At 40.3% G+C, this 144,179-nt stretch overlaps 1 long non-coding RNA gene and 3 pseudogenes across 5 annotated transcripts; 2 read left to right on the top strand and 2 right to left on the bottom strand.

Annotated features, from left to right (window-relative positions):
* Window positions 1-18,907: 18,907 nt before the first annotated feature.
* Window positions 18,908-22,685, top strand: LOC101712088 (S1 RNA-binding domain-containing protein 1 pseudogene; annotated as a pseudogene).
* A 9,504-nt stretch (window positions 22,686-32,189) lies between these two features.
* Window positions 32,190-100,319, top strand: LOC106010406 (uncharacterized). 5 transcript variants are annotated; one of them, XR_002386760.2, is made up of 6 exons: window positions 32,190-32,666; window positions 49,989-50,090; window positions 72,681-72,774; window positions 94,963-95,152; window positions 95,976-96,153; window positions 100,075-100,319. It is a non-coding gene; the product is annotated as an uncharacterized LOC106010406 (long non-coding RNA). The 5 variants fall into 5 exon arrangements; XR_002386761.2 differs by having other exon boundaries at window positions 32,191-32,666; window positions 72,681-72,750; XR_002386762.2 differs by lacking the exon at window positions 72,681-72,774 and having other exon boundaries at window positions 32,196-32,666.
* On the bottom strand, window positions 61,905-64,169 carry LOC101712426 (serine/threonine-protein kinase tousled-like 2; annotated as a pseudogene).
* Window positions 71,622-74,183, bottom strand: LOC101712784 (la-related protein 4-like; annotated as a pseudogene).
* Window positions 100,320-144,179: the final 43,860 nt, after the last annotated feature.

Here is a 144,179-nt window from a genome sequence, read left to right as displayed (position 1 = left end):
TGCTTCTGAGCTCATCTACTTTTTTTTTTTTTATCTGTTTCTGTTCTAGAGCCTCTAACCATGTCTTTCACTCTGCTCTCTGTCTCTGTAGTTATCTGGGAAATTATTTCTGTTTTTAATTTTTCTAGAGCATCATTCATCTGTTTTGTTACTTTCTGTACTATCAGTTCAGGGTTTCCAGGTGGTTGATTATCAGACTTTTCCACTTCATTTCCCCCAGAATTTGCCTTTTGTGGGGTGGAAGTCTGAGTTTGTGCCTTACTCTCATTTTTGTTTTTGGTACTCTCCTTGGTTTGGTTCCTGGGTTGATACTTTGAAGTTGTTTATTGTAAGTATCTTTGTTGATGTATTTAGAACACTTATGGAATGGTTGATTCTCAACGGTTTCTTCCAGATATAGCTAGTCTTTAGGTTTTGAGTCTCTAATGGCTCTGAGGCTGTCTCATTTTCATTATACCAGGAAGGACAACTGATTAGATCAATCACAGCACCTTAGCCCAAGTGATACAATCAGTAACACAATAGCATCAAGTACCTCTTAGAAAATGACAATTTGTGGTAGTTATTAATCTATCACCTTTAACTGTGTGAATTAAATCAAAATCAAGGATCAACCCAATATATGTTTATAATGAATAAACTCTTCAATATAGCAACTTTGCCCTTCAGGATGGGGAGTTAGAAGACATTGGGAGGGAGGAATAGGTAAGTAGAATGATAGGGGAAGGTTATCAGTGAGGCCAGAGGGCACAGGCAAGAGAAGGAAAGAGAAGAAAAGAAAGATAAAGAAGAAATACGAATTAGGGGCAGAACAGGAACACAAAGGGAGATGAAGAACAATGTGGGACAGCAAGGGAGTGAGGCAGAGAGAGAGGGAAAGGAAAGAGAATAGAAAGAAAAAAGAGAAAAGTAAAAATTTTGAAAGAGTAGAAAAGAAGAAAAAAATTAAAAATAAGAGCCAAAAAATGGTTGCAATTTTGAAAATAACAAATAAAAGATGAAAAAATGAAGGGCCTCATTCAGGGTATGTCTTTGCTGTCACAATAGACAACATGGGCAGCAGTGTGCAGTTATAAGTCCATGAGTCTCAATAAGCCAGTCACAGACCCGTGAGATTCAGGTAGATTTCTGGCTGCAAGTCCCAAGTTGAGCTCCCTGACCTCCTGCAGGGTTGAACTCTGCCACATTCTACTGCAGGTTCTAGCTGCCTTTCCCATGAAGATAGTCCAGATTTTGATGGGAGGTGATGATCCCTCCAACTTTCCAAGCATTGTGGTCTGGTGTGCCTTTATTGCAGAGATTCTCTTCACTTTTCCAGTGGACTTCAGTTTTCATCAGAGATGCTCTCTCTCTGTTGTTTACTTCTGCAGCTCAGGACAATGGCCTTTGTGTCCCCCTGTGCCTCTGTAGTGTGGATCCAAGTAGTTGTACAGCCAAGAGGCGGGGCGGGGGTGGGGTGGTGGCTGTTGTGGCAGGTGCCTGCATGGCTAAGCTGTAGGCTGGTCTGGGGGGTCCTCACCAGTTAGGTCTCCTGGTCGCAAGTGGGTAGAGCAAGCCAGACTGAGCAGGATGCACTCAGCTCATGCCTGCTCTGCCCACATGCATGGCTAAGCTGGAGGCTGGTGGATTTCTGCATATATTAAATTTAAAAGGCAATGACTTGTCTGGAACCATGAGAGAGTATGTGATTTATGTTGGCTATGTATGTGAAGAATAGTGAAATGCCTTTCCCAAGAATTGGAAAGAAGGCAAAAACAACCATTAGTTTTATTGAATCTTCAAAGGGTTAAATAATGATATACATATACACAATTGCTTTTCCAAATCTAATTGCTGGGAAGATCTTGAATCCATGTCTTTTACCTCTAAAATTTATGTCTTTTCTCTAGGACAGACCTGAACCAGCTTTGTCATCTGTCAAGTGATAATTATATCTCCTTTTAAACCTCATTTGATTTGTGAAGAACATTCAATATTATGATGATAAAGCTTTGTAAACTCTACACAAATGTGAATTGTTGTTACATATATACATGTGTCTAAGGAGCCATATTTAACATTTATTTAGTTTTGCCTAAAATAAGATGCTTCTTAAAGGCATGCAACTTCTAGGTGTTCTGAAATGCACCAGAAAATTCTGTTGCCTCCTATGGCATCAAAAGTGTTAGGTTGTTTCTTTATTCCTCCTGACATCCGAAGCATAGATTACTTAAAAAATTAAGTGGATCATTTGGAACTTACTTTACTTTAAGAAATTTAGTCTTCTCTTTTCTCTCACTACTATGTATACCTCTAAACCTTCTCATCTGTCCTTTAGGCAAAATGATCCTGATCCTCTAATTTCAGGTATTTTCCATGATAGTGGGAAGCCCCACAGGAGCTGAGAGCAACTAGCAGTTGACCAGAAGGCCCTGACCAAGGCCTGACATAGGCCTGCTCCATCTGAGTTCCCCTCACATTTGCAGCACGAGGGCAGAATCCCATCTAGGCACAAGCAAGACTGCTGCACAATACCTGGTCTTGCAGTCAAAGAGAAGGTCCAAAGACAGGAGGTAACACTAGGCCGTTCTGATTGATGGCTTTCTTTACTAGGCACAGAGGTAGGACTCTGCCTTTCCCAGTTGTCAGAGTGATGCAGTGACAAGGTCTGCTGGAAAGGCATCGACTATATTGACAGCATGGTAGTCTTCAGTCTGTGTACCCTAAAGAGACTCTTAGAACAACCCCACACTGAGGCAACCCCACACTGAGGCAACCCCAGACTGAGGCAGAGAGAGATGGACTTCTCTCTTGGGATGGGGTCATGGTGGTGGTGAAGATAGTGGTTGAGCAATGTGGACAGGGTCTCTTTTCATCTTTTATAAACATTGATTCAGCCTTATCTGATGAGGTTCTGTTGCTTGGAAAAATGATAAGCAGTTTAATAAACTCAGCCTGAGAGCAAAGAAGGAAGCCAAACCCATGCATAGCCTTGGCATTTCACTCTGAGGCAAGCTGAGTGTAGAATGTGGCAACTCTCTGTCACTCCCAGGCCTTTGGGCAAGGTGTCTGGAACACCCATTTCCCTCCTCTTCCTTCAGTTTAGCTGTGACTTCCTCTAGGAACCTCTTCCTGCTTTGGGTGTTAGGTCTTCCTCTGTCTCTTGCAGGCTCAAGACTTTGACTTGCTTGTTTGCATGAAGACCATGATTTTTAAATCTCCCCATTAAAACAGTTCTAATAGGGCAGAGACTGCTGAAACCCTTGACACCTAATAGGTGCTGAATGAATGAAAGGAACCATCTCCAGTTTGGCACTACCTGGGCTATTGGGGGACCAAAGATGTGAGTACCAAGGTCTCTGTTCTCCAGTGAGGTGCTTCTTAGATTTTACCTCCCCCCTTTCCTCTCACATCTGACTCTTGCTCTTGCTGTGAACACATAGAGCCACATACTACCTAAGGGAACTCTCATCTCTTCAGGGGTTCTTGGAAGCTCTGAAATTGAGTGCTTTTGTTTGGTTTCTCAGTATTTGTGAAAGCAAGACACCCCCGGGGAAGGCATTGCTTCTAGGCTTCAGCATAATGCTTGCAGAGACTCCCTTGGGCAGGCTTGAAGAAAAACAACTCACTTGATTTTTTTTTTTCCTGTTTGATACTTTTCTACCTCTTAGCAGTCAAGTCTTACTGCAAAATCCTAGTGTAAAGTAGTCCCTTGGCTCCCTAGGTTACTCTATTGGCTGAGCTTCTGAGCAAGAGGAGGTGAGCTTGGAGGACAACTCAGAGCTGCCTCTGCGCTTGCAGGCCTTCTGCCATGGTGGGGGCAGTAGCAGGTCTAGGGGTGCTCAGGGGAGCAGCTGGGGAAATAAAACACTGGTGATCTAGTGAAGACTAAGATGAGAGCCATTGTAGACATTTCCGGGCCAACCCATGAAGGAGGTAGGGAAGGCTGTCCTGGGGTGGTAGCTATTTGAAGCAATCGATTCCCTGAGCCCTACATTGCTGGTCTCACCACAGAATATTTCCTAGGATGCCAGACTGGCTGAGTTGGGCCTCAGACCTTGCATGTAGCAGGATTAGCACATACAAGGTTTTGGACTCAAAGGCTTGGTGTTGGAGCTCAATGTCTGGTGGGAAAAATATTAAACATGTAAAAGTTTTTCTGCTTTTTTTTCTAATTAAATATTTTATTATGGTATGATGCAATTTCTGTGCACAAATCCAGCATCTTCCAATGTAAAATGTAAGTTGTTGTAGTAATGATTGTTAATTTGTCTTCCATCTCTGTCTTTTTGTTTTGCTGTGCACATTTTTCAAGTGTGCATGACATTCTTAATGCTATTGTTGGAAACCATCTGTTATCACTAATGAGGAAGGCACGGAAGTCCTACAGTAAGGTTTTTCTTCCTAATATTCACTTTCTGGCTGGTAATGGGATGTGAGGAATTCCTAATGTTGATATTTGGGGCTAAGTATCACTGGTGCTTTGATAAAAATACCTTCTATGCATCTTTATTAAATGATAACAAAATTAATTATTGGTGAGAAAACGGGAGGTGAATGAAGGAGTAGAGGCTTCTGCTCTGGCTTCTTAAGCTAGGAGGGAAGAGCTCTGGGATTGGGACTTAGAGGAATTGAGGAGTTCTGACTGGAGGCACAGGTCAACAAGAGTTAGAGGAGACTTCTTTTAAGTCCAGTCTCAGAGAGAGCACTTTGGAGGCAGTAGAATAGGGCCTACTGGTCCTGGACTGAGAGAAGGAGAAAGAGAAACATTCCCTAAGCAGGCAAATGAGGAGCAGAGAGAGGTGTTACAGCAGAGATAGCGACTCCCTGCCCGGACAACTTCAACTCTGAGGCTATTTTAGGGAACTTCAAGGTCATACTGTTTGCTTTGGGCTTACCTTGACAGACTCTCAGGATTAGCTCAGAAGGGGGAAATGAGTGAGCTTTTGTGATAGGGTGGAAGTTAGTAAATGTGGTCTGGGTAGGGGGTCTAAACCAAGCAAACTGCTAGAATAGTTGGTAGTCTTGTCTTTGCAGCCTGAGCCCACCCAGAGTCAATGTTAACTCATTTTTCTCATAATCATAGCAGAGAATATTTGCCTCTGTATGGTCAGGAGCTGAAACAGTTGGCTGTTAGTTGTGTTGCAAGAGATGGTTTGGAATAATCTGTTTTGCAAATCATTGTATAGTTTTGCAGTTTGTGTTTTCCGTTTTTGCCTTAGTAAGACCTCTAGTTTCTTCTTCATGTCTTTCACTCTGCACTCATTAGAAGCTGTATCTTCCTCAAATATGGTTGCTGTCACTCCTTGCTCTGAAATCTGGTGCAATCCATAGTGCTCCTCCAAGGGCCTTCCCAAGGGGTGCCATGGACTCTGCAGATTTATTAAAAATTATAACAAATTATCTTTCTTTTAAAACAAATCAACAACTAAACAATTTCAACATTTTCCTCACTATTTGGACTTTTAGTAAAACACTGGTGGATTGCCTTCAACAAAATGTAAGTATTGATAAGAATCAGAGTGAATTTTGACATGAAAACTTGTTCTAATTTCATACACAACGTATAAAATTTATTTAGTTTCTCTTTTTAGAAATCAATTTCTATGTAATGATGATTTTTGTGATAATTCTATATAAGTATCTTTTATGTAATCTTTACTGCTTCAAGCAATGGTTGTTTTTCACTTTATATTCCACTTGAGATAAGATTTCTAACCACTCACTCATATCTAATAAGATTATAAAATAGGATCAATAATGAATCCTAACAATAAATCTGTAATCGGCATTTAAATAAGATATTTGTTCTAGGAGGCATCCACATACTGAATATGTCACTATCCTTGCAAATAATTACTTATTAGATGACAATTCTCTGACTTCACATATGACTTTTGTTTCTATTACAATGGAGGAATTTAATTCATTAGTTGTAAAATTAGTTTATATGTGTCTTAAGAAATATTACTTTCTGGCAAAATGTCATTTTGTGTCTTTGAGTGACCCTGGGTAATATGCAGGTGACTACTTTCGCTCACTTTTGTCTCAAATGCTCAGAAAGGGTCGCCTTTTGGGGCGTCTTGGGCTGAATTTCATCTGGGAGTATGTAGTAGAGTTATCTAGCCACTCTAAGTCTCAAATGTCAGTGTCTTATCAATATAAGTGTTTATGATGATTATGCTATTCCATTGGACAGCTATATTCCAGTGATGGCTCAGGGACCCAGATAGTCTCCTCCTATTTTATGATTATGCTACGACCTAGGGTGGGGGATTTAGGGTGGTACTTCCTAAGAGCCAGGCCTGTAACTGGCACATAATCACTTTCTCTCATTTCCAGTAGTTGGTCCTCCCATATCCATGGACTGCACATCCACAGATCAACCAACCACAGATTAAAAATATTTAGAAAAAAAAAGAAAAAAATATCTAGAAAAAAAGTAGACTTTTTTCCCACTTGTCATTATTTCCCAGACAATACAGTGTAACAGCTATTGACATAGCATTTGCCTTGAATTTGGTATTACCAGTAGTGTAAAGATGATCCACAGGAGTCCTGGAGCCAATTTCCTGTGGGTAACAAGAAATGACTATGTTGGCCAAAACTCCAATGCTTGCTCAACCTGGGAATTATTGAGGATCATCCAAAACTGGTTGAGGACTACTAACGTAAAATAGGGCAGACAAATTTGTTTCTGGAATGAGTTAGGAGAGTTGGATACCATGGCAGGTAGGCCTTGAGAGCTAAGTTGGGAACATTTCAACTCAGTTGCAAGCTTGAATTCCTTAGTGGTTCAAATAGAAGGCCAGAAACCTGAATTGTCTATTTAATCTGCAGCTCGTGGGCTAATGAGAACTTCCAACAGGTTTTGCCATACTTCAATGTACTTCACTGATACAATACTTATGAACAGGAAGGATAGAAGGGGATAATATTTATGCTAAGAGAATTAGATCAGTTAATAATTGGATTTAAATTGAATATAATCATTAAATCACCAAAATGTTTCTTATTTCAATTCATTAACATGGTACTTTCTCAACTTTGTGGATAAGATACTTCCTCAACTTTGTGGGGTTCTGCATTTTAAACAAGCTCTTAGCTCATGCTGCTAGTAGTAAGGAGCCAAAATAGAACACAAAATAGGGTATTATCAAAGATGATTGACTGAGAAAAAATAGTTATGAATGGCCTTGAGTCACTTTTGATTCTTGTGCAATTTTAGTATCTGTGTAGATACTAATAGAGACACAACATAATGTGATGTATATGAGTAAGTGCTCGGGAATTGGTAAGTCTTGGGCATAAATTCTGATGCTGTCATTGTTTAGCTGTGTGGCCTTGAGTGAGTGGGCCTTGAGACTTTATTCCTTGAAGGATGAGCAATATATCAAATGATTATTGTGAGATTTAAATGAAATGGCATGGACCTAGCACTGAACAAGCAAAGGATGTTATCCTTATCTCACGTTTGATAGCAACAAAACAATCTGACCGCATTAAGAAAAAGAGGGAAAGAGAAGTACTTAAGTGGAATATCTAAGATAGACAAATTCATGGAAACTGAAGAAAGATGAGAGGTTACATGGGACTGGATGTTGGGAAAGGGAAGTTATTGCTTAATGGTAACAGAATTTCCTTTTTGGATGATGAAAAATTTTAGAAATAGGTAATAATGATGGTTGCATAATATTGTAAATGTTAGTAATGCTGTTGAATTGTACACTTAAAAATGGTTAAAATGGCAAATTTTATAATACACACATATATTTGTCACATATATATTTGTACACACATATTTGTCAAGATAAAATAATTTTAAATGAAAATGCAGAAAGAAGTTCTAAAATATGGAGAACTTCTATTAAATTTATATTAAAATAATAACCTCTATTGTTGCAAATATGGTAAGACACATGGCATTGAAAATTGATGCAATCCTTTGGGAAAACAATTTGGCAATGGTGACAAATACCATAGAAGTGCTCATTTATCTTGTTTGATCCATACTTTCTTTTCTAAGACTGTAGCCTGAGGAAATAATCCAAAACAAAGATGAAATTATATTCATGCAGATATTATCTCTCTCTAATAAGAAAGAAAAAGGAAACAAGTTTATATATATTAGGTCATTTTTCTCCTCACAGGAAAATTTTGAGTTAAATACAAATATTATTCAAGTTTTAGAAAGTGAAAACTAATGTTTAGTGAGTTTATCTTGCACGAGTTCATGTATTTGTCAGTTTTATATTGGTATAATAAATATTGGAGGTGATTAACTTATAGGGAGAATAAATTTACTTTGGCTTAGTGTTCTAGAGGTTCCAGTCACAGGTTGAGTGGACTTGTGCTTGGGCCTCTGTTGAGGGAAGCATATCATGGCAGGAGTGTGGTGGAGCAAGCCTCTCATTTCATGAGAGAGAGAGAGAGAGAGAGAGAGAGAGAGAGAGAGAGAGAGACTGGAAGGGCATGGGATTCTGCATCCCCTTTAAAGGCATACACTCAATGACCTAAGGAACTCCTCTTTAGGTCCATAGCATTTCCCATTGGTGCTATCCTGGGGAAAAATCTATTTAGCACATGGATTTTTGGGGAACAATATCTATACATAATCCATAGTACTCACACAGTTGGGATCTGAATTCATCTGAATTTGTGGCCAGACTTCAAAACTACTATGCTAGACCAAAGAAGATCTCACGTGAGTACATGATGAATGAAGCATCATGCACTTATTAAAAATAAATATAAAGACTCTGTAGCGGTGAGAAAATATGATTTATTCATTTATTCAACAAATACTTATTGATGAATGCATTCATTTGCTGGATGAATAAAATGTTAAGCAAACAACACAAAATGAAAAAAATACTGCAGTAAGTGAAAAATGTGCTGTATAAAATAGGGAAAATACCAGAAGGAAATGCAACAAATCATTAACCCTGTAACCCCATTTCTGATTAGACTGGTGAAATAATTGATTTTTCCTTCTAATCTTCTACTTTTAATGAGTTCAGTGCTCATAAAGTTGTTTTTAGCTTTTCATTATGGGAAATTTCAAACATATATCAAAGCAGAGAGAATGGTATAATAGGCACTCTTGAGCCCATCATCCTGCATTATTAAATTATAGCCAATTTCATTTTATAATACCCTCTCTCTTGTTCCTCCATTTCTTAAAATGTTTTGAAGCAAATCCTAGAAAGTCTGTCACTTTATCCATAAATATTTCTGTATGTACTTTAAAAATAATTTCTAAAAATAACTATAATACCATTTTCTAAATTATTTTTTCTTTCCATGCCCTCATTTTCTAAATTCTTAAGAATTCATTCATATAACGAGATATATATTGAGTGTTCAAATAGATCCTATTTGAAAATCTGGTGCAATCAGATTGTTTTTGTTTCAATCAATTGTTTTTCTATTTGACTCAAGATTGAAATAAAGTCTATATCTTGCACCTAGTTGATAGGGTTTTAAATATCTTTTCATTGCCAAGTTTCCCTTCCTTGTTTTTCTCCCTTTGCAATTTATGTTTTGTACAAAACAGAAATCTCCTATTTTCTGGATTTTGCTGATTGCATGCAGTGTCATTATCTTGTTCCTCTACTGTTCATATTTACTGTGATTTAGTGACTAGATAATCAAGTCTTTATCAGACTCATTGTTTTGGTAAGTGGTGTGTGAAACTACCCAGAGGAATATAATATATGGTTAGTGAAATTTTGTATTGTTAGTAGCCATTGGTGCTTATTATTTAGATCTGGAGTATCCCCTAGAAATATAATCCACCAATGTAATTTAAGCATTTCCAGTAGCCATTACGAAAATAAAATCATCCAAAGTTAAAAACTATCAGAGTTTATTATGTATAAAAAACTAGCTCTTAAACTGGGAGACTTCAAACCAGAAATACCAAGAAGCCCAGCTCACGGGAATTACAGTGCAATGTTATAAAGCATAAATGAAAAAATACATTGATTTTTGTTGTAAGCGGCTATTATAAACTTACATCCCCTTCAGGACAAGTAGAACTGTACAAGATTATTTATAGTTGATGGATTCAGAATCAAGACAGAAAAGTTTTAAGTTTTATTTATGGCTAGAATTAGCGCTTCAGAGATATCAGAATAGCTTATATTTGAGTTATATGTCTCAGTTTGTTTAGGGGTTTATCCAAAGTGCAACTTACATTTAAAAGATAATTATTAAGTTTGTAAAATGGTGAAGTTCTAATTTTACGATTCCTTTTCCATTTATCACCTAATAGACATCAATAGAATGAAAGGTCCCTCATTAATTATTTGTTTTTCTTGAGACAGTTCATAACAAGAAATGCAAGATAAATCTTCATTCTTTTCCTGATTTGCCAGTTTCAAAATAATGAATTGGTTTCTATTTATTTATTTATTTATTTATTTCTTAAATTCTTTTATTGTTACATTTTAGGTATACAACATTTCTCATTGGGAACTTGTACCTTTACATGTTGCATCTTGGTTCTTATTTTTTCCATATTCCTAGCCCTCCCTTCACCCCCTCCACCCTTCCCTATTTACAAAGACTTTATTTCCATTTTTTCCATTTCTCATCATTTTTCCTTTCCTTTCTTTCCTTTCCCCTGCCCCTCCCACTACCTGTACCCCTTTGGACCTTTTCTTCCTATTTTACATTATCGATTATTCATTCTAATCATTGGTACATTTTAAGTATACAATATAATGACATTCATCATTGGAAATTTGCACCTTTACATAGTCTCTCTTGGTTCTTATTTTTCACCCTTGCCGAGCCCTCCCTTCAACCCTTCTATTCCTCCCTATTTACAAAGATTTTGTTCCTATTTTTCCATTTTCTCATATTAATTCCACTCCCTTCTTTCCTTTGCCCTACCCCTCCCACTTCCTTCCCCTTTTCTTAACAAGGTCCAATTGACAGAGGAAGCTTAAAAAAAAAACTTAAAAATTAAACATTATGAATTTATGGTTCAAACATATTTAATGAGTTAAATAATTATGGTTATTCTTGCTAATGCTTAAATTTTCTCATCTTTGGCTTACAAGAATCTCTTCAAGCTGGCTCTTGGGTTTCCTTGACATAACCTCATTCATCTTTGTTAGATTTCTGACAATACAAGCTCATCTTGCAACTGTTTGACCAGGAGCCAGCCATTACTCCTCAGATCTCTAGTTTATTTTAATAGAAAAGGGCTTAAAAAAGAAAAGGGCTTTAAAGACCACAGACTGAATAAGAGGGGTGATGACTGCTACTGGCTTATTTCTTGTTTTTAGAGCTTTCAGGGCTAGAAAACATTTTAAGAAATTAATTTCTGATACTTCCAATTCAAATTCAGGATTATTAAGTTTTTAGGCAAATGTTTTGGCCTTACATCTGCATCTCCTTTTTTTCTGTGCTGAAAATACTGGTTCTGAATGATATCAGCAGTATTATTCATTTGTTTTATCTCATGCCATTCTCAGAATATGCCAACACTTCTACCAATGATAAGATTATTGAAAACATTTAAGGTTTGGTTTTGTTTTTGCCTTGAAAGTGCCATGTGTTTTCCACTGAATGTTAAAAAACACATTATGATTAAATATTTGGGTCTTTATTTCATTATTTTTAAACCTAAACTATCAATGTCGTGGTGTTTGGAGATTGATCTTTGGGAAGTAAACAGGGTTAGATGAGGTCACCAGGGAGGGGCCTTCATGATGGGATTAGTGCCCTTATAAGAAAAGATACTAGATATCTTGTCCTCTTTCTCCTTTTGCCATGCAAGGACACATCAAGAAAGTAGTTATTTGCAAGATTCACAAGAAAATGGACCCTGCTTCACCTTGGTCTTGGATTGTCCAGCCTCTAGAGCTGCAAGGACAATATAGTTGTTTAAGCCTCTCAGTCTGTGGTATTTTGTAATGGCAGCTCAAGGGGACAGATACAAGATACAGCACTTCCGTTGGTCCTCAGAATATATTCTTGCCCTAGTGTATATTCTAAGCATATTTTATACTACATTTAAACTAAAAAGAGAAAAGTAGGGGTTTTAGTGAATTTTGGAGATTAAGATCTTATGACTTTTAGACATTGCCTTAAAGGAAAACTCCAGTTTCAAGTAAGTTGGAAGTGAATTTCTGTTAACTATGGGATATTAATATGAAAAATTTAAGCAACTAAATACCTGTATGCCTGTAACTTATAGCATAAGTTGTTGAAATGTCCCCCCATTTTTTTGTTATTCAAGTCAAGAAATAATGAAAAATAATGACAACAAAGGGTATGTAACCTTTAGAATAATTTACTAACAGACTTTAATTTCTCAAAGTATCAGACAATGTTAGTAGGGAAATTCAGCAAGGTGATGTGCATGTCTATTTGTTGGGTGGAGGGTTCAGCAAGGAGGTTCATGGTACACATGAACACATATTTTATTAGATAAATCTTTATACAATAAACATACCATTGGTGTAGAGTCCTAACTAAAGGTGAGAATCACTTAACTAAATAAATGTATTGTTTTGGACATTTCTTTTTTTTTTTGTATTAAATTCTTTTATTGGTACATTGTAGGTATACAACACAATTACATTTCTCATTGGGAATTGTACCTTTATAAAATGCATCTTGGTTCTTATTTTTTCCCCATTCCTAGCCCCCCCTTCACGCCCTCCACCTTTCCCTATTTACAAAGACTTTATTTCCATTTTTTCCATTTCTCATCATTTTTTTCCTTTCCCTTCTTTCCTTTCCCCTGTGCCTCCCACTACTCTTACCCCTTTGGACCTTTTCTTCCTATTTTACATTATCGATTATTCATTCTAATCATTGGTACATTTTAGGTATACAATAAAATGACATTCATCATTGGAAATTTGCACCTTTACATAGTCTCTCTTGGTTCTTGTTTTTCACCCTTGCCCAGCCCTCCCTTCAACCCCTCCAGCCCTCCCTATTTACAAAAATTTTGTTCCTATTTTTCCATTTTCTCATATTAATCCCATTCCCTTCTATCCTTTCCCTTAGCCCTCCCACTTCCTTCCCCTTTGCCCCTTTTCTTCCTATTTCACATTACCTATTATACATTTAGTCCTTATTTACACTTTCAGTTTATCACACCAGAGAAACTATTCGGTATTTACACATCTGTGTCCTATTTATTTCACTTAAGAGTATTGCCTCAATGTGCATCGATTTAGCTATAAATGTCTCTAATTTCTCATTTTTTATGTCTGAGTAGTACTCCATTTTATAAAAAAACCACATTTTCTTTATCCAGTCTCCATTTGATGGGCATTTGGGCTGTTTCCAAGTTTTAGCTATTACAAACTGAGCTGCTATGAACATGGGTGCACATATATCACTGTGGTATGATTCTTTTAATTCTTTGGGGAAGATCCCCAGCAGTGGAATAGCGGGCTCAAATGGGATTTCCAGTCCTAGTTCTTTGAGGTATCTCCATACTGATTTCCACAGTGGTTGCACCAGTCTACACTCCCACCAGCAGTGGAGCAGGGTTCCTCTTTCCCCACAGCCCCGGCAGCATTTGTTATTGGTTGATTTCATGATAGCAGCCATTCTTTCTGGAGTGAAGTGGAATCTCGGCGTTGTTTTCATTTGCATCTCTCGAATGACCAGTGATGGTGAACATTTTTTCATGTATTTATTTGCTATTTCTACTTCTCTGTCTGAGAAATGTCTGTTCATTTCAGATGCCCATTTTTGGATTGGGTCTTAAATTTGGGAGGTCTGATCTTTTTAAAATTCTTTATAGATTTGAGATAGTAGACCTTTGTCTGAGGAAGAGCAGGTGAAGATATTTTCCCACTTTGTGGGTTGTCTCTTCACACTGCTGGTGGTTTCTCTTGCTGTGCAGAAGCCTTTTAATAAGAAGAGATCCCACTTGTTGATTATTTGTGCTAGTTCATGGACAACTGAGGTTTTGTTCATAAAATCTTTTCCTACACCGATGTCTTCAAGGGTTCTACCTAACCGCTGTTCCAACTGGTTCAGCATTTCTATTTTAATGTTTAGATCTTTAATCCATTTTGATTTTAGTTTAGTGCATGGTGAGAGATATAGGTCTAGTTTTAATCTTTGGCAAGGTGAAGCCCAATTTTTCCAGCACCATTTCGTAAAGAGGCTATCTTTCCTCCAGTGAGGGTGTTTGGCTCCTTTGTTGAAGATGAGATGGCTGAGTGTGTCTGGCGTTGTTTCTGCATCTTCTAATCTGTTCCACTGGTCCTCAGATCTGTTTCTTTGCCAGTACCATGCTGTTTTTATCACAGTAGCTTTGTAGTAGAGTTACAGGTTGGGGATTGTGATACCCCCTGCCATGTCTCTGTTACCTAGAATTGCTTTTGCTATTCTGGGTCTCTTCTTGTTCCAAATGAATTTTTGGATTGTTTTCTCGAGGTCTATGAAGTATGCTGCTGGGATCTCAATTGGAATTGCATTAAATCTATATAGCAGTTTTGGAAGTATGGCCATTTTCACTATATTAATCCTTCCTACTCAGGAGCAGGGGATGTCTGTCCATTTTCTGATATCATCTTCAATCTGTCTTTTCACAGTGCCATAGTTTTCAGAGAAGAGGTCTTTGATTTCTTTCATTAGGATGATTCCTAGGTATTTCAGTTTTTTGGATGCTATTGTGAAAGGAATTATTTTCCCTATTTCTCTCTCAGTGAGTGTGTCATTGGTGTAGAGGAAAGCTATTGATTTTTGTGTGTTGACCTTGTAACCAGCTACTTGACTGAATTTGGTTATTAAATCTAGAAGACTTTTGGTGGAGTTCTTGGGGTCTTCTATATAGAGTATCATGTCATCTGCAAATAATGACAATTTGACTTCTTCATTTCCTATCTCTATTCCTTTTATTTCTTTCTCTTGTCTAATTGCCGTGGCTAATGTTTCCAGAACTATATTGAACAAGAGTGGTGATAGTGGACATCCTTGTCTTGTTCCTGACTTTAGTGTGAAGGATTTCAGTTTTTGACCATTTATATGATATTGGCTGCTGGTTTTTCATAGATGACTTTTATCAGTTTGAGGTAGAGACCATCTATTCCAATTTTTTGTAGGGTTTTTATCATAAATGCATGTTGGATTTTGTCAAATGCTTTTTCTGCATCTATGGAGATAATCATATGGTTTTTGTCCTTGACTCTATTGATATAATGTATTACATTGATTGATTTGCGTATGTTGAACCATCCCTGCATCCCTGGGATGAATCCCACTTGATCAGGGTGTATGATCTTCTTGATGATCTTCTGCATTCTGTTTGCCATTATCTTATTAAGGATTTTTGCATCTATGTTCATTAGTGAGATTGGCCTATAGTTCCCTTTTTCAGTTGGGTCTTTCTGTGCTTTGGGGATCAAGGTGATGCTTGCTTCCAGGAATGAATTTGGGGGTATTGCTTCCCTTTCAATTTCATTGAAGAGTTTAAACAGTAGTGGCAGCAGTTCCTCTCTAAATGTCTTGTAGAATTCCGCAGTGAAGCCATCGGGGCCCAGGGTTTTCTTAGTTGATAAGTTTTTAATTACAGTTTCAATTTCATTGGTTGATACTGGGTTGTTCAGAATTTTTAGGTCTTCTTCGTACAACTTTGGTAATTCATATGTATCTAGGAATCTGTCCATTTCTTCTGTGTTTTCCATCTTATTGGCGTATAGGTTCTGGAAGTAGGTATTGATGATCATCTGGATTTCTGCTGGGTCTGTTGTAGTTTCACCCTTTTCATTCCTAATTGCATGGATTTGGGCCTTTTCTTTCCTTTTTCTGACAAGGTTGACTAAAGGTTTATCAATTTTGTTGATTCTTTCAAAGAACCAACTCTTGGCTTCATTGATTTTTTGTATTGTTCTCTTAGTCTCCATTGCATTGATTTCTCTCTGATCTTTATAATTTCCTCCCTTGTATGAGCTTTGGGCTTGTCCTGCTCTTCTTTTCCTAGAAGCTTGAGGTTCAGCATCAGCTTGTTTAATTGGGCTCGTTCTGTTTTCCTAATATGCGTATTCACTGCTATGAATTTCCCTCGTAAGACTGCTTTCATTGTGTTCCATAGATTCTGATATGTTGTATTGTCATTGTCATTTAATTGAAGGAACTGTCTGATTTCTTCTTTAATTTCCTCTGTGGCCTATTGGTTATTCAGAAGTGTGTTGTCAATTTCCACGTGTTTATGAAATTTTTTGAGTTTCTTTTGCTATGGATCTCCACTTTCATTGCACTATGGTGTGATAATATACAGGAGATAACTTCAATTCCTTTGCACTTACTTAAACATGTTCTATGTGTGAGTATGTGGTCTATTTGGAGAATGACCCATGTGCAGCTGAGAAGAATGTGTATTCTGATTTTTTTTGGGTGGAAGACTCTGTAAACATCTGTTAAGTTCATTTGTTCAAGAGTTCAATTGAGTTCTAGTATTTCATTACTTATTTTTAGTCTAGTTGATCTTTCTATTTGTGACAGTGGGGTCTTGAGGTCCCCTACTACAATTGTATTAGTGCATATATGGCTTTTCATGTCCATTAGTATTTGTTTTATATAGTTGGGTACACTAGTGTTTGGTGCATAGATATTTATGATTGTCATCTCTTCCTCTTGGATTGTTCCCTTTACAAGGATGTAGTGTCCTTCTTCATCTCTCTTAATTAGTGTGGGTTTGAAATCTACTTGATCTGCCAAGAGGATAGCTACTCCTGCTTTTTTTCGGGTTCCTGTCACATGCAGTATTGCTTTCCACCCTTTAACTTTCAGCCTGTGAGTTTCCTTTTGAATTAAGTGTGTTTCTTGTATGCAGCATATTGTTGGATTTTGCTTCTTGACCCATTCTGCCAGTCTATTTCTTTTGATTGGTGAATTGAGACCATTAATGTTGATGGTTATAACTGAAACATATTGACTTGTCATTGCCATGACTTTTTCTTTTTGTTGGGTTCTCCCCCTTTCCATTTAATTTCTTGTCATGCCAGATGGGTTCATTCTGCTGGGCTTCCTGGGGTTGTGATCCTCAATGTCTGTTCCTAGGCTATTGTGTAAAATTCTTTGGAGTGCTGGCTTGGTATTCACGAAGCTCCTAAGGTGCGCTTTGTCATGAAAGTATCTTATTTCTCCATCCATTTTGAAAGATAGTTTTGCAGGGTACATCAATCTGGGTTGGAGGCTGTTTTCTTTTAGGGCCTGGAATATGTCACTCCAAGCTCTTCTTGCCTTGATGGTTTGTGTTGAGAAGTCTGCTGTGATTCTGATGGACTTTCCTTTGTACGTGATTTGTTTCTTTTCTCTGACTGCTTGGAGAACTTTATTCTTCTGTTGAGTTTCTGGAATCTTAACAATTATATGCCTATGTGTAGATTTTTTTTTGATCAAGGCTATTTGGAGTCCTATATGCCTCACTTATCTTTATGTCAAGCTCTTTTCCCCTGCTTGGGAAGTTTTCTGCCATTATTTCTGTCAAGAGATTTTTTTTATGTCATCTCCACTCTCTCCTGTTTCTTCATTGAGCCCAATTATTCTTATGTTATTCTTCTTTGAATCATCTAGCAGCTGCTGGATTGATTTCTCATGTTCCCTTATAATTTTGAAGCAATTTTTCTTTTCCTGGTCACTAATTGCAATCTTATCTTCTATATCTGAAATTCTATCCTCACATTGGCTCATTCTGCTGTGTGGACTTTCAATGGAGTTTTTCATGTCCTGGAAATCTATTTGCATCTGTTTTATGGATTCCATTTGTTTCCTATATTGGAATTCCATCATGTTCCTGAGCTCCTCTCTAGATTTATTAATCATGTCTTGCACTAAGGGCACAATTTCTCCTGTTATCTGAGAAATTATTTCTGATTTCATATTTTCCAGATCCCCTTTTGTTGCCAGTTCAGTGGGTCCAGGTGGTTGAGTATCAGAGTGTTCCATCTCATTTCCCTTTGGGGTTGCTGCAGGTGATCTGGAAGTCTGGTTTTGAGACTTATTTATGTGTTTTCTTATTTCCACTGGGGCGGGGGGCTGTTAGCACCTGCACAGATTACCTCCTCTGAGCTGGGTGAGGTGGGACCGGGGCCGGGAGCAGCAGTAGGGATGGTGACCCAAAAGCCCTTTCCAGTGGGCTGGGAGCAGCGGGAGGGATGGTGGCCGGGAAACCCCTTTCCTCTGGACCAGGAGCAGTGGGATGGTGGCTCAGAAGCCCCTCCCTCTGGGCCGGGAGTGGTGGGAGGGATGGTGGCCCAGAAGCCCTTTCCTCTGGGCCAGGAGCAGCGGGACAGAAGGTTGCCCAAAAGCCCTTTCCTCTGGGCTTGGAGCAGCGGGAGGGATGGTGACTGGGAAGCCCCTTTCTCTGGACCAGGAGCAGTGGGACGACGGCTCAGAAGCCCCTACCTCTGGGCCGGGAGCAGTGGGACTCATTACCTTGGTCTGGTGGTCTGGTGTCCTCTGCGCCTTGGTATTGTGGAATCAGGTGGCTGCCTGTCTGCGGTGGGGTGATTCGGTGTCTTCCGCGTGACTCAGGACCTCGGTAGGGCGTGCACAGACCTGCCTGTCTGCAGCGGGCTGATTCGGTGTGTGTTCCGCGGGACTGGGGACCTCGGCAGGGTGTGGGCAGACCTGCCTGTCTGTAGTGGGTTGATTCGGCGTCTGCAGCGGGCTGATTCAGCGTCTTCCGCGTGACCTGGACATTTCTTTTATTGTGGAACAGTTTGTGTGCTCATATCGTTGTTGAACTACTTAGGTCTTTAAAAATCTCAGTAAATTTAGGTTAAAGAAAAACCTAAATGAAAGATATTTTGAATCTAGAATTAATTTCTTTGTAGATACCCAAATCACTTCAACTAATCCAAAGAGTATTTCTACTAATTATTTTTATTTTATTTTATTTTTGGTCCATGCAATACAAATGAAGAATTGATTAGTGAATTATAATGTTTTGCAAATAGAAATACTCTAAAATTTTCAGTTTCCAATTTAGAATAAGAAAACTATCTTTTCAAATTATTCACTTACTGCACGAAATTCTAGAAAAGAGCAAATAGGCCAAGATAACCATTATAAATGCATGTGAAAAGGACAGCGTTAAACTCATCTGGCCACTCATTAGGGCACAGAATATCCTTCTGAGACAAATCTGGGATCAGTCTACCCCCTTGTAGGTTAGGGTCAGAGTTTGCCCCGTCTTTATTTTTTTCTCACCGGGCACTATTTAAAGCCTTGTCACCCAGACCCATAGGATGTTAGGATCAGAAGGTCACTTAGAAATCCTACCCAAACTCTTTACTTTAAAGGCAAGGAAGCTGAGGCCTCAGAATGATGACAAAATTTTGTAAAGATTACAGTGTCGGCTACATTGAGGACTCAGATCTATAATATCAATAACAAAGAGTATATAACATTGAAGATATAAGTATCCATGTGTTCTCAGACAGAATTAATCCAGGTCTCAGGGGTGGAACTGACTAGTTCCAATTGTGATAAGGTACTGTAGTTGGAATTATGATTTAGGAAGAAGGAAGGGACTTATGATATAGTAAAGAAATCTACAGAATAGCTCTCTTGCTTGAAATAGTACTAAAATTCTATTGATGTGATGAAGTGATGCTGTTCTGTAACCTGAATTCATTATCATCAAAGTCATTTCAATTTCCTGGAATGTACAGAAGTCAAGATTCATTTCTGATAGTGTGTGTGGCTTATTCTGAAAGTGAATTGTGATACAGAATCTCAGGTCTACTGACGAGCCAGGAGCCAAGATGTCATCATTACCAAGAAGAGCAAAAATACAGGTCCAGGCTACAGTGTCCAAAGACGAATTTTCTTACTTCTCTGAGCTGTCATCTACCTCTGAAGAAGATGACAAAGAAGATAGTGTTTGGGAGCCTCAAAAGAATGTCCCCAGAGCCCGGAAGCAGCATGCTGCCAAGGAATCCAAGCCAAAGAGGATGCCTTGGGGGAAGAAGAACATAACACTGAAGAGTGGTGGCTCAGAGGGTGTGGATGTTAAGGAGGAGCTGAATAGGTCCATAGCTATTGCTGATGTTGATTTGGAAGAGAATAAATTGAATATTGCACAGACTCTGAAAACAGCAAAGACAAAACCGAAAAATTCAGCTCAAAGGATGGAAAAGCTTAAAGTTGATGAAGAAACCAGCGAAGTGAGCAACTTAGCAGGTGAAAGTAAGAGTACCAAGATACCATCAACAAGCACCATGGTGGAAGGCGTCTGCAAGAAGGAGGAGAATGAAGATGACTTCACACTTGCCCAGTCTTCATTAAAGAGAATGAAGACAGAAACATGTCCTCAGGGGCAGCCTGTCAAGTTTTCAGCAAATGAAAACACTATTAAAGAGGAGGTAGAAATGAATTGGGACATAGTACACGTTTTATCTGAGAGAACTAATATTGAACTTTGGGTTTGTGCCAACATCATTCGTCTCTTTAATGATGATAACACAGTTCCCTTCATTGTACGTTATAGAAAAGAGCTCATCAATGACTTGGATGCTGATTCCTTGAGAGAAGTTCGACAAACCCTAGAAGAGTTGTGGGAGGTTGCAAAGAAGGTTCATAGTACAATCCAGAAGAGTAAGAAGGAGGGAAAGATGTCTGAGTGTTTGTTGAAAGCCTTGCTGAACTGTAAAAGTTTTGAAGAACTAGAACATGTGTCTGCTCCATATAAAACTGGGAGTAAAGGCACAAAAGCCCAAACAGCAAAGCAGCTGAGATTAGAAACAGCAGCCTGGACACTACTTGAGAACCCAGGGAAGCTCAATCTGCTGTCTTACAGTTGACCTGATGTTAAAGGGCTTTCTGGGCTCCAGGATGTTGAGACAGAAGTGCAGCATATTTTAGCAGACATGATTGCTAAAGACAAAGACCCGCTTGACTTCATTCGGAAATTGTGCCAAAATAGATACATTTGTATTCAGTCATCTCTGGCAAAAGTATCCTCAAAGAAAGTAAATGAGAAAGATGTTGATAAGTTTCAACTATACCAGAATTTTCATGCAACATAAGAAACATTCAACACCATCAGATTTTAGCAATTAACCGTGGAGAGAATTTGAAGATATTGACAGTCAAGGTCAGCATTTCTGATGGAATAAAGAATGAATTCTGTAGATGGTGCATCCAAAACAGGTGGAGACCGCATGGCTTTGCAAGGCCAGAGTTCATGAAGATTTTACATAATTCACTGGATGATTCCTTTAAACACCTTATTTATCCTCTCCTCCAAACTGACATCAGATGCAGAGAAGGAATCAGTAATGATGTTTGGACGGAACCTTCATCAATTCCTTTTAACAAGCCCTGTCCCAGGGCACACCTTAATGGGAGTAGATCCTGGTTACAGATAACGGTTGCATATTAGCTATAATTTCTCCTACCAGTCAGATACTTCATACTGATGTGGTTTACTTGCATTGTGGACAAGGCTTCTGAGAGGCAGAGAAAATAAAGAGACTTTTGCTCAATTTCAACTGCAGCACAGTGGTGATTGGAAATAGAACTGCCTGCTGGGAAACTGAAGCTCACTTTGCTAACTTGATAATGAAAAATTGCTTTGCCCCACTGGATGTTGTTTACTGTATTGTCAGTGTAGCAGGAGTAACAATCTACAGTGTGAGCCCTGAAGCCAACAAAGAGATGCCAGGGCTGGATCCTGATCTAAGAATAGCAGTTTCCATAGCAAGGCATGTACAAGATCCATTAGCTGAGCTAGTGAAAATTGAGCTGAAGCACATTGGAGTTAGAATGTATCAGCATGATGTATCCCAGACTTTACTCAAGGCAACAATGGACAGTGTTGTAGAAGAATGTGTCAGCTTTGTGGGAGTGGATATTAACATCTGTTCAGAAGTTTTGTTAAGGCATATTGCTGGACTCAACACCAACAGAGCCAAAAATATTATTGAATGATGAGAGAAAAATGGTCCCTTCATCAACCAAGAACAGCTGAAGGAAGTGAAAGGGTCCAAAATCCTTCCAGCAGTGTGCTGGCTTTATCAGAATCAACAAAGATTATATTCGAATATTTTGCAGTAGTCAGCAAACTGAATCTTTAAGCCAAATTCAAGGAATTGCTGTGACATCTTCAGCAGGTGTTGAGGTCACAAATGAGAAGCAGGGCAAAAAGAAGAACAAAACCACAGTGGATGCTATACTGAAGCCAAATCCTCTGGACCAGACTTGTATTCATTCATCTGGAATCATATGACATAGCAATGAGATTTTTATCATTCATTGGAGGGACACTGTGTGAGATTGGAAAACCTGAAATGCAGCAAAAAATAAATTCATCTCTTGAAAAGGAAGGAATAGAGAAAGCTGCAGAAAGACTGAAGACAACAGTACAAACCTTATAGGTCATCGTAGATGGGCTCAATCAACCTGAAAGCTTTGACTTTCGAACAGATTTTGATAAACCTGATTTCAAGAGAAGCATAATATGCCTGGAAGATCTGCAGGTTGGCACGATTCAGACAGGCAAAGTTGAGAATGACACTTTATTTAGGATTTTTGTGGATATAGGAGTGGGATGATCAGGGCTGATTCCCATACGAAATGTAATAGAAGCAAAACTTTCTAAAACGAAGAGAAGGAGTCTTAGACTGGGCCTTGGAGAAAGAGTGGAAGTCTGGGTCCTCAACATTGACATCCCCCGATCCAGGGTTACTCTGGACCTTATTTGAGTGTTGTGAGTCTCCTGCTGAAGGCCAGACCCTAATTTTATTTCCGTATTTCTATAGATTGACAAGGATAAGTAAGATATTCCTGAATTTTGGGTAGCATATGAGAAAGAAATCACTTAATATCAAAAGTATTTTATGAACATTTTCCTTCTTCTTTTATGAGTAAATAGAAAACCAAATGTTTGGTTTCTTTTCCCTTTAAAGAAAGTAACTGGTAGTCATCCTTATGTGGCATTTTGTAGTAAGTTTTCTGATCAAAACTTTATTTTTTATTTTTTTGTAATTCATCATCGACTACATTTTTTACAACAGATTGCCTCAGTTCTACTTGCCAGCATCTGCCTTGTTGGACTTCTATGGGATTGTCTTCTTGATTTGAATTATACTATGTTTGTTGACACAGTAAGGATGGCAGCACTTCCATTTAATAGATTTTTTTGTTGTTTTCAGGCCCTTTGGCCATGATACATTACTTTTGCAATAATCTTTATTTTTCCTTGCCATGCAAACAAAAAATACACTAGTGAAACAGATGTGTTTGTAGCTGTTCAGTGAATGGTTCACAACATTACTCTGAAGTATATATGTACTGATCTCTGCAATAAAGCTTTGTGGCTAGTGAAAAAAAAAAGTGAATTGCAAATTCAGTACATGTGAGATAACCATCATTTCTATAGAAAGCACCTGGTTCATGCAGATTGCCATTCTGCTTTCATTAAAAGGAAACTTAATACCTGAAATAGTTAATATAACTAGTTGAGTAGGGTTGAAGGGACAGATTTTGGGGGCCTGTGAATGTAATTTGCCAATGGATGGATGGACCATTTATAGGAAAGAAAATTGAAGAGAGTTGTTTCTCAGAGATATGCTTCTAGTTTTTTCATATGAGAAATGATGATCTTAACATAAAATAATACATACTAAATGTAGAAATTGTAGTATACCCTGGACAGTGATAGTGCCACCCCTCTACTGACTAAAGCCAGCTAGCTTTAGTCCATTATAACATGAAACTTGGGCATGGAGAAGCCCTTAGAAGAAGAAATGTGCAAGAGAGCTGACTCTGTTCCTTTTGGTGAGATTGGGCCACATCTGATAACAAACTCAGCTCACACAGAGGTTGGGATAGGGGGAGTCTCAAATCATCAACTACACTGGAAGTGTAGTAATATTTAGGAAGCTGGAAAAAGGCAAGTAAGACTATGATTCCTCAGTTGGGCAGATAAAGACCAGATAAGACCTTTACTTCACATTTTTAGGTTTACTTTACAAACTGGGTTTCCTAAAGGCTCCAGTTCACTGCACACAGGGCTTATGAAGAACACGTGCAAATGTGGAAGAAGATGCAGATTGCTGCAAAGACACAATCAAAAGAAGGGGGGAATTTCAAACACTGTCAGGTACTGCAGATAGGCCAAGGCAGCTGGATAAGTTTAACTTTTTGCAAACAAAAATAAGAAGCTTTGAGGAGCAATTTCTTAAGCAACAATTCTTAAGCCTTAGTGTGTTTAAGAAGTACATGGAATGCATTGACAAGTTCCAGATTTGTGGACCATCTCTTATCCTTTGGTCAGTACCATGCCCAGGGATATACATTTTAAATCCACTTCTCACATGATTCCCAGGGGAGTGGTCCATGGCCACACTTTGAAAGGCACTGCTATAGAGGTGATATGGGTTGTTGTGGCACGTGGCAAAGGGAAAGTTGGTAACAGGTGGTAAGTCACTGAAGAAGTGAACACAAGAAGTGTGATTCTTAGAAGAAAATGCAAGGGCAAATAGTTGGAGAAAGTGGCAGAGTTTGGGGTGTTATGATATTAGGACACTTGGGCTTGGTTACAGGCAGAGAAGGAACCAGTGAAGAGGAAAGAAAAGAGAGATGGAAGTTGGGTCAGTTAGGACTCCTGTTTACAAGTAAGATAATCATGAGATCGAAATTGGCTAATGAGAAAGGGGGAGTATATCAGCTCCTGGGACTGAACACTTTGTAAGCAGGAACTCTAACAAGCATCAGGACCCTGTTTATGTCTGTCTCTTTCCTGCTTTATTTTGGTTTCATTATCAGGTTAATAATGGTGGAAAGATGGCTACCACAACTTGAAATATCCTCCTAGGCTCAAATTCAACAGAAAGATGGGCCTTTCTCCCAGCAGCAATAATGAAGAAGTCCATTGGTCATATATTTGTCTCAGAACCAATCACCATGTGTATTAGAGTTCACTAGAGGAACAGATATATACTATATACTATACTATACTATACTATACTATACTATACTATACTATACTATACTATACTATATTATACTATACTATAATATAGGTAGGCTTACAATGCCTTCCTGCAGAGTCAGGTATGAAAGAATGCAAAAGGGCCATCTGTGTGCTGGAGAGCTGGATGATCCATTCAAACGTGGAAGACCTAGAGCTCATTGCAGAATCCTGTGCATATCTACCTTGGAAAGCTGAAGAGAGTGCCCTGGAAGGTTGAAGAATCTGCTGGAAGCCTGGAGATAAACATCCAAAGGGGATGGTGAAGACTAGAGCTCCTCTGAAGAAGCAGAAATGAGATCCCTTTTCCCTTTTTATTCCATGCAGACTACAAGCCTATTGGTTGGTCCCACCCATACCTGGTGTGGGTCTTCTCCCTTCAGTAAGTCAATCATCCACTCACATCCAAAACTGTGCTAAGCCAATCTGCTAGGTATTTCTCATTTAGGTTGACACTACAATTAACTGTCACACCATGGCTAGGAGAATACAATGCCCCTCCCAATGGGGTGGGGGAGGTCAGTTATACCAAAGCCCTGTGGACCAAGGTTTTTGTGCTCTATATTAAAATCAGGGTGTTGTTACTTGGAGAAAGTGAATAGGTATTGAATAATTTTTAAAGTCAGTAGTTCACTGTAAATATACTTGATGAAAATAGAATTAGTAGCATAACTAGTCTCATTCTCTTTTGTTAATTTAAGTATTTACATTGTGAAATATTTCAAACATGCAAACAAGAATAAAATTAATAAACACCCTTGCTTCTATTATCTAGCTTTGAGAAAGATTATTCCTAAACCACATTTGCATAGATAATGTATTTAGGCAATATCTCATTTTTGTAGATTAAAGAACGTTTTGATTTTTCAAATAGATGCAAAAAAGCATTTAATAAAGTTCAAGACCTTTTCAAGATTAATAAAAACACAACTTTAAGCAAATTAATGGAGGTTCCCTTAACCTCATTAAAGATATTTCTAAAAGATTTATAGCAAAGAGTGTACATAATTGTGAGGTTATAAAAGTATTCCCATTAGAGATAGGACTGAGAGAGGACAACTATTGATTCTACAAGTAATGAAGTTAAAGAAAAGGAAATAAGAAAGGTTGGGAAAAAACATAAACTCCCTTTATTTGTAGGTGATTTGATTGTGTATACAACAAATCTAAGGGAATCTACAAACTATAACTAATAAAAATTTTTAGCATGTTCTCTGGATAATAAATCAACAACAATAATGGCATTCCTACATACGACAATAACCAATTGAAAATATAATTTAAAAAAAATCTCATTCCCAGTACTGAGGTAAGACACTTATGCATAAATTTATCAAAAGATAAACACATTTTTTGTGAAGGAAATACTTGGAGTGAGAGGTTTACTCTCTTGTGTGTTGTCCTTTCTCCTTCCTTCCCACCCCTGCTTGCTTGATGATTCATGTTTACCTCCTCCCAGTCTATTGGGTACCTATTTCAGAGTGTGATCTGACAGGGGTCCCCTGGAGTTCTCCCCCAGAGGGATGGTGAGTTGTCACAGATTCCAGGACCTGGTGTGACACTGTGTCAAGAGGCTACAGATTACACTGAGATGTACTCCGGACAGCATGTGTCAATAATATTTTCTAGGCTGCTTTTTCCAAGTGGGAGAGGAATAGGGTGATAAAAAGCCTCCTGGTTTTAGTTTCTTGTTTCGTGTGAAATATTTTACTTTCCTCAATCTTCAGAAGCTGAACTTCCAGGAACCTTTCCCTGCTCTTGGGCCCAGAGCCCAGCAGGCTCACAGCTCTCTTCAGGATTACTTTTTTATGTTTTGTTCTGTTTTTAATCAATGCAGATGCTTATCTCATATTTGAGCCTGGTTATGTAATTTTTGTTGGTTTTCACTTTTTTACTTCATTGCTGTGTGTTTGGAGTAACAGGGATGATCAAGTATGAACTCCTTTCCCATCCTGACCTAGAGTTATTTTTTTCCTTTTCTTAGAGAAGAAAAGCAAGGAAAGGATGAGAAAATGCACTCTGTTTATCTAAATGGTTACTAAGAAAACCAATTTATGTAAACAAATACTTTACAAATTTCTTTTGAAAATGGGAAAGATGAAAGTGAAGGGCAGATCCAGAAAAAAACGAAGGAATGAGGGATTTAGGAGCTTTAGAGATGGGAAACAGGCAAGGAATGGAGCCAAAAGAAGCCCCATTTCTGAGTTCCTGCCCTTCTTTGGGCATCTCAAATTCTGTTTTTTTTTTTTTTTTTTTTTTTTAATGTAAGCAAAAGCCCTTATCTGTCCCTATTGCTCTTCAAATTTCCTCACCCTCTCCTCCTTCTTATATGAAAAAGAGACACTGTGATTTCTTTTCCCCCTGTTCTTATGGATTTTCACAAAGAAGGGGACCAAAGATGCTTCTAGGACCTTCCCTTCATTCCTAAATAGCAAGCTCCAGGTTAGGAACCAATTAGAAATCAAATTGTCCTTACAGTCCATTTCAAAGGTTTGCACTAATAAGCTTATTTCTCTCTTTCTCTCATGTAATATTTTTGAGTCTTACTATGTGCCAGACTCAGAAAGCCCAAAAGAAAAAAAAATGATATTGATCAGGCACCTTATGGAGCCACCCTTGATAATGGAGACTCCCTCTCAACTCCTCTTTCAGCCTTCTTTCTTTTCTTCATAGTTTCTGAGCCAAAAAGGAAGAAACAGCTCTCTGGCTAAAGAGCCAAGGGCCCTGCTCATTCCTGGTTCCCTTGTTTAACCATGAGAACCCTGACCGTGGAAACATCTCCACTTTGGCTCCTGGCCATTAGCAGATAGGGTCACCTGAGTAGGCCAGTGCTATCTCTACAGCCACAGGTCTTCCAGGGCCTGTCCTGAGGCTCATCCAAGTCCCAGCTTCAGTAGACAAACTGCAGATGGTTCTTCTATTTTTAGATCCTGGGCTGTTGCACACGAATGAGCCAGTGACCTGGAAAAGCCAACTCTGTCTCCAATTTCTGCTCCAGACTCCCTCATTCCTCTTAATTGTTCTACCAGAATTTCCCTTGGGCTATGAGACTGGCATGAAATAACCCAGAGATAGTGGAGCTGGACCATGGTCTGGGGACACAAGACCCTGACATTCCATGCACCTGCCAAGACTGTGGCCATCAAGGCTGGTTTTGGGAATCACAAACTGGACTGTTAGTTATGGATGTCTGCTTGTCTACTTATATTGGAGTCTCCACAATTTTCCATCGTGCTTTCCTATCAGTAAAGTATTTTTTGAAAGGCATAAAGAGTTATTAGGCAGAAAAAAGTATGCATTTAGAAGGGAGTGCAGGACCTCAAGAGAGAAGTGCATTACAGTTTGGGATTTGGGGTTTTATATGCTTTGGGGGGTGACTTTAAAATGCGTTATCTAGGATGTATATTCTTTCTGTCTGTCAGGCTACCCATTTGGTGGGCTAGGTTAGAATGCAAACCAAGTACATGTGAAGTTTAGAGCTATGCTGTCCCCTTAATAATGTTGCTTTCTCAAGGAAGGAGGTCTATGGTAGCCTATCAGTAAAACATTTTTGAGCATTCCTGCCAGTTTTTGTTTATGTATTTATTCATAAATTACATACAACTACATTTGTACTAATACATATGTTATAAAGCTTTTATACAAAATTTATAAAGTGAAATTGTTCTAAAGGATAGGAAGTTTGCATACCGCTTTCCTCTACCCCATAGATCTTCTGGCATGTCCCACTACCATGCTTGGATTACATGGTTAAATGAGAAAATATTCTCTGGAAACTTTTTTTTTAATGCTACTAGCCATTGTTGATTTGAGGAATAATGGGAAAGTTCTTGCTGTCTAAAGTATTTTCTCTTTCCTAAAAACTAACAGTATCTGATTTTTTGTTTGCTTTTAGAGGTATTGGGGATCAATCACAGGCTTTTATACATGTTAGACAAATGCTCTATCACTAAGCTAAATCTCAGGCCCATAAAAGTTGTTTTATAGGGAAATGGTCATCTATGGATTAAGCGTCACCTTCTCTCTGAGTTCTCTTAAAACACAAACTTTGAAAGAAGTTGGAGAAGCAGCATGTTGTATCTCCAACAGTTTGGATTAGCACTTAAACAGGTATGCTTTCCACAGATCCCTGAATGCCTGACATGGTGTCCAGCAGGGTACTTACAGGACCAAAGAGGGACCTTTGGGGTATTTTTGTAGACAATGAAGTTTCTTTTTATAGAGAAGCAATGCATATTGAAATAGATTTTACCATCTAGCCAGTATTGGGTAGGTTTCTGATCCTCCTCCCCCCAGACTAGAAAAGGCTATGCACAGGTTGGATTAAGACGACAGATTAAATAAGAGGAGCATCCTTTCCCCTTTATTCTTTCAAGATACTTAGAAATAAATATATTTACAATGGATATAAATGTGTGTCCATAAACAGCATTAATTTAATTTGAAATGCACTGAATTTATAGATTTACATGAGGTGAATAGACATCTTTGCAATTCTAAATTACTGTATTTGGGAAAATGGTATATTGCTAGGTCCCTATCCAAATCTTTAAAGTCTTTCAGCTATATATTAGAGTCATCTTATAGGTCAGTTGAGTGTCTGTTTAATCCTAGGAATTTTATATTTTATTTTATTGTTGTGCTTTGGCTGTTCTTGATATTTGCAAGTTGACCTCCTTAGTTTTTTAAATACATTGTAGAATTATTTTGTCTATTTCCTAAAAAATACTCAGCTAGTATTTTGTTTGAGATTGCGTTGATTATATAGATAAATTTTGGAAAAATTAGAGGTCTACAAATTAGAGTTCTGTTTTTTCTTTTTGGGTTTCTAAGGCAGGGTCTCACTATGTAGTTCAGTCTGATCTTTTACTCATTGTGTAAACATGGCTGGTTTCAAACTTGAGGCGATCCACCTGCCTTAGTCTACCAAGTGCTAGGGTTACAGACATGTACCACCATGTCTGGTTAAGAGTTCTACTTTTTCTCATCTTTTTTATGTCTTTTAAGCAAGCTTACAAAAATTTATTAAGTTTTCAACTTCTGTCTTTAAGAGCATGTGGATTCTTTATTAGTTTATTTCCAAGATATTATGATTTTTTTCCTAAAACTGAATAATGTCTAATTTTCTGATTTTTAGTGTTTTCAAGTCTGTAGAAATGCTACTAATCTTTGTGGTTTGATCTTGTACCCACCTCTTTGCTGAACTCTTTATTAGCTCTGATAGTTTATCTTTGCATCTGTTAAGATTCCTCATATATGAGCACATAATTTGAAAATGAAAGAAGCTGCATTATTTCAATTTAATTCTTAACACCTCTTATTGCTTTTCTTAATTTAAGACAGCATTAGCTAGGATATCTAAAAATGGTGTTAGTCGACATCCTCTGTGTTATTTCTGATCTCCATTGAGTATGATATTTGCACTATATATTGAGTATGATCCTTTGCTAAATTAAGGAAATTAATCCTACTTTCTTAGTCACTTTCTTGTCACTGAGACACAATACCTCACACCCACAAATTAAAGAAAGAGAGGTTTATTTTGGCTCATGTTTTAATTCATGGTCAGCTGGTTCCCAGAGCAGGAACAAGACAGCAGAGAGGCATGGCAGATGTATGGCTGCTGACATCATGGCGTCCAGAAAGCAGAAAAAAAAGAGAGCCAGGAGGAAGATGTACCCTCTCAGGCCATGGCCTCAGAGGTCCACCTCTAACCAGGACACACCTCCTAAGAGCAAGTCAGCTCTAGTGCCCCATAATCCAACCACATTCCAAAGCCCTGCCTTTGAATCCATGGAAGTTTTGGTGGTTATTCCTGATCCAAACCTTAATACCTTCTATTCTTATTTTAGTGAGGGTTTTTACATTAAAATATAAGAAATTTCCATCAAATGATTTTTTTCTTGATCTAATGAGAGATCATTTGATTTTTTTTCTTCTTTGGTCTTGTGTATAGATTATATTCGTGAATTTCTGTTGCCAAATTACCTTAATGTTATGAGAATGAGATTTACTTAGTCATAATATACACCTCTTACATGCTATTGACTTCAGTTGGCTTATATTTTATTTAAGACTTTAGTGTCTATAAGTAAAAATGACTTGTTTTATTTCCTTTCCTATTCTTACTAGGTTTTGGAACTAATCTGCTACTAATTGAATAAAATGAGTTGTGTAGCTTTTACTTTTTACTACTTTATGGAACAATTTTTTTCTACATAAGAGTACTTTATTTTTTAAAAAATACCATTGGAAAGCCACCTAGCCTAGTGATATTTTTTTCCTCTTAGAGATGGAGAGGTATCTTTTTCATTGTAGTTAACAATTTCAGTCTCTTTCTCATCAGTTTATCCAAATTTATATTTTTCTTGGGCCAGTTTTACATTTTATATTTTTTTCTGTAAATATATCTGTGTTGCCTTCATTTTCATTTTATTAGTGCATTTATTTATGCACAGTTGTGCATAACATTCTTTTATGACTGTGCGGGTATTTTCTTTTTTATTTTAAAGTTCATATTTTTGCATCTTTTTTTCTTGATCAGATTTTACTGGAGGTTGGTGCATTTTAGTAATCTTTTCAAAGGTTAAACTTTTGGTTTGATCACACACGTCTGCTTTTAGTTGGTGCTGCTGTAGTCACTGTTTCATTGGATTCAGCCCTTATCTTTGTTTTCTTTCTTATTTTTATATGTGTATGTGTTTTTTGTTTTTTTTGGGGGGGGTACAGGGGATCGAACTCAGGTCCTTGCTCTTGCGCAGCAGGCGGCGAAACCACTGAGCTAAATCCCTGGCCCATGTGTATGTGTTTTTACTTACAACATTCTCTGTACATTTCATTCTTTGGGCTGTTTTTGCTGCATTTTCAAAATTCTGGCCGGGAGTTTTCTTTTTCATCACTCATTTCTCAGAATTTTATAATTTCCTCTATATTTTCTTGTAACCCAAGAATTAGTATTATGTTATTTACTTTGCAGACACACAAGGTTTTAATGTTATTTTATTACTAATTTATAATTTTAATCCATTGTGTTAAGATTATTATATATATATAATGGTGATGGGGAGAAATGTACTGAATCTCTCTTTGTGGTTTGCAAAGTTTTCTATTGTTCTATGTGTGCTCAAAAATGTGTTTTCTCTGCTTATTAATTGTAATTGCAAAGTTCTCATGTAATTATTATTTCAAGTTTATGGAAAAGGGCATCTGACTCTTCTCTATCATTGTTTAGTTTTGGCCTGCTTATTGGATCACTTTCTCAGATGGTTGCATGTGGAGAGCTAACTGCACTATAAGTATTAAGATGGACAACTTGGATTTCCTATGAAAGGGTTAAGTGAAATATTGTAGAGCTTGCTGCCCAGCTCTGAAGAAGTTAGGCATAGGAGAAAGTGATAAGAACAGCACAAGGACATGGAGCTAGGGAAAGGAAAACACGGGACTGTCTCAAGGCCTGGGGAATTTCCAGATGTGCCTTATGTAAGATGTTTTCTATTCTTGAGTGCTATAAAAGAGAGCAATAAAGTCAATAAAGCAGCTCGGTCTCTGAGAGCCCTCCCGACTCTGTCTCTTTGTCTTTCTTTTTCTTCATCCTCACTTCCCCATTCAGGAACCTTTCGACAGGTGACGGCGGGCTCCGTCACAGGTGGCGCCCGAACAGGGACCTGAATAGGGGGCAAATTTGCAGTGAAGGACGCCGCGGCTTGTGGATCCGGTAAAGGTAAGAGCAGCGAAAATACTCGGGAGCAAAAATGGGGCAAGGTAATAGCAGGATGTTGTTTGTGCACACTCTTAAAAACATGCTTCAAGCCCGAGGTACCCGGGTCGGGCAGCAACAACTATGCAATTTTTTGGAGTTTGTTGAAAAAGTTTGCCCCTGGTTCCCTGAAGGAGGAACTGTTAATTTAGAGTTGTGGAATAAAGTAGGGAAGAAACTTGAGGACTATTATGATGGTCATGGACCCACTAAAGTCCCTGTAGATACTTTCAGTTTATGGGCTTTAATTAGAGATAGTTTAGATCCTCGACATGAGAGAGAGAGGGTTAAAGGGCCCTCCTCAAGTCCTTCCCTGGAGAAGTCTGACAAGGCTGAGGCTCCTGAGGCTGTCCCTTCACCTCCCACAGAAAGTGAAACTAAGCCCTCAAGCCCTCTTGTGCTGATGCAGAGCCTGCACTAAATAAAGGCCTTTTTCCGGATGCGGCTCCCTTAGACCCGGGAGATGCTGATGATTTGGAAGAGGAGGCTGCTAGGTATAACAATGAGGACGTGACCGAAGAGATTACTAGGTTGGAAAAGACATTGAAGTCTCTTTGTCAGCTGTGGCAGACAGGCTTAAAGGTGGAAGAGGAAGGCCAAAAGACTCAGGGTGAGGGAGGCATAGTTCCTAACATAATTGTTGGTCTTGATCCCCCGCCGGTTACAGGTCCAAGATTAATAATAATAAAAAAACAAAACTGACCCTCTTATAGCCATGATCAAACATCCCCCAGGTCCCAGACCTTTGTCTGTCAATTCTTGGTCTCTGTCACCATTACAAGCTACCCTGCAACATGCGGTTGACAGAGGGGAAGATACCCAGGGTTAAAATAATTATAGATTTATGGTAAAAAATTTAAAAAAGGGGGGACAACTTCAAAATGCTCTTTTTGTATTTACAGGTGTAAAAGTGCTTTTATTCCTTCTGATTCTAATCTCAAGAGATCTCTGTTAATTGACTATTCCAAAGTTTTGACCAGTCATACAATTATAAATCTGATAATCATAAAAAAGATACTGTAATTCAATTTGGCCAAATATATTTGAGTGCACTCTAATTTTATAAATTGTCTTTTATGTTTGTCTGTTGTCTGTTTGTACAGTTGAGCTCAATTTTTTTTTACAATAAACAGTTGTAAAATAAAAAGATATATATATTCATATTATTTGTTTGTCAAAGTAAATAGAGTCTGTGGGGACTCCCTTTGATGAATAAAGAAGTGGCCACCCAGAAAATAATTATTCTGGTCTTAATTCACTAAAGGGACCCCCTAGTAAATTTCATAATCTTACAGGAGGAGCAACAACAACAACAACAACAAAAAAAAAAAAAGGAGGAGAAGGGGAAAGTGGGATGGAGGGGCTGCCTGGAAGAGAGAGCTGTGAGGCCTAGCAGTAGTCAGGTGGTCAGTGGGCAGGTGTGTGAGATGGGGTGGACATGTGTGATGGCAGGAGTGAGGGCAGAGGATAAAAGCATGTGGCACAGGAACGTGGTGGGAGAATCAGAGGCAGATGTTTCCAAGAGTGTTTTCAGAATTCTGTGTTTAAAGGGATTATTGAGAAGTTACAAGGAACTAAGGTTGTGAGAGCTGGAAAGAAATCATAGACTATAGGGACATGTGCATTTGTGCTTATACAGAGAACAGAGATTTGGTAGTGTGTCTCATGCCAAAGTCCAACAGGGAGAGCAGTGAGAATGAGGTCAGTTGATGTTGGAAGATCGGTATCGCCCTTCCTGCCCATATTATATACAGGAGATTAAATTGGCCATGCCCCTTGGTACCATATTTACTGCATCAGGACATGAAGAGGCACAGGACTTTCCACCCTGTGGCGCTGGACGATGTGTTAATAGAACTGCCTCCTGGGAATGATGTGTGGGAGATCAACCATACCGATTCAACATCTCAGGCACTTCCAACTACATTTTGGATTGGTCAGCTACCCGGCCTGTTCTCAACCTGACTCAATCCATTCCATCCCGAGCAATTTCTACTGGACTTTGGTGGACTGATAAAAAATATGGCCAACCCTATCTTTGGAAGTTGGCTGCCACCCTCCTCCCATCGGAGGGGAAGATCGGCAATGGGTCAGCCACAGGGGGACAATGAAACAGGTTGATGTTACCGTTTGTGTAAGACCACCAGTGTTGTTGTTAATCGGAGAGGTTGGGTTGTCATTTTTAAATGAGTCAATGTATAATGTATCCTGTACTAATTGTATTTTAAGTAATTGTGTTGTTTCTCCTGTGTCTAATGGATCTCGGGTTATGGTTTTGAAACATCCTAGTTTTATAATGATGCCTGTCAATGTATCTGAGCCCTGGTATTCCAGTCAGGGCATACAAATCCTTGAAGATCTTAAAAGGGCCCTGCAGAGATCTCGGAGGGGGGTAGGTCTGGTGATAGCAGGGATTGCCGCCCTCATTACATTAATAGCCTCTTCCGTGACGGCTGCTGTGGCCTTGGCTGAAACAGTTCAAACTGCACAATTTGTTAATCAATTGTCTGAAAATGTGACATTGGCTTTGGAGACGCAGGAGGATATTGACAGAAGGGTGGAACATAAATTGAATGCCCTATACTCAGTAGTTTTACATTTGGGAGATGAATTGGAAACCTTAAAAATGAAATTTAAGCTACAATGTCATGCGAATTATAATTGGATGTGTGTCACTCGAAAGGAATTTAATTTTTCACAATATAATTGGGAAAAGGTTCGATTGCATTTGCAGGGTGTGTGGCATCACGAGAACCTGTCCCTGGATCTGTTGCGCTTACATCAGGAGAGAGTTGCCTTACAGGAAGCCGAACCTCTTCATTTTGATGCCTCAGAATATGCTCAACAATTTTTAAGTCAATTGTTAGATCATTTGCCTTCCCTGATGGGAGTCTCCCATATGTTAATTGGTCTTTTGGTGGTGATTGGAGTTCTTTTGCTGATTTGCTTGTTGCTCCCTTGTCTATTGAAATAAGTCTTGCAGACCCTTTCCCGTGCCTTTGGAGAGATTCATGGCCTTTGGTTTCCTGCTTTGGCTCCCCGACCAGTAATTTAATGAGAGGCTGGTAGTCAATGATGGGTAAGGAGTGAGTCAGCGAAATTACCGACCTAAGACAGAGGTGGGATAAATTCTGTCCTTTCCTCAATGACGGGTAAGGAATTTCGCAGTGACCCTCCACCTAAGACAGGCACAGTCTTCTTCATGACGGTCATTTTTATAAAAATAGAGGGGGAGATGTGGAGAGCCAACAGCTCTATAAGTATTAAGATGGACAACTTGGATTTCCTATGAAAGGGTTAAGTGAAATATTGTAGAGCTTGCTGCCCAGCTCTGAAGAAGTTAGGCATAGGAGAAAGTGATAAGAACAGCACAAGGACATGGAGCTAGGGAAAGGAAAACAGGGGACTGTCTCAAGGCCTGGGGAATCTCCAGATGTGCCTTATGTAAGATGTTTTCTATTCTTGAGTGCTATAAAAGAGAGCAATAAAGTCAATAAAGCAGCTCGGTCTCTGAGAGCCCTCCGGACTCTGTCTCTTTGTCTTTCTTTTTCTTCATCCTCACTCCCCCATTCAGGTGTTGTTCGACAAGTGACGGTGGGCTCTGTCAGTTGCAAAAAGGTTTCTAACTACAATTGTTATATGTTTCTCTCTCTACTTCTATTGTCCTATTTTGCATTCTGAAGCTATGTTTTCATGTACACGTGTTCATAAGTCTTATGTCTATGTGATCGTGATTTCTTTTTTTTTTTATTTTCCCCATTAACTTTATTGGTACATTTTGGGTATACAATACAGTTACATTCATCATTGGGATCTTGTACCATTACATGAGTCTCTTGGTGCTTATTTTTTTTCCCCTTCCCTTGCCCTCCCTTCACCCCCTCCACCCTTCCCTATTTGCAAAGACCTAGTTTCCATTTTTTTCCTCTTCTCATATTTTTTCCTTTCCCTTTTGTCCCTTCCCCTATCCCTCCCAATTCCCCTGCTCTTTTAGACCTTTTCTTCCTGTTACACAATATCAGTTATACATTTTTAAAATTACAATATTAAGATCTAGGAGACATTACCACAGATTTTACAGAATTTAAAAGGATATAGAAAACATATTATAAAAATCTTTTTTGAAATAAATTTGACAACTTCTAAGAAGTACCTTGGAAGACAAATTAATGAAACTAACTCTGGAGGAAATATAAAATTTGAATAGCACCTATTAAAGAAAGTATATTCCTAGCTTGAAAACCTACCTATATGACAACGACAGGCTCATAAACATTTTAACTGATAAATTATACCAAACAATTAAAGCAGAAAAAAGAAGGAACACTTCTCCCCTCATTTTAGGAACTCAACATTGTGCTAATACTAAAACTGGATAAAGATAATAGAAGAAAAAAGTATGAACATAGATAGAAATTTGTTTAACAAAACAAACTAATAGAAGTCAGATCTGGCAGGATGTAGAAAGTGGTTTTGTTATAGGGATGGCAGTGTTGGTTCAGCATTGGCGGATCCACCCCCAAAAGTCATCATTTTAACAGAGGAAAGGAAAAAGACATATGATCCTGTCACTAGTTGGAGAAAAAGTATTGGACTAAATTCTACAGCTGTTCATGGTAAAAGCTATCAGGAGACTAGAAGTAGAACAGAACCTTCTCAACAGATCAAAGACATGTACTCCATACTTCCAACGAAAACTCCTTCTATGAATGGAGACGATACAATGCCTTCTCCCTAAAGTGGGGAACAAGGGCATATATGCCTACTCTTCATCTGTCCAGTAGACTTTGAAACATAGGTCTAAACCAAAATAGTCTGGCAATAAAATGACACAACTAGGATAGGATTGGCAAGGTAGAAGCAAAATCTTTATATGTAGATGAAATGATCATCTACAGAGAAAATACTAAGAAATCTCTAGGAGCCCCTAGAACTTGTACTTGAATGTAGCAGGATTAGAAAACACAAGGTATATATAAAAATTCAGGTCTGTGTATACTTGCTATAAATGAAGAACTGGATATTGAAATTTAAAAGTTATGTAGGAGTAAAAAGGACCCAGAAAAGCCAAAAACAAAAACAAAACCAGTGTTGGAAGACGTTTAGCACCCAATTTTAAGACTTCTTCTAAAGCTACAGTAATCAAGGCAGTGTTGGTGTAAGGAAAGACATAGAGATCATTTGAATAAAACAGAGAATCTAGAAATAGAACCACACATATATGGTCCACTGAGTTTTGAAAGATTATTTAACATTAGAATTTTATAGAATATAAACTCACTTCAAGAGCCGAGGAAGAGATAGTGTCTTCAGCTAATGGCACTAGAATACCTGGTATCCGTATATAAAAAATTAACCTCAACCCTTTTTTGCCATACATGAAAATAACTTGAAGGGATCTATGAACCTAAATAAGAAAGCCTAAAAGTATAAAACTTTAAGAAGAAATTATAAGGGAAAATATTTATGAATTCAGGGTAGGCAAGAACTACCTAGGATACAAAAACCATGATGTATAAAAGAAAAAAAATTGATGAGATTCCATCACAATTTAGAACTTTAAATGACATCACTAAAATGAAAAGTAGTCCTTAAACAGACCATATTTACAATGCATATAACCTAGGACCAGAATATATAAAGAATTCTTAGAGCTCATTAATAGACAACCCAATTAATATGTAGACATAAGAAGATGATAAATAGCCAGTATAGCACAAGGAATGGTGTGCAATTCTAGAATCAGAAAAATACTAATCAGTACAATAACAAGATTGAATTATACACTCATTAGGGAGATGAAGTTAAAAGTTTTAAAACAACAGATGTCAGTTTAGGTGTGAACCAGTTAGAAATTTCAAATACTGCTAATGTGAATGTAAAATGATGAAACCATTTTGGAAAACAATATAGAGATTACTTGTATTACTGTTAAGAACCAACAGTTCTGTTCTAAGTTTTTACTTAGGAATGAAAACACATGTTCACAATAGATTTGTACATACAAATTGACTATCCCTTATCTGAAATTCTTGGGTCCAGAAGTTTTAGATTTTGGTTTGAAATCTACTTGATCTGCAAAGAGGATAGCTATTGCTGCTTTCTTTTGGGTTCCTGTCACATGTAGTTTTGTTTTCCACCCTTTAACTTTCAGTCTATGAGTTTGTTTTTGAATTAAGTGTGTTTCTTGTATGCATCATATTGTTGGATCTTCCTTCTTGACCCATTCTTCCAGTCTATTTCTTTTGAATGGTGAATTGAGATCATTAACACTGATGGTTATAACTGATACGTATTGAGCTATCATTGTCATGACTTTTTCTTTTTGTTGGTTTCTCTTCCTTTACATTTAATTTCTTGTTGTTCCCAACAGATTCATTCTGCTGGGCTTCCTGGGGTTGTGATCCTCATTGTCTTTTCCTAGGATATTGCTTAAAATTTTTGGAGTGCTGGTTTGGTATTCATGAAGTTCCTAAGGTGCTCTTTGTCATGAAAGTATATTATTTCACCATCAATTTTGAAAGATAGTTTTGCAGGGTACATCAATCTGGGTTGGAGGCTGTTTTCTTTTAGGGTTTGGAATATGTCACTCCAAGATCTTCTTGCCTTGAGGGTTTGCATTGAGAAGTCTGCTGTGATTCTGATGGGCTTTCCTTTGTATGTGATTTGTTTCCTTTCTCTAACTGCTTGTAGAATTTTGTTCTTCTTTTGGGTTTCTGAAATCTTCACAATTATATGCCTATGTGTAGATTTTTTTTTTGTTCAAGTCTAGTTGGAGTCCTATATGCCTCACTTATCTGTATGTCAAGTTCTTTTCTCCTCCTTGGGAAGTTTTCTGCCATCACTTCTGTGAACAGTTTTTTTTTTCTATGTCATCTGCACTCTCTCCTGTTTCTTCATTGACTCCCATCAGTCTTATGTTGTTCTTCTTTGGATTGTCTAGCAGCTGCTGGATTGATTTCTCATGGTTCCTTACAATTTTAAAGAAAGTTTTCTTTTTCTTGTCACTAATTGAAATCTTATCTTCTATATCTGAAATTCTGTCCTTGTATTGGCTCATCCTGCTGCATAAGCTTTCAATGGAATTTTTATTCTCCTGGAAATCTGTTCACATCTGTTTTATGGATTCTATCTATTTCTTACATTGCGATTCCATCTTGTTCCTCAGCTCCTCTTTTTTTTTTTTTTTTTTTGATCTATGTCCTCTCTAGATTTATTAATCATGTCTTGCAGTATGGGCACAATCTCTGCTGTTATGTGAGAAATTATTTCTGATTTCATTTTTTCCAGATCGTCTTTTGTTGCCAGTTCAGGGAATCCAGGTGGTTGAGTATCAGATTGTTCCATCTCATTTCCCTTTGGAGTTGCTTTAGGTGATCTGGAAGTCTGGTTTGAGGCTTGTTTACGTGTCTTCTCATTTTTCATGGAGGGGGTGGGTGCTGTTGGCACCGGCGCAGCTCACCTCTTCTGCACTGGGAGTGGTGCTATGGTGGCCCAGGAGCCTCCTCCTAGGTGCTGGGATTGGCTCACCTCCTCTGATTTCATTTACTTTTTATCTCATAGTAGTATCATGGATTTATTTTTCTTCTAGGTGGAGCACTTTCTCTAACAGTGTTTTCATAAAGAGTTCTATGAATTAATTGGGACTTTTTTGCTTGAGATTATATTTATGGCATCCTCTTATTTTAATTTTATTTTTTTCCCTGAATATAGATTTGAATTTGAAGTTATTTTAGCATTTTGAAAATATTATGCACCTGTCTTTTTGTCTCTACTGTTACTCTAGAAAAGAAGTTGAATATCAGTTGGATTCCTATTCCTTCATGAGTGATTGTTTCTTTTTCTTTAGCAGCTTTTGAAATTTGACTTTTTCTTGTATTTTTAAATTTCCCTATAATGTGTTTAGGTTTAGGTTTTATCATATTTGTCTTAGTTGGCTCTCCATGAGTCCTTTCAGTTGGAAGTTTTTTATCTTTCTTTAATCCTGGAACATTTTTGGTTATTTTCTTTGACATTATCTTTTGTTCATTTTTCCTTTTCTTCAAGACTTCCTATATTATATAGATGATGACACTTGCAGTTTATCCTTCATAGCTTCAAATTCTGCTACACTTTCCAATTCTTTGTTCCTTCCCAGTGTCTTCTAGGAGAGGCCTGTCAGTTTTTGAATTCTGTATTTTAATGATTAAAAATAAAATTCAATATTTTTATTTGGTTCTCCTTTATTTTTTCTTTCTTTCTTTTTTTTGGTACCAGGGATTGAACTCAGGACCTTGCACTTGCGAGGCAGGTGGCAGCACCACTGAGCTAAATCCCTGGCCCTGGCTCTCCTTTCTTACCTTATGTTACCATTAACTCTCCTTTTCTCATTTATTATGCTTATTTTAAACTTTTAATCCGCTTAGTTCTATTATTTCTAATATATTTTGTATGAGTTGTAGAGTTTGTTGTCTTTTTTTTCTTTTCTAATGGTGATGCTTCTCAGATACCTGGTAGTTTTTGCTTGTGAGTTCATTTCCCCTTGGGTGCTGGCTCTGTTTGTTTGGACATGTTATTGAGGAAGAGGTCCAAACCTGGGCCTCAGCATAAGCTTCTCCTGTTGAGCTTAAGAAAGGAGCATGGGAATGAGAGGCACTCATACCCTGGGCTAACCCCTTCCCCATGCTAACCTCTTGCCAGGGACCTTGCCTGTTGAGGGTAAGGGTAGAATTCATAACACACCTGTTTTCTGAGGACTGAGCTCCCCTGGTGTGTAAATGGTAAACTCAAGGTGGGAAGGGTCATGGGAAGGGGAGAACTCTCAGGACTTGCTGTTCTCTTGCATCTGTTGCCACTGGCTTTTTAGCTGTCAGGCAAGGCTTCCTTGGTGCAGCTCCCACTCTTTCTGTGGTGTTCTCTGGAGCTCCTGTTTTTCTATCTTGTAGGGATAGAGAGGGCACAGTCCACCTAGGGCCATGAGTGGCAGCTCAGAGAACTGCTTAAAAGCCCTCTCAAACTGGGGTGCCTGACTCTCTTTGGCTCCCTGCTCCTCTCTCTCCATCAGATGGTTACCACCCTTTCTCTCCCTAGGGTTCCTGGCAGTCTTTACTTTGATTCTCCAAGTTTGTACTTCTCCAGTTACTTCTGAGCTCACCTCAGGGTTGGAATGGAGGAGGAAACGTGGATCACACCTGTACTTCCTCACTCCACCTTCTGTGCCACCTGTTACTTCTGGGCATTTTGTCTCCCAAATGCACCCTGTCTCAGGTAAACACCCACATCTTACAATTACCTCTTCAGCCAACAAGGATGTATCTTTCTTTGTTCTGTCAAATTTGTTATTGCTTTTTCATTTACTTCCCATCCTTAAAGCTGTTCTAAAACTTCTGGCTGCCATTGCCTTCTCTCTAGTTCATATTATCTAGATGCATGTACTTCTTTTTTCTCTCCTTCTTTACTTTTATATTAGTGGGGTTTAATGAGGTAAAGAAACAGGAGCATTTGGCCATTACACCATGTTTAAAAGGAAGTCCTCCAATAAGAATTATTTAGACAACTAAACAAACTGATTTTTTTTGTTTGTTTGTTTGTTTTGGTACTGGGGATTGAACTCAGGACCTTGTGCTTACAAGGCAGAACAAACTGATTTTTATCTGGAAGAAAAAATACGGAAGAACAGTCAAGAAAAATTTGAAAAAGAGAAGACTCTTGATAATTATAACATATTATAAAGCTATAGTAAATAAAATGTTATAGAATTGGGATGAGAAAAGAAATAGGAGGTTATTAAAATAGAATATAGATCTGAAAAGGAGATACATATAGGTATAGACAACCCTATGTGTGGGTTCGGTATCTAAGGATTCAAGCAATGGTAGATCCAATATTCAGAAAAGAGCTAGACTTTTTTTGTCATTATACCCTAAACACTGTAGTATAATGACTATTTATAGAGTATTTGTTTTGTACTATGATAAGTAAGCTAGGATAATTTAAAGTACAGTTATGTGCTACCTCATGATATTTTTGTCAAAGACAAACCATGTAGATGGTGGTAGTTCCATAAGTTTACATCATCTAGTGAAGCCATGGCTGTCTTAGTTTGTGTAACCTCCATGACACTCAGGTGAACAACAGTTCAGTGATGTTTGTACGGTAACAAAATCACCTAATGACACATTTCTCAAACCATATCTCCATCCTTAGGAAAGACCTGTCTGAGTGTATGGGAGGAAGTATGTTACATGCAACTGGTATGCTATTTTATATGAGGGATTTAAGTAGCCACAGATTTGGCATCCACAGGTGGTCTGGAAACACCCTCCCTCAGATGCCAAGAAATGTGTATTTAGTTCCTAAACATGAATAAGCATTTCAAATATGTAGGGAAAGTATGAACTCTTCAATTTATATTGCTGGGACAACTATCTGTTTTTAAAAAAATTAATGTATGTCACTACTATGAGTTGAATTTTAAAAGATATATACTTATGCATATTCAAAACAATATGTACAAAGTACCTGTGAATGTAACTATAATGGTTAATTTTAGGTATCAACTTAGTTGGCCTATGAGGCCCAGTTGGTTGGTCAAACACTAGTCAAGATATTGTTGTGAAGGAATTTTGTAGCAGTGATTAACATTACAATCAGCTGAGATTTAACTAAAGTGGAGTACTTTCCATAATGTGTGTAGGACTCTTCTAATAATCCAAAGGCTTAGAGAAAAAGCTGATATTTCCTGGAGAAGGAATTCTTCCCCAGAAAACCTGTCTGAGTTTCTATTTTACTGGCTTTCCCTACAAATTTTAGACTCAAGATTGTAATGCATCAACTCTAGTCTGAGTTTCTAGCCTCACTAGACCACACAATTGCATTAGTCAACTCCTTAAAACTACCTACCTATCTATTGGTCTATCATCTATCTATCTATCTATCTATCTATCTATCTATCTATCTATCTATCTATCTATCGTCTATCTATCTGCTACCTACCTTATGATTACTGACATATTATTGATTCTATGTCTCTGGAAAACATTGATGGATACAATGGAATAATCCCTAATCCATTTTGACTGGTGTCCTTATAATAATAAGAAAAGACAGAGACACCCAGGGAGAAGGCTTGTGATGACAGAGGCAGAGATTCACAGGACACAGCTGCAAGCCCAGGAGTTTCACTATCACCAGAAACCTAGCTAAATGCAAAGAAGGATTTTACCCAATGTCTCGGAGGGAGCATGGCCCTGCTAACACCTTGATTTTGGAGTTCCAGCTTTCAGGACTGTGAATGCATACATGTTTGTTTTTTTAAGTTACCCACATTGCGACACTTTTTTTGAATTACTCTAGGAGGCTAATCTAACCCTCATGCAATTCTACACATAAAAATTCATTGCAGAGGAATTGAAAACAGATATGCATATGTTTAAAAACTGTTAAATTATTTGAATGACAATAAGAAAAATATCTAAAATATTGATCACTGAATGTCAGGTGGTGCTGAGTGCTTTGCATGGCAGATGTGGTCACTGTGTGTTTTGTAAGTGAGCAAATAAATAGGTGTGGTGCTCACAAGAGGCAGAGTCAAAACTGGAGCACACAAAGTATGAATCCAGAATCTGAAACAGAAAAATAATGTTGATTCTGCTATGAAAGACACAAAAGCAAGAAAAATTGATAGTTTAACTACAGGAAAATCCAACAATTCAGCATCACAAAGGCACCAGAGGGAGTCAATATTTTCAAAATATCTAATAGACAAAGGAAATAGCTTCTATAAATCAAAAAAGAAAATCAAATAGCCTAACAACAAAGCACGTACAGAGATAATTAAGAGAATACAAGTATAATGGCCAATAAAGATATGAAGAGATGTTTAAACTCACTAATAATACCAATAATAGAGAAATACAAATTAAAATAATGTGTTGGTTTTTGCATTTTAATTTGGCAAAGATTAACATGATTAATAATACTCAACTGTGGGAGGGATACCCTCCTATACTATTGATAGAACTGTAATTTGTTAAAGGCTTTTTATTGCTTGATTTTACAAAGTACAAAAACACAAAAATACACATTTCTTTTAATCTACCAACTCCTCCTCCCCCATACATACATATACACATGCTAAATTTTATACAATCAGGACTTGTGATGGGGTAAACCAGAAATGGATTCTGGCTAATTTAAGCAAAAAAGAAATGTAATGAAAAGTATTAGAACTGATGGAAAGGTCAGATACCCAGGATCAGCCATTTGGCAGGAGCCAGTAAAGAACAGGGAACTAGAGAATAAAAGTCTGATTCTGTGTGACTTCTCTTCTGTCACTCCTGGGATTTGTGGCCACTCCAACTCCCTCTCCACTCTGTCATCACTATAGCTGCCACCAGTGATCTCAAACTATCCTTGAGCCTTTGCCTCAGTCTTTGCAGAGTTACATCTCAGATGAATTGTGATCGCCAAACCTAGGTCATATTCTGACTTTAGTGCCAGGGACAGAGTTAGGGCATGTATGCTTATTTTGGTTTTTGAAGTGGAGGAGGGGGCCTTCCACCCACATTGATTTAGACCCTAAATAGGAAGAGTATTTGTATAAAAAGTAGCCAAGGCCAGTAAATGCCTATTCACTGTTATCATTACACAAGATTTACATGTTCTTCCTATGTCTTCACTAAGCCTCCTCTCAAACAAAACAAAACAACAAAAACTCCCTGGTTACCACAATGTATCTTCACATATAAACCAAAGTACTAGGTTTCTCTCTAAAGGGAGACAGACTGGAGACTCATTCATTACCACATCTAGATCTCGAATCATCATCATTCCATCCTCTATCCTCATGGTTCTATCTCTATACTTTATAAACCATAGAGGTGTACTGGAGTTAGCTCAGCCTAGAGTTCAGTGACTGGTCACTACACATAGTCATTGTTCAAAATGACATTATATACACTTATAATTAGATAAATTATATTAAAGGCAAAAGTAGTAAATATTCAAAACTCATCAACTATCTAATTATTTTGCTACATTTTCCTATTAGCTGCACTCTTGGGATTATGTGCATCTACTCTATCTGTGGAGGATATATTATAAAATGATGTTCTACTGAATGTCACCTTCATTCTGTGTTTAGGGACATGTATCAGTCAGTATTTACTAAAGAAACAGATATAACACAAGACATATAAATATATAAAAGAATTTATAAGATTGGTTTACAGTTCCTAGAGGTTTTAGTCGATAATTGGCTGACACCAAGGCAGGAATTGCAAACAGGCATTGCAGAGGAGAAACAACATGGCACCCACATGGTGACAAAGGCAGCAAGGCACCTTCATCGCATCTTTCTTCCTCTTTCATAACAGGATATCATATTAACAGGACATTATATTAGTGGCATGAAATTGGCCACAGTGAGAGTATTTATACACAAAAGACTTCTTTCTCTCTTCCTTTCCTTTCCTTCCCTCATCCTTTCCCTTCCCTTCTCTCTTCCCCCTTCCTTTCTCCCTTCCTCCCTCCCTCCCTCCCTCCCTCCCTCCTTCCTTCTTTCCTTAGATTTAAGAAAATGAAGGAAATGTTAATAGTGGTCATTAGGGGCTGGGGATTTAGCTCAGTGGTTCTGCCGCCTGCCTTGCAAGCACAAGGTCCCGAGTTCGAGCCCCAGTACCAAAAAAAAAAATAGTGGTCATTAAACTTAAAAATACATTATGTCCACAGCAGCTACATTTTAAATAGGATAAAAATTGAGGAAATAGTCTCTGGTATTTGAAAATCTATCTCATTCAGCAATGAAGTTTTTCATGTTGTTATCAAACAAGTGAGGTCCGACATAACATCTTCACTGTTTTACTTCCATCTTACTAGTTAACAACAACAACAAAAATCTACAAACATATCAGACACATACTACTTCATCAAATGCAATCAGGGATTGGCTGTGGACATAAGGGTGTGGCAAGTCCACGAAAGCAGGCTTTAAGACTAAGTTTGCTTCACTGAATTTATAATAGAAAATATTGTACTTCATTGTTTGTGAATTGTGAGCAGCACATTCTTTTTATCAGCACAATTTACAATGAATTCATGCATTTTGTTTTCTGGAAAGCTGGTTGTTAAAAATTATACAACACATCAGTGCCTATGGATTAAATTATAAAGTTTATCACTACATCAATAAAGGAATATCATCAATATAAATGAAAAACATAAATCCTCTCCAAATTATATACAAGGTGAGAAGGAATAGGCCTTATCAGATTTGAAAGTATCTTCTCCTGTCCTGGGTGCTTTTCACTTTTTGGGGGGCGGGTACTGGGGAGTGAACCCAGTACCTTCATACTAAGTCACCAAATTGTCCAGGTTGGGCTTGAACTTTTGATCCTCCTGACTCAGCCACCCAGAGTGCTAAGATTACACACTTGGGCTACTGCACCTGGCTTTCCTTTTCACTTCCATGACTCCTGATATTCTGCCTTCTGCCTCACCTTCTTTGAAACCTAAACTTGGAGTTCCCCTGAAAGCAGATGTACTGTTTTGTATAAAGGTCAGTGCTCAGGGGAAGCCAAGAATCTCAGAAGGGAGGAAATAGTTAATCACTTAGTCTGAGGGAAGCAGCGATGTTCAGATGAGTGATAATTAAACAAAAGTTCTGAATTCAATCAAGAGCCAATTTTGGCATCTGCAGAGATTCAATTAGCTGTGATTACAGCCAGAAACTGAAAAGTCTATGCCTTCAGGGCCTTAGCCCGCATCATGTTCAGGTCCAAGGGCAGTGTCTGGAGTGCTGGGTGGTGGCGGCCCTTCCAGACAGCTCATGGCCTGTTGTGCCATGGCAGGGGTAGTACTTCAGCCAGAAAAAGCAGGTCCTTTTCTCTGGCTAGGCCTCAATAAGCCCGAACCATCTGGGGCTAAAGCTTCCTCTGTAGTTTGGCTAAGGAGCTCTGTTGCAAAGTTGGACCAATCTATTTCCCTTTGGCAGGTGTGTGTTTTTAGCACCTGCACACTTCTCCTGGGCAAGCATGGTCTCAGGGTGGACTCTTCCTAAGGTTTCATCTTGAAAACTGCCAGAAAGAGCAGGGCAGCATGCTGGGGACAGCCCTGAATAGAGGTGCTGGTGGTCTTTTTTCTGTTTTTTAAAAAATTTGCATTGAGCACCATGTATCATGGGATCTCACAGAGTAGATGTAATTTTGTTACATGATGAACACCTGTTGGGATGGTCATTGTTACTTTCTTCACTCTATACAGGAGGAAACAAACTCTTGTAAGCTCTGAGTGGAGGAGCTAGGCCTGTTTGACTTGAGATTCTGAGCTCTTTCCATAGAAAGCTTCATTTTGGGATAAGCTGACTATACTTGAGTTATACTTCAACAAAGCTGTTAAAAGAAATATTACCTGAATGGTTTTCCACTTGGGGTGCTCCATTGCCCTCCTTTTCCCTTGTAGATACAAGTTCTGACAAGTAGGACTGTGATTGTCCTTTGGCATGAAGGAGAAAGAAATATTTTTATTTGTTGAATTTCATTTCTGTTTCTTGCAAAATTTTTCCCTAGCCTGGATAAAAGGAAACAAATTTCTTTCTAATTTACTCTTCTCTCTGTCTTCCCCCTTCTGAAAATGTTGCTTTTAGGACCATCCATTATGATGCATTCCATCCTCCACTTTTCCCGGGCACCAGTCCAACTCTCCTCCATCTCCTCCATCCTGCCTGAGGCAGTCATCACAGACAGCATGGCATCACAGTGATTGCTTTCCCTAAATCAGGGAATAATCTGGATAAATCTCTAGCCCCTCTATAAAGCTCTAGGCTCTGATGTGAGGGGAGCAAAGGAAGAGTAAATGACTATGAAATCTCTTGGCTCTGCCCACCCAGTCAGTTCCTAGACCCTAACAACCATAGTCGAACTTCATTTAAAGTCTGGTGAATCTCTTTAGCTCTCAAGTCTCCAAGTCCATTCTCTGTCTGCTTTTTGGTTTTGCTATCATCCTTTCAGAATTTCTAGCCACATTTTCCTGCAGAGAGTAAAAAGCCACAGTTTTACCAATCTTCAACCATACAGAGACCTTGGGAGCCTTCTGGAAGCACTTGCAGAAGTGAGATCATGCTTGCCCTCAGTCGAGCTAAGAAGATGGATGGCTACCTTTAGTAGATGAGGAAGTGAGGGTGAGTGACAGGCAATATCACATGAAATAGACCAGATGAGGATTTAGATAAGTTATCATACAAGGTTGTGGCTCTGTCCTACTTTAGCCATGCCAGGGTCACACTCAAAGTTGATCTGAGCCAAGATGAGACAGGCCGGGGTTCACACTGTCTGGATCAGCCTAGTTTAATGTCTAGTGCCTGAGGATGGATGGCCTGTCTGCTGCAAAAAGGCATTTTAGCCCCTAGGAGCTGACCCTGCACCCCTTTAAATAGGAGGGCTGACCTGTGTTCTATATTCTCTAGATCTTCCCTTATCCCCCACCCCCCATATGGCTCCCCTAGGAGCCCTGCAGCTTTTTCAATAAAGAGCCGTGAAAGCTAAATAAAGGACCTACATCATAGCTCATCTGGTCTGTGTATATATAAGTCCCAGCTGGTCGCTCAACCATACCATGCCTTCAATGAGTTTTTCTCAGAAAAAGGACAGTCTTAGTCATTGTGGGCTGCCATAACAGCACTAATGGCTTAAACAATAGAAATTTATTTTCTAACAGTTCTGGAAGCTGGAAATCCAAGATCAAAGTGTTGATAGGTTTGGTTACTTCTGAGTCCTCTGTCCTTGTCTTGCAAATGTTCACTTTCTTGCTCTGTGTTCATCTGATCATCTCTGTATCCACGTGTCTGATTCCTTTCTCTGGATCTTCATCTCCTCTTTTTATATGGACACTGGTCAGATTGGATTAGATTTTAATTTAATTACATTTTCAAAGGCCCTATATCCAAATATAGTTACATTCTGAGGTACCAAAGTTTAGGACATATGAATTTCAGAAGCACAAAATTAGGCCCATAAAAGGTACAAATTCCCAATTGGGTACATGGAGGTGTGATCTGTGTTAGACATCTTGGTTGTCTTCACTGAGGTCACATCCTCTAAATCTTAGCCCTAGGCTCGGTGAAAGCTGAGCTCACCTGGTACATATGAACCTTCTGTGCCATAGGGGTTGCCCTGTGCAGGCTTCTCAGAGGTCTTTCATTTAGGTGGGGCCAGATATAAGGAAGTTACGTCATTGGGAACATGCTCTTCAAGGAGATATTGGGTCCAAGGCCTCTTTCTGAATTTCTCTTTGCTTCCTCTCTGCCACAAGGTGAGTAGCTTCTCTGCTACACACTCCTACCATGATGGACTATGCTGCCACAAGGCCAAAAGTAATGGAGCCAAATGACCAGGAAGTGAAACCTCTGAAATTGTAAGTCAAAATAAATTTTTTCTCTTTAAAGTTGTTTATCTTGTGTATTTAGACACAGTAATGGAAAGCTGACTACCACAAAGAGCTTAAATAAACTGTTTTCTTCTATGCAGAATAAGGATGCTAGGCTACAGAATGTTTAAGACCCCTCAAAAATCTAACAGGATTCCACTGGTGGATGGACAAGGAAAAAAGGTGAAAATGGCCAGGATGGCTGATAAGGGAGATGTTTATCAGAGTCAGATTCCATTTAATTTTCTTGGAGAATACCTTCCATGAAAGTACCTTCTTTAGATAATTACCATTGTAATGATCATTAAGACTTGGAACTCATGGGGAAGTATCAGACTGGCCCATTGTTATCCTTTATAGACTTACTTAGGTGTACAGATTGGTAGACAGTATGGAAGGTTACAAACAAGAAAAAACTGGGTTTGAATTCCAGCTCTGCTATTTACTAGCTGTTATGGTTTGGATATAAAATGTTCACTAAAAGTCTTAAGTTCACAGGCAGGGCCTGGTTGGAGGAGGGAAGTTTTTGAAGGCATTATTGAAAAGATATATCCATGTTACAATCCCACAGTCTGTCAAGTAACATGTTTCGGGCTATTTGACTAACGTTTTACAAAACAGCTGAGAAGATGAGATAGAGACTTATCATAAAAGACTTTCTTGAATAAAGCAAATAAGTCCACTGTGGAGTTGAAGTGCAATAAAAAATTTTACTGCAATATTAGATATTTTATTCCTTGATATAGTTTACTTATGTGCAAATGACTTTAAAGGAATAGCCGGGGAGTATTAAATGTTCTAACTAATTAAATAATGCAACTAATTCTAATTATGCCATTGACATCCACTGAGCTATAGAAAATGTAGCTTGAAAAAAAAAACACCCAAGACAATTAATTAATGTGGTAGGCACTGCTGCCATTTCCAATTTCCTTGATGAAGCTGGATGGGCTATGTGTAAAAAGGAGTTAAATATCACGACTAATAAATGATCTTTTTGCTTGAGAGAAAACTAGCTCTGAGAAATGTTGAAAGCCATGGTCATAATTGTATCCTGGGGGGCGGGTTTCTTTGTTTCTCTGGAAATAGGAGGAGTTTCAGGACTGAGATACAATGTAAAAATTTTAAAAACTAGTGCTAGAATACTGTAGCTCAGTATTAGAGTATTTGACACACACACACAGATTTTAAAAATTAATTTCTTTCTAGTAACTTAGTTTCCCCTTGCAGATCTGTGACAGGGTTAGAGGGTAGTGAGAATTGTACTGCTTGGGAACAGCAAACCACTAAGACACAGACTCACTGGCCTGGAATTGATAAGAAATCTGGACACAGCATGCAAAGAATCAGTGACAAGAAACAGGCAGGGCTTTCTGGTTCCAGAACAGAATTCAGTTATTCATGGAAAAAAAAATCACTAAAAAGCAAATACCAAGCCCCAAAACAAAAGGACAACATTGTATTATGACTACTACTAAACTCCCCCCTAGAATACATAAAATGGAACAAAGTAGGAGAAACCAGGACCTATAGCTTATGACCCTCCCAGTTCTCCTGGCTCTCAGTATGCCTTTGACCAGGCTGTCCCCGAGTTATCTTCTGTTCCTTTTGAGCTGACCTTGGACCTCTTTTCAACCTTGGGAGGGAAGGACTAAAGGGGACAAAGGAGCAGGCAAGCTTTTCATGTCTCTGGGTGATGCTGAGTGTCCCTGGGAGGAGCTCAGGATGCCTTAAGTACCTTACTCCCTGGAGGGTCATGGATAGGTCAAGCTACATTAAGAACCTATAGCTGAAGAGAGCAGAAGAAAGCCTGAGGAAGGCTGCCATCATCAGAGACCTGGGAATCTGAGACAGTTGAAAGTGCTAATATGCAACTTTCATATTGGAACATGATGTCTTAGAGAAGAAAGTACAGACTTTAATTCAAACTCTGAGTTTAAATTCTACTTGTCAAATTACTTAAGCTCTCTAAGGCTCATTTCTTCATTGGTAAGATATAATAACATTCTCTTCCAGGATGATGGGAGATCATGGTCTAATCTATGGGTAGGGCTCAACAGAGAGTACCTATCGTTACTATTATTTATCTAATTTACCTGGTACCTTGCGTGATACAGGGCACAAAACCAGCAAGGCATGTTTATTAGGCTGTTTCTGGGGTTCAGGGTAGATCATGGCAGAAGTACGGTAAGCATCAGGATATTGGGAAAGGAGCGAGGATCCCTGCTCAACTGAGAGGTCAGTCTACCCCTGGAGCTACAGGCTGCACAAAGCTGGAAGAGTTACTGGATCCAGATGTAACCACCATGGAGAAGAGTATTGGTGGAAACAGTATTGGTGGAAGGGAGTATACAACATCCTCCTCCATTTACAATCGAGGAAGTGTAAACTTAAGAGAGCTGCCCTTGTGGTTCATTGTGATGTAGCAAGGAAATGGTGACTTTGGGTTCAGGTTGCTGCTCAGTGCGTGGCCCAAGGTGTGGGTCACTGAGTTAGATGGCAGTCCTTGAACCTGACTGAGGTCTGGCACCTCCCCTTGTTCATCTGAGTCAGTCTGTACAGGATGACCTGCCTATGAGGCCAGCTAACTGGATCCCACAGGCCTTCTCAGAAGGTTCTTCAGTGACTCTTCCCAGAATATTGCAGAGCCTTGAACCCTCTGTGGCACAGTTGTCCCTCAGTTCAGACAACCTCCCATGCTGAGGACTTCTGTGGGGGAACCTGAGCCATCTTGGATTCTGTGTGCAGGTTTCAGGATGTGCTACCCTGCTGTTCCTCAGGCTCCCCATTTGGGCTGTCCTGGTATGTCTTATGAAGCATGTGATGTGCTGCTGAGGCTATGATGAGAGTTCTTTAAAGTTCACTTTTGAAATAAGGACATGAAGTTACCTGGAACACTAGGCTCCCAGCTTGCTGAGCTCTGCAGCTCTCTGTGGGACTGGCTGCTGCCGTCAAAAAGAATAGAGCCGTCATTCTGCAGGAGGGTTTCTTCTATGATAATAGGGTTTTTGCCTCTCAGTAATTGGAAAGGTGCTAATCTAGTGACTCATGAGCTACACAGAAGGAAAAAACTCACCTTGGAAATGAAACTGCATCATGTTTTCTGAGTACCCTGTCTCCTCATTTCTAGGGAAAAGCACACTGGGGCTTAGCTGCATAGAGCAGAGCCTCATTGTTCTGATAACCCTGCTGAGTAACCTTTGACTCCTCCCACCTTCTCCCCAAGTGGTCCAGTGATACCAACAGCAGGCAGGAGTGGGCATTAGCCAGATGGCTGGGTCAGCAAACCTGTACTCAGGCTGCAGGGAAGGAGAGCTGGCCTATGGATATGCAAAGGAGAGACTCATGACTACCTTAGTGATGCACATACGTGTGTTCAAGCTTGGGTCTATGTGCATATGTGGGTAGGTTGACTGTATGAGCTTGGAGTGAGTATATGAAAGCCTTTGTTTATATGCAAGTGTGTGTGTGTGTGTGTGCGCGCGCGCTCGCACAGGAGCGTGCGCGTGGATGCACACACGTGCAGATATGCTGTGACCTAAATGTTGTTGCTTCTGTTCTGTTGCCTTGAGTTCTAAATACCTCTCCTTTTTCCATCCAGGTTTTATCCTTCGAGCTAGAGGTACCTGGGGTAGAAGCCTGAGCAGGAACTTGCTACCTCCTGGAGAGTAGCTGGAGTATCTGTTGGGTTCATGTTGGAAACAGGAAGCCACTTCATTTGTCCCTACAGGGGCATTTGTCCCTACAGGGGCATGCGACTCTTCCTCTGCCTCCCATAGAGCCCCTGATCTTGGTGCTCACCAGGACCTTGGGGCCCACCAGGACCTTGGGGCCCAGAAGGACAGAGAGTCCTTCCAGCTGTGGTCTCCTGCAGCTCCTCCTGGCTGGGGCTCCCAGTCTGAGTCACAGGCCCCTGAGGCTCTTCACTCCTCCCCCTCCCACTCCCTTCATTAACTTCATTGTAGCTAATAATCCTGCCAGCAATTCCATTATTTCCTTTTAATTCCAATTTCCTTTTGTCCCAAGGGGCAAATCAGCCGAGTGAAAATAGTGAAATGCCAGGCTCAGTCTCCCAGTATTAATTAGGGAACCATTAATGTGGTGATTAAAACACACCTCAGTATCAGGGTGCTGTGCCCTCTTCCCCCTCCTTTCCTTTTTTTCTTTCCTTAGCCCCAGCCAGAATTGGAAGAGCAGACTCAAGACAAAAATAGGTGGCTGGGGAGTGGGCATCATTGGGTTCTGGTGGGCATCACTGGGTTCTGGTGGGCATCTCTCAGAGGTGCTTTGCCATAAGGCAAATCCTGGAGGAGGAAGCTGCCCTGTCACCACTTTATATTCCAGGGCTGGAAACCTGCCAGTTGTCCAACCTCCACTTTCTCCACCAGCTTTCTCATCAGATCTGTCACCAACTGACATAAATTAACCTCCTGAATATGCCTCAAATCCTTTCATGGTTCTCCCTTCTGAGAGCCACTGTCTCGTGCACCCCACCATTAGCTGCCACCTAGGTGGTTGCTGCTATAGTTTGGATATTGAATGCCCCTCCATGTAATATGTCCTTACATGTTTCCATCACTTTTTTTTTTTGGTACCGGGGATCGAACTCGGGACCGAACTTGGGACCTTGTGCTTGTGAAGCAGGCGGCAGCACCACTGAGCTACATCCCCGGCCCATATGTCCTTACATGTTAAAAGCTTGGTCCCTAGCCCAAGGTGGTATTCAGAGGTATTGAAACCTTTAAGAAGTGGAGTCTAATTGGAGGAAGTTAGGTCACTGAGAGTGTGGCTTGGAAGGGGATACTGAGACAACTCCCTTCTTCTTCCTCTCTCTGTTTGGCTCCTGGTAGCCATGAAGCAAGCAACTTCCTTTGCCACACACTTCTCCCATGATGTGTGAACTCATCACAGACTCAAAAGCAACGAATAGGTCAACTGACCATGGACTGAAATCTCTAAAACTGTGAGCCAAAAATAAACCTTTTCTCCTTATAAGTTGGTTCTCTCAAGTATTTTGTCACATTACTGGAAAGCTGAGTAACACAACTGGGATGGCCACTGGACTTGCTGCCTGTGGAATGCCCTCATCACATCCTTTCTCTGTCCTACAAATATATACGTACGTGCTGCTCTTTCTAAGTAATCATCCTCAGGGGGTGCCACACAGCCCTCCCCCCAACATGGTCCTGCTCTCCCTCCAGTTTCTTAGACATTCTTTCCTCCAGGAAGCTTCTGTGGCCTTCAGGACTGGGCTGGTGTTGCATAGCATTGTGGGCTGGCTTCTAACAGCACATTAGTGTTGAGTTATAATTGCCTTGGCTGGTCTGTCTTTCCCAAGGAGAGAAATGTGCAATGTGCTTCTATATTTTCAAATCGGGGGGAAAAGGGGTTGACAATGAATCATGCTATCCAGCTGGGTGTTTTGAATTGGGAAATACATACAGGAGTCAGATAAGACCATTATGCCAGTTTTATTGCTAATAAAGCTTGCTTAAAGAGAGTAACTTGGCCCAAAGACAAAATGAGCTCTCTACCCCTTCCCTCCTGGATTGCAAACACCCTTCTCATCACAGCAGTAAAGCAGGACACAGATCTCAGACACAGTGGTCTTACTAAATAGAAGGTGGGATGCATCTGATCTGCAGTAGGAACTCAAAAATCAACAAAACAAGAACAACAAAGAGAGTGTAGATGGGGTTGTTACATATCTGCTTGATGCCTTTTTGGGTCTTAAGATGGCCAGGTAGTCATTGCATTCTTTGAGGGTGGAATCAGTGAGAGAAGGTGGAGAGGAAGCAACAGCCTCTGCCTAGTATTTCTGAGCAGGCATGAGCTCCTATTTTATGGGATAGCAGGGCTGTGGGGATAGCTATAGGGCATTGCTCCCTACATGAATTATCTCTGATTTTCCATCAAGTTTCAGTACTCAGCCTGGCATGTTATATATCATCAATAAAAGTTTGTCAAATGGAGGAAAGGTCTTATATTTATTTATTGGCATCATCAAACCTTACAGCTAGGAGAGATCTTAATGATGAGGAAACTAAGTCTTCAGGCTAAGAGGACTCGCCCAAGGTCACAGAAGTACTTAGTGTCTGTGTCTCCACTTCAGTCTTGTTATGGGATCCACTTGCTGGTCTCACTTCAGTGGAGGGCTGAGGTCACTGGAGAAATTGGCCAGGGGAATGCCAGACATAAAGGGAGCCAAGAGTGCAGCAGATGTGATCAAGACCGTGGATGGACATGTGGAATCACATGCACAACTACATGAGAGAAGCAGGTAGAGCAAAAGGGAAGGGGACTAGTAGCTCAGGTTGCAGGGACAGGGGCTTGTTAGCCTGGAGAGAAGGTGCATTCTCTGATGAGACATGGGGTATTGTGCTGGGATATTCCCAATGGGGCTGTGTGGACCAATGAGAAACATATTTTGCTTTGTGTATTGCATTCCATCTATATTTATAAGTCCTGGGCTGTGTGCACAATGCTGGGCCAGCCCGTGCTGGGGAGAAGCATTTGATTTAGTTGAGTCACAAGTAGCACAGTGTCAGAAATGCCCAGTGCTGGTATTTCCTGGTGGTATGAACACAAAGCAGAAAGCTCATTGACTCTGCCTGGGCCAGGGGAAGGGTGGGGTGATCATAGAAGGTCATGGAGGTGTTATTGTTCATTAGGGGTTTTTCTAATCAAGAAAGCCAATCAACACAGAAAGAGCACCCTGAAAGCAGACTGGCTAGCCAGGTGGCAGATCACTTCCAACTCTGCAGGGCTGGGATTCTCAGCATGGGAGGAGTCAAGACAAGAGCAGGAGGGATGGTGCTGGTGGTGGTTAGGTCTCTCTGGCCCATGTCCGACCTCTAAATCCAGAACAGATCCTCCTGCCAGGAGTATATCTTCATCTCCTTCCTTATTTGGTCTGATATAGCAAAGCCAGACTCACTTTCATGGTGATTCCAGCAGACCCTCACTATGCTTGCCTAAATTCCATTTGGTGACCTGGATTTCACTGAATTCTTAATCTGATTCAATGACCTGTGACTGAGGCTTGGGGAAGGGAAGTTGGAGATGAAGAAGTTGCCCTGCTTCTCCCACGAACAGGCTCTGTTGGGATGCCAGAATTGTCTGCTGAACTCCAAGGCCCTGCAGCTTTCTGAGAAGAGGGTGTGGGGGATATGGAGGAGGATGGTGGGACCCTGAGCACCGGGGATGGAGGGGTACACATCTGTGGACCTGGCTGTCTGCAGATCGCTCCTACTTTGTTGTTACTTCCCCTGAACTAGGGGAGCTGCAGTTTTGGCTGCCTATACCTATGTCTTACTCTTTTTCCTGTCCTCTCAAAGTATTTTTCCCAGTAGGCTCTCAGGTCTGCCCATTCAAGGACAGTGGCAACTGCTTTTTCTGCATGAGGAAGAGTGAACAGCTTGGTGCTAACTTGTGAGCTTTCCTTAGTACACAGAGGGATTCCAACGGTCACTTTGGGTGCTGGTTTTCTCTTTGAGAAACCTGTTTCCAGCTGTCTGTGCTTCCCTATCATACTGCTGTTTTTTTTCTTTCCTGAGAATTCTACCTCTTTCCATTTGACTTCCTGTCTCATTCTACAATTTTATCCTCATTCCTGCCCTGCTCTGCTCTATCATAAAAAATTGCCATCCAAGATCAGTTCTTCTCTTGGAATTAGGCAACATGATTTGCCACCAGAAGGCAATATATCCACCTGCAGGAGATTGAAATTCACAGACGAAAGAGATATTCTTGCCTTTTGGGTATCGAAGTCTGGAAGCCTTCATGATAAAACAGACCACATTTCATCAGACCTGCCTGCTCACCTTGTGCTTGCTCCACCTTGGCTTTTGTTGACTGAACTTGCCCAACTGGACCAATTACCCACTGGAATCCCTTGGTTAAAATTTCACTGACACCAAATCTTTGTTTGCTAAACCTGATAAAAAGCAGTACACAATCATTGCAATCCACCTCTGATGCTCTTTCAAATTCATTATCCCCCCACTTAGGTTAGCAACTCCTAGGTAGGAAGATAAAGTGATGTACTACCCTTTTACAGATGAGTAAACTGAGGCTCCTTGAGGTCATAGACTTTAAGGCTATGTAGGGGCTTGGATTTAGATGCGATTGTTTTAAGCAAAACTTAGGCTGACTCAACCTTTTAAAATTTGTAGTTTGTTAGTTCCTTGCTTTATTTCTGTAGCATGTTAGCTGATTTACATGCCTATTCTAAAAAATCTCTTTAAAAAGACCCTTTGTTTAGTGAATTTTTTTAAAAAAGAAAGCCTCCAATTTTAGATACTCCTCCCGTTAAGAGGAGTCATTTATGTTTCATCTCCTTGAACTTGCATGGGGTTTTGACTGCCTTGGTCAATCAAAGTCAGAGGAAGTGAAGCCTTTAGATTAGGTCCTAAAAGCCACATAGCTTTTGTTTGGTTGTTTTGTAATATTCACTCTCTGGATGGTTCCTCAGGGCTAATGTGTTTTGGGACCCAGTGAACCTGTGGGTGGGAAGCCCAAGGAAGGTAGAAGAATAACAGATAGGTGCCTGTTCCAGCTGAGCCCAGGCTTCAAGTAACTCCAGCCTGGGGGCCAGGTACAAGGGTGAAGAAGCCTCTGGATGAGTCAACCTCCAGCTGTTCATGTTCCCCCAGCTGCCAGAGTTCTCAGACGAGGCCTCAGATAGTATAAAGCAGGGATAAAGCATTATTGTTGTTTCTAGTCCAAATTTCTAACCCCCAGAATATATGAGCATAGTAAAATAATTTTTGTTTTCTGCCACTCAGTTTGGGATGGTTTCTTCCTTAGAGCCAGATAATCAGACATGGTTATCTGATAACATCATACCAAATAACCAGATAAAATCATACCAAACCAAAGGGTTATAGGAACTTGCTTTCTCAGACTCCTAACAATTACCTTCTGATCACTCACCGGCAGTGTGGGCTGCTAAGGTGTAGGCTCAGACTGGCTTACAGGATTGATTGCCAGGCCTGGTTGTGGGAGCAGGACCTCTTTACTTTTCCTTCGTGTCAGTCACTTGGGTAAAGGGAAGAAAAATTGGGCCATTAATCACACTTTACCCTCTTTCTTTCCTTGTACTGTCTGAGGGGAGCTGTTTACAGGTCTCAAGGCCCGGCCATCAGCTGTGGGAGGGCTCTGCTCCCCCAGGGCCCAGTCGATACCTGCTTTTGAGATAGCTCTTAGGGACAGTTAGGGTGTCATTTACAAAATGACTATTGACCACAGGAGAAGATAATTGTAAGTGACAAATGCCCATGTTGGCACCCAGATGGGTGTGGGAAGGGGTTGGTACACAGCAGTCTGGGAAGGGGGAAATGCCAAAAGACATATATTCGTGTGTGTGTGTACACATATGTACATGTGTTTGACAGAGTTTGGGGAGGGCCTTTACATTATAGATCATTTTATCTCTAAGTCCTGAATAAGCATCAGAGAAGGCTATGAAATATGGATGGAATCAGGACTGCTCTTTTTTATCTAATCAATACCCTCCCCAAAAAACCTAGGGTAGATGGAACTACTTCCTTTCTCTTTCTTTCTTTCTTTCTTTCTTTCTTTCTTTCTTTCTTTCTTTCTTTCTTTCTTTCTTTCTTTCTTTCTTTCCTTCCTTCCTTTCTTTCTTCCTTCCTTTTTTCTTTCTCTTTCTTTCTCTCTCCTTTCTTTTCTTTTTCTTTCTCTCCTTCTCCCTCCCTCCCTCCCTTCCTTCTTTCCTTCCTTCCTCTTTTTCTTTCCATTTCTCTCTCTTTTCTTCTTTCCTTTGTGGTATTGGGATTGAGCCCAGGGTTTTCACATTGTGTTACCTCCCTAGCCTCATTATTTTTGGAAACAAGGTCTTGCTAAGTGGCCAAGTTGCCCAAGCTGTGTACAAACTTGTGGCCCATCTGCCTCAGCCACTAAGGGTGCTGGAATTACAGGTATATGCCACCATGGTCAGCCCCAATTCCTTTCTTTAACCACTTCCTCCAAAGACTGAGTGAGATACGTATGAAATAAATTAAACATACAAGCTTAAATATCTCATGGTTTCTCTTATATGAGAAACCCAAAATATAGATAAAGAAAGAGTGAAAAAAAAAGGATAAATGAGGCATTTGTAGGTAAAAGGATGCACCTTGAGACCATAATATTAAGTGAAATAAACTAGACTCACAATTTTAAATATTGTATGGTTTCTCTTATATGAGAAAAATAAAATATAAAGAGCAAAATAAAGTATAGATAATAGGAAGTAGGGAGATCTTTTTCAAATGAGAAGGGATAGAAGAGGTGGAGGAGGGAAGGAAGGGAAAAGGGATTTAAAAAGAATCAAAGAAAAAATGAAAATAGATATTTTTCAAATAAGAAGGGGATCAAAAGTTAGAGGGAGCAGTGAGGGATGGGAGGAAAAGGGGATGAAAAAAGAATTAAAATAATGTACAGGTAGCAACTTCTCACAATGAATGTAATCATCATGTAATGCAAACATATACTAATAAAAAAATGAAAAAAAAATGAACAGGTAACGCTGACCCTGCTCACTAGAGAATGAGGAGGAAAAACACAACTAACTTGAAGTAACTAGTTAGGTTACATCAGTTTGGTAATGAAAGCATAATACATTTTACAATTTTTTATACAAATAACAATATATCACTGTGGCATTCTATGTCCTTCTCTCTTTGTTTTACAGTATATTTTGTAGATGATTTTACATTGGTATGCAGAGGAGTCTCTGCATTTTAATAAGTATACATAAAATTTCATTTTATAGATCTCTATTTAATCATCTTCTCTATGGATAGATAGATAATTGTTTCTCAAACTTTAAGATGTGCAGAAATTACTGGGGATTTGCTAACAATGAGATTCTAATTTGTCAGGTCTGGGGTGGGCTTGAGATTCTACATTTTTTTTTTTGCATGGACAGATGAACCTTTATTTAAAAAAATAGCACTTCAAATAAATTAAAAGGGATAACCGTCGAGTGTTCAAATTGTGAAGAAATAATTGAAAACTTAGAGAGACTCCAAGCTGCAGTCTTCTAACCTCATTCTTTGTCCAATGGCAAAAATCCACACATCTCAGTACTCCCACTCCCCTTCTTCCCCACTGAGATGAGGGAAGCAATTGCAAGCAGGAGACCAGACGGAGGAGAAAGCTGCATTTGATTGCAATGAACATTGCCACGTACTTGCTAATACGTGTTTCACTTTATGACCAAATGTATTCCTTCAAAAATAAAAAAGGGGAGGGGGAAGCTGCATATCTTTAAAAATTGAAATTATTTAGGGATAAAACACTCACTCTAGTGCCTTTAATGGGCCATAGCAACTTTTTTCCCTCCGAAGTCAAACACCATCCCCAGCTGAGCCTTTATGCTGCAAGCTTTTTAGGAGATGTTACCTAAACTTTATTAAAAGAAAAGAACAAGCTTAAATATAGACACTGGACTAGCCCAGTCTATATTTTCAAGTCCACAGTCTTCATCTGAAGCATTGTGTCAGGGACTCCCATGACGCAATGTAAGTTTTCAAGTTCACAGTACATGGAACCAGTTTTTCTTTTTAATTTTTTTCCTCACTCAGAGCAGCCACACACAGTGGCTGTTGACACTGGAAACTTGGTAGGGGCCTTTTCCTATAAGGCCTGGCCAGAGCTGCCCAAGGTTTCTCCTCAATGAGAATTGATGCTGTCATGCTCTATGGATGGAAAAAAAAAGCAAGAAAATAAAAGCACCTGGTACAGGTTTCGTGAGATCTATTCAGATTTGCTATGTTCCAAACCCATTGCTGAATGCCACTTGTCTACTTCATGTGTTGAACAGTCTGTGGCCTTGGAATAGGTCTCAATTTGAAGAACTGTTATTGGATGCCCCAGAGGTTGATGCAACAGCAGCTCCAGCAGGGCTACTTGTGGAGACCGACTTTTGAATGTGAGGCAGCAAGTAGGGGTCACAGGCCAACTGCTGGACATCAACGCAGTCCTCCTTTCGGTAGGCCAAGCATCGCCGGATAAACGCCTTTGCTTCAGGTGTTAACAACTGACTTCGGTGGGAACTGCACTTCAGTAGCTTTAAGAATAGTATTCTTCTGTAGAATGTCCTGTTGGGACTGGTTGTGGCCAAAAGGCTTTCTTCCATAAAGATACTGGTAGAAGATTACACCCAGTGACCAGACATCCACTTTTTTTGAGATCTTTGGTGGTTCTTTCCCAACCACAAAACACTCTGGTAGTAAGTACCAATAAGTACCAGCACCTTGTGATGTTAGCTCCATGCCATCCACAGAACTGTAGCTATCATCATCCATGATCTTGGAAAGACCAAAATCTGTAATTTTTATTTCTCCACATGCTGTACCATTTACTAAAAGAATATTACCTGGTTTGAGGTCATAGTGTATAATGGGAGGTTTTATTTCATTTAAGTACTTTAAAGCATTCACAATCTGCATGATAATGGATTGGGCTTCTTTCTCCGACATTAATTTGTGCTGTTTCAGGTAGAAGTCCAGATCATTTCCCTCACGGTACTCTAATACTGTACAAAATGAGTCAGTGTCCAATGAAAAGTAATCATACAGCTTAACTATTCTGGGATGACCTAATTCTTTGTGAATACGGTATTCCCTACATGCATGCTTGTGGTAATTCTCCTTCTTCTCATCTCTCCAGTTTTTATATAACTGGTGAATTTTCACAGCTACAAATCTTTGCTCTGTTAGATCAAATGCCTTGTAAATTTCACTGAAACCTCCTCTACTCAAAAGATGTAACAAGTATCTGTCACTGAAGGTTGGATGATTTTTAAATTGTGAATTATCTTCATTATGTATCCTTTTTAGTTGCCTGATATGTAAATTTCTAACCCTTTCTAGCCTTTCCAGCTCAGCCTGGATCTCTGCTTCCTCCTTTTTCAGATGGTCTAATCTGAGTTTGAAGATTTCTTCTTGTTCATGGTATTCTGCTGTTAACGTTTCAGTTTCAGCTCTATTGGTCTTGCTTTTCAACTATTTCTGCTCATTGGTTGCTGGAGGAGCCTGAACCATGGCAGGAGGTTTCCGCTTGGCTAACATTTTCCGTTGTCTTTCTGTCTCTTCTCTCTGAGAATTTATCCTTTCTTGTTGCTTGTTAAAATTCTGGAAAGCATAACTATCTGTCCATTGTTCAGTAAAGGAGGCCCCATGTAGGACAGGAGTAAAGTGGCCCAATCTCAAGCAGTCCTGCATGCTCTTATCTCTACATGCCATCTTCTGGTTTTGACTTTTCTATAAGGAGTTTCTTGCTCATTGCGACACATCTATTTAATTGTTCTTTGTATTTCTCTAGCATCTTTTGCTGTTCGTCAATTTGCCGTCTTAAATCACAGTTGGCTCTTAATAAATCATCTATTCTTCCTTCCTTCTTTTCCAAGTCAGAATTCTTACTATTTTCTAGTGCAGATATTTTTTCTATTGCGAGGTCAGAATGGGTCTGTCTGTGCTGGATGGAGATCTGCTTTTGGGAGCTTCAGGAATGCTCTGTGTTGCCAGATCCTGTAGAAGAGGGACTGTTTTGTTGAGCTGATACAAAAGTGAAGCAGAGGCAGGCCCCCTTTGTGCTAACTGCTCTGTGTCAAGCCAAGGTTTTGCTAGGATCATTGGCGTGAGGGTTGGTAGAGAAGATTGCTCCTCTGACGCCTCCTCCACAGCACTGCCATCTAAACCATAGAGGGGTTGCTCTACTCGCCGCTGTAAGGGATTGGATAAGGAATGTTGCAGTGAGAATCATGCAACTGGTGGAACACTTCTCCCAGGGCTGGTTCCTGGCCCACATCCCCCAGCAAACTCAAAGTAATCACTAATTTTATGTCCCCTAGGAGTGCCTTTCCCTTGGCTAGTTTCATATGGCTCAGCTTTTCTTTTCCGATTTCGGTGGTCATTCTGCTTTTTCTCAGGAGTCTCCACTTGTTTATCACTCAAGGATCCCACGCTGCACAAACTCTGGTTGGAAGACTCACTATTGAGTGGGCCCTTTCTAACTCCAACTCCAGTAAACCTGGCCTCTAATAATTCCTGCTGATTTGGTTCCAGGCTATACAGTTCTTCCATCATTTCTGCCGCCGCTCCACGCTCGTTCCAGGAGGGGCCCCTACCCGGCCCGGCAGTGGGCCACTCCGCTCTACCCCTAGGCAGGCCCAGGGCTGAGCCAGGGCCTCTCTTGAGCCCCGAAACCCCCGACCCAGGCAGCCTTCGCCCACGCCTGGCTCCACGAGAGGGCGGGGGGTCGGGGGAGGGGGGCCGTGGAGGCCGCTGATCCCCGGACTCGGACTCGCATACAGAGCCAGGCACCTGAAGCAGGGCGGGTCCCAGGCAGCCGCGGGGGCGCTCGGGACCAGTCTCCTGGCGCCGACGAAGGCCAAGGGAGGCACAGGAGGGCCCAGGCCTGGCCGAGATTCTACATTTTTGAGCTGCCAGCTGATGCTATACTTGCGGTTGGTTGACTGCCCTTTGGAAGACAGGATTCAGATTATGTTTAATATTTTTTCACTATAAACAATGCTTCAATAAGTATTTTTGTAAGGAACTTTTACAATGTGCAATCTATTTCATGGGATAAATGTATAAAAATAGAATTTCTGGCCCTAGTAAATTAGATATTGCAAATTGACCTCCATAGAATGCCCCTTCTGCTTGTCTTCTGTGTCCGTTGCCCTCATGCCCCTCCTTGTAGGGAGTATGAATAGCAGGTTTTCTGTTTCTAGATCAAAATACCCAAGGTTGAGTAACTTATGAAGAAAACAGGTTTATTTAGTTCAAACTTTGGAAGGTGAAAGTCTGAGATCTGTTGAGTCCATTAGCTTGGCCTCTGGTAATGGTGTCATGGTGGATGATGTCCTGACAGGGGTACATGTGAGAGGGAGAGATCACACGGTAAGGCAGGAAGCCAGAGGGACTGAGGTTGCAGCCTTTCTGTGCCTAACAACTGTCACTCTTGCAAGAATTCACGATATGAAACCAGCATCAATAGCTTCTAAGGGTGATTGCCTGTAACTCAGTCATATTACATTAGGCCCTACTTCTTAAAGGTTCTGCCTCTTCTACTTGTTTTAAAAATTTTGTTTTATTGATACATTTTAGGTATACAATATAATGACATTCATCATTGGAAATTTGCACCTTTACATAATCTCTCTTGGTTCTTATTTTTTCCCCCTTCTCCTGCCCTCCCTTCAACCCCTCCATCCCTCCCTATTTACAAAGACTTTGCTTCCTTTTTTTTGCAATTTCTCATATTAATTCCATTCCCTTCTTTCCTTTCCCCTACCCCTCCCACTTCCCCTTTGCCCCTTTACTTCCTATTTCACATTATCTATTATACCTTTTAGTCCTTATTTACACTTTCAGTTTCTCACATTAGAGAAACTATTTGGTATTTACAAATGTGTGTCCTATTTATTTCACTTAAGAGTATCACCTCAATGTGCATCCATTTAGCAATAAATGTCTCTAATTTCTCATTTTTTTATGGCTGAGTAATACATGATTTTATTAAAAAAACACATTTTCTTTAGCCAGTCTCCAGTTGATGGGCAATTGAGCTGCTCCAAAGTTTTAACTATTACAAACTGTGCTGCTATGAACATGGGTGCACATATATCACTGTGGTATAACTTTTAATTCTTTGGGGAAGATACCCAGCAACGGAAGAGCTTGGTCAAATGGGACTAACAGTCCTAGTTCTTTGAGGTACCTCCATACTGATTTTCACAGTGGTTGCATCAGTCTCCACTCCCACCAGCAGTGGAGTAGGGTTCCTCTTTCCCCACAGCCCTGGCAGCATTTGTTATTGGTTGATTTCTTGATAGCAGCCATTCTTTCTGGGGTGAGGTAGAATCTTAGTGTTGTTTTTATTTTGATCTCTCGAATGGCCAGTGATGTGGAACATTTTTTTTATATGTTTATTTGGTATTTCTACTTGTCTGAAAAATGTTTGTTCATTTCAGATGGCCATTTTTGGATTGGGTCTTTCAATTTGGGAGGTCTGATGTTTTTAAGTTCTTTTTAGATTCTAGATAGTAGACCTTTGTCTGAGGAACAATAGGTGAGGATATTATCCCACATTGTGGGTTGTCTCTTCACTCTGGTGGTGGTTTCTCTTGCTATGCAGAAGCTTTTTAATAAGAAGAGATCCCACTTGTTGACTGTGCTAGTTCATGGGCAACTGAGGTTTTGTTCATAAAATCTTTTCCTACACCAGTGTCTTAGAGTTCTACCTAAATTCTGTTCTAGCTGGTTCAGCATTTCTGTTTTAATATTTAGATCTTTAATCCATTTTGATTTTAGTTTAGAGCATGGTCAGAGATATAGGTCTAGTATTAGTCTTTGGCAAGTTGAAACCCAATTTTTCCAGCACCATTTCTTAAAGAGGCTATCTTTCCTCCAGTGAGGGTGTTTGGCTCCTTTGCAGAAGATGAGATGGCTGAGTGTGTCTGGAGTTGTTTCTGCGTCTTCTAATTTGTTCCACTGGTCCTCAGGTCTGTTTCTTTGCCAGTACCATGCTGTTTTTATCACAGAAGCTTTGTAGTATAGTTTCAAGTTGGGGGTTGTAATATCCCTTGCCATGTCTCTGTTACCTATAGTTGCTTTTGCTATTCTGGGTCTCTTCTTGTTCCAAATGAATTTTTGGATTGTTTTCTCAAGGTCTGTGAAGTATACTGCTGGGATTTCAATTGGGATTGCATTGAATCTATACAGCAGACTTGGAAGTATGGCCATTTTCACTATGTTGATCCTTCCTACCCAGGAGCAAGAGGTGTCTTTCTATTTTCTGATATCGTCTTCAGTCTCTTATTTCAGAGTGCTATAGTTTTCAGAGTAGAGGTCTTTGATTTCTTTTGTTGGGTTGATTCCTAGGTATTTCAGCTTTTTGGATGCTATTGTGAAAGGAATTATTTGCCCTATTTCTCTCTCAGTGAGTCTGTTGTTTGTGTAGAGGAAAGCTATTGATTTTTGTGTGTTGACCTTGTATCCAGCTACTCTACTGAATTTGGTGATTAAGTGTGGAAGACCTTTGGTGGAGTTCTTGGGGTCTTCTATATAGAGTATCATGTCATCTGCAAATAATGACAATTTGACTTCTTCACTTCCTGTTTTTATTCCTTTTATTTCTTTCTCTTGTCTAATTGCTGTGGCTAGTGTTTCCAAAACTATATTGAACAGGAGTGGTGATAGTGGACATCCTTATCTTGTTCCTGATTTTAGTGTGAAGGATTTCAGTTTTTGACCATTTAGTATGATATTGGCTGTTGGTTTTTCATAGATGACTTTTATCAGATTGAGGTAGAGACCATCTATTCCAATTTTTTGTGGGGTTTTTATCATGAATATGAGTTGGATTTTGTCAAATGCTTTTTCTGCATCTATTGAGATGATCATATGGTTTTTGTCCCTGGCTCTATTGATATAGTGTATTACACTGATTGATTTGCATATGTTGAACCATCCCTGGATCCCTGGGATGAATACCACTTGGTCAGGGTCACTTCTTGATGATCTTCTGCATTCTATTTGCCAGTATCTTATTAAGGATTTTTGTATCTATGTTTATTAGTGAGATCAGCCTATAGTTCTCCTTTTTGGTTGGGTCTTTCTCTGGTTTGAGTGTTTGTTTTTATTTTGGTACTGGGGATCAAACTCGGGACCTTGTGTTTGCGAGGCAGGTGGTGGAACCACTGAGCTAAATCTCTGGCCCTTTCTCTGCTTTGAGGATTAAGGTGATGCTTGCTTCCAGGAATGAATTTGGGAGCATTGCTTCCCTTTCAACTTCATTGAAGAGTTTAAACAGTAGTGGCAGTAGTTCCTCTCTAAATGTCTTGTAGAATTCAGCAGTGAAGCCATCAGGACCTGGGCTTTTCTTAGTTGGTAAGTTTTTAATTATGTTTTCAATTTCTTTGATTGATATTGGGTTGTTTAGAATTTTTAGGTCTTCTTCCTTCAACTTTGGTAATTCATATGTGTCTAGGAATCTGTTCATTTCTTCTGTGTTTTCCATCTTATTGGTGTATAAGTTCTTGAAGTAGGTATTGATGATTCTCTGGATTTCTGCTGGGTCTGTTGTAATTTCATCCTTTTCATTCCTAATTGCATGTATTTGGGCCATTTCTTTCCTTTTTCTGATAAGGTTGGCTAAAGGTTTATCAATTTTCTTTATTCTTTTGAACAACCAACTCTTGGCTTCATTGATTTTTTGTATCATTCTCTTAGTCTCTATTGCATTGATTTCTCCTCTGATCTTTATAATTTCCTCCCTTGTATGAGCTTTGGGGTTGTCCTGCTCTTTTTTTTCTAGAAGCTTGAGTTTCAGCATCAGGTTGCTTAATTGAGCTCGTTCTGTTTTCCTAATATGTGTATGCACTGCTATGATTTTCCCTCATAAGACTGCTTTCATTTTGTCCCATAGATTCCGATATGTTGTATTGTTTTTGTCATTTAATTGAAGGAACTGTCTGATTTCTTATTTCATTTCCTCTGTGACTCATTGGTTATTCAGAAGTATGTTGTTCAATTTCCATGTGTTTATGAAATTTTTTGAGTTTCTTTTGCTATAGATCTCCAATTTCATCCCACTATGGTCTGATAATATACACGGGATAACTTCAATTCCTTTGTACTTACTTAAACATGTTCTATGAGCGAGTATGTGGTCTATTTTGGAGAATGACCCATGTGGAGCTTAAAAGAATGTGTATTCTGATTTGTGGGTGGAACACTCTGTAAACCTCTGTTCAGTTCATTTGTTCAAGATTTTGATTGAGTTCTAGTATTTTGTTGATTGTGTTTTGTCTAGTTGATCTATCTATTTGTGACAGTGGGGTATTGAGTTCCCCCACTACAATTGTATTAGTGCATATATGACTTTTCATGTCCGTTAGTATTTGTTTTATATAGTTGGGCATGCTAGTGTCTGGTGCATAGATATTTATGATTGTCATCTCTTCCTCTTGGATTGTTCCCTTTACGAGGATGTAGTGTCCTTCTTTGTCTCTCTTAATCAGTGTTGGTTTGAAATCCACTTGATCTGCAAAGAGGATAGCTAGTGATGCTTTCTCTCTGGTTCCTATTGTATGGAGTCTTGTTTTTCACCATTTAACTTTCAGTCTATGAGTTTGTTTTTGAATTAAGTGTGTTTCTTGTATGAAGCATATTGTTGGATCTTGCTTCTTGATCCATTCTGCCAGTCTATTTCTTTTGATTGGTAAATTGAGACCATTAACATTATTGGTTATAACTGATAGGTATTGACTTATTATTGTCATGACTTTTTCTTTTTGTTGAATTCTCCCACTTGGCATTTCATTTCTTGTCATGCCAGATGGGTTCATTCTTCTGGCCTTCCTGCAGTTGAGATCCTTGTTGTCTTTTCCTAGGCTATTGTGTAAAATTTTTTGGAGTGCTGGTTTGGAATCCATGAAGTTCCTAAGGTGCCCTTTGTCATGAAAGTGTCTTATTTCTCTATCAATTTTGAAAGATAGTTTTGCAATCTGGTTTGAAGACTGTTTTCCTTTAGGGCTTGAAGTACATCACTCCAAGCTCTTCTTCCCTAGAGGGTTTGTGTTGAGAAGTCTGCTGTGATTCTGATGGGCTTTCCTTTGTATGTGATTTGTTTCTTTTCTCTCACTGCTTGTAGAATTTTGTTCTTTTGTTGGTTTTCTGGAATCTTAACAATTATATGCCTATGTGTAGGTTTTTTTTGATCAAGGCTATCTGGAGTCCTATATGCCTCACTTATCTGCATGTCAAGTTCTTTACCCCTGCTTGGGAAGTTTTCTGCCATCACTTCTGTGAACAGTTTTTTTTATGTCATCTGCACTCTCTCCTGTTTCTTCATTGAACCTGATAAGTCTTATGTTATTCTTCTTTTTTTTTTTTGATTTTTACAAAAAGTTTATTCTCTTAAATCCAATGCATTCACAGGGAGTTAACATTTTCAATGTTCATCATTTCCACCAAGTGCAGCATTATCTAAGTAAACCAAAATCACTTTTATCATAGATGTAGCCAATGATTATTAATTCTTTTTTTAAAGGACCTAAACTCCAAAATTTTAGCACAGGTAGCTTTATTGTATGCTTCATCTAGTAGATGATTTTTAAAAATAGTGTGTAGAAATGAATAGTTTCAAACTATGTAAATATATTATACCATGTTATCAATCCACTAAATCAAAAGCAATTGCCAAGCTGAATAAATTACAAAGAAATAGTAATTCTGGCTTGAACAGAAATGTGTAGTGTTTTCAAAGCTCTTAACAGTTAACCACTAATATAATCTCCAAAGTTTAACCTAGAGCTGGAAGATAAGTTTCACAGTAATGTAATTTTAACCTCCTTTACATTCATTTTAATATATTACTAAGATGTGTATATTCTATGTCACAATGCTTTCCAGTGTTCACAATTTACAGTTTCAATTTGTACATATGTAAGTCACTAACAAGAGACAATTACTATACAAACTATCCCTAAAAAGAAAAAAACCACACCCTACACAGAACTCTGAACATGGTATGACTTAAAATAGATTAATGCAACATGATTTTTAATATTTTAGTAATTTTCTAAATACCAGCATGTAAACTTGCCTATTTAATATGAGTTACAATTTTATTCATTGAGAAATTACGTATTAATTTCCCTCAATCATTTCCACCTTATCTCAAAACTCTCTTTGACTTGCTTTATCTGATTCAGTGAATTTCAAACTTTTTTTGAAAAGGGGACTGAAGGAAGGCAATAAACTGTAAACAGAAAAAAGTTCTCAAATTAATCCTTTAAAATTTTTCTCTTCAATACAATTTAAAACTTAAAATTAAGTTACAAATTATTAAATGGACAATTGGACCTACCAATCTGGGGTTTAAATTTCTAAGTATGAGAACAGAAGAATAAAATATTTCATTCAATTCTGGAATTTAGAACAGTTATATGATTTGACTAGACTGGTCAAAGCAGTCAGAAATTTATAATTCAGTAGGTGGTTGGTTATTTTGCTTTTGGGGATGGGCAGTCAAACAAAAGAATGACAAATGAGGTGACAAAAACTTGTGTTTCCCATTTTTTGGGAGAGGGGGGTGCAAATCCCAGGATAGTGTAAATCTTGAAATCCATTTGACCTATTAAGTCAAAGATGAAATTTAAAAAAAATTTTTTAATAATCCCATTCTTTCTTTGAGTATAAAACTGATTGCTAGTCACATCTCCAAGTACAATCAGTGCTTTAACAGCTTTTTGAATGAAATATTAGTAAGGTCAAAAGGACAAATTACATTTGGAACTAAAAAATCTACTGAAGCACTATGTTCAGTTTTCAAATTGTTTATTAACATGACAACAGATTTGGCTGAAATCACTCTTGCACACAGTCACACCCACAACAAACACCCTAGCCACCAATCTGCTTTGCAACACAAGGCCATGTAGTCAGAGATGGCATTCTCTAAGCCAAACTTTAAACAGATTTAAAAAAGTAACTTCTAATTTTTACAGAAATGCTTCTTCAAAAAATATTTTCTCTCATTCCCTCATCTCCTATACTGAAGATGTATGTTTCTCCCCCAAGCTAAATCTGAACCCTCAAAATTGATTCCAGACAGAAAATCTCTGCAAATAAAATAAAAAACAAAAATAGAAAAATTATAGTTTTATATATGTATATATATGTTTATATATGTATATTTATACTGATTGGAATCCTCCAGTATTTAAAAATCACTTTAGAGATGAATTTTGGATCCTACTGCTCACAACTTCAAAATCCATAATGATTTAAGGATATACTTTCCGTATCCTCCCTGGCTACTCCCTCCCTTCCAAATCAGTTCAAACAGTCATGGTTCAAGTTTAATGGGAAGAGAGAAAGTTTCTGAGTTGTTTTTTGTTTGTTTTTACTTTGGTGATCTGGGTGGTACATACTGTTCTTTGCCATTACATCGAGTCACTCCCTGAGGTATAGCCGTATGGCTAAACTGGCATGTCTGTTCCCTCATTTTTCCAGCTTCTCCCCTGGGAATGGTATTGCCTCAGAAGCCAGAATAAGGAATAATCTTTACTAGCCTTTGCTTCTGGCTTCTCATGTGGTTTCTCAACAGACTTTTTAGGAGCTCTGTTCTCTTGGTTTTTGGTGGGAGACACTGCATTGGAGTGAAGTTCTCGTAGTGGCTGAACAAGAACTGGAGATGGGGGCTTTAGGGGGCTTCTGGCATGCTTCAGTGTAACTTAACTTTCAGGGTTCCTGTAGGGGCACAGCTATGGTTACATTTATGTTATTATTACATGGTAAAGTTGTATTTGCTCTTGATGGCTTTGCAATACTCAGGGAAGAAACTGGTATAGTCATCTGATTGATAACATCCTTCCGATCAATGGAATCATCTATTGTATCCTTTTCTTGCTGAGTGGTGCTTAATACTGGAAGCTCAGTTGTACATGGAGGACTGGTACTCATACTGAGTTGCTGGGCTGAAATACTGTCTGCCTGCTCATCTTCTGCAGGTATTGGGCAACTAACTTGCAAGTCTTCATTCTCCTTTTCTTTGCAGACAGCTTTAACGACATCAGACATTCTATTCTCCAAGAGGAGTTCACCTGGCATTCTTGATGAACTCCCAGGTAAAGGAGGAAAATTTGAAGCTAGTAAGTCATACTTTGGTGTTGGAGACTTTGCTTCAGTAGAAGGGTGGGGTCTTGCGATCCTTTCATCTTCTCGTCTTCGACCTCTGAAAAGTCCCCGTTTTGTTCCATTTGTAAAGTGGGAGTCTCCTTTGGAAGGTAAGTTTGCTCTTGATGCCCTGTTACTGGAGGGTTATGCAGTTCAGGTGCAAAGTTCCTTGAGCTAGATCTGTTCAATGGTCCATCCCCCAGTGACACAGAGCCCTCTGTTGAGCATTCTGTACCACTGGATGACCTAAAATGAGGCTTCAAACGATTTTTTGGGAATGGCCGACCCATATTCATAGCAGCAGCAATTGTTTTATAAGATCCTGGTGAGTTAAAGCCATTCACAAAATGACAATTGAGGAAGGGACCCAGTGGTGTTTCAAAGTAAGGTGCAGGACTTGGAGACCAAGACTGAGTCACAATACTATAAACTGAGTACTGCTGGTGAGGATTATACACAGGCTGCATAAAGACTGGCGAGGCATACTGTGCTTGAGCTTGGATGGGCTGACTATTCATATTAGAATCCATTAATTGATAACCATTCTTAGCAAAGAATGTATTGATGACTTTTATCCTTGCCATGATTGGCTTGCCCTGAAATGTTTTAACTTCTGCTCTTAAGTATTTAAATGCCTGTTGTGCATCAGTATCTGACTGGAAGGTGATGTACCAGTTGCTATTTGTGCAAACTCACAGCTTATCACTTTGGGGCAGCTTTCATTTTTGAACAAAGCTTTCAACTCCTCTACTGGTGTTGTTTCAGGAATCTCTCTGAGAATCACAACACAACGTTTATGACTTGGTCTCACTTTCTCCCCTTTCTCATCAACTTGTAACATTGGAGATGATCTTAACACTTCAAGAATTAGATCAAGATCTGTGGTCAACTTTGTTATTTCTTCCATGTTGGCAACTGTCCATATTGGGACGAACTGATCACTATCCATTTGGGATATCAAGTAAAGATCCTTTGATAAATTTTCTCATGAAAAATAGAATTCTAATTGTTTCTTCAGGCATTCTTTTAGATCTTCTGTAGAAATTGCCAAACTGCTTTCTCCAAAAATGTCATATATTTGGTAACTCATATCTTAGGGTCCTAAAATCATTCCCTCAGTTGGTTCTTCAATGCCAGTAGTATTTCTTGTGGTTTCACAAGATGGAGAATACATTATTTCATATTCTTTACACATATCTTCTGAAAGCTCTGTACTGCCCTCAGCCTGAGACCCTAAAGGGGCTGCTGTTTCATGCCAAGAGCTTTCAGTTCCATGAGTTGCAGGAGTGGCATCAGGATTTCCAGGAGGAATTTCTTGCCATACTTTGGCATTAGGATTTAAACCAGTCCCTTTAGATGTTACCTGCTCTACGAAGAGCAACATGTTTTCCTCTGCTCGGCCCAATCGTTCCCGACACTGCGACTCCAACTGGTTCACACCTATGTTATTCTTCTTTGCATCATCTAGCAACTGCTAGATTGATTTCTCATGGTCCTTTACAATTTTAAAGAAATTTTTCTTTTCCTTGTCACTAATTCCAATCTTATCTCTGAAATTCTGTCCTCACATTGGCTTATTTTGCTGCATAGACTTTCAGTGGAGTTTTCAATCTCCTGGAAATCTGTTTGCATCTGTTTTATGGATTCCATTTGTTTCCTATGTTGGGATTCCATCATGTTCCTGAGCTCTTCTATTTTTTTTATCTATGTCCTCTCTAGATTTATTAATCTTGTCTTGCACTATGGGCACAATTTCTGCTGTTACCTGAAAAATTATTTCTGATTTCATTTTTTTCCACATCCTCTTTTTTTGCTAGTGCAGGGAGTCCAGGTATTTGAGTATCAGAGTATTTCATCTTGTTTCCCTTTGGGGTTGCCTTAGGTGATCTGGAAGTCTGTTTCTGAGGATTGTTTACATGTCTTCTCATTTCAACAATGGTGGGGGGAGTGTAGGGGGGTTATTGGCACCTGCGTGGCTCACCTCCTCTGTGCTGGTAGTGGTGGTAGGTTGGCTGGGAAGCCTCTTACTCTGTGCTGGGAGATGTGGCTCATCAACCCAGAAGCCTCCTCTGTGCTGGGAGTGGTCTTAGTTTATCCCAGAAGCCTCCTCCTCTGTGCTGGGAGCTGTAGCATGTCGACCTGGAAGCCTTCTCTGTGCTGGGAGCAGTGGTAGGTTGGCACAGAATCCTCCTACTCTGCACTGGGAGCTGTGGCACATTGACCTGCAAGCCACCTCCTCTGCACTGGGAGCTGTAGCATGGTGACCCGGAAGCCTCCTCTTGCTGGGCTGCCTCTTCTTAATGCTGCCACAATGGGGACCAAAATTTGGGGACAAGAAACCCTTGAGGGATAAATGACATCCAAACCAAACACAATATTAATTTAAAAACAATATTTCTATTTCTCCTTCATATGAATAGCTTTATTTTATGAATTGAGATGCTTCATTATTATCAAACATATAGTTAAGGCTATTAGACCTACCATCATGAATTATAATTAGGTAGCATTTCTGTTTTGGTTTGTGTAACAATTTTTGCTCTGAATTCCAACTTAAGATGTGCCTTTGCCTGCTGCACTTTGGCGTATTTCCCTTTACAGTCCTATTTTTATTTCATGTTTTCCAACTTAAGTTCAATTTATCAATTAGTTCACTTGCATATGCATATTTAAAGTTATACATTACATAAGCTTGGAATTAATTTAGAAATGCGTTTCTCCCACCCTCATCATTTCATGAAATCACTTACTCTGTCTGTGTGCATTTTCAACAGTAGAGTTTCCTTCCCTGTCATTAGAGATAATGTTCTGAGTCATTTATCCCAATTTTCCAGAGCACATCATCTTCATTTCCTTCTAGAAGTTGAGATACCACAATTTCTTTATCCATGTGTAAAAATGTCAGTGCAGAAGCTACCCCATGACATAAAGAACCGTTCTTTATCATTCAGTTGTTTTACCCATTTGTCTGGAAGATGTCTATTTACAAGCTCCTTGATGTACCACCTTTCCTGTCTTGCTTTTTTCCTTTCAATTAATTTATGCATTTTATGCCGACCACATTAATATAGATATAAATGTCAAATGTTCTATGAGGCTTATATTGAAAATATTTTTTAAAAATTCCTTAATCCTTTTTCCGCACTTAGACAAGGCAACTACTTTGAATTCTTTTAACTTTTCTGATATTTTCTCTATGTTTCTAAATAACACATATTGCTATTTCTTAATATTTTAAAGTTTTAGATATAATCATTTGACTTCCTAAAATTAAAATGTTGATTAATTTTTTTCACTCTCTTCTTTTCCATTTTCTGTCCCAATTCTCCTAATGTGGTTATCTTACAATTTGGGGAATAAATACACATTCAATGTTTACATTGTATTTATTAGAGGAATATTATATAAAGTTGAGCTATGTGGTGGACCACAGTTTCATTCTTCTTGTATAACTTTCTATTTTCTATAGTTACCATGGACTTCCTCTCTTTCTTTTTTCCCCTCTGAATTTATCACTTATTTGCTCTCAGCTCTCTGACAGAAGTATAATGCCACTCTCAGTATGTTCATTCACTCTGTAACAATCTTCCCTTCCTGTTGCTCTGGGGCAGATCCCTGCCCCCTTTGCCTTCAGCTCACCAGTCACTCTGGGCTCCTGTCAGGCATCCAATGGACCCTCCTTTGACCTCTCTTACACTGGAGGCTGTATCTGAACTCCAGAGGTTTCTCTTTGGTTATTCTCATTTTGCTGTTGACTTCGCCCAGTAATTTTCTGAAACAGAGTGTATGGAAGACCACATTTTTGAGGATTATCATTGCTGAAAACATTCTTATTTGGCTTCCATAGTTAATGGGCAGTTGGCTAATAAAGGATTCTGGCTTTGATCCAACTTTCCTTCAGAATTTGAAGGCCCAGTGTTCAGCATTGCTGAGGAAGTGTTCAGATTCTGGATCCTTGGATGTGGTCTTAACTTCCTCCACCCTCTCTGAATGCCTGTGCTACTCCTTTGTATACCAGCACCCTGAGGTGCAGACAATATGCTTGTTCTCATTCATTTTTGATTATAGGCCCTTTCAACATGGAACTGCATGTGCTTCAGGTCATAAATAAGAAAATATTAATTTTTTAGACAGCTTTCTTTTGTTCTCTCTTCTCTTTCCAAAGTTTATATTCTCATTGAACATTTGACCTCCACAACTAATTCTCTAATTTTTCCTATTTATAATCTCTTTTCTCTTTTTATTCTCTTTTTAAAAAGATGTTCTTAAAAGATGTTTTTATCTTTATCATCTAAACTTTGAGGAGAGTAAAATATCCCACCCCAGTTCAGAGAAACTGCAGACCTCTGCAGATGCTGGGATGGCACCAAAGGAAATTTGCTTTATGAGGGAAATCTGCACTAGTGAAGTAAGCAGCCAGTGATGTAAACAGACTTTCCTGCCCGATATCCCCTTTCTGCCTAGGAAGGGATGTTTTCACAGGAAAAAGATATTTGAGATCTGATACCTGGCTCAGACAGGTGAGTTATACAGGTGAGTATTTCCTTGAGACTTTATCTGCATAAAAGAACAACTCTTGCTTAGTGTGTGTCTCTTCCTTTAAATGTCCATAGCTGGCACCATCTCCTTTCTACTTGGAAGTCCAAACCCCTAATCCTTCATCAAGCTCTTTGTGAGCTTCAATTCAGTTGGGCATGGTGGTGTTCATCTGTAATCCCCGCATTGTGTGAAGCTGAGGTAGGAGGGTGGCAAGGTCAAGCCCAGCCTGGCAATTTAGACTTAGTGAAATCTTGTCTCAAAATAAAGAGTAAAGAAAGGGGGCAAGGTGCTGGGAATGTAGTTCAGTGTAAAGGCCTTGAGCTCAATCCCCAATCTCTCTCTCTCTCACACACACACACACACACACGCACACACAAACACACAAATCTTCAATGATACAGCCTCCTTGGGTCTCATACTTTGCATATGGGTTCTGTGTTTCTGCACATATAAATCTGTCATTTTCCCCCTCTTCATCTAGTGTCAGTTTATTTGTAGACAAACATTATTTAGAAGGAAAAGAGTAAATTTAGAATTTCAAACTTGCCTCTACTTTTTACTGTTTTCAAATTCATACTATTATATACTGTATTGTTTAGACTCCTGAATATTTCTCCACACTATGTTTTCTTTTATTTTATCCCATTCTAATTTCCATGGAAGCAATAACTTCCCTTATCTTTCTGAGGATATTAACTATATTGTTTGGGAGAATTCCCTCTGTCCCCCTTTTTAACCTTTTTAAAAAGTCATTTTCCTATTTGGGAAAATTTTATTTCATATTACAGAGTTTCTGACTGGCTGCTGTTTAAGAGTGTGGCTTGGAAGTACTTATACATAGGCTACATCTTTTTTTTTGGTACCGGGGATCAAACTCGGGTCCTTGTGCTTGAGCAGCAGGTGGCGAAACCACTGAGCTAAATCCCGGGCCTAGGCTAAATCTTTGAAGGGTTAGGGGTTTAGACTTCCAAGTGGAAAGCAGATGGTGCCAGCTATGGACATTTAAAGGAAGAGACACACACTGAGCAAGAGTTGTTCTTCTATGCAGATAAAGTTTAAAGGTTTCATGGGGAGGTGATTAACTGGGCAGAGACCAGGCTGCTTCACTGAGAATCTCTTCCCCCCACCAGGCTGTCATATTTCCTCTTGACCAGCTTCCTTGGAGAGCAATCTGCCATTTGGCCTTCTACCCTGGGTTACGGGCTAGGGCAGGGGAAGATGGGGAAAGTACCCAGATGTGGGACTTCTGGGAGCAGAGTAGAGAAGAAGCCTGGACAGGCAGGCTTCACCTTGAACAGACTTTAAATTGATGCTCCTGTTTACTATCTGCCACTACGGCGGCCTCCAGTATCTTTCTGGGTTTCCTTCTTGAGAACTTGAACCTCTTTCCTGCTGGCCACAGAAGAAGGATCTAACTCCTGGTATAGACTTTAGCCACTCTGTTTGTTTTCAGCCACACTGACTCCTGCTAGGAAGGTCCTTAATGCTGTCCTGAGCCTGTCAGGAGTCCTGTGGTGTAGTGGGTTGGCTTTCACTTTCTGACCTGACCCGCTGCCTGCAGGCCAGATAGTAAGGCTCAGCTCTCTTTTTTCTGCCAAGTGTCTTTTTCCTCCTTCTCTTCTCCTTCAAATTCAAAAATTTTGTTTGTATCTCTTCCCTACTTCAATGTCCTCTCCTGTTCTCTTTGTTCTGGCTTTATGCCCTTTTCATCCCTTTCCTGTTACCTTTTTAGTCACATCTAGGAACAAAACAGAAATGAATATGTTCAACCCATGTTTAGCTGGAATCGGTCTGTACTTTTATTTCTACTCTTTCTGAAGCACTTTGTTTTAGCTGTGTCAGAGCCATCTTTCAAATGGGAAGCCTGATCTTATCCCTCTTTGGCTTCAAATCCTCAAGGTTCCTGATGTTTTCTTATGATGAAAGCTCCACGAAAATGCTCCTTTCACTTACTCTTTTCAAGCCCTGCTGAATTTTAAGCATGCTACTCCTTCTGCCTGGATCCTCTTCCCTAAGAACCCTTGGTCTGGTTAATTTCTGTTATGCTTTGGTGCTTGTCTCTAATTTCCTTTTTCAAAGAAGACTTTTCTGCCTTCAGGCCAGTCTGGTTCCCTGTTATGCACTTCAATAGTCCACTGCACATAAGTTTAAACCTAAGTAGTCATTGGATGTCTGTGTTCTTCACTGATGTCCACTCTTAGCCTTAGTGGTGAGTTTTGCTCAAGTTAGGGAGGTAGAGCCGCACTGTATGGGGAAAGGGAGTACTGTGTCCTCAGAGCATTGGTGCAGTGTTTGCATGGAAGATCATCCAAAATATACAAGCACAGTAGACCCTTCACTTACGAACTAAATTTGTTCATGTGGGCTGGTTGTAACTCCAGTTGGTCAGTTGAAGGTTCAGGCTCCTTTACACAGCCTTCAAAGTATCTCCTGAATATAGGCAGATCTCAGTGTCCTTAGAGAGGCATAGGCTGAGGATTTCTCAATTAACCCCACACAGGAAAGGGTGTTGTAATGTTCCTTCCAGAACTCTTGAAGGGTTAAATCTGTATCTGAGACCATCTGGAAGTACAAGTGGCCAGCATTCAGGTTATAACTCAAGACTTTGGTGGTAAGTTAAAACTAAAATTCCGGTCATCGCCCAAGTTGTTTGTATGTCAGGCTCGTCATAACTCCAGGGTCCACTGAATACAAGATTTACTTGTAACTGGTGGTGAATGAATGAATGTATTTGGAGCATGTATTTGGACTCAGAAATAGAGCATAGAGAAACTTCGAGATCGCCTGGCTTCATAGCTACTTTTTGCAGGCGAAGACATTGAGGCTCAGAGACAAAAGCAAAAGTTCCCCCAAACAGACCTGCACACATTCTTTTTAATGTTTTGGTAATAAAAATCCTCTGAGGCATTTTTCATCACTCTCATTTTGTAGAAGAAATTGGGAGCTGGGTATGGCAGCACTCACTTGTAATCCCAGCACTCTGGGAGACTGAAGCAGGATTGATTCCAGTCTGGGCAACATAGCAGCTTAGTGAGACCCTGTCCCAAAATAAAACATAAATAAGGGCTGGGGAGGTAGCTTAGTGGTTCATTCTGCAGTTACACACACAGACACATGCACACCACACACACACACACCACACACACCACACAAATTGGGGTTTAGAGGACCCAAGTAACTTGCTTAACATCATATAACTAGTATACATGATAGGATTAGCACTAAGTCTATTGTCTGCCTTTAAAGCCCATCATATTTTTACTTCATGCTGCCTTGAGTGATGGTATTTAGATCACATTCAGATGGACCTGCCAGAAATTGGAGAAATGAGTATAAGTCATTTTGTGTTATTATAACCATGCCTAAACTTTGTGGCTTACAATTAACATTTCTTTGCTTTTTTTTTTTTTTGAGACAGGGTCTTGCTATGTAGTTCAGGCTGGCCTTAAACTCACTATGTGGCCCAGGCTGGCCTTGAAATCCCTGTCTCTGCTTCCCAAGTTCTGGGATTACAGGTATGCACCACCACACTTGGCCTTATTTTTGTTTGTGGATCTACAGGCCAGCTGTGGCTGTGACTGTACTTGGATCCAGGCAGAAGGTCAAGTTTAGGTCTGTTTCCAGTGTAGGAACAGGGTGTCATAGACAGGAAAAAGGGTAAAGTAGGATCTCCTAAAGCTTTATTTAAAAACAAATTAATAGGAAATCTTACTAAAGGCAGCTTTTTGCCTCTACAGTTAGATTCCAGCAATTAGAAAGGCAACGGTAAAGAAAGAGAAAAAAACAGACCGAGGAAGGTGCCAGGTAACACAGTTAACATAAGAATTTAGCAGGAAGAGTCCACAGGCAAAACAGGGATGTAATCAGGAACATGGAAAGACCAGGGTAACCAGCCCCTTCACCTGATAAAATACAAAAGATCCAAGGAGCAGCCACCTAAGGACTCTAATTTAATATATAAAAGACACATTCACCTATACATATATATTTATATGTATATTCTCACTTAAACACCATTATACCACTGCGCCAGATGCACACATGTCCCCTTTACTTAATTTTTAAATCTAAATTGCCTTTCTTTGAGGCTCTGCATACCTACCTATCCATCACAAAAGAGCAGGAAGGAATCAAATGGCCAAAAGAATGTAGACAGAGGTGCCCAAACTATGGTCAAAGACATCCAGAGAGCCAGTCAAATTGTTACAAGTTCCAGGTGCCTAACATGGGGCAGACAGCAGTCTTAATAAAAAGGAGCTGAGGACAAAAACTCATGGGTACTTACCTTTTCGATGCCCCCTACTCTTCCAGGTTAGCTGTCTATCTTCTCTTATTCTACCCTTTTCCAAATAAACTGTCTTCCTTTATTTTAAACTCTGTCTCTTTAATTCATCACTGGTGCTAAGTTTATGATCCCAGTAGCTGCATGTTCCAGCAGAGCAGTGGTGTAACGTGGTGTCTACCCCGAGATGTAACACCAGGATTAGGCCAATGACACAAGGGCTAATGACACAGTGACACAGGCCACTGGTGCCCTGTGTTTTGATCCTGGAGAACAGAAGCTCAAGAGGGTTGAAATAAATATACAGCCCCTCCAAAAGATATGGACCTGTATGCTCCATCTAGCCATTGGCCAAAGCAAGTTGCACGTCCAGCCTAGTATCCAAGGTGTAAGATGAATTTTTCAGAGGTGAGGAGGCTTGAGAGTGAACATTAGCTGAACAGGAAGCCTGGAGGTACTGCCTCTGGAGGAGACCCTTCACTACAGTACACACATTAAGCGCTCACCACATCTAAATGTGTGCTTCTTGCTTCACACGGTCAAACCTCAAGGGTGAGGTAGTCCTTAAATGCCAGTTTTAGGAAGTTTTAAATTTAGTCTTTTCCCTGTGAAAGTTGGATCGTTAGTCTTTGAAATACACTGACCATAGGGAGGTAACAGGAAAACAAAAACACAAAATTTATTACATGCCTAAAGCTTGGGAGCAGTAGACTCAAACAAGGGCAAGGTATCTGACTCTTGTGTAGAATTTATAGGCACAGGGGATTGGGCTTTTGGGGCCCAGGGGGCTGGCCCAGTCTGTGGAAGGCTGGGGGTGGTATGGGCACTGCAAGCCAGGGTGGCCTTGTAAAGCCTCTGGTTCCAGCCACACTGGTCATTTTTGTCTGGGTGAGGTGTTAGACTCCCAGTCTCTTCTTGTGGAAAGATCCCTCCTAGGCAGAAAGAAGTGGAGGGTAAGACAAATACCTCCATCTGCATTTGTTGTTTTCTTTACCAATGTAGATAGTGTATATTTTTTTCTTAGAAAAGGACAGCCTTTCAGAGCCATTCCTTCATTTGTAGCAGTCTGCAGTTTCTCTGAATAACCAACTCAAAATATGCCATTGAAACATAGTTAGGTTGGGATATTTTTCTCTCCCACACCATAATACACCAGTTGTTAAGTATTTTAAGTGCCACCTTTGAATACATATAAATGCAAGTTACATATTTAACCCTTTTTCTGAGCTGGTTCCTCACTGTCTTCTCTGGGCCTGGATGGTTTGGTAACCTGGGTCTGCCTTAGCCACAGAATATGTGGAAATAAAAGCCATAGATCTCAGTTAAACAAAGACTTTCTTGTCTGCTGAATTATTGTGTTGCAGTTTAAAAAGAGCAAGCTCCTTTCTTTATTTCCAGACATGTTTTAAACATCTTTACATGGTGGGCACTCTGTGGGTACCTGGTCAGGGTCCAGTGTGGGGAATGTGACACTGCAGGGGTAGATGGCAGGCTTTGTAAGCAGAGTGCTTTCAATCTCATGAAATGCTCGAGATGCAAGGGGCCTTAGTGGTTTTGCAGATGAACCTCCCCTTCTGCTCCCAAACAGAGAAAATGTCATTTCACCTTGTGAGTGGCCGAGCTGGTACTAGATTGTCAGCTTGCTGATTCCTGGTTAAGTGCTTATCACTGTCTTGAGAGAACACAGAAAACCAATTCCAAGAGAACACTGGGTCATGAGATGACAGAAGCTGGGTGGCTACTTTGGAAAGTGGTATTGTCTGTCCCTGGTCAAACACTGTGAGCTGGGCTTCCTGGGGTGCAGAGACAGCCTGGTCCCCAAGCCCCTCATCGGGGGCCGTCCTGATTCCAGTGATGGCCTGGAGTTTGGGAGCAGGAGTGGGGTGGGGCAGGCAGACGAGCAGCCTGCGCTGCTGATTTAATCATTCCAAAATATGTGTGGGAGCCTGTGCTCCTTCTGCTTAATCCAAATCATATTAAAAACAAGACTCTCTTGGGGCCTCTGGTAATAAATAATAAGTGGTTTATGCTGCTGCCTCGAATGGGAGGACTTGTTCACCTTCCATCCATTCCTCAATCTCCTCCCTCTTCCGCTCTCCTGCCCCTCTTCCAAAATTTAAGGATGGCTGATGGGAGAAAAAATAGAAAGATGGCTAGCATACATTTGTTTAAACAGATGGTTAAAATAAAGATTTGTTTTCTTAACAGCTCATTGTCCATATGCCCCTCAGTCTGGTTTCTGAGACCCTGGACAGACAGTGCTGTCAGGGAGGAAGAGAGATTTTCAGGCCTGCTGAGCCACCTTTGGTGTTATGCCCAGTGGGGTGCAGCTGGGTTTCCAGCAGTAGGGAGAAGCCAGTAAGCCAGGGAACTGGGCTTTGGGCTGAGCTTCTCCATACCATGGCTCTGAAGATTTGGTAGGAACAAGAGCTCTAGGGAAAGAATCCTGCTCTGCCAGTTTCTGTGATTTGAATTTTGACAAGTCACATCTCCTCTAGGCCTCAGTTTCCTTAGTTGTCCTTGCAGGGCAGTCATAAGCTCAGGAAGGGTAGGGCTGGGAAAAGCATTTGGAAAGCTGCTCAGCAGGGACCTGGTGCTGGGGAGGGGATTTGCATCATTCTTAGTGCAAGCCTTATTCTTCTGGAGATGATGCTTGGATCGGGGTTGGGGGGCAGGAAGAAGACCCCTCCTTCTTTCCTTGTGGTGGTGGAAGTAACAAGGGGGCCTACAGGATGGTGTGCAAAAGTGCTGCTCTCTGCTAGGACAGCTCCATGTGGGTGCCAGTCCTGAGCCACCAGTCTACTGACCTCTCCAGCCAGAGCACATTAGAAGTTTAACTGCCACATGGCGCTGGCTGTCTCTGCGGGGCTCTTGATTAGGTTTGTCTCTGGCACAGGAATGTAAATGGATGGCACAAAGAGCTGCATCTGGCCAGATGAAGCCTCTTCCACTCCAATTTATGACTCTAGGGACAAGCCATGTCACTGGCCTCTGTCTCAAGTCACACTGCTTTTGGCTTCCGAGCTCTCTGCCTCCAAATAGTCTCCTTCAGACAGAGCTCGGGACATGACTCTCACAGCTCTACCTTGATGGATAAGCTGCCTGGCCTCTTCCTTTCTTTCCCATCCATCAGGCCCCTACTTTTAAACCAGGCTAGATGCTTCAGTGCTCAGCTTCAGGAACAAGAAACTCAGTGATTCCAGAATAGAAACACCATATACATGTGGGTTAAACTCCAGCCCTGACATTTAATTAGCTTAGTTTTCAGCTCCCACACTTGAAGAGTACCTGTTATTTCTTTTCTTTTACTCACAATACACTAAGCTGGAGCATTTTCCTGAGCTCCTGAACCTCTCATCAGAAGTCAATCACTTTGGAAGCATGATAAATAGTTCTGCAAGCCTGCTGAGGATGGTGGCAGACTGTGGCTCAGGATGTGAGGAGCTTCTCAAGGTGGTGGCAAGGAGGTGGTTGGCTTGCACAAGCTGCCAGCTTTTGATCTGTCCACTGTGTCTCCATATTCCTGAGAAAGTTATCACCTCTCCAAGTGAGCATAGGTATTTAATGAACTTCTGGACCCTTAATCTCTGAAAACAGTAAGAAGCAAGTGCAGTGGGTGGGCTGGTGACCACCCAGAAGCCCTGCCTACCTGGGCCCCGCTGGGAGCTTCTGGGAGCTGCTAGAAGCAGCTGGTGGTGTGAGGAGCATATATAGCAGACACATGGCAAAGGCAATAGTGGAAAGTGCCAGGCGGAGAGTGCAAAATGGTACCAGAACCTTGTGGGGAGGTTGTGGTAGAGACCAGTGCGCATGAGTAGAGGGAGGTAGGGCAGCACAGGTGGAAGGTTCCAGGCAGAGGAAGCTGAGTGTGCTAACACCCCAAGGCAGGAGGGATCTGGGAGCAAAGGTTGGATCCATTCCTTTCCTGTCCTGCAGCCACCCTCTTGCTTGCATCTGGCCACAGTTTAAGCCTCTTCTTCAGCCTCTTAGTCCCTTTCCTTGACACCTCTTCAAACTTAGTTTTCTGGGTGCCACCAGGTTAATCAGTAGAGAGTACTCAGTCTTTCAGAAGTCATTAGCATTTCCCAAGAAATCAGGTCTTATACATTGTTTCTCCTCTATGGTTGCAGTTTAATCACACTGAATCTCTTGCTCTCTTGAAATCATACCCTAGACTTTTCTGCCCCAGCACCTACAGTCGTGCCTGGAGTCAACACCACCTTTTGCCTTAGCTGCCTTCAATCCAAGCCCTGTAGGCCTTCACCTACTCCATCCTGAGCCATGCACCCCTTGAGCAGGGCTAGGATTGCTCTTGCTTCCCTGGATTGAGTGTCTGGAGGGCCTGAGTGCTTATCTTGCTGCCACATTTGCCTCTTTGTCCCTGACCTGCTTGGGCTGGAAGGTATTCAGGTGTGGAATTGTAGGAGGAGGGACTGGGGTTCTGAAAGACCAAAGTTCAGGTCCCAGCTCTGGCTTCTGACAGATGTCTATCCTTGATCGTCTTATTAAACCTTTTGAGTTCCTCTGTGGCGACAAGAACCCCTTTTAGGTGTATTGTGAAATTAAAGGGGATAAATGAGGTCATAGTAGTTGCACGTTTTAGGAACAGCTAAGATAGAGGCGAATTTCTGGAATAAGCCTCAATTTGACTCTTATTCACACTGGGAAACAGGTTTTGGACTAAAAGAGATAGAGTCCTGGCAATTCCAAGTATTTTCCCCTCTTCCTTTACTCCCTACCAAGGCAGCCAGGCATTGATTCATGCTTTCTCTCTCTGCTAGAGTCAGGTCACCCCATATTGCCCTCTCCCTGGACCCTGATCTGGCACAGCTCATTTGTTGAAGGGGCAGAGACTGTGCCCATGCCCACAGTCGGGCTCCTTGGACCCACTTTGGAGAGGAGAAGGGCTTGATCCTTTTCATTATGCACCTAGGCCAGAAATGTAGGCGTTGGGTAACACCTCCTCATTAAGATTTGTGAAATTTCTGAGAAAAAAAAATCTCTCTTTGTTCAGAAATTATGCTTGCTATTTGGTGTTCTGGGATCATACAAGCCTGCATGCAAATTCTGACTCTGATTTATTAACTGTGAAACTCTGGACAAAAATTTTAAATTTCTAAGCCTTAGTTCTCACTTTAGCAAAAAACAGGTCAGAAGTATTAAATACCATAATGTATTTATAGCTCTGAGGGCATTGCCTGCCTTACTGAAATGCTCATTTATTCACCCAGCCTGTATTTCCTGAGCTCATGCTGGGCACCAAGCACAGTTCTACGTGTTGGGGATCCTGGATAGTAAACCAAGCCTGTGAAGCTTATGTTCTAGGGGGAGTGGGAGAGGGAGTGTAAACAATGGAGATAAAATACAGCAGGAAAGGAGAATTGGGGGTCCAGCAGGGGTGAGGCTGCCATTTGAATGGAGTGGTACAGACAAGAATCGACAAGAAGGTGACACCCAAGAAAAGACATAGGGGAGGTGAGAGCATGAACTGGACACACAGAGGAGGTGGTGCTCTTGGAGAAGGAAGAGCCAGTGCAAAGTCCCTCAGGCAGGAGTGGACCTGATGTATCTCAGGAGCAATAAGGCACCTGTAGGGAGGAATCAGTGAGAGAGAAAATGAGAACAGTGGGAGGTCAGAGGACTACATGATGAGAGCTGGCGTAGATTCAGTAGGACTTTGCAGGCTGGCATAGACTAGCTTTTTCTCAAAGAAGAATAGGAGGATTATTTGGAGGACTTTGAGCAAAGGGTGATGTATCTGGCTAGCATTTTCACAGTGCCCTGTTGAGTGCTCTGCTGGAATATTTTCTACAGGAATATGGGAAGAGAGACACCTACAATGATCCATGTGAGGGCCATGATGGAGATCCAGGCTGCCAGCAGTGGGGCTGGTGAGGAGTGGCTGGATTCTGGATATATTCTGAAGTTAGAACTTATAGGGTTTCACAACAGGTTGGATGTCGAGGGTGACAGAAAGAGAGACGTTAAGGATGACACCAGAATTTGATGCCTGAGCAGTTTGAAGTATAAATGGGTTTGGAATGTGACACCAAGTTCTATTTGGGACATATTACTTTTTTTTGGTGGTGGTGGTGGGGTACCAGGGATCAAACTTGGGCCCTTGCGCTTGCGAGGCTGGCGGCGAAACCACTGAGCTAAATCCCTGGCCCAGGGACATATTACTTTGAGATGCCATTCAGACCCCAGTGCAGATGGTAGAGGAGAGCATACAGTGAGAAGCAGGAGCTCTGGAGAGTGAGCTGGGCTGGCGACATTGGTTTCGGAGTCACAGCACAGAGATGGGACTTAAATTGGCAGATGCCTGAGGGATTCAGTGGAGCAGGAATGGAAATCAGGTCCGAGGACAGAGCTCTGTGTAGGCCGTGGCCTCTGAGCAGCCTGGCCTGTGCAGGGATCCCCAGCCTCCCATCTAGAATTCAGTCCCAGGAGGGAACCCTAGCTTTCCAGGAAGGATTCCCTTACCTCATTGTCTGTAGTGTCTTGATGCATAAACAGATGGCTCTAAGCTGGAATGGAACTCTACTTTGGATGATGGAGTAAGGAATCTCCCCCCACCACCAGAATTCAGTGTCACACATTCTAGAAATTTGAAAAGTAGCAAATATTCTCAATATTTTACTGTCATTGTCAAATTTGTTCTTTGATAAATGAGTACTGTGACCTTTCTTTTAAATCTCTCTCATTTATCTTTAAATCTCCTTTCCATTGCATTCTTTACTTTGTCTCCTAAGACTGCCTTTAAAAAACAAAACAAAACACAGGTTTGAATCTCTTTTCAAATGTATATTTTGTATTGTTTACCATCACATCAGATACACTAAACATAGACCAGCTATGTTTTGGAGCTTGGTTACTTGGAGTACAAAGTCTGGCTATTGAGCACAAAACAATTTCTGGAAAAATGCCTGTATAAAGAATCTTAAATTATTCCCAAAGATAATGCAATGGATCCCTTAGGACCTGAGGTTTAATTTCTGTCTTCTAGCTGATGGACAGTCCCACACATTTCTCTCTGTATGTGGCCCTTGAGTAAATGATAAACAAACAAACATACAAACAAAAACATTCCACAGTCTTATTCTGAGTCTTATTTCCATAGCAGTTAATTAGGGCAGTTGGGAGGTATGGGACCTGCCTCAGACTCAAGGCAAGGTCACCATTATGCCCTTTGCCTGTACTTCCCTTTGGAAAATGAAGAGAAAAATCACCTGATCCCTTTGTATGCAAAATTCTCCTATTTGAGGAAAATGTACTTTAGGAAGTTATGTTCTTTGAGGAGGGACATGCTCGTCTGAAGGTACTGCAGTCTCTATCAGAGCCTGGACTGTCAAGAGGTGCTATGGCTTTTAGAGCTTAATGAGTAAATTTGCATGTTGAATGTAAATGAGACATAATACTAACTCTAGCTTCAAAGAGCAAAGAGGGAAGGAGACAGTTAAACAGCTGTGAGGCTTTTTTTCTGACTAGACAAGCCTAGGAGTTGCATTGCCATAAGGGCATAATGTGATAGTTTTGTGATGGCTTCTGCCAAGCCACATGGAAAGAAAAATCCTATAGTATAAAGAGAGGAGAGTTGTTCTCCACAAAGATCTGGTGTGAGATACCAGGGTCTAGTTACCCAAGAACTCACCTTCTCTGCAGTGTACTGCTCCCTTCTGCAGGTGGCCAGAGAGTCATGGCCTCAAGCAGCAGCCAGCATGAGTTCTTGAAGGGCATGTCACTAAGGGCTTCAGCTGCTCCAGCTCTGCTCCCACCTGCCTGCAATAATCCCACCCATCAGACTGCACTCATGCTCCAAAGTTGCCAAATTCTATTAGCTACAGAGAGTAATAGTTCCATACCTGTGACTCTAATCACCTCCCTCCTGCAAGTGAAATAATTAAAATGCATGTGCAAATACATTAGTTACAAAGGTAGTGTCCTTCTTCACATGCAAATGCAATCAATAGATGCCAACATGATTTGCATAATGGAAAAAGGGAAAGGAGTCTTTTGTAATGGGGCTTTTAGGGTGCAAACTTAAAAGACTTCATGTAAACGTGTGTAATCTCAGCCTGTCTGGGAGGCTGGCACAGTGTTATGCTCCAGAGCAAAAAATTGCTTTAAGATCCAGGGCATTTCTTTCAGAAAGCCCTCCTTGGTCAACAATCTATTCCCTTACTCCAGCCCCTCAGTGCACATAGGTCAGGGCTAGGACCACATTTTACTTTGAGGGTACTTTCCTTGTAAGCTTGAGCCCAGGAAACTGCCACTGTCCTTCTCCCTCCGCATACCTCATTGCTTAATTCTGAGACCACGTAAACACATTTGTTCACTGTGTTCACTTGGGTGGATTGAGCCCCTGAGTGAAGAGATGAGTTATCCAAGGCTATGGTGATATGAGCAGTGGAGCTAGACCAAGAAGGAAGGTCTGTGGAAGTCCTGGTTGCAAGGCAAAACTGCTTCCAAAAGTGGCAAGAATGAGGGGATAAGTGTGTTTGAAGCAAGGGGGAAAGCTTTGAGGGGAATAATGGCAATGTGTCTTTTACTGTAATAATTAAAAAATTTTAAACAATATAGTTTTTCCATTACACGATGTATGTCACTTGGCTTCAGGCTATTGTGAACCTCTTGAGAGATGCTTGATATTAAACAACTCACAAAACAAAACTTAACTGCTAGTTTCAGGGTGAAGGCTAGAAACTTCCACAAACTAGATAAAGCACAGCTTCTCCCTAAAGGACTCTATCAGAGATTGCTCACATTTTTTGTTTATAAGAAGGCTTTCGACACCAGAAAAAAATATTTAGGATCTTCTATCCAAACAATTAAAATTGTATAAAAGTATATATTAACTGAAAAAAAAAAAAGAAAATGATAGAAAGTACCATGAATCTAGTAGCAATATACCTGTTCCTAAAATAGTACGTAGATGTGAAAACATATTATTTTTTCAGCCCCTTGGGCAATACCTGGAAAGCCTTTGGATTTGTGGATATTTCACTGCCTCAACAGTGTGCACAGGTCTATGGCTTAGAGCTACTCTGGTAGAGAGATCATTTGTCATGAAGTTGAAACACCGTGGAATAGAATCTGTTGTCTGGTACTTTTAGGAGGCTGAGACAGGTGATAACCAGCTGTTAAAAGAAAAACTTTAGACAAAATACATTTAACAGAGTTAATGTGAACAATAAAAGATTCATGAATCATACACCACTTGAAACCAGAAGGTGTTAAGAGAGCTCGGGCTCAGCATAATGGCAGTGAGCTTTTGTAGGCTGAACATGGAAATAAAATACAGAAATTATTGGATTCGCTACAGCTAGGCATTTGTTCTGCTTGGGGATATTCCTATGGGAGGTCCCATGTAGTGGGTAAATCAGCTGGTTGGCTGTCTGTGATTGGCTGAAACTTGGTTGAAAATGAATCACTTATAAGGACTACGGCTAAGTTAAGATTTCTTTTGCTTGTAAGAGAGTTTTAGTCAGAAGCACCTCCAGGTTAACAGTCTTTTGCTTATTTTGGTTTTAAAAATATTAGCACATTGGGCCGGGGATTTAACTCAGTGGTTTCGCGGCCTGCTGTGCAAGCACAAGGACCCGAGTTCAATCCCCAGTACCTCCCCCCCAAAATTAGTACATGTTTGCAGTATATGAAGTTTGAAGCTTATTTTTGCTTTTACACAGTCAAGATTGTTCTTCCAGTCATCCTGAAACAAGCTTCCTATATGTAAATCTTGAGAGAGATGAGGGGAAATGGAATGATTTCCAAAATATGAGTTCGTTCTCAAAAGGATATGGATCTTGGTTCGAGAGCATAAATATGGTGACTAATAATAATAAAAATGATAAGATACCATTTAAGTAGCTACTAAGTGGCAGTAAACCATAAAAAGATATTAGATATAGACTTAATATACTTTCCCCATAGAAAACCCAGGATCTCATGTTCATCAATCTCTGCACTGAGTTAGGTTTTATGAAGTAAATTCTACCAGTCAAAAGTAACTAAATCAGAATTCCAATCTTTACTGGCATCTCTCAAAGAACATTAAAATGATTAAATTCAATCCTCACAGCAAAATCTGTCAAAGTTCCTTTCCTTGGTCAGTCTTTACATTTTGTTGCCTACTTCAGAACTTCTTACTTGACAGTTACTCCTTAATGCTCATGGCAATGATTTATTTATTTATTTATTGCCTGCCCTTGAAATAAGATTGTTACCAGGCAGATAGACTTAATCATTACTGCATCAGATTTATTTCTTCTCTGTCGGTCCATTCTGCAGGTTCTCTGCACCAGAGGGCAGTGCTGGGGCTGAGAGAACATACAAGAATCCTATCTCCCTGCCTCTACCTGCATCTCTCCTTCACAGTCTCTGTCTCTCTGTCTCTCTCTCTGTCTCTCTCTCTCCCCCCCTCTCTCCCCCTCTCCCTCTCTCTCTCTTTCTCTTCCCCCACTTCATTCTTCCTAATTGACATCACAAAAAGCCAGACAATGGGGGTGGCATAAACTCTCTGGAAAGATCAGGAAAAGCAGACCAAAATTCTCAGGATGGACTGGGATGTGGTGAGGAAGTGGAGAAAGGATGAATATTGGGAATGTCGACACTAGTCCACGTGGATATATCTGGCTCTGGTTATGTACATCTTATGGTTTAATTTTCACAATAACCCTATGAGGGAGTTGGGATTAATCTCATGTTTCATATGAGGAAAGGAGGCTTGGAGACATTAACCAGGAAAATGAGAGATTAAAAGGACAAAACAGAAAGGTGCTGTGCTGATTGATACCCACAGAAGTGCTCTTCTCTCCTCTTAGGTTTTGCCAGCATTTGACCCCAGGAGTCCTGTTCCAGACAATTCTGTGTCTTAAGTGTTTTCTGATCACTCAGTCCACACCAATCTTTATCCCAGCCCTTTGATTTGCCTACAGTACTAGAGTTTCATGTCATGGGTCCAAGTGGTCATTCAGTTGTTCTGTAGGAAAAACACTCTATATTCACTCTGGCAACCCCAGGCTATTCCCCCTGTTCAAACTTAGCTTTCTCGTGCTTGTCTTTCTGCTCTTGAAAGTGCTTCACGGCCCTGTCATCTGGTTCCCATCCCAAGTTCCCCCAGGAAGGTCCCTGTTATGGACTGAATTGTGTTCCCTCAAACTTCATATTTTGAATTCCTAACCCCCAGGACTTCAGAATATGAGTGTACTTGGAGATAGAGCCTTCAAAGAGGTAATCAAGCAAGAAACATGATCACCAATGTGGGCCTTAATGTAATACAACTGGCATCTTTTAAAAAGGGAAGATTAGAACACAGACATACACAGAAGGGAGACTGTGAGGACACAGCTGGAAAGTGGCAACTTGCAAGCCAAGGAGAAGGACCTCAGAAAAAATTAACCCCACTGACAACTTGGTTTTGGACTTCCAGCCTTCAGAACTGTGAGAAAACACATGTCTCTTGTTTAAGCCACCCAGACTGTGGTATTTTGTTATGACAGCCGTAGAAACTCATATACTGCCCTTCTTTGGATTGGGTGGCAGTTTCTGAACTAGAATCAATTTCATGGGAGTCTAAAATGACTGGGAAGAGCCTTAGAGTCTGCGTATGGCCCTCAAAGAGGCTGCTGAACAGCCTACCCTGAATCTATCAGGAACTCATCTCTAGGGAATTTATCGTGAACTACCTGAAGATTATCCTCCTCTCGAATGATGGTACATGTGAGACAGTTCAGCTGAGAGGTGGCTGCTAGGTCTCTAAAGACTGATATAGGAAGGAGTGAGAGGAAGACCCAATAGACAACTCCTGTCCACAGGCCAACAGTAGTAGCATCACCTGAGAGTGTGTTAGAAATGCAAGATCTCAGCTGCCACCCCAGAATCTTCATTTTAATATAAGCCTCAAGCAATTAAGACACTTACTACATTTTGAGAAACACTGACACTGATCTGTAGATCTCAAGTCATAATGGATCTTTATAGGTCCAGTGTATCCCTGGCATAGGCCAGAGGAGTAGGACAATGATTCTCATTGAAATCACATGGGGGAGACTTTGGGACTCCTGATGCCAAGGCCTTGGCCAAGCAATGAGGAGCTCTGTAGGAGACCCAAGCACCAAAACATTTTAAAAGCACCTTAAGCAATTCCAATTTGTGGACACACTTGAGAATGTATCTATTATCTATTTACTCATAAGAAACTGCCCAACATTCAGTGGCTTAAAACCATACCATTTATTAACCTCATGATTTCATAGATTCTGAAAGTTAGTGATTTGGGCTCGCATCTATTTGGTGGTTTTGATCTCTATTTGGAAAGAGAGGGAGAGGGAGAAGGAGAGAGGGAGAGGGAGAGGCAGAGAGAGAGAGAGAGAGAGAGAGAGAGAGAGAGAGAGAGAGAGAGAGAGGAACCTCCTTGAGATCTAGACTCAGAACAGGTACCATGTTGTTTCCACAATTTCTATTAGTGAAGCAAGTCACAGGGCCCATATTCAAAGGTATAGTAGATTTCACCTCTTGATGGGAAGTTATGCAATCACACATGAAAGGCAGAGAGGGGTAGAACTGTGGCAGATTTTGCAGTCTAACACATTGAATTGATAAGGCTCCCTCTTTGACCAAACTTTAGTTAGGCTCCTCCAAGCCTTCTTTTCACTACAATTCTTCATTGGCCCTATCTTTGGCCACTGGAGCCAATTTTAGCAAGGATCTTCTAAGCCAGTGTAGGGAGATCTCTTCATCTTTGACTTCCAATCAAAATCCTCACTCCTCCACCCTCAATATCTAATTGAGTTTGTCTCCCCCACTCTTGATATCTAACCAAGTTCTTCTTAGTTATTTTCCAACCTCTCCATCACCTTCCCTGTTGGCTATAAATCTTCTGCGCATTCAGAATTGACTTCAACCTCTCTCTTCTATCATAACAGTCTTCAGTTAAACCTTCCTAGGTCTTTTAAAAGACTTCAGTGCAACCTCTCTTGAACAGGATCACTGGGAGGGGAATGTCTTCTCTTCCCTGACCTTCCCCCATGTTCCCATGCTGCTATTCTAATGCCTAAGTGAGCTCTCTCTGCCTAGTCTAGGAAATTGGACAATGAAGTTCCCTTTCTGAGGGAAACAGAACAAGACAGTTTGCTGAACGAAGCTCCACAGTGTTTTGTGTTTAAATCTCAGAGGTCTATTTGTGATCTCAAACAAAAAGTGTTCACTTGACTCCTCTTAAGCTGAAATTTCTCATCTTACAAATGAGAACAATAATACCTTCCTAGCAGGGTTATGAAGCTTAAATATCTGTAACAGCTTCAAGCTCACAGGTGTTCAGCTGATTGGCTTTTTTTCCTTACAGAAAAATCTCACTACTTACAATGGACCAGACAAAGGCCAATTTGAATGAACAAAAGTTCAATTACAGAATTTCTCTACTTGCCCCCGAAGTAGTTGTCATCTCTCCACCCCAGAGTAACCACATTATGTGATTCCTCAAGGGGGAGGTTCTTAGAGGTCTGCAAGAACAAATAGTGCCACAATAATTGATGGTAGGTACAAATTGTGATGATCCGAAAGTGGTTCCTCCTCCCTTCAATCTTGCCTATTGCAATTATACCCAGTAGGGTTTCAACTCACATTTAATATTGTGAGAACAGTTGTTCAAACCGCTTTGTCCATTAATAGCACCAAGAACCATAATAATTCTAGATACTATTCACCGAGGGCTTACTATTTTCCAGGCTTCTTGTGTGTGTTACCTCATTTAATGCTCAATTTCATCCAGGAAATGGAGTTGTTCATTTTTTACAGCTGAGGAAACTTGTGCTCAGAAAAAGGTCAGCTGACCTCTTGAGCTGCATGCCAATCCAGGCTTCTTTTTTAGAGCAGTCACCTCTCCCAGATGGTTCTAGGGGACCTTTCAGTTTTACTGTTGTCTGAACTCACAATATGGCTAATCCAGGGCCCCCACACAAGTGATTTTCACTGTGACCATGGCTGGTGATAGCCCTAGCCTGCTTTCAACAACTTTCTTGTGTGCAGAGGAATGTGAATTTCACCATCAAGAGTGCTTTTTTTCCATCAGAGGTCTTGTAGATTTGTGTGTAGGACTCCTAGACCTGTCCACTGGAGTCTTTGAAATAGAGATCTGCCATTGAGAGGTCCTAGATGTGTCCCCCTTCACCAGCCCTGAGAATTCCTGCCTCTGATTCAGCTTTCTCCCTTTGGTATTGTTAATACCTCTTAGCTGAGAAAGATTTGTGATAAATAGCCTGACATTTTGAAAGTCTGAAGTTGGTAATTGGGCCTTTGTTCTTCCAGATTCAGGCTGAGGTGCATTTCTTCTGAGCTTCATTGCTTCTTAAATCCTAGGTTCCTCCAAGATTCCTGGACCTGCTAGGAATCTGCATCTGAAGTCACTCCAAGGGACCAGGTCCTCAGAACCCAGACCTTGAAGAAAGAGATGTTCTGGGATGCTGCCCACCAGGAGAAGACAATAGAGGAATTCTCAAAACTGGGTCCACAGCATCTCTGAAGAGAGAGCATGTGGGTGGGTGAGCTTCAGATGCCTCCCAAATCCTTCAAGATTATGCAAAACAATTTTCTAGTGAACTTCTCCATGGAGGGGGGCTGAAACTTTTATTGAATTCTCAATAAGGTTAAGAACCTCAAAAAGCTCAAGAATCACTAACTTAAAAAACACTGATAAAAGAATCACGATCAGGTAGAGGTAGCAGGAGTGTTGACTCCGGAGAAGAATAAAAAGATAAAAGAGATTTTTACTAACTTGTTTTTGAAATAAGACTTTTATTTTGAAATAAGACTTTTATTTTGTAATAAGAGTGTTTATCAATAATATAATTTCTCGAGTCTTACTGTGTGCTCTGTACTTTATCTGCACTGTTTCATCCAACCCTTATAAGAGCACTTTGAGGCAGATATCACAGGCTCACTATACAGATAAGGATATGGATAGTCAGAGAAGTAGGTGACTCATCTAAGCTCACATAGCCAATAATGGTGACAGCAAGATTTTACCTCTAGAAGACAAATATGATATCCAATTGGGCATGCTAATTATAAGTAAAAACTTTCTTCATACTATATATTGAGATTGTAATGAAGGGATGCTAAATGTACACTACTCTTAGGGATTTAAAATAGCTTCTTTTGCTTTATAGTGCCCAATGCTCCTTTTTAAAGTGGTAGCACATAAATTATTTTAGTCTGGTCTTTCTAACATCATGTAAAACATAGTGTAGATTTTATTTTCTGCAGTTTAGTGATGCAGACTTGCCAGTGTTCTGTAAGGGGAACAGCAGCTTCCTCGGGTTGATCCACTGAGCTTCCAGATTCTGCCTCTAGCTGGCAGGGGTGGTGGTGATGGTGGCAGTGCAAGATTTCAGCTATGACCAGCTGCAGGCACAAGGTTGGCCGAGGGACCTTCAGAAATCCATTCTGGCTCCAGAGCTCTGGTTCTAGTCATTGAGAAGGCTAAGCAAACAATGATGTCTGTTGTTTTGAGTTTTTCTCCTAAAATCCCTTTCTTTATGAAAGAAGAAACCAAAAAGAATTTTATGAAAGAAACAGAAAAAAAATACTTTTGTTACCATCTAGGGTAAAACAAAAAAGGATACACTTAGACTGAATACCCGAGACACAGATGATGCTGAGGAATATGAACAAACAGAGGGCAAGAGCAACATCGCCACTGCAGGCCCAGGAATCTAATGCAGCTTTCCTTTGGAAGGTTTTGGGAACAAATGACTTATTTCTAGCCTTCTATTTATGAGAAAGCTTGCATTGCAGAGTGTGTGTGCATGTGTGCTTGTGTGTGCGTCCAGGCCAGGCCACCGTGGAGGCAAGTGAGCGGGGCATGGTACCCAACATAAAGAGACGTCCACTCTCAGAATGGTCCAAGGACAGGCTCTGCCCTGAGAGTGGGCTCCCCACATTACATAACCCAGGAGCTTCCCAGGCCTTCCTGCAGAGTGCAGCCTGAGCAATGGGCCTGTGGCTTTTCACCACAGACAATAAAGGTCGTGGTCTCCATTTCTAGATCACAACAGTAAGTGAGCAGAATAATTCTTGAAATATTCCTTTCCCTCAAAAGAAATAGGTGGAGGCTCCAGGTGAGTGTGGGATGGGTATATATGGTGGTGTCTGTCCGTTTGAATGCATTCAGTGCCCTGGTGGTCAGGGATGCTCCTCAGTGAGGGAACTTTACAGCTGGTCATATTTTGTTTAATTTTTATTCCTAGTGGACCACTGGGTGAAGATGGGAATCATAATTAACATTTATGTCAAGATTCAATAAGACAACAAGAAATGTTTGCCCATTATTGCCTTGATCAAATCAGCAACCTGCATTTAGCTACTGAAAATTCTAATACAGCACATCGAATTATTTCTAGTTCATCAAAAACCAATATTAAAGGAAAACATGCGTTTCGTTTTTGGCTTTTTCATTTGTTGGGAATAAATATTATTCACGAAGGTTTTGTTTGCAAAGAGTTACTTGAAAAAAGTAGCCTGAAACCTTCTTTCCAAACTTGTTTAGAAATAAAATATGAACCAGTTTTTGAAAAAAAAAATTAATTTTTAAAGTACAAGAAGCAATAATTTCAAGCATCATGTCATCAAAGCAGGTTTTGAGGCTGTGATATCTAGTTAAAATTTAATCTGCACTTTAATACATGTTCAGGCCCCAAATCAAACATGTTAGATGGAGATGGTGTTTTAAATTCCTGAGAGAATTTCTGAGTCATCTCACTATGAAATGTCTAGGAAGCTGATGTGAGAGAATACAGTCAAACTTTGGAGCCAGAGAGGGTTTGGTTGGGAAGTCTGCTGGGCCACACCATGCACAATCTTCTCAGATTACTTAGCCTCAGTTTCGCCCCTTCAGCAAGAGGGCTGTTATAGTTTGGATCTAGAAGGACATATGTAGCTTTGCCACCAGCCTGTAGCACCACTAGGAGATGGTGGGACCTTTAAGACGTAGGGCCTCATGGAAGGAAGTGAAGTTATTGGAGGTGTGTCCTTGAAGAGGATTCTGGGACTCAGGTCCCTTCCTGCCTTCTCTTTGCTTCCAGGCACCATGGTGTCAGGCACCATGAAGGAAATAGGCCTCATGCACCAGATACTCTTGTCACAGTGTACTATGTGGCCACAGGTCCAAATCGATAGAGACAAGTGACCAAGATGGAAACCTCTCAAATCATGACCCCAAATAAATAAACATTTACACTTTTCAAGTTGGTTTATCTTAGGCTTTTATTATGGTGACACAAAGCTAACACAAAGGCTGTAAAGATTGGGAATCTGAAATGAACAGACATTTCTCAAAGAAGTAGAAACAGCAAATAAACATATGAAAAAATGTTCAACATTACTGGCCATTCGAGAGATGCAGATGAAAACAACACTGAGATTCCACCTCACCCCAGAAAGAATGGCTGCTATCATGAAATCAACCAATAACAAAGGCTGATGGGGTTGTGGGGAAAAAGGAACCCTTTTCCACTGTTGATGGAAGTATAGTAGATTGGTGCAACCACTGTGGAAATCAGTGTGGAGATACCTCAAAAAACTAAGATTAGGGCCGGGGATTTAGCTCAGTGGTTCCAGTGCAACTGCCTCGCAAGCACAAGGTCCCGAGTTCCATCCCCGGTAGCAAAAACACAAAAACAAAAACAAAAGCAAACAACTAAGATTAGAGGTCCCATTTGACCCAGCTATTTCCCTGCTGGGTATCTGCCCAAAAGAATTAAAAGAATCATACCACAGTAATATATGCACACCCATGTTCATAGCAGCAGAGTTTGTAATAGCTAAAACTTGGAAACAGCCCAATTGCCCATCAGCTGGAGACTGGATAAAAGAAATGTGTGGATTTTTTTTTTTATAAAGTGGAGTACTACTCAGCCATAAAGAATGAGAAACTAGAGACATTTATAGCTAAATGGATGCACAATGAGGCCATACTTTATTTGAAATAAATAGGACACACATGTGTAAATACCAAATATTTTTCTCTGGAACTGAAAGTGTAAATAAGGACTAAAATGTATAATAGATAATGTGAAATGGGAAGAAAAGGTCCAAAGGGAAAAGGGAAGTGGAAGAGGTAAGGGAAAGGAAAGAAGGGAAAGGAAAAAATATGAGAAAAGGAAAAAATGGAAACAAAGTCTTTGTAAATAGGGAGGGGTGAGGGGTTGAATGGAGGGCAGGGGAATGGGGAAGAAAATAAAAACCAAGATATATTATGTAAAGGTACACATTCCCAATAATGAATGTCAGCATATTGTATACCTAAAATGTACCAATAAAACTAATGAAAAATTTTTTAAAAAGATTAAGTGGAAAAAATATAGGGGGGGGGGGGAGAGAGAGAGAGAGAGAGAGAAACCACCAAAAAAGTGTATATACTCTTCAAGAAAAGAAAAATAGTATGGTGTTTTCTTAACAGATGGTGTTACCTTCATATGGGGGACCCTAGAGGATGTGTATCACAGAAGATCCACTACACTGCCGGCCCTTAGAGATGAAATGGAAAACGCATGTGCAGCAATCTCAACGACCAAGGTTACCCAAGCAGCAGTTCACCATACTAATAAATGCCTGGAAGCTAATGGCCATCGCTTTTGTAATAGTAGAGGCCAAAGCCTACTTGTATTACTCCCATGATGTCTCAATAAATTTGGTATTAAAATATTTACACAGGTTTTTCTTTTCCTGAAGTGTGTATACATATTTTTGCAGACTCCGTATATGTTGCTTAATAGATACAACTGCTCCATCTTCTTGTCATTGCCAGGTTCTTGTCATTTAGGTTTTGGCTCCACTCTCTTCCCCACCCACTCCCACATCCCAAGCTGCCTCCTGCCACATTATCTTGCTTCACTGTACTCACAGAATTGTGACTGTCTGGCATTATCTCATTCATTTTTTTGTTTACTTTTTTGTTTTGCTGTCTGCTGCCCTGACTGAAACTTGAGATCTGGATGATCTCACTCAGAAAAACTCTTGTTTTCTTCACTGTTGTCTCTCCTGTGTTTAGAATTGCCTGAATATAATACATACGTAAGAAATAATTGCTGAATGAATATTGAATGGCTTTCTCCTTTCCCTCTTTCATCACTGGCTGTGAGTCATTTCATCTTTCTGTATCTTCGTTTCTTCATCTGTCACAGAGGCACATTGGTCTAGATCAGTAATTAACAAACTACATGTAGCCTGCAGGCTGAGTCTGGCCCGAGCATCTGTTTTTTTGTGAATAAAGTTGTATTAGAACACAACACACCCACTTGTTTACAGTCTGTCAGTGGCTGCTTTTGGCACTGCATGGCAGAGTTGAGTAGTTATGGAGATGCTATAGTTTGAAATCCTAAAATGTTTGCTATCTGGACCTTTATGCTAAAGTTTTGCCAATTCTTGGTCTGCTTAAACTCTGAGATCTTTATGCACATGATGTTTTTAATCTTCCATGAAGTATTCATGTGATGTTTACTGCTCTGTAAAATAACAAATAGCTGATGGATTTTCTAGAAACTTTTTGAAGTTTCATATTAGGTCAGAACCTGACTATTTGGTTGAGAAATTTCTCTAATGGTTCATTCATTTCTCTATTACTTCTCAGCTTTCTTCCCAAAAAGGTATGGACCCTAAGTGGTATAATTGCTGGCACCTTGAAACGTGCTTTAACTTTCTCTTTGCACCAGCAGCTTCGATTCTAGGATGGAATGGCAGTAATAGTGCACTTACAGCGTGCTTGGCATTGGGATCAGTAAATGTTTTCAGCTGGTATTGCCCCAGTTTCAATGTCACAAGACATCAGCTGAGAACTGGAGGTGGAGAGGAGGGTGGTGAGTTCCTTATTTCTCCAAGGAATCTCTTGCCTTTTGAAGCTCTTCACCCATACAGTTCCACAAAGGACTGTGGTTCAGAAGAGAGGCACATGGCATAACTGAGGGTACACAGGGTTGGAATTAGGGAGGTCTTGGTTCATATTCTATATCTGACACTTACTAGTTACAGATTTTTGAACTAGTAATGTAGCCTTTTTGGGCCTCATTTTCCTCATCTGCAAAGTGGACATAGATTTATTATTACCTCATGAAGGAAAGTGAATTACAGTGGTCATTCAAAAAGTCTTATTCCCAGGCATGGTGGCTCAGCTACTCGGGAGGCTGAGGCAGAAAGATCACATGTTTGAGGACAGCATGAGCAACTTAATGAGACTTTATTTCAAAATAAAACATAAAAAGAAGGAAGGGGCTGGAGATGCAGCCCAGTGGTAGAGCTCTTGCCTAGCAGGCCCTGGGTTCAATTCCTCTTCTCCAAAAATTATTTTAGCCCCTGTTTTTTATCTATCATCTATTTATTATTTACACTAGACATTATTATGATGGACTTGGGATACTATAGGTAAGAAATAATAGTCAGTGTTCCTGCTCTCATAGAGCTTATGTTTAAGTGGAAGGAGGCAGACAAATAGACAAATACTTAATATAATGATGAATGCAATGAAGAATAAAGCAGGGTAAAAGTTCACAAAGTAATGGAAGGGCACTCTTTAATAAGGTGCTCAGGGAAGTTCTCTTTAAAGAGGTGACATTTGAGGAGTGACCAGACAGAAGTGAAGGAGAGATGTACAGTAATATCTGGGGGAATAATATTCTGCATCAGAGATCCAAGAGGCAGAATGTGCAAAGGCCCTGAGGAAGGAGTATGCCTGATAGCAGGGGCTGAGGAAGAAAGCATGGAAGGTCAGGAGGCTGGAGGAGCAGCAAGGGTTGGGACAATGACAAGGACTTGGGAGTCCCTTCTAAAGTGAGAAGCCAGTGGAGGGTTTTGAGTACGCATATGACATGATCTGAGTTAAATTTTAAAACAGTTCTAGCTGTTATTGGAGAGTAAATTGTGAACTATTTTTTAAAATAACTGTTATAATTTCCTGCCTATGGTAGGGCCACAGTAAATGTTACATACCCCAGTGGTACCAGGCCTGTTGACAGGGAATTTTCTGTAGCTGTATCAAGACAATCAGGCTGGTTGTGAGAAAGGCCTTGTTTCTGAAGGGTGACAGAAGGACAGCAGCCTGCAGGTGGTTCCCATCCCAGCAGGTGGGGACTCACATGTGGGTCAGTCCTACCTAGAAGCTTGGCATGGAGCCGTGACCTCTGGAGGTCAGAGCTCTGTCTCCCTCACTAGCTGAGGTGGTCCAGTCTTCCCTTCTGTCGGCCTTCGGGAGTGACTAGAGGCACTTGGATTAGGCTGGACTACATTTGCCACGTTTGCAACTGGATCACAGAAATGGGAGATGATTATAAGCACTTTAGAAAGACTAGACATCGTTAAGCCTTGTGGATCTGCTCCCTGGAAAGCCCTCTGCCCATGATGTTTAGCTGAGCTGCTTGCAGGTGCAAGGACATTGGTAGCACTTTGATAAGATGGATGGGGAGTTCTGAAAGGAAGGACTAAAGAATGACAGAGCAGATGAAAATAATTGTGTGAACTTGAGAAAAGTCAGTACTCAGAATAGAGACCAGCTGCCCTGTGCTCTCAGTCACACCAGCTCCCAAAGGGGAAGCAGTGAGAGGGTTTCACTGTCTGGCCAAGTTCTCTGTGGATGACTGGCCTCCTATGGGGTCTGCTTTTTAAGCCCAGGCCCAGGAGTTGCATCTTCTTGCCCCTGAGGAGACACAGATTCCTACCACCTTCTTGTAGGCATAGTATCTATATCTGAAGCAGAGCTCCAGGACCTGTGGATGCCAGTGTGCTGCCTTCTGCCTTGGCAATGACAGGAGGTGGGGGCATTCCAGCTGGAGACCCACTGTCTTGGCTTGCCAGGGATGGAGGGCTTTCCTTGAAGGTAGGACTTTCATAAAACTGGGAATGGCCTGGCATGCTGGGACCTGTTAGTCACCTGGAGGGGGTGCCTAGGCTAAAGGATCATTGGGAGTGGGTCTGTCTGTGTGGTGATATTTTCTGAACCCTGGCTTTAATTACATGCCATAATTCATCCATTTCAAGTGTATAATTCAGTCATATTTAGCATATTCACAGAGTTGCAAAGCCATCACTACAATCAATTTTAGAGCATTTTCATCATCCCCCAAAGAAATTCGGTCCTCATTAGCAGTCACTCTCTATTTTCTACAACAATCCTCCTGTCACCTCCCTCACTCCTAGGACACCATTAATCTACTTTGTAACTCTATAGATTGATTATTCTGATCACCTCTTATAGACACAGTCATATAGTTTATGGTCTTTTATGACTGGCTTCTTTCACTTAATGTTTGCAAGGTCATTTATGTAGAAACGCTTTTTAGCACTTCATTCTTTTATATTACTGAACAATATTCCATTGTATGGATAGACTGCGTTTATTTATCCATTCATTATTGGTAGATGTGTGAACTATTTCTACTTTTTGCTTATTGGAAATATACTGCTATGAGCATTCATGTGCAAGTGTTTACCTGGCCATGCATGCTCATTCTCCTAAGGTAAAATTTAAGAAGTGAAACTGCTGGGTCCTATGGCAACTTCATATTTATTCGTTTGAGCAATAGACAGATTGTTTTCCAAAGCACCAAAGCATCATTTTTGATTCTCACCAGCATTGTCTGAGGGTCCTAATTTCTTTTCTTTCTCACGGATACTTGTTATGATCTATCTTTTCATTATTGGCATCCTAGTGGGCATGAAGTGACATCTCATTGTGGTTTTGATTTTCCTGATGGTCGCTCACTGAGAGCTGTGCTTTATTCCAGTGTATATCTGAGCACTTGGCACATTGGCGGGACATAACTAGTGCTCAGTGCAGGAGAGGTAATACTAAGTGTTAGAAAGAGTTGCATCAGAACAGTGAGCTTGCATCCATGGTTGGAGACAGCAGGTCCTCAGTGGGCTTGAGAAATAAATGGGCTTTTTTCACAAGTATGGGACACAGTTCTGTCATCCAAAGCACATGCGCTTTGATGCTGGACAGATGTGGGCTCAAATCCCCTGCTGAGGTCCCAGCTCTCAATCTTGATAGGAAAAATGGCAAAACAGTGAGTTTTGAGGCTGTAGAGACAGCAAAGGGCCATAACATAGAGGTCTTTGTGATTTACCCAAGGCGGGTTTTATCCTGATGGTACAGGTAGAGCCACAGCGAGCTTTGCATTTTATTTTATTTTATTTTTTTTGGTACCGGAGATCGAACTCGGGTCCTTGAGCTTGTGCAGCAGGCGGCGAAAGCACTGAGCTAAATCCCCGGCGTTTTTTTTTTTTTTGAGCTTTGCATTTTGTTAGGATCCCCCGGCAGCAGCATGGGGCAGAGATGGTCCCCAGAGCCAGAAAGGCAGGTGGAGTGCAGCTTGCAGGCCGGAAGGGAGGGAGGCTGAGCAGAAGCTGTGAGAGCAGAGAGGGGATGGTGGAAAGAATAGACTTCCGTTAAACGTCTCCTAACTCACGAGCAAGTGTTTGCGCATTTTTATAGGACAGATATTTAGGAAAGACGTTGCAGGGTCACATGACAGTTGCATGTTTACTCATTGGAGGAACTGCCAAACTGTTTTCCAAAGCAGCCAAAGCACCATTTTATATTACTACCAGCAGTACATGAGGGTCCATGATGAGAGGGCACGGACTCTTGCAAAGACCTTTCCCCAGAAAGGTTGTGCGCATAATTCGGGAGGTCGCCTTAGGAGTGGAAAAAACACTGCTTAGAGCCTAGGATTGTCTTTACTTCAACTTAGCCCCTGCTTTGCTGGTAACCATCTGCAAACTATTTTACCTACCTGAGCTTTTTTTCTTCTCTATAAAATAAGGAGGATACACCAGATGACCAGCAACTCCCTTTCCTGTCCTGAGGGCCTTTGCCTCCACCTAGCACTTAGGGGTATGTATTTCCCAGTGGTCAGGTCTGGAAGATTTCCACCACAAAGAGGACCTAGGAAGTGAGTGAAGATGTGATGTGAAATTGCTGGAAACCAAGCCCAGGAAGCTGCTTTGTTTGCCTTGTGGTTTTTATTGAACATCTTTGAAGAAAAATGCAATATATATATTTCCCTCTTATAAATAATGCAGCTAACAGAGAATTATTTCCTGCTGTCTGGCTGCATGTTTATTAATAACTTCCACAAGAGTTTGAATTATTTCAGAACTCGAATCTAAATGTTTGGCTGAAAAATTTGATTTGGTTTATAGTCATCATATTTATTCCTCCCCAAGTAATTAACCTGGGTATGCTTCCCTCCACTGTTGCTTACATCTACATATACATGGGATGACTAAGATTCCTCCAATACTCTGAGACATTAATTTCTGCCAGGGTGGTAGAGTTCCTAGGGAGTGAAATGTTACCAAAGAAACAGACCCTCTGGGACCCAGCTCCTGTCTGACACTAACTAGGATGACCTACACTCATACTAGTAGAGCAGTCTGCCTTGTAGAAGTCCTAGCCCTTGAAACATCAGGGGTAGAACAGATCTTTAGAATTCCTTTAGCACTAGTGTTTTGTAATACAACAGGGCTTTGCTCCTAGATTTTCTTTTTACTGTAAGACAATGATACTCTACACTTTTCAGCCAAGACCAGGTTCAGTGGGCAAGAATAACCCAGGAGATTATTAAAAATACAAATTCCAGGCCCCAAGGGCCAGAGATTCTAATTTACAAATGCCTGGGATGTGACCTAGGAAAATGTCTCCTTATTTTTCTTACTAATTGACTGATGTTTAAAAAGTATTTTTAAAAAAATTTTTGTCCTTCCTCCACTAGTTTAATAAGGCAAATTTTAATGTATATCCAGGTTTGGGATTCTTGCTTTTAGGTAAACATTATGTTTATATTCAATTGAAGAAATATTTATGAAGTATCTAGTATGTACAAGATGTTTTGTCAAATAAAATTAAAAATTCACTGTATCTGCTTTAGTTTACTGTCTGATAATATAGAAAATATGAGTAAAAACTAGTTACACCTGTGAGGGGCCTGTACATGAATATATGTACAAATTCAGATGAGTGAAAATTATAATGGTTTGGAGATGACAAGAGAGAACAGACCAATGCATGTACAGGTCCAGGGTTAGAAGGAGCAATGCTACCTGGTTACAGAACTTGCTTTCTATGTTTGAAGGCCTGGTACTGGATGACAGCTTATTTTCCATTAAAGTAATTGAAGAGTGAACAGAACCCGGAGTCATTCTAATTAAATCAGAGATGATACAAGAATCATTGTGGCAACTTAGCATTATGATGGGAATTTCTGCTAATTCATGGTCTCAGGAAAATCAGCTGTGAAAGAACAAGCTGGTGTAAGGGGAAGGTGCTCTGAGCCAGACAGATCCACAGTTGGGCAGAGTGCCATTTACTGGGCACTTACCGACAGAAGTGTGGTCAAGAGTAGCAGCAAGACCAGAGGATTTCAGTGATTTATGTCAAAGGGAGGCTTAGGTAGTAGTTGGGATGAAAGTGATTTCACAGAAGCCACAATGTAACTGGTTTGTCTCAAGCTAATATCACAGGTGTCAGGCACATCCCTGGGAGTGACGGTGCCAGAGTCCAGCCATACAGATCCACATACCTTCAATAGTTTTATTTATAACATGGTGGAAAACTATGGGGAAAAGAGGCTGGGGTTTTTCAAGTGCAATTGTGGTGGCTACCACTCACTATGAGTGCAATCAGGTCAGGCTAGGTCCCTACATTCACTGTGCATGAACTAAGATTAGATAATTGAGAATGTCAGAATCAAAATGGAGCCACTTGTGTTAAACTCTAACAAAAAATACTAAATTAAGCCAGGGGGTTATGAAGGAGGGGGTTATGAAGGATCTCATGCACACATTCCTGATATCATGAATTACCACAAAAGGCTCTGCCAGAGCCAGAAGCTTGCACAAAGACAAACACAACCTTGCAAAACAAAAACAAAAACAAAACCAAAAAACCCAGCTCTTCAAGGATATCTATAGAACAACTCTTCGTCCACTCTTTGACTGAGACCACCCTTGTTATTGATCTTTGCAACCAAGGATCATTGGTTTAAAATAACTTATATAATCCTCCCTATTTTGTCTTTAGAGTTGATTTTTTTTTTTTTTGGTACCAGGGATCGAATTCGGGTCCTTGCACTTGCACAGCAGGCGGCGAAACCACTGAGCTAAATCCCTGCCCCCCCCCATTTTGCCTTTAAGCACTTCCTCTGCGTTAACCTTCTCGAATACACTCTCATATCTTCCCACTGCAACATCCATTCTTGCATAAACTTAATCTTCTTAGAATCGCTCTCTGTTTGCTGTTTAGGTTGACACAATATAAACACAAATAAGAGGAAATATAATTATGATTGTATGTCAATGATATGCTTATATACTAGAAAGCTTGAAATAAATGGAAATCTATGAAAAATGATATGTCAATTTGGTAACTAAAATATAAATAATACAAAAATCTATAGTGACAGAAAGCAAACAGTTGTTGCTTGTGGATGGGGACAGGGTTGGAAGGGAAGGACTTCTAAGGACCACGAGGGAACTTTAGAGTAATAGGGTCACTGTGTTAATGTGATGACAGTTTTATAGGGTTGGTCATATGTCAAGCCTATAGAATTCTCACCCTCAATATGTGTGGTTTTTTTGTATCTATGATAACTCCTAAAACTGTAAAGAAAGAAAGAGTTTGTATTTATTTGCAATAAAAATAATAGAGAATGTGTAAAAGTTTAGAAAATATAGTAAAATATAGCCAAAAATATAGTGAAATATATTAGAAAATATAAGGAGAAAAACCTATTTATAATAGCCATACAACTGATAAAGTTTTTGGAACAACCGTAACAAAACTGAGAATTCATATAAAGTATAAAACTACTATTGTGTCAACTTGGAATACCTGGTTGGTCTAGCACAGTTCTGAGTGTGACTGAATGGATTTGCCAAAGCTGGAAGACCCATCCTGGGTGTGAGTGGCACCAACCAATAGGCTTATAGCCTGACGGAATAAGAAAGGAAAAGAAGAAAGGCTCACTCCTGTTTTTTGGAGGAGCTCCAATCTTTGCCATCGCCTTGGACGTCCATCTCTTGGCTTCCAGTGCAGACTCTTCAGTCTTGCAGTGCAGATTCTTTGGCTTTGCAAGGGACTCTACAGTGAGCTCCGGGGCTTCAACTGTTGACTGGATCTTTTGGATCTCCAGCATGCTGACAACCCTTTTGCATTCTTCCACACCTGACTCTGCAGACAGCCATTGTAAGCTTACCTTGTAAATCTGTGTGTGTGTGTGTGTGTGTGTGTGTGTGTGTATCTTCTGTTAAATCTGTTTCTCTAGTGAGCATTGACTGATAGAACTACTGAGAATCATAAAAGAAGGCCTGAAAAAATGGAAAGATATATTATGCTCTTGGCAGGACAGACTTATGAAGGGGTTAATTCTTCCTATATTGCAGTGCAAATTTAAAACAATATCAGTCAATAGGATCTACAATAGTTATCTCTTTTGGGGGTGGGAAGAGAGAGGAATGAGTGGGCAATCGACCCAGTGAGGTAGCTGTTGTGCATTGCCATGTCTTTTATTTTGGGAACTTGGATCCTTTACATCTAGGGCCTTGATGACCCTGGAGGAACCTCCTCTCTGAGGGTTGGCTGACTCCTATGGGTCATAAATACCCTGGCTGAGAGGCACTTGTCCAGCACAAACCAACCATTCCAGAGCTATCTTAATCACCTTCCTCATTGCTAGGATAAATACTTGACACCTACAACTTAAAGGAGGAGAGGTTTATTTTGGCTCATGGTTATAGTCCACAGTCAGCTGGTTCCAAGGCAGAAAACAGCATGGCAAAAGGGCATAGTGGAGGAGAAGCTGCTTACACCACAGTGGCCAGGAAGCATAGAAAGAAGGGGAGGGAGACACTTCCTTCCAGAAATCCCCCCCACCACGCGCTGCTTCCTAACAGCAAGTCCGCTAGAAACCCCCATGAATGAACATCCTCCAAAAGCCCTGCCTATGACTCCATGATGACTTTGGAGGATATTCTTGATCTGAACCATAACAAAATGTTGCTTCAACCATTGGACTCTCACACTTGGGGCCACTATCCTCCTGCCTTGGTCACCCAGGGCCAGGCACCTGACTACTAAAGACAGCTCACATGCTCTGGAGCCTGCCAAAATTATTCAAACTGTCCAATCCTAAACATGCTCATCCTGCCTGCCTGTTCCCTCTCATGGAAACCATGATCAGAGCTCTTGATCTTAGATCTTCTCTCTCTCTTTGCTTCCCGACCAACCCTGGTGCTTCCTCACCTACCCCACCCCATGGCATGGCATGCTCCTGGTCTTTAGGATCTCTGAGCATAACAAACTGTCTTTCCAATGGCAGTTGTTTCCTGATCTGCTGACCTCACATTAACTAAATAATAAGAGAGACCATATTAAAAGATGGTAGTAGGTGGAATACTAAAGATATTTCCTTCAAAATCCCTCTCCCTGGTTTTTCAATCATTTGAATCTAGCTACTGCTATGAAGCAATTTTGCAGATGTAAATAAGGCCCCAAGTCAGCTGGCCTTAAGATACAGAGAGTTTTGTGGCAGATGTATGCATGATGCAAACAGGTGAGCCTTTCAAAATGAGAGAGCTTTCTTCCTCTGGCTGGTAGCAGAAGAGGTCACAGAGATGTGCTTCTATCGGTTTCAAGAAAGAAGTGGGTGGCTCTGCTGGAAACCACTGGGGACACATGGCCAGGAATTGCTGAGCTTGCAAGAGCACTCTAACCTCAGCTGAGAATTGCAATCTTGCAGACACACTGATTGACATTGTGTGATCTGAGTAGATCAACATGACCTGCACCCCAGATTACTGATCCATGAGACTGAGATAGAAAAGGTACATTGTTTTATAGCCGCTGTGTTTATAGTAACTTGTTATAGCAGCAATAGAAAATAAATATGGCTGCACAGAATGGTGGATTACAGAGAGGCCTCTGCAATGAAACTGGCTAAATACTGTACTATTCCTCCACCCACTCACTGTGTAACCTGGATGGAGTTATTTATGCTTCAGTTTCCTCCTCTGGAAAGTGGGGATAAGTAGAGTAATCTCACGTAGGTTTGCTATGAGGATTATGTAAGTGAAGATGGCTTAGAGCATGACTGTCACATAGGAAATACTCTGCAACTGTTTGCCATTTTTGTGCCTCTAAATTTAGATGGAAAAATAATCTGTCAAAAATGATCAAAGAGAAAAAGTGGAAAAAATTAATGAGAGACTTGACTGTGTGAAATAAAAAATGCTTATGAAGACATAATAATTAAATCAGCATGGTAATGACTCAGAAATCTATTAATGGCTTAATAGAATAGCATGAATCACCAGACACACACATGCACATCCATTCACTAAACAAATATTTCTTGAGTACCTATTATCTGCCAGATGCTGTTCCACACAGTGGGGATATGGCAGTAAAACAAAAGAAAAAAGCAAAATGAAAGGAGTAAAGTCCTTGTTCTTAGGGATCTTATGCCCTAAAAGTGGAGCCAAACAATAAACAGTAAAATGTAGAATGTTATGTGGAGAATTATCAGTCGTGATAAGAGGAATGGAATGCAATGGAGAGTGCTGTTTGCGGTAGGGTAGCCAGAGGAGGCCTCTTGATAAGTTGATATGGGATAGGGCCCTGAAGAAGTGAATAGGGAATGGCTTAAATACCAAGTGTTGAGGCAGAAGGTGGAGCAAGCACCAGACCTTGTGACAGGTGCAGGCACAATCTGTTCAAGGTTTGTGTGTTTGGAATGGAATAAGGAAAGAGGACTAATGGTGAAGACGAGGTCAGAGATGTAGCCACCTGTGAGTTTTAGGCCAGAGGTTGTGAGATAAGAATACAAAGCACTAGTTAAATTTGAATTTCAGAGAAAAAAAACAAATGAATTTTGGGACATACTTTTATGTCCTAAATATATAATATTTATCCCTTGTTTCTCAGAAATTCTAAAATTCAACTTTAACTAAACACCTTGAAATTTTAACTTGCCAACTATGCCAGTTTTATCTGGGTAAGATGGCTGTAATATTAAATTTAAAAATCAACACAAAATTACGTTTACAGTATGATCTCAATGATATTAAAACATAGAGATAAATATCTGGAAAGGAATATACTAAAATGTTAATCTTATTGCTCCTAGATATGATAGACCCATGGACAATATTATTTATTTATTTATTCAGTGCTTCTCTGTGAGTTTCTGTAAATTCCACCTGCTCTACACACAGCGTGACCAGTTTGTTCAAATCAGTATTTCAAGTGCCTAGGAGAGAAAGAATGCTTTAGAGAGTGAATGAGTGCTGCAGAATGAATATTTGTTGATTGCTACATTATTGAATTAATTGTGCACAGTCTTAGGTGAGAAATCTTCAGCTGAGCTATGGGGAGCAGAGCCATAGACAGGTTCACTGTGAATGGCAGCCAGAAAGAGAAGGGAGGAGAGAGTTTTGTAGGGAGCCTTTGTCCCAGGAGAAAGATGCTAAGTGCTCCTCTCCAAGGGTTACACAGGGCTTTTTGGTGGATGGGACAATACTGAGACTATGAGCTGTCCAGGCCTCTAGACTGGCCTGGTCCTTTTGCTGGGTCTGCCTGCTCAATGCTTTGAGAATGGCCTGGCCTGAGTGTGAGTTTCCCTTTGGCCTGAGATCAAGTATTTTGGGGGAAATGAGAGCATTCCTGTTCTTTCAAAAGCATCATAAAGAATTCTAGGGCAGTCCCTGAATAATATTTGGCTTGAACTGTAAGACCCCCTGGTGGTCTGGGGCCTTGTAAACACCTGAGATTTGGAGTGTGCTATTTATAAGCATAACACTTCAATAGTTCATCATCCTTTTGGCAACAGCAAGCTTCTAGAATTCCAGACTTCACAGTCTGTATGTTCTAACCCTTGTACCAAACAAGCAGAAGAGCAAAAAACAAGGTAGGGGAACAAGAGTGAAAAGCTCTCTGACAGCCAGCTCTTTGGCTCTGTGGAAGAAGACTCAGCCGTTTGTAGATCAGGCCTACAGTGTTGACAGGCTTTGGGTTCTACCTTTGTGGTTTTCTTCCCTCCGCCCCCAGCCCACTGCCTCTCATTCCTCCTCAGGCCCTGAGTGTTCCAGTGCCTGGCCCCTAGCCAGCTGGGCATGTGTGTGTTTGTTGATCATTGCTAGAAGGACCAGGACCATCTTGCTGCTAGACTAGTGGAAACAGAGCCCTTAGGCCAGTCCTTGAAAACAAAATCCTCTGCCTGGGTGACCCTGGGATGCCAAAGGCAGCACTGTGGGGAAGGGAGTCTGGTAGGTGGTTTTTCTGCATGGAGGTGAACCTTGGGGACTTGGAGGAATGGTTTTTCTACAAAGAAGAAAAACTGAAGTCAGTTTTAGAGTCTCCAGTAAGAGGCCCTCATTGTGGTCTGACCTCTCCTCTTTAGCTCCCCTCCTTGACTGGAGAGCCATCTCAAAGAGCACAAACAGAGCTGAGGGTTGGAGCAGGGCCACTATGGGAAGGTTTCAGGGGTAGCCACCAGCAATCATTTTGATATCCCAGGGTCTAGCTGGTATTCATTAATCTAGCAAGCCTTTACTGAGCATGTGCTCTGTACCAGGCCTGGGGGCACTGCAGAGGTGAGGTCTTCCAGAGCCAGAGGACACCTTGCTAATCAAGCCTGCCCATTTCTTTGCTCTCACCTTGCGTCCTGCCCCACCTTTCCCCATGGTCATCAGTTGCCAACACTCACCTCTGATCACTCTAGAGCTCCGCAAAACCTTCTCCTTGTCTTCGTGCAGCTCAAGGATTCCCTCTGTCACGTCTTTAGAGAAGCCACCACGACCGCTGTCTCCCTGGATTTACTCTATAGCATTTCCTAGCTAGGTCTTATTTGCTTCCTCCTGCTAGAACATCAGCTCTGTGAGAGCAGAGGCCCCTTTGGCTTTATGGTTTCTCCCAGGACTGGCGACACAATGTGGCATACAGTAAGCATTCAGGGCATGTTGGCTGAGCCCATCCCTAGCTGTGTTTTCATTACATCATCTGGCTTCTTGGGGGTACTCTGATCCCTTTAGCTCTGCTTACACAGAGGAGCAAACATTTTCATCTGAGGTGGCCCCTGCTGATTGTCATGTTTTGAAAGAAAAACTGTGAGACAAAGAAGGAAAACTTAGTGTGATTGCCACATGTCTCTCTGAAGCTGCCTTGGCTCTCTTGGGTCTGGCAGGGTCCTGCAGTGGACATAGTAGTTTTCTGGAAACAGGCCTCGGCCTTCTGTGTCCTGCATTCAGCAACACTCATCTCTATTGCTGTGCTGGAGGGGCCTCTGGCTCCCTTCTCCTCTCTCAGTCTGCAGCATGCAAGGTTCATGGTTTAACTTGTTATCATTTGGATGAAGTATGAGTTCTATCCCCTTCCTAACTTAAGACAGTGCCTGGTCATCATCCTGAAATGGAGGACATCCACACTCTCTGTGTGAGATTGTGAGGATGCTACATAGCTTTTCTGAGTTTTGCCTTCCTCACCTATAAAATGGAAGTAATAACACCTGTCTCAGGAAGTTTTGTAGATCCAAAAAGACAATGAAGATATAGGACCAGACAACAAGTGAGGGGAAGGTATGTATGATTACCATTATTAAAACCTGCACCATTACCTGTTGAGCTCCTAATCTGGATGGTATCAGTTTCAGGACTCTTAAAAACAGGTCCAAGTTTCTGCCTGCCCTCAAGTAGGGGGCCTGACCATGGACCACCTAGCTTGAGATGGATAAGTCATGCGGGCCTAGGTCTGAGCCTGAGCATGGGCGATCTTAACTAAGCATCTCACTTTTCAGCTCTGCCCATGCTACCTTTTCCTGCTGTTTGAAAATTACAGGAAGCTGGAGAGCTGCTGTCAAGGAATGAGATGCCCTGGTTGCCAGGGAAGGGAGGTGCACAGCTTACTTAGTGAGTAAGGAGTGCAGGCAATGTATGCACTAAGCTAAATGTGAGCTTGGCAATGAGTAAATGAGGGGTTTACTTTATCCATGAAAACAACTTCAAAAAAATCTTGGAGGATAACTCCTTGTTGGTAGCTCCATCCACTGTTTTTCAAAGCTCCTGAGAAAGTGAAGAGGGCTGTTTGCTTTGAGCATGATAGAAGCCCTGGTGCAAAGATAGCTCTGGATTGTCCTACAGGCATGAGGGAGAGGGGTCAGTCTGGTCTGTTCAGGATGGTTTAGGGTTCCAGTGTGCCCCTCTGCCATCACAAGCAATGAGCATGTCTCTCATTGTCCACACAGCTATCTGAGTCCCTGGGGAGAAGAAGGTAAGCACATAGGATAAACCTTGGTTAAAGCCAGGTACAGCTGGTGACAGGCTGGAGTACTTTGGGGAAGCACTTTGCCTCAGAGCCCCAAATCCATGCTCCTTCATGAGCCAGAGCTAAGGGCAATGTGATACTCTTTGTCATGCCAGAATGCAGGGAAGTCATTGAGTTGGAGAAAGTGATTTCCTACCTTGGAAGAAAAGATGTGTGAGGCTTGATATAACTCAGCCAAATCCCACCTCAAGTTCATTATGAGGAGAAGGCACCTGAGAAAGTTATTTTAGACTTCAATTTAGCAATCATTTTTTGCCTTTCATGAATCAAGTGCTGTGCTACTTGCTTGGGAATCTCAAAATGAGTAGAGCCTGGCTTCTGTCTGCTGTGCTCACAGGTAGGTCCCTACTCTCTTCCCTTCCTGTAAACAAGTCCAGTTCTACCTACCATCCCTAATATGGGAGGAGCTATGCTCTTCTCAGCATTCCAATTCAATTCCCAATCTTCTAGATATGGTACACCTTTTTTCTCAAGCCTTATAATGACACCCTAGGAGTTGGTATCTTGAGCACGATTTTGCAGGTTAGGCCGCTAAGGGTCCAAGATGTCTATTGTAGGAGTGGAGTATGTGCACCTCAAAAGGACTTGTGGGCTTCACAGAGGAGATGGCATCGGCCTGGATTTTCATACATGAGTTGCTAGATAGGAAGAGCAGAAAGCTTGTCTTGAAGCTGAGAAGCTGGAAACAGCTTCCATGTTATGGAAACAGCTGGCAGTTATGGCTGAAGTTTAGAAAAGTTAGGAAGGCTGTGTACATCAGGTGATGGAGTTGCATCTTTATCTTGGGACAATGCTGAGTGTGCAGGTTATCACCTGTGTGTGGCATGTGCATGTGCTTGTGTTATCATTATGAGTGTGCACTTGTGTTTGCATGCATGTGTGTGTATGTACTGCAGTGGCTGTGTATTTGATCTCCCCTTTAATAAGGGATGGATAATAGTGAGGCTGAATATAGACAGAACAGCTGAGAAGTTATCACATCTGTCCAGAAATATTAACTAATGTCTGCTGAATGCTTGTATCATGCCAAGCATAGTGCTAAACACTTTACAAGCCTTATCTCATAAATGTTGTAACAACCCCGGAGGTGAATATTGTTATTATGCTTACATTACATATAAGGAGACTGAAATGTTGACAGGTTAAATAACTTGCCCCGGATCACATAGTTAGCAGCATACACTAAGATTTCAAACTGTTGATCATTATTATTTGGTAAAACTAGGGTCTAGGTTCAGGCAAGATAGTAGGAGTGAAAGTTGAAGAAATATCTGAGAAATATTTAGGAGGCAAAAATACCCAGTGAATTCCTGAGAAAATGGATTTAGGGAATGTGTGAGAGTGACAAGCTTCTGGCCCAGGTGACTGTGGAGTCTGCAGAAGAATAGATGTCAGAGAAAAGATGGATTTTCTAACCTCAGAGTCAGTTATCCAGCTATAACTGGGTCCTGGCTCTGTCCATTACCATGCGAACTGCCCCTGCTTGTGCCTTTTATAACTGATCAGTAATTATTTCTCCTGTCAATAAGACCTGCCTCAGGACTCCAGGACCCTCAGCCCACCTCACCAGTGATCTGGTGGACTTTCTCTCTTTGGATATGGCCACATTGCCAGTTACAAAGGCCCTAACTGCATATGATCTAAGTCACATTTCTCCATCTGAGATAATGAACCCTAAAATATAACATTTTCAACTCTTCACCAAAGAAGCCTATTAGAAAAGGAAATAAGGTATATTGAGCATGAAACATCTTTGATGGACCATGCCAACTCCTGGGGATCACAACCTCTATTGTTGAGGGTTTGCAAGCCACAGTTTAATAAGCAGTCTTGGGATTTTACCTGTGATAGATCTCAGGCACATATTATTTCCTTTTCAGAGAATCATGACATTTGTCTGTTAATAACCCCTTTCAATAATATTTCAAAAGCTTTTAATTGAATATTTACCGTGTACCTGGCATGTCTCTCTTCCCTTTCCATGTTTTAAGTGACTATTGCAGGACTCCTAAAGGCAGAGCTTAATTCTGTGTGTTATCTTTTCACTAATTTATCAAATTCTTCTTGATTGAGAGGCTCGACTTCATTTTAACACTCCCTGTGCTACCTCATTCTTGAATTCTCCTTATCGATGTTCATTCTATATTTTCTAATCTGACGATCATTCTCCTTGACAGAAAGATGGAAACAGAATAGGAACTTAAGAGTCTGCTTTAAACTATTCATGTTAGTAGGAGAGATGGGAACTGGTAATTGATATTTTTGAAACCTTTGCTCTGTGCTAGGTTTCTGGAGGCTTTGGGTTTTGTTGTGGTGGTGGTTGTGGTTTTAATGCATCATCCCATGTAATCCTCACACCGAGCATGTGGTGTAAGAATTATTATTTCCATTGTATGAACAAGAAAACGGAGGTTCAGAAAGGTTAAGAACATTACCCACAGTCAAACAGCTGGACAAAACACTCTGTGCTCATCATTCTGACTGTACCCAAAAAGGTCTTTTGTGGTGTTGTCTTTGGCTCATTCCAAGCTTCAGCCTTCCTGACATTCCACTTAAAGGTCTGTGTCACTCCTTTGTATCTATCCTGTGTATGCAGTCTTCTTCCAAATCAGAGTCATTTGCAATTGTATTGTCAGAATATCACTTTTGAAAGTCATCCCTCCAGTCCCGTCTTCCCTGAACCTATCAGGTCATGAGATCAGGCTGTTTTTTCTCTGCAGATGAAGGTAATCTGCCTTCATAGAGACTAAGGTGCATGTCAGACCATGCCCAGCCCTTTTCTTCGTGAACAGCATGAATTTTGAGATGGCCTGGCTATTCTTTCTCAAAAGTTTCCTTTCTGTTCCTTTTCCAACCATTCCACCCTAATGAAGCAGAATTAGCTTCCAAATAGATGCTCCCTACTCCTTTCTCAGAAAACTCCCCTGCTGAGGCAAATCATATGCATATTCCAGTACATTCATTACTTTTTTGGCAAAGATAGTTTCTGCAATGAAGAGTAGTCATGAATACAGTTGATTAGGTAAAATAGACTTGGAGATGACCACATTTCTGTGAACAGTTTTAAAGTACAAGTTTTGATTGTCTATAAGACAGTATACAGGGACTCTTGGATCTCTATGTAAGCATACTTATATATGTGTCAATGTGTGTGGCTCTAGGCAGAGTTATATTACAGTGCATGTGCAGTTTTACATAAAATTATATTAAGTGACTTTGGGTGAGATAGATAATATAGAGGATTGGTTATGGCATGAAATTTTGGAGGTTACAGATACAGGGATCAGAGCTTTCTCAATACTTTATTCAGTAGGAGACTTGGGTAGACTCCTAGCACCTCTAACCTTTAGTTTTCTTCGCTTTAAAGTGAATATGATACATCCCGTAAGACTGAATGTGATAATGTATGTAAATACTTGGCACATAGTAAGATGATCAACATCAGCTATTACCAGGTGGAACTCTATCTGTTCTCATAGGAAATTGTTTTGGAGTGCATCAGTATGTGTGAATTTGAATGTGAAAATCTGAGTTTGTGTTCCCAGAATATTTTAGCTTTTTTGCTACTCTTTAACACCGGCATTCACAGATCCATGGCAGCGTGTCCTAAGGACAGAGACTGAGAGTGAAGGACTGGAATTCTTTTATATCAAAAGTCCAAAGAGCTGGGCGTCACTGAAGTTGGAGAAGAGAGTCGCCTCGGGAGGCACAGTGCGCAGAGAATGAAATATATCTGTCAAGATGTGAAGTGCCACAGCAGGTCTGTTCTCCAAGGCACACAGGGACAGGGCTGTAACATCCACCCCTCAGACTGGTGGGACAGCTGGGCTCCTCTGAGAAGTAGAGACCCGTGCTCGGACAGGTGCACCCCTGAGGCTGGGCGGCACCTTACTCCATAAAGGGCACACGTGAGAGCTCACCACGATGTTTCCCGGCCCTCACTTCCTGTTGATCCTTCACAGAAAAAAGCAGCAGCCCGCATGTGTGTATTTCCTCAACTGAAACTCCAACTTCGATTTCCAGGCAGCACAACATTTGTTTTTAGGGAAAAAAACCCCCGCAGTTAGCTCAAGGGTGATGAGGGTGACAGGGCTGCAATTATCACCTGCTCCTCAGCACCCAGCGTATTGTGGGGAAGGTGCTGACAGCTTTGAACTTCGTGTGGGGAGCTGAAGCCCCCACCTCTGCTCAGAACATTTGACACAGACAGACAGCTGTGGGACCAGAGTGAGGGTGGCGGGGGTGGCGGGGGCCTGCCCTCCTCCCCTCTCTCCTCCCCTTGCATTTAGACTGAGGGAGTGGGCTGAGAGGCCCTGCTCGTATTCCCATTATTGGACAGATTTTTATAATATCTAGCTATACATTACTTCAGAATCTTTTCAGGATGCGAGACTTTGCAAAAAAAAAAAAAAAAAAAAAAAAAAAAAAAAAAAAAAGAAAGGAAAAGAAAAGAGAAGAAAAGTAAAGCAATGGGTATTAAAATAAAATCAACTGACCTTTCCTGGGCTCAAACCAAGGGGCAGGATGGAGGAAAGACCTCCAGAGGGCGCCAGAGTGATTCCATGTTAAGTGATTGCTAAGTCCAGGGGAATCGCGTGGAGAGGTAGGCTTCCACGCCACAGAGACGCCTGCTAAGAAAGCCAGTTCAGCTTCTTCCTTAACATATGACCTTGAGCAGCTCATTAACCTGTCTGAGCGTTTGTTTCCTCATTTGTTGAATGAGGGTAGCATACCTACCTTGAAGGGTTGTTAGGAAGGCTCAATAAGATAGAGTTTAGGATTAAATGAGAGAACGAAGACCAAGATGAGAAGGACGGCAAAGAATTATTGCAAAAGGTATGCATCTCCCTTTGGGCTTTAAATTAATGGAATTGACACTGCCTGCCTTATATATGTGCAGCCCTTGAACATATGTTCATTAGTGCCTTATAACAAGTAAACACAAATTCAGCAAAAATTCCAGAATTCTGGGTAGCCTTTGTGATGATACTTTTCCCAATCAACAGATACCGAGCACTGTTGCTGCCATGCCGGGGTGTGTAGATGGATTTGCCACTAGACAAGAGTCCTCAGAGCCCCTAGGAAGGTTGGGAACTGCCGAGATAATGCATGTCAAGCTCTTGTCCCCCACCCCCTTCTCCTGAGCCGGAGGAGGGAGGCCCTTCTGACTCACTTAGGAAGGGCTCTGATTGTTCTGCAGGGCTGCAGGAGGTCAAAAGAAATGTACTATCTGCTCTTGGACAGGCCCAGACAGGCTCCATGGAGTACCTTGAAAAATCTGGCATTGCTTTCCTCTGCTATTTTTGCAATGCCAGTTCCTAAGCAGGAGAATTACTCAGGGAGGGCTTTTTATCCATCAGAATAACACTTGCCAATGGCCTCCTGCAATTAGTGTTCTATTTTTTTTTTTTTTTTTTTTTTTTGGTAATGCGGATCGAACTCGGGTCCTTGTGCTTGTGTAGCAGTCGGCAAAACCACTGAGCTAAATCCCTGGCCCCAATTAGTGTTCTTCCAAGGCTGCCCTCTGTACTGGGGGAGAGGGCCAGAGGCTTAGAGCTCGCAGCTGGGAAAATGTGCCTTTCAGTTACCAATTCTTGGAGTAAACTCCAGGAGAAGAAAGTGCCTCCTGCTGCCTCCTACTTCCACTTTCTGGGAAATGAAAAACACTAGGCCTTCTCTGCAGTTCTGCCGCTTAGCCTCTAGGGAGGGGCCTCAGAGCTCCTCAGGTCGGATCCTACTTCCAACTCCTAGCAGTGCCACAAAAACAGCCTGAACCATGGCCATTTCCACTGCCCCTCCCTGCTTCCGGTGCCACCCCTGGCTGCCTGCCTCATGGTTCTTCTCCCACTGCTTGTGCTGTCCGCTTGCTCCACAGAGTACTCCCTGGGTTGTATACCACCATTCAAGCACTTGTTAAAAATGCAAGATCTCAGCTCCTCCTTCCTCAGAACTACTGAATTAGAATCTACATTTTTAAACAAGGTCCCCAGGTAACCTGTATGCATGTTAAATTCTGAGAAGCATGGGTCTAGGTTACCTATGGGTTCCTACTCCTACCCAACTACTTTATGTCAAAGATTACTTCTGGCTATTCAGCACCAGATCTGAGAACACAGTACAGAGAAATAGTCAGAGGGATCTTTGCTTGAAGTCAGAGAGAGCCTAGAAGCATGATTGAACCCATGGATGTTATAGGATCGTGATTTCATCCTTATGCCCCCTCTCTTAGGCAGAGTATTCTCCCCATATATGGAAAAACAAGCTGAGGATCAAACAGATAAAACTAACTCACCTTTCCAAAGTTAGGAGGAAGGGTGTGTACCAGACAGACAAAGAAACAAAGAGAATCTAGGCACAAAAAGAGCAGGAATAGAGGCATAAAAGTATGAGACAGCATCATGGATAACAACCCTATGTGTAGGGTGTTGGGCTGGACACTCATCCATCCTGTTCATTCACTGTACAGGCACTGGTCGAGTATCTACTGTGTGCCAGGCTCTGGTCTGGCTGAGGTTATTGCAATGTAGGATAAGAGAGACATAGTTTCTTTTCTCAAGCAGCTGTCTTTGTGCTTTGTGTAAATTCTGTGTGTAAATCAACAGTTAGGCATCCTTTCCTTTAGGGATTCTAGATTTTCAGCACTCTCCCCAGTGGGCTCCCTAGGCTGTTGTCTTCTGTCTTGGCCAGTGGTTTGCCTCCTGCTGCCCATTCGTAGAAATCACGAGTCTGTGGACAGCACCAGATACACAGGGATACTGTGCAAAGACAGCCAGAGCATGGGTTTTATCCAGTAGTAGAGGGGGCCAAAACACGTGATTCTCCTTTGGTCCAACACTGCCTGAGTCTCTGTAGGGAGGGGCTTGTGCTGAACACTACTTCATCTTTTCTAAGATCAAAAGGGAGGCCATAGTATTTGAGTTGAGCCTGGAACAACTGTAGGGATTGGCCAGGTAGATTTGAGTTGAGCATTCCAAGCACAAGAGATACTGTGTGTGTGGGGGGGGGTAGGGAGGCCCAGGGAAGAGAAATGGCTCAAAGCAGCCAGGAAATCAGATATAATTCCTCATTCCCTTCATTAGGAAGGCAGTAATTATATAGGAGATGAACCAGGAAACACTAGAGGATGAGGTTTGTGTACTTCATCACACCCCAGTCCTTTGAAACCAAGGAAGAACATAGGAAAGACTTCCTTATCCATAATGGCATTTAAATGGTTTCCTATAAAAACAAGTTTGTTAATATAAGATATGCTATAAATAGGAAAACATTATCTTGGCCACCATACATTGAGTGAGGAGGCTGTTGCCAAAATGTACTTATGATTTGGTTGCAGCCTGAGCTGAGCTAAAGGCAGTTGAAGGAAGCCATTGGAATAAGAAGGCTAAAATGTGAGACGCTGCCCCCCCCATACACCTGCCTCTAGAGGGCACAGAAAGTCCAGCTTGGCCGTGGGACACGACTCTGGAAGGCGAGACCCCTAGGAGGACACAAGACTTATTTGTATGAGCACATTGTTCACCTGTAGAGACTCTGCAAATCCTGGGATCTCATCTAAGATCACAGGGCTTTTGTGAGGATTATGTGGGTTAATGCTAGTAAAATGTTCTAAGAGTGCTATAAAAATATAGAAAGTACTCAATAAATCAAAGCAACCATAATGATTAAAACAGCTTTGTCCATTTACAGGATAGGTAAATTTTTCAGATGGTTCAAAATGCAAAAAGAGCAAAACTGTGCACAGAGAAAAATCTTCCTCTTACCACTGTTCCTTATATAGCTAGGTTTTCTCCCTGGCTGTGAAAAATGTTACTAGCATTCTTCCTAAAAATTGATTAATGCAACTAATTAATATTGGGCATTCTTTCAAGAATTAGGTTAACTTTAGATTAATGCAAATGCAAGAAAATACATATGCCTTCTCTTCTAATGCATGGGTTGTGAGGCCCTTAATAATGTCATACTGTACTACCCTCCATCTCCACTTCCTGGTGAAAATTGCTCTTGAATCTATAAGTAGGTGCTTTCTTTAACTGGTCTTTTCCTGTCAGCTTTTTGCTATTATATATGACAGTGCAATGAAGAACAAATGGCATGATTTCACACAGGCTGAATTTACAGGCAAGGATAAATTATTGGAAGCAGAATTTCTGGTTTAAAAGAATACATAAATATTTAATTGTGCTTGATATTGCTAAGTTCTATAGAAGTCACACCCGTTTACAGTTCCCCCAGCAATGTATGAATTTGGTGGGTGTGTGGGAAAAATCATCGTATTGTTGGAGAAAGTGTAAATTAGTATAACCTTTATGGAGAGCAGTGCAGCTGTATCAGTCAGAATGTATTATTAAATATTTTGATATTTGGCAACCTAACCATTTGTCAAATAGTATTTCAGTATAGTTTTATTTCATAAGTCCCTTGCTGGGGGTGGGGTCAAGTATTTTTCCCTATGCTTAAAATCTACTTCTGTTTCCCTCTCAATAAATGTTTCCCTATCATTTTGTTTATTTACTGTATTGATTATGTTGTTATATTATTTTTATGTTGATTTGTGAACTCTTTATGTATTAAGGAAATTGCCATATGATTTGCAAATATTTTCTCAGCTTTAATTTGTCCTTTTAATTTCTGCATGTTGGTTTTGCAAGGGAGATCTTTTAAAATGTTAATATTGTGGCTGGAGACAGACTTGGTGGTAGAGCACTTGCATAACATGTGTAAGGTCCTGGGTTTGACCCCCAGTACTGAAAAAAAGTTATATTCATGAATTTTTCAGTTTCTCTTTTATGGCTATTGAGATTTACACTTAATGAAGGCCATTTAGACTCAATAAAAAGTTTTTATGTTTTCTTCAGATATTATGCTGTGAGTTTTGCATGCAAAGCTGTTATTCATTTGGAATTTCTTCTTGTGTGGGTGTTGTATGAATAAAACATAATTTCTTTTTAAAATTTTCATCCTATTTTCCTTGCTTCATTTTTTAAACAGTCCATTTATTACTTCTCACTTGAGAGTCCTCCTTTATAATGTGCTAATTTCCTGAATGTCTTTGATTTATTTCTGATCTTCATTCTATTTCATTGATCTGTTGATTTATTCATATACCAAACCATAATGCTTTATTATATGCTTGAATATATAGAAAGGATAGTGATGCTTCATTATTACTCTTTTCCATACTGTTCTGACTTTGTTGTTCATTTTCTTATGTAAATTCCAAAACAGCTTGGTGGTACCTTAACATTAATTAAATTCATAGGTTGAGGAATATTTACAACTTTATGACGTGGGATAGTCAAGACCACAGTTTGGTTTTCCTTTTTATTTTAAAAAAAGTTTTGTGTGTGTCGGGGGTGGTTTTGTTTTTGTTTTAATTTTCTTCATATGCATCTTGAACATTCACCATTAGTTTTTATGGCTAAGTATTTCATCTTAATTTGTATGTGTATATTTTGTTATTGTAAATGAAGTATTTTCTTCTATTATGCCTTTAAACTGGCTGTTATTGGCTTAAATGAAGGCTGTTAATTTCTCCATACTAATTTTATATCTAGCTAGTGAATTTTCTTACTGATTGTAATATGTTCTTAGTGTTATTGTTACCTTTGTTTTTTTTTAGTTGCCTGTATTAAAGTAGTGATAGTTTTACTTCCTTCTTTCCAGTGTTTAGGACTCATTTTTTTCTATGCCTAATTGCACTGGTTGGTATTTCTAGAATAATGTTAAATAATACTGGCTCTAGCAGACATCTTTTCTGTATTCCTACCATTAAAGGAAATATTTTAATTGTTTCCTCATTAGGCTTTGAAGAGATATATTTTATCATATTAAGGGAATATTCACATATTCTTGCTTAATTAAGTAGATTTGATGAATAAATATTGCAAAAGATATTGTATGATTGCATTTTTATGAAGTTCATGAAAAACGACTCTCTGGTGATAAAAATGAGAGGAACTGTCACTTTGGTGAAGGGATTAGTCATTAGGAAATCATGTGAAAATCTTCTAGAAAGTTGGAAATATTCTACATGGATCAGGGTGGTGATTATGTGTATATAATGGTGAGTATATGCATATATAAATGTAAAGAATAATTGACTTGTGCATTTAAGGTTTGTGTTTTTTATTGTATATGTGGCACATGTATATAAAAATAAAAATAAAGGTATTTTATTGCATTTTGTCATATGCTTTTTTGGTATTTGTGGAGATAATCTTGTTATTTTCTCCTTATACTTAGTATTAATGTGATGAATGTATTTATTGAGTCCCTAATATTGAGTCTTCATTGCATTACTGAAAAAAAACCCTGATCCTTTTCATTTTACCTAATATTTTGCAATGATATTGTTATCAGCTGAATGCTTGTATCCCCTCAAAATTCTTTTGTGGAAACTCTAATTTCCAGAGTGATAGAATTTGAAGAACAGGACTTTGGGAGGGGGGCAGGGCTAGATTAGACCATGAAGGGGGCCAACAAGAAAGAGGAGGCCACCATGTGATGGGAGAAGGTGGCTGTCTATGCCAGAAAGCATCCCTCACCAGGTCTCAGATGGGCCTGTGTCTGGTCTTCCCAGCCTTCAATACTGTGAGCAGTGAATGTTCTTTAGCTCAGCCATGCAGTCTATGTTATTTTTTATTATGCATAGTTACCTGAACTGACTTTATATATATATATATATTTGTATTAAATTCTTTTATTGGTACATTGTAGGTATACAACACAATTACATTTCTCATTGGGAACTGTACCTTTACATAATGGTTCTTATTTTTTCCCCATTCCTAGCCCTCCCTTCACGCCCTCCACCCTTCCCTATTTACAAAGACTTTATTTACATTTCTCATCATTTTTCCTTCTGACTTGATATATATGGATGCTGGTCAATAGTTGGGTTTTGGAATCAGTGTTATGCTTACTTCACGCAAAATAATTTGGAAGAATTCCTTCTTTTCCTGTGCTCAGAAAAGTTTAAAGACTTTTAAGAATAGTCGTTTTTCTTTTTTCCTCTTTAAAAAGTAGGCTTAGAAAATGATGTCTGTAAAAATTTTTGGCCTGGCACTTTTATAGAGAGGAAGTTTGCCAACTTTTTCTGTTTATCCTTTTGCAATTGATCTGTGCAGATTTTCCATCTTTTGTGGAGTTAGCTTAGTAAATGGTACAGCTATGCAATTAATCAATCCCTTCAAATTTTCAAATGCGTTAACACAGAGTTGAGTAAAGGATTGCTTTATTATCCTCTACAACTGCTATTACCTCTCTCCCTACATTTTATTTTGTGGACTTCTGCTTTCTCTTTTATTAATTAGACATTTATTTTCTCAAAGTCAGCTTTTGAATTTGTTCTTCTATTTATTTTTCTTTTTAAATTAATATATTAACTTCTCAACTCCAGACATACTCAGCCACCTCATCTTCGACAAAGGAGCCAACCACCCTCACTGGATGAAAGATAGCCTATTTAACAAATGGTGTTGAAAAAACTGGATTTCAACCTGCCAAAGATTAAAACTAGACCCATACCTATCACCATGCACTAAACTAAGATAGAAGTGGATTAAAGATCTAAATATTAAGACAGAAACACTAAACTTGCTGGAAGATAAGTTAGGTAGAATTCTTGATGACATTGGTATAGGAAAAGACATTATGAAGAAATCCTCAGTAGCATGGGAGCTAGCACAAAGAATCAACAACTGGGATCTGATCTTATTAAAAAGCTTCTGCACAACAAGAGAAACCACCAACAGAGCTAAGAGACAACCTACAATGTGGGAAGAAATTTTTAGCAGCTGTACCTCAGACAAAGGTCAACTATTGAGAATATATAAAGAATTGAAAAAAAATCAGACCCCCCAAACTCAAAGACCCAATTCAAAAATGGGCATCTGAAATGAACAGACATTTCTCAGACAAAGAAGTAAAAGGAACAAATAAATACATAAAAAAATGTCCTACATCACTGGTCATTCGAGAGATGCAGATGAAAACCTCACCTGAGATTCCACCTCACCCCAGAAAGAATGGCTGCTGTCAAGAAATCAACCAATAACAAATGCTGGCCCGGCTGTGGGGAAAGAGGAACACTGCTCCACTGCTGGTGGGAGTGCAGGCTGGTGCAACCACTGTGGAAATCAGTATGGAGATACCTCAAAGAACTAGGACTGGAAGTCCCATTTGACCTAGCTATTCCCCTGCTGGGGATCTTCCCCAAAGAATTAAAATAATCATACCACAGCGATATACTTGCACCTATGTTTATGGCAGCACAGTTTGTAAAAGTTAAAGCTTGGAAACAGCCCCAGTGCCCATCAACTGGAAACTAGATAAAGAAGCTGTGAGAGAATGAAGAACTAACAATTTTAATCAACCCAATATCAACCAATGATATTGAAAACTTAATTAAAAACTTATCAACTAAGAAAAGCCCAGGCCCTGATGGCTTCACCGTCGAATTCTACAAGACATTTAGAGAGGAACTACTGCCACTACTGTTTACACTCTTCAGTGAAATTGAAAGGCAAGCAATACTCTCAAATTCATTCCTGGAAGCAAGCATCACCTTGATCCCCAAAGCAGAGAAAGACCCAATTGAAAAGGAGAACTATAGGCCAATCACAATAATGAACATAGATGCAAAAATCCTTACTAAGATACTGGCAAATAGAATGCAGAAGATCATCAAGAAGATCATACACCCTGATCAAGTGGGATTCATCCCAGGGATGCAGGAATAGTTCAACATACTCAAATCAATCAATGTAATACACTGTATCAATAGCGCCAAGGACAAAAACCACATGATTATCTCCATAGATGCAGAAAAGGCATTTGACAAAATCCAACATGCAATTATGATAAAAACCCTACAAAAAATTGGAATAGATGGTCTCTACCTCAAACTGATAGAAGCCATCTATGAAAAACCAACAGCCAATATCATTCTAAATGCTCAAAAACTGAAATCCTTCACACTAAAATCAGGAAAGAGACAAGGATGTCCACTATCACCACTCTTGTTTGATATAGTTTTGAAAACACTAGCCACGGCAATTAGACAAGAGAAAGAAATAAAAGGAATAAAGATAGGAAATGAAGAAGTCAAATTGTCATTATTTGCAGATGACATGATACTCTATATAGAAGACCCCAAGAACTCCACCAAAAGTCTTCTAGACTTAATAACCAAATTCAGTCAAGTAGCTGGTTACAAGGTCAACACACAAAAATCAATAGCTTTCCTCTACACCAATGACAGACTCACTGAGAGAGAAATAGGGCAAACAATTGCTTTCACAATAGCATCCAAAAAACTGAAATACCTAGGAATCATCCTAACAAAAGAAATCAAAGACCTCTTCTCTGAAAACTATAGCACTCTGAAAAGAGAGATTGAAGATATCAGAAAATGGACAGACATCCCCTGCTCCTGAGTAGGAAGGATTAATATAGTGAAAATGGCCATCCTTCCAAAACTGCTATATAGATTCAATGCAATTCCAATTGAGATCCCAGCAGCATACTTCATAGACCTTGAGAAAACAATCCAAAAATTCATTTGGAACAAGAAGAGACCCAGAATAGCAAAAGCAATTCTAGATAACTGAGACATGGCAGGGGGTATCACAATCCTCAACCTGTAACTATACTGAAAAGCTACTGTGATAAAAACAGCATGGTACTGGCAAAGAAACAGACCCGAGGACCAGTGGAACAGACTAAAAGATGCAGAAACAACGCCAGACACACTCAGCCACCTCATCTTCGACAAAGGAGCCAAACACCCTCACTGGAGAAAAGATACCCTCTTTAAGAAATGGTGCTGGAAAAATTGGGCTTCACCTTGCCAAAGATTAAAACTAGACCTATATCTCTTGCCATGCACTAAACTAAAATCCAAATGGATTAAAGATGTAAATATTAAAATAGAAACGCTGAACCACTTGGAACCGAGGTTAGGTAGAACTCTTGAAGACATTGGTGTAGGAAAAGATTTTATGAACAAAACCTCAGTTGCCTGGGAACTAGCACAAACAATCAACAAGTAGGATCTCTTCTTATTAAAAAGCTTCTGCACAGCAAGAGAAACCACCAGCAGTGTGAAGAGACAACCCACAATGTGGGAAAAAATCTTCACCTGTTTTTCCTCAGACAAAGGTCTACTATCTCAAATCTATAAAGAATTTAAAAAGATCAGAACTCTCAAATTGAAAGACCCAGTCTGAAAATGGACATCTGAAATGAACAGACATTTCTCACACAAAGAAGTTGAAATAGCAAATAAATAGATGAAAAAATGTTCAACATCACTGGTCATTCGAGAGATGGAAATGAAAAGAACACTGAGATTCCAGCTCACTCCAGAAAGAATGGCTGCTATCATGAAATCAACCAATAACAAATGCTGGCAGGGCTGTGGGGAAAGAGGAACCCTGCTCCACTGCTGGTGGGAGTGTAGACTGGTGCAAGCACTGTGGAAAGCAGTATGGAGATACCTCAAAGAACTAGGACTGGAAGTCCCATTTGACCCAGCTATTCCCCTACTGGGGATCTTCCCCAAAGAATTAAAAGAATCATACCACAGTGATATATGCACACCCATGTTCATAGCAGCACTGTTTGTGATAGCTAAAACTTGGAAACAACCCAAATGCCCATCAACTGGAGACTGGATAAAGAAAATGTGATTTTTAAAAAATAAAATGGAGTACTGCTCAGCCATCAAAAATGAGAAATTGGAGACATTTATAGCTAAATGGATGCACATTGAGGTGATACTCTTAAGTGAAATAAATAGGACACACATGTGTAAATACCGAATAGTTTCTCTAGTGTGAGAAGATGAAAGTGTAAATGGGGACTAAAATGTATGATAGGTAATGTGAAATAGGAAGAAAAGGGGCAAAGGGGAAGGAGGTGGGAGGGGTAGGGGAAAGGAAAGAAGGGAATGGAATTAATATGAGAAAATGGAAAAATAGGAACAAAATCTTTGTAAATAGGGAGGACTGGAGGGGTTGAAGGGAGGGCAGGGGAAGGGGGAAAAAGTAAGAACCAAGAGAGATTATGTAAAGGTGCAAGTTTCCAACGATGAATGTCATTATATTGTATACCTAAAATGTACCAATGAGTAGAATGAGTGATCAATAATGCAAAATAGGAAGAAAAGGTCCAAAGGGGTAGGGGTAGTGGGAGGGGCAGGGGAAAGGAAAAAGGAAAAGGAAAAATGATGGGAAATGGAAAAAATGGAAATAAAGTCTTTGTAAATAGGGAAGGGTGGAGGGGGTGAAGGGAGGGCTAGGAATGTGGAAAAAATAAGAACCAAGATGCATCATGTAAAGGTACAAGTTCCTAATGAGAAATGTAAATGTGTTGTATACCTACAATGTAACAATAAAAGAATTTAAGAAAAAAAAGATGTGAGACATTTATGTGTAAATGTATATTATACATATATGTATAAATGTATTGTATACCTAAAATGTACCAATAAAAGAATGTAATAAAAAACCCCTACTGTATACAATACCAACTATTTCTTTTGTTTTTTAAATTAATTTTGTTTGTACATTTTAGGTAAACAATATAATGACATTCATCATTGGGAATTTGCACCTTTACATAGTCTCTCTTGGTTCTTATTTTTTCCCCCTTCCCCTGCCCTCCCTTCAACCCCTCAATCCCTCCCTATTTACAAAGACTTTGTTTCCATATTTAATTTTCTCCTATTAAATTCTTTTACCCTCCTCCTCTAACTTCCCCTTCCCCTTTGCCCCTTTTCTTCCCATTTCACATTACCTATTATACCTTTTAATCCTTACACTGTCAGTCTCTCACACTAGAGAAACTATTCGGTATTTACACATGTGTGTCCTATTTATTTCACTTAAGAGTACCACCTCAATGTACATCCATTTACCTATGAATGTCTCTAATTTTTCATTTTTTATTGCTGAGTACTACTGCATTTTATAAAAATTTTATTTTCTTTATCTGGTCTCCAGTTGATGGGCATTGGGGTTGTTTCCAAGTTTTAGCTATTACAAACTGTGCTGCTATGAACATGCATGCACATATATCACTGTGGTATGATTCTTTTAATTCTTTGGGGAAGATCCCCAGTAGGGGAATAGCTGGGTCAAATGGGACTTCCAGTCCTAGTTCTTTGAGGTATCTCCATACTGCTTTCCACAGTGCTTGCACCAGTCTACACTCCCACCAGCAGTGGAGCAGGGTTCCTCTTTCCCCACAGCCCTGCCAGCATTTGTTATTGGTTGATTTCATGATAGCAGCCATTCTTTCTGGGGTGATGTGGAATCTCAGCATTGTTTTATTTGCATCTCTCCAATGATCAGTGATATTGAACATTTTTTCATGTATTTATTTGCTATTTCTACTTCTTTGAGAAATGTCTGTTCATTTCAGATGTGCAGTTTTGGGTTGAGTCTTTAAATTTGGGGGGTCTGATTTTTCAAAATTCTTTATAGATTCGAGATAGTAGACCTTTGTCTGAGGAACAGCAGGTGAGGATAGTATTCCACATTGTGGGTTGTCTCTTCACTCTGTTGGTGGTTTCTCTTGCTGTGCAGAAGCTTTTTAATAAGAAGAGATCCCACTAGTTCACAGGCAACTGAGGTGTTGTTCATAAAATCTTTTTGTACACCGATGTCTTCAAGAGTTCTACCTAACCTCTGTTAAAACTGGTTCAGAGTTTCTATTTTAATATTTAGATCTTTAATCCATTTTGATTTTAGTTTAGTGCATGGCAAGAGATATAGGTCTAGTTTTAATCTTTGGCAAGTTGAAGCCCAATTTTTCCAGCACCATTTCTTAAAGAGGCTATCTTTCCTCCAGTGAGGGTGTTTGGCTCCTTTGTCAAAGATGAGATAGCTGAGTGTGTCTGGCATTGTTTCTGCATCTTCTCATCTGTTCCACTGGTTCTCAGATCTGTTTCTTTGCCAGTACCATGCTGTTTTTTTATCACAGTAGCTTTGTAGTATAGTTTCAAGTTGAGGATTGTGATACCCCCTGCCATGTCTCTGTTACCTAGAATTACTTCTGCTATTCTGGGTCTCTTCTTGTTCCAAATGAATATTTGGATTGTTTTCTCAAGGTCTATGAAGTATGCTGCTGGGATTTCAATTGGAATTGTATTGAATTTATATAACAGTTTTGGAAGTATGGTCATTTTCATTTTCACTATGTTGATTCTTCTTACCCAGGAGCAATGGATGTCTTTCCGTTTTCTAATATCATCTTCCATCTCTCTTTTCAGAGTGCTGCAGGTTTCAGAGTAGAGGTCTTTGATTTCTTTCGTTAGGTTGATTCCTCGGTATTTCAGTTTTTTGGATGCTATTGTGAAAGGAATTATTTGCCATATTTCTCTCTCAGTGAGTCTGTCATTGGTGTAGAGGAAAGCTATTGATTTTTGTGTGTTGACCTTGTATCCAGCTACTTTACTGAATTTGGTGATTAAGAGTGGAAGACCTTTGGTGGAGTTCTTAGGGTATTCTATATAGAGTATCATGTCATCTGCAAATAATGACAATTTGACTTCTTCATTTCCTATTTTTATTCCTTTTATTTCTTTCTCTTCCCTAATTGCTGTGGCTAGTGTTTCCAAAACTATATTGAACAGGAGTGGTGATGGTGGACATCCTTGTCTTGTTCCTGATTTTAAGGTGAAGGTTTCAGTTTTTGACCATTTAGTATGATATTGGCTGTTGGTTTTTCATAGATGGCTTTTATCAGATTGAGGTAGAGACTGTCTATTCCAATATTTTGTGGGGTTTTTATCATGAATATGTTTTGGATTTTGTCAAATGCTTTTTCTGCATCTATTGAGATGATCATATGTTTTTTGGCCTTGGCTCTCTTGATATAGTGTATTACATTGATTGATTTGGATATGTTGAACCATCCCTGCATCCCTGGGATGAATCCCACTTGGTCAGGTTATATGATCTTCTTGATGATCTTCTGCATTCTATTAGCCACCATCATAGTAAGGATTTTTGGACCTATGTTCGTTAGTGAGATTGGCCTATAGTTCTCTTTTTTGGGTGGGTCTTTCTCTGCTTTGGGGATCAAGGTGATGTTTGCTTCCAGGAATGAATTTGGGAGTGTTGCTTCCCTTTCCATTTCACTGAAGAGTGTAAACAGTAGTGGCAGTGGTTCTTCTCTAAATGTCTTGTAGAATTAGACAGTGAAGCCATCAGGACCCAGGCTTTTCTTAGTTGGTAAGATTTTAATTACGTTTTCAATTTCATTGATTCATAATGGGTTGTTTAAAAATTTTAAGTCATCTTTGTTTAACTTGGGTAATTCATATGTATCTAGGAATCTGTCCATTTCTTCTGTGTTTACCATCTTATTGGCATATAGGTTCTTGAAGTAGGTATTGATGATCCTCTGAATTTCTCCTGGGTCCGTTGTAATTTCACCCTTTCATACCTAATTGCATGGAGTAGCTCCTTTTCTTTCCTTTTTCTGATAAGGTTGGCTAAGGGTTTGTCAATTTTGTTGATTCTTTCGAAGAACCAACTCTTGGTTTCTTTGATTTTTTTATATCATTCTCTTAGTCTCCATTGAATTGATTTCTGCTCTAATCTTTATGATTTCCTCCCTTGTATGATCTTTGGGTTTGTCCTGCTCTTCTTTTTCTAGAAGGTTGAGGTTCAGCATCAGGTTTTTTAATTGGGCTTGCTCTGTTTTCCTAATATGTATATGCACTGCTATGAATTTCCCTCATAAGACTGCTTTTGTTGTGTCTCATAGATTCTGATATGTTGCATTGTCATTGTCATTGAATTGAAGGAACTGTCTGATGTCTTCTTCAATTTCCTCTGTGACCCATTGGTTGCTCAGAAGTGTGTTGTTCAATTTCCTTATGTTTATGAAATTCTTGTGGGTTTTTTTGCTGTTGATGTCCAATTTCATTGCACTATTGTCTGATAATATGCAGGGAATAACTTCATTTTCTTTGTGCTTACTTAACACATTCTATGTGTGAGTATGTGGTCTATTTTGGAGAATGACTCATGTGGAGCTGAAAGAATGTGTATTCTAATTTTGTGGGGTGGAACACTCTGCAAACATCTGTTAATTTCATTTGTTCAAGGGTTCAATTGAATTTTAGTATTTCATCGTTTATTTTTTGTCTAGTTGATCTATCTAATTGTGACAGTGGGGAATTGAGGTCCCCCAATGGTATTGTATTAGTGCTTATGTAATTTTTCATGTCCATTAGTATTTCTTTTATATAGTTGGGTGGACTAGTGTTTGGTGCACAGGTATTTATGATTGTCATCTCTTCTTGTTGGATTATTCCCTTTACAAGGACATAGTGTCCTTCTTTGTCTTTCTTAATCAGTGTTGGTTTGAAATCCACTTGATCTGCAAAGAGGATAGCTACTCCTACTTTTTTGGGGGGTTCCTGCTGTATGGAGTATTGTTTTCCACCCTTTAACTTTCAGTCTATGAGGTTTTTTTTGAATTAAGTGTGCTTCTTGTATGTAGCATATTGTTGGATCTTGCTTCTTGACCCATTCTGCCAGTCTATTTCTTTTGACTGGTGAATTGAGACCATTAATATTGATGGTTATAACTTATACATATTGTCTTATCATTGTGATGACTTTTGTTGTTGTTGTTGGATTCTCCCCCTTTGCGTTCAATTTCTTGTCATGCCTGGTGGATTCATTCTGTTGTGCTTCCTGGGGTTGTGATCCTCATTGTCTGTTCCTAGGATATTATCTAAAATTTTTTGGAGTGCAGGTTTGGTATTCATGAAGTTCCTAAGGTGCTTTTTGTCATGAAAGTATGTTATTTCTTCATCAATTTTGAAAGATAGTTTTGCAGGGTACATCAGTGTGAGTTAGAGGCTGTTTTCCTTTAGGGCTTGGAATACATAGTGATGTAAGCTCTTCTTGCCTTGAGGGTTTGCATTGAGAAGTTTGCTGTGATTCTGATGGGCTCTCCTTTGTGTGTGATTTGTTTCTTTTCTCTAACTGCTTGTAGAACTTTGCTCTTCTGTTAGGTTTCTGGAATCTTAACTATTATGTGCCTATGTGTGGAGTTTTTTGATCAAGGCTACTTGGCTTCCTATATGCCTCACTTATCTGTATGTCAAGTTCTTTTCCCCAGCTTGGGAAGTTTTCTGCCATTACTTCTGTGAACAGGTTTTTTTTTATGTAGTCTGCGCTCTTTACTGTTTCCTTATTGTATCTAATCAGTCTTATGTTATTCTTCTTTGCATTGTCTAGCAGCTGCTTGATTGATTTCATGTTGTCCTTTACAATTTTAAAGCAATTTTTCTTTACCTGGTCACTAATTGCAATCTTATCTTATATATCTGAAATTCTGTCCTCACATTGGCTCATTCTGCTGCATAGACTTTCAATGGAGTTTTTAATCTCCTGGAAATCTGTTTGCATCTGTTTTACAGATTCCATTTGTTTCCTATGTTGAGATTCCATCATGTTCCTAAGCTCGTCTCTAGACTTATCAATCATGTCTTGCACTATGAGCACAATCTCTGCTGTTATGTGAGAAATTATTTCTGATTTCATTTTTTCCAGATCCTCTTTTGTTGCCAGTTCAGGCAGTCCAGGTCATTGGGTATCAGAATGTTCCATCTCATTTTCTTTTGGGGTTCCATTAGATGATCTGGAAGTCTGGTTTTGAGGCTTGTTTATGTGTCTTCTCATTTTGACGTGGGTGGGGGGTGGGTGGGTTGAGGGGTTGTTATTGGAGCCTCTGTGCCTCACCTCCTCTGTGCTGGGAGTGGTGTTACAGTGGGCCAGAAGCCTCCTCCTCTGTGTTGGGAGCAGTGGCACTTTGACCCAGAAGCCTCCTCCTCTGTGCTGGGAGCCTACCTGTTATACCTTTTAGAAACATTTGTAGTTAAATGGATGCACAATGAGGTGATACTCTTAAGTGAAATAAATAGGGCACACATGTGTAAATACCAAATAGTTTCTGTAGTGTGAGAAATTGAAAGTGTACAAAAGGACTTTTTTTCTTTGAGTCAGGGCTGCATGTGTCCCAGGCTGGTCTCAAACTCCTGGGCTCAAGCAATTTTCCTGCTGTGGCTTTCCAAGTAGCTGGAACTTCAGGCACACACCACTACACACAAAAGTTCCCTCTTTATATTAGTTTTTCATCTCATAGGATATATATATGTATATATATATATATATATATATTCTTAATTATCATGTTCTAGCTATTCTCTCATATGTATTTGCATTTTCTTGACCTAAGAGTTGTTTTAAAAGACTTTAAATTTTTTCCCAGTGTTGAGAATTTTTAATTTTTGTTTAATTTTTTATTTTCAGTTTCAGGGCAGTGTGATCAGAAAATGGATTTTGACATACTTTACATTAGTTGCATTTCTAATAAAGATGTTTTCTGTTTTGAAAGTTTGAAGTTTGAAATATAGAAACCATATATATTTATTAAATTATGCGATTTTGATCTTTTGTAAACAAGCTTTTATCTATATGATATTTTATTACAGAGAGTTGAATGAAAATCTTTTACAGCTGATGTGTTTTTGTTTCTTCTTATTTCTTCTGTCATTTTTACTTTATAAACACTGATATTTTTGTGCATGGGTAGTCAGAACTTTTAAAATTTCATTCTGGATGGTACCTTTTAGCATGACAGTGTCATTTTTGTCTTGGTTAATGCTTTGCATGTAAGTGCAGCCTGCCTCACTTCAAGTCATGTTTTATCTTTCTGTACACATCTTTGGTATTTGGTATGCTATTGTCTCTTCTTTCATTTTCAACCTTTATAAATCCCTTTCTTCTAGGTGTGGCTTTTAGGTGCAGCAGAATTGATTTTTATTTGGGGTACAATCCAATGTCTTTTTCTTTTATGAAAGGTTATCTTATTAATATGTATTTACATGAAAAATATTTTTAGTCTTAGTTCTGTCATTGTTTTAATATTTTAAGAAACTTTCTCTATGTGAAAGGCCTTTCCAATGTCAGTGTTTTTTAGCAGGCTCATATATTTCTGACTATATCTTCATAATTATAACTTTGTACAATACTCTTAAGCCTCGATTTCTTTAGACAGTATCAGCTAATTATCTATACAATAGATTCTAACTTCGATTTCTTTAGATAATAGGTAGCAATTTCTCTCATATCTTGGTTCAATGCTTTTGCTTCACTGAGATAATTGCTTCATTGCTTTCTTTTTAAAAATCATGGTGAAATATTTAGTCACAATATTCTGCTCTGTGAAAACATGTTTCTCTCCACCCTTTTTGTACTACTAAATTTTCCCCTTTCCTTCTTTCCTCTTTCTTTGTACAGACACTGTGCAATAGCTGTACCAGTTATTTACATTTGGGTTGTAGGAGAGGAAGGCTGGGCTGTGCTCCAGGGTCCTGGATTCTCTTCAGGCTGCAGGGCTTTGCACAGGAGAATCTGAGGTTTTACATTTGTCCAGCTGGTGAAGATAAGCAGCTTCATGATTATTCACAAGGAAAAGTCTTCTCTTCCTCAGTGTCACAAAGATACTGTTCTTTTGCAAGTACAGCTTGATGTGGAATGAATAGCAAATCTCCTGTCACTACCCCACATCTTCTGTTCCTGCTTTTGAAGCATGGGGGGTGTAGGTTATACATCTCAAGGAGGGCTTCTCACCTTTCAAAAATGTATTTTGAAAATCCTTCCTAAATTATGTTGCTATGGCTTCTCTGTACTCCTTCCATCCAACTTGACCTTTATGGTTTTGATGGTACTTTTATTGCTCATACAGTTCTAAGTTTCAGTTGCCTTCTGCTTTGTGCAGGTAGAGTTTATGTTGCTGCCTCTCATTTGCCTCATTGCTGTGAGGTGATTTCCAAGAGGAAGCCGGACACTGACTGTTCTGGCTGATGCCATGATCATCTCAGTGGTGGTGGGCAGTGGGTCACAGGGAAGTGGGCCTGCTTGCAGAGGAATGACTCCCAGGCAGCCTTGTCAGATGGCAGAAGGGGCTGAGTCTTGGGGTTCATAGAAAAGGGAGACCAGCTGAGGATGAGGATGGACATTTACAGATGGGCTCAGCTCCTGATGCCCAGCCCAAGGGAGGCAGCTGAGGAAGCAGATGCAGCTCTGCCCTCAGAGGACTCAGAGTTCCCTCATTTGTGGCAGGGACTCCATGATCTGCAGATTCTGTGCACAGAGAAGGCAAGAGAGCTCACATTGTGCTTACACATGGGGAGCCATGGGTTAAGGGAAAAGGAATACTCCAGATGTCAGTATCCTGACTACCAGCTGTACCTTCTCTCTCTCTCTTATCATGAATGTCCTGCTTCACAAGTCTTCCTAGAACCATGATCTTCAGCAGGATGGCCTGGGAAGAAAGCCATGGGTAGTGTCCCGAAGATGCCTTGCACTCCCAGGCCTGGGTTTGTGCCCTGCTTTTCTCTGGCATGGGCTTCTTCTTCTGCCAGCTCCATTTCCAACCCTACCCAGTGCTGACCTCCAACACATCCCTCAGAGGCCAGCCAGCCTGGACCCTCCCTTTATCCCTGTTATATACATCAAATGAGATAACCTGCCCTCAGTCTCCTTGATTATCCCTTTATTGTGGAAGTCGGCATGATGATGAGTGGTGGATGCAGATGTAGCTGTATCCCAGCTCCCTTCCCCCATGTCAGGATAATTCTGAGGCATGTATAATGCACCATTTTCTATGGTTTTCCAGGAGGATTAAGCTCCAGTCACCCTCAGGGATGCTGGTTTATTAGTGCACACTTTATTGCCTGCCTTCCTCCTCTGTATTACTCCTTGCATTTCTCGTATCTCTCCATAACCATCTGCACTTGAATCTTGGCTTTGTGGTTGCTTCTGGGGGAACCCAACCAATAAATCTAACTGCAAAAGTACAAGACCTCATTGGAGAAAACTACATTAAAATAAAAATAGAGAGATGTAACATATTTATCAATGTGAAGACTCAGTGCTGTAAAGCTACCATTTCTTGGTGTAATTTTAATCAAAACCCCAATACAATATTTCAGAAATTTCACAAAATACTTCTAAAAGTCACACAGTAGGATAAAGTGCACAAATAGCTAGAACAATGTTGAGAAAGAAGAACTAAGAAGGGAACCTTGTGTGGTTGTATGTGAAGATGAATTCAAAGCTGTAGAAATAAAGCCACCATGATATAGCACAGAAATTAGTGGACAAAGGGACCATGGGGGAAGATGAGACAGCACAGAGACAGAGATGTAGAGGCAGCAACATAAACCAAGGAGGCAGGGAGAGGTTTGGGGAGGGGAGGGTGACTTGCTCTTTTACATTTCTAAAGGGATTGAATTTCTGCAGAAGAGGCACAGTTTCAGTAAAAGAGTATCAGAGTGTCAGGCCAGATGACTTGATAACTAACAGCTTCTGTTTTGAGAATGCCAGGCTTTGCTCAGCTCTCTGTTCTGTGACGTTTCCTGGTTTGATAAGCATGTACCACTTGCTTCTTGAGACAGGCAGCGCAGTCAGTCCCCTAATCAATGTATCAGTTTCACCCTGTATCTTTTGACAGTGCTCCACACTTAGCCCTTGTCTAATCTTACAAAGAGAGCCCTAAACAGCTGGTGATGGGAGCCTTTCTGGACAAAGGTGTGTCATTGGGTCTGTTAAAATGGCAAGCAGTGTGGACTGGAGAAGCAGGTGTTCGATGCATTGGCCATAGACCACCTGTGACCGATACCTTGTCACACCCACTCCCTGATACCCAGATGAGGACACAGAGCAGCATGTGACTCCCAGATACAAGGATCCCCACTAGAAGACATTAGTTAGTGTGCACTGGCACGGGAACATGCTTGCACTCACTCTGAGTGTGATCCCCACATACTTGCAGAGAATATATTTAGGTGAGATTAGGTTTTATGACTAAATTCCACAGCAGGGACTTTCCTAGCTTGAATGCCTTCAACCCTTCTAACAACCGCTACAGGCACATATTGTGATGATGAACATGTGAATTTGACTCAGCTACAGGGTGGCCAGATATTTTGTCAACTATTTTTCTGGGTGCTTCTGTGAATGTCTTTTGGTGAAATTATATGTTAATTGGTAGAATCTGAATGAACCAGTAACTCAGCCTTCATAAGATGTGTGGGCCTCATCCAACTAGTTAAAGGACTGGATAAAACAAAATGACCAACCAGTCCTGAGCAAGAGAGAATTTCTAGCAGACTGGTGTCAGACTTCACCTGCAGTATTGGCTCTTTTTGGTTCTGCAGCACACAGTGTTTAGACTTGAATATCAGCTTTCCTGAGTGCCCAGTCCACAGGCCCACCCTGAATATTTTAGATTTGCTAATCATGTGAGTCAGTTCCTTACAATAAACCTCTTTATGCATACACATCCAATTGGTGCTCTTTCTCTGGAGAACACCGATAGAGAGAGAGAGAGAGAGAGAGAGAGAGAGAGAGAGAGAGAGAGAGAGAAAGAGATTGAGAACTTGCCCAAGGCTGTATTCAGAATGGAAAAATGGGATTTGGACACATAGCCCTCTCTTTCGAAGCCTTCCTTCCTTACTTCATTCCTCTACCTCACACTTATCCGCATAATACTCAAAGAGCCAAAGATGGATAGGAACACAGGAAAGAACTCTAGACCCAAATTGCAAGAGCAGACAGGGGACCCTGGGGCTGGCCCTGGAGATCCATCTGGAGGAGTGTGGCAACTGCCCCATACCTGGGTTTCTTCAGCCTTACCTAGACCTGCTAGAATAGTCCTGGAGGGCCCTGCCAGATACCTATATGAGCTGGAGACAATATGAACTTAACAAGCTCTCTTTTCTCAAATGGTCCTCATCTCCACTTGGATTGCCCTCCTTCTGTTTTCATGTCCATTCCCCATTCACCTGGCCTGTGTAATCATGTCTGTCCTCACATCCTTTGGGAATAGAGCCTTGGCTTTTAGTGAGAGGAGGAAGCAGTTTTAGGAAATGAAAGGGCCAGAGACAGGCAGGAAACAGAAAACAGATCTTTGAGGCTCACTCATATCCACCACTTCCTAGTCGCATGACTGTGTACATGTCACCATGCAGAGCTTTTTCCATTACCTGTGAGATGAGGAGGGTGAATAAGATGGTTTTACAGTGGGTATTTGGGATCTTCTGCTCTGTACCCAACTGGGATATAATGGAGAAAATGCTGATGTGTTTGGCACCTGGTGGGGACACAATGAATCTTTACCAAATGTCGCTGAATGATGGAATGACAGAAGACTTAGATTTGAGACCTATCGGTCTGAACCTTTGTCACATTAGTAAATTTTCTTAAGCCCCAGTTTCAGTGGAAATTAATGTCTTACAAATAAAGGTTCTGGGATACTATGCCTGTGAAGGGATCTTTCACACACAGAGATGTCTAATTTCCTACTTTGGATATAATCCTTCTACAAGAACATACACATCTCAGAGCTGTATTTTATCAAGCATCTCCTGACATTTCCTGAGTGTCAGACATGTTATTAGACTCAGAGCTACTGTACTAAATCATCTTGGCTGCCTATGGAGGACACTGTAATCAGCATTTCACAGATGTAGAAGACAAAGGAGGACTCAGATGATGAAGTGACAGCAACAAAGTCACAGAGCAAAGAAGTGACTAAAGTGGAACTGAAATCCAGTGTTTGTTTGTTCACACACAATCCCACCAGGCTATGCACTCAACTTGGGGCTGAACCAGAGGCACCTGCTTTCTGATTTTTGGTCCAGGCTCCTTTCCCTAATACTTTTCTCTCCTTAACCCAAGACCAGGGCTCTTTTCCCAGCCATGTGAGGACAGCCACGATTCCACTGCCTAGGTAGATAGGTAGTGCAAATGCAAATGCAAAGAGAAAGAGAGAGGGCCAAGTTGAGAAGAGGATCAAGTAGAGAGAAGAGAGCTTGTTAAGGCTTGACTAATGAATCAAGATGGGGCATTTGTACCCCCTGGATTTTGGATCCATCAGAGACCTGCTCAGAGCTGTTCAGCTCCCTTTGATTAGATGGTCTCTAGGAGGCTCCTTCTCCATGCTCTGATTCTGAGGACCTGTGACAACCCTTGCCTGGCTCAGCTACCATCTATCTTAGCCAGCAGGACCCTCAGCAGTCTTTTGTGGCCGGATGAGAGGAACAAAATGAATTCTTAGTCCATAATATATGAGTCCCACCTGCAGTCATCTTGCCCTCAAACCTTTGCCCAGCTGCTGACATACTAATTCCAGAAGCCTTCTGTAGCACTATGGCATCCATTGTTCCTAAAGATAAGGAGTCTAGGACAGGTGAGGTTGAAGGAGTCCAAGGACCCCATAAGGAGGCTAGGGGGCTGGGTCCCTGGCAGTGAGATGGAGCAGGTCCGACCCTTGACTCTTCATCTTGATCCTTTCAGTGGCTCCCCATTACTGGAAGTTAAAGGAGCATCCTCTCAAATGCCTTACAAGGCACTCCAGATGGGCCCTGCCCACTAGGGTCACTCCCAGACCAGGTAAGGTACTTGTGTTTTGGGTTAGTCTCTCCTAGCAGATTTTATTCCAAATATCTGATTGTGTGTTTGTCTCAACAGTTACCAGATGCTCATGTCCTCAGCAGGTCTTAGGGCAGGTGCCTTGCCACAGTCAGTGTGTAAGTAGTGTTTGCAGAGTGATAAGTGCAGAGCTGTGTGCACGTCCCTTGGAGGATGAGTATGAGCCAGGAGGTCTGGGCTCACAGTATCATGTGTCTTCCCTGTGCCACTTCCTCCATAGCTGGCAGTCCTCTGCTTCCCAGCTGGAGCACACAGATTTCCCCTTCCCTCAGAGCCCATAATTAATGTGGCACCTTCAGTAATAAACATGTACTATGTAGGCTCCAATTTTTCTCATTAAGGGGTGAGGCAGATTGCTAATAAATGAATCATGCTGCCCAGCATATGGCCCTGTCCTGTCCTGGGTGAGAGCTTCCCATTCTTTCAAGATCTGGTCTTTCATGGTACCAAGAGCAGGTGGCATATACCCGTAATTGCTGTCCTTGGGTGGAAACTGGTCCAAGTGGTACCCAGCACTGATGGACTTGAGAATAAAGCTTCAGCCTTCATTCTGATGGTTAAGGCTTGGTCCATGCGCCGGACTCTTCACCCCAACCTTCTCTCTGCAGTGTGTTGCAGCCTACTTCAAGAGTTCACTCCTATAGTTTCCCTTCATGATCCCTCTTTCTTGTGCTTCACCAGAAATCACTCATAGTCACTACATATAAATAACACCTCCTCCAGGAAGCCTTCCCTGACCACCTCAGAGCAAAATCCTCATCTTTCTTTCATAATTGGCAGAGGATATCTTCTGGCCTCAGCTTTGTCACTAACTCTGTGTCATGTTCCCTATTAGTGCCTTGTCTTTGAAGAAAAGAAAAGGCCTTCACAGACATTATGAAGTTGAAATGACCTTTGTTCTTTTAACACATTTACTCTGTATTCCTTTCAAAACATACAGTAGGTACAGAGAACAAAAAGATGAATAAAACACAGCTTCACCCTCAAGTACCTTGTAGTCAATGAAAAATAATCTAGATAACAAGAATAGCTTTACATTTATGCTTTCCAGGGCATATTGAGCTAAATGTTTTATGTACAGACAAATATAGAGGAGATCATAACACCAAGTAAGAAGGTGCTCTGAAGGTTATGTTATCACCACTATTCATCTTTTAATGACCAAATGGCTTTCTAGTTAGGCTGTAAGCTCCACAAATCAGAACAGGAATCACTCTTCTTTGTGGCTTCCATGATACCCTCAGAAAAGTATGTTTTAATCCATGACTGTTTGCTAATCTCCACCCAGAACTAGAAGAACCAGGGGAGAGGCTCTCTGGTGGGAGGTGAAGGCTACTGGGTGTATGATCAAGAGGGCCTCACGGGGATTACCTTACCAGCTTCCATTCCTGGTCAGAGCCCACAGGTGAGGACCAGTGTCTATCCTGTAGGTCTTCAAGGTAAGAATGTCAGAAGCCCTGCCTCAGGTCTCAGCCCTGGAACTTCTGGAACCTCCCCTCTTTCTGCCTCTGTATACTCTGAAGATTGAGTGTCTCCCATCTTGTCACCTGTAGGATCATGATAGGACTAAGAAGTCCTATCTCGTCGCTGACACACAATACCTGAGACCTGAAATTTGAAGGAGGAGAGGTTTATTTTGACTCATATTTCAGTCCATAGTCTTCTGGCTCCAAA

The sequence above is a fragment of the Heterocephalus glaber genome, unplaced genomic scaffold, assembly GCF_053883595.1.
Source record: "Heterocephalus glaber isolate CG9 unplaced genomic scaffold, H.glaber_assembly_v1.0 deba00001429, whole genome shotgun sequence".
NCBI lineage: Eukaryota > Metazoa > Chordata > Mammalia > Rodentia > Bathyergidae > Heterocephalus > Heterocephalus glaber.
Note: the sequence above shows the minus strand (reverse complement) of the source record. Positions and strands in the feature narration are given on the sequence as shown.